The 144,179-nt window shown below is 39.4% G+C and overlaps 7 protein-coding genes and 10 non-coding genes across 20 annotated transcripts; 13 read left to right on the forward strand and 4 right to left on the reverse strand.

The window, feature by feature from the left end:
• The first annotated feature begins 516 nt into the window (after positions 1-516).
• trnap-ugg (transfer RNA proline (anticodon UGG)) lies at positions 517-588 on the forward strand. The gene has a single exon. It is a non-coding gene; the product is annotated as a tRNA-Pro (tRNA).
• A 192-nt stretch (positions 589-780) lies between these two features.
• Positions 781-852, forward strand: trnap-ugg (transfer RNA proline (anticodon UGG)). The gene has a single exon. It is a non-coding gene; the product is annotated as a tRNA-Pro (tRNA).
• Positions 853-1,312: 460 nt separating this feature from the next.
• On the forward strand, positions 1,313-1,384 carry trnap-ugg (transfer RNA proline (anticodon UGG)). The gene has a single exon. It is a non-coding gene; the product is annotated as a tRNA-Pro (tRNA).
• Positions 1,385-1,961: 577 nt separating this feature from the next.
• trnap-ugg (transfer RNA proline (anticodon UGG)) lies at positions 1,962-2,033 on the forward strand. The gene has a single exon. It is a non-coding gene; the product is annotated as a tRNA-Pro (tRNA).
• Positions 2,034-6,997: 4,964 nt separating this feature from the next.
• trnap-ugg (transfer RNA proline (anticodon UGG)) lies at positions 6,998-7,069 on the forward strand. The gene has a single exon. It is a non-coding gene; the product is annotated as a tRNA-Pro (tRNA).
• A 447-nt stretch (positions 7,070-7,516) lies between these two features.
• Positions 7,517-7,588, forward strand: trnap-ugg (transfer RNA proline (anticodon UGG)). Its single transcript has one exon. It is a non-coding gene; the product is annotated as a tRNA-Pro (tRNA).
• Positions 7,589-8,034: 446 nt separating this feature from the next.
• trnap-ugg (transfer RNA proline (anticodon UGG)) lies at positions 8,035-8,106 on the forward strand. The gene has a single exon. It is a non-coding gene; the product is annotated as a tRNA-Pro (tRNA).
• Positions 8,107-8,298: 192 nt separating this feature from the next.
• trnap-ugg (transfer RNA proline (anticodon UGG)) lies at positions 8,299-8,370 on the forward strand. Its single transcript has one exon. It is a non-coding gene; the product is annotated as a tRNA-Pro (tRNA).
• A 175-nt stretch (positions 8,371-8,545) lies between these two features.
• On the forward strand, positions 8,546-8,617 carry trnap-ugg (transfer RNA proline (anticodon UGG)). The gene has a single exon. It is a non-coding gene; the product is annotated as a tRNA-Pro (tRNA).
• Positions 8,618-8,799: 182 nt separating this feature from the next.
• trnap-ugg (transfer RNA proline (anticodon UGG)) lies at positions 8,800-8,871 on the forward strand. The gene has a single exon. It is a non-coding gene; the product is annotated as a tRNA-Pro (tRNA).
• A 16,536-nt stretch (positions 8,872-25,407) lies between these two features.
• On the forward strand, positions 25,408-27,278 carry LOC110967099 (nanos homolog 1-like). Its single transcript, XM_022216614.2, has one exon. It carries the CDS (start codon positions 25,628-25,630, stop codon positions 26,312-26,314), a length of 687 nt encoding a protein of 228 aa, XP_022072306.1. The 5' UTR covers positions 25,408-25,627; the 3' UTR covers positions 26,315-27,278.
• Positions 27,279-31,442: 4,164 nt separating this feature from the next.
• Positions 31,443-34,655, forward strand: si:dkey-33c12.3 (uncharacterized protein LOC335380 homolog). Its single transcript, XM_022216796.2, has 3 exons — positions 31,443-32,606; positions 33,313-33,437; positions 33,540-34,655. The coding sequence occupies exons 1-3, from the start codon at positions 31,599-31,601 to the stop codon at positions 33,598-33,600; spliced, it is 1,194 nt and encodes a 397-aa protein (XP_022072488.1). The 5' UTR covers positions 31,443-31,598; the 3' UTR covers positions 33,601-34,655.
• A 4,004-nt stretch (positions 34,656-38,659) lies between these two features.
• On the forward strand, positions 38,660-41,085 carry mrps26 (mitochondrial ribosomal protein S26). The gene is made up of 4 exons (XM_022216785.2): positions 38,660-39,046; positions 40,155-40,301; positions 40,416-40,539; positions 40,678-41,085. The coding sequence occupies exons 1-4, from the start codon at positions 38,826-38,828 to the stop codon at positions 40,807-40,809; spliced, it is 624 nt and encodes a 207-aa protein (XP_022072477.1). The 5' UTR covers positions 38,660-38,825; the 3' UTR covers positions 40,810-41,085.
• Positions 41,086-42,555: 1,470 nt separating this feature from the next.
• loxl3b (lysyl oxidase-like 3b) lies at positions 42,556-80,251 on the reverse strand. Of its 4 annotated transcripts, none has more exons than XM_051952901.1 (16): positions 79,833-80,251; positions 76,285-76,635; positions 72,686-72,849; positions 69,453-69,670; positions 63,054-63,119; positions 60,854-60,910; positions 58,131-58,338; positions 57,764-57,944; positions 54,236-54,390; positions 51,009-51,164; positions 49,961-50,120; positions 48,286-48,529; positions 46,181-46,296; positions 44,880-45,016; positions 43,598-43,709; positions 42,556-43,516 (listed from the first exon to the last, which is right to left on the reverse strand). In XM_051952901.1, exons 2-16 carry the CDS (start codon positions 76,625-76,627, stop codon positions 43,443-43,445), a joined length of 2,391 nt encoding a protein of 796 aa, XP_051808861.1. In that variant the 5' UTR covers positions 76,628-76,635; positions 79,833-80,251; the 3' UTR covers positions 42,556-43,442. The 4 variants fall into 4 exon arrangements, with proteins under 4 accessions (XP_051808861.1, XP_051808852.1, XP_022072440.2 ...); XM_051952892.1 differs by lacking the exon at positions 51,009-51,164 and adding an exon at positions 52,945-53,115 and having other exon boundaries at positions 79,833-80,243; XM_022216748.2 differs by lacking the exons at positions 51,009-51,164; positions 60,854-60,910 and adding an exon at positions 52,945-53,115 and having other exon boundaries at positions 79,833-80,241.
• A 2,819-nt stretch (positions 80,252-83,070) lies between these two features.
• Positions 83,071-92,319, reverse strand: pank2 (pantothenate kinase 2). Its single transcript, XM_022216735.2, is given in 8 exon segments — positions 83,071-85,097; positions 85,291-85,416; positions 86,882-87,005; positions 87,345-87,521; positions 90,431-90,684; positions 91,084-91,112; positions 91,115-91,435; positions 91,928-92,319. Coding segments are annotated over 8 exon segments (1,296 nt in total). The 5' UTR covers positions 92,142-92,319; the 3' UTR covers positions 83,071-85,046.
• A 1,282-nt stretch (positions 92,320-93,601) lies between these two features.
• On the reverse strand, positions 93,602-102,976 carry mavs (mitochondrial antiviral signaling protein). The gene is made up of 5 exons (XM_051947952.1): positions 102,863-102,976; positions 100,126-100,248; positions 99,426-99,603; positions 96,437-97,152; positions 93,602-95,402 (listed from the first exon to the last, which is right to left on the reverse strand). The coding sequence occupies exons 2-5, from the start codon at positions 100,246-100,248 to the stop codon at positions 94,665-94,667; spliced, it is 1,755 nt and encodes a 584-aa protein (XP_051803912.1). The 5' UTR covers positions 102,863-102,976; the 3' UTR covers positions 93,602-94,664.
• Positions 102,977-119,187: 16,211 nt separating this feature from the next.
• LOC110946435 (G-protein coupled receptor 151) lies at positions 119,188-121,269 on the reverse strand. Its single transcript, XM_022187971.2, has one exon. The coding sequence runs from the start codon at positions 120,640-120,642 to the stop codon at positions 119,509-119,511; it is 1,134 nt and encodes a 377-aa protein (XP_022043663.1). The 5' UTR covers positions 120,643-121,269; the 3' UTR covers positions 119,188-119,508.
• Positions 121,270-144,179: the final 22,910 nt, after the last annotated feature.

Below are 144,179 nucleotides of genomic sequence, written 5' to 3' on the forward strand. Positions count from 1 at the left end.
GGGTATGATTCTCTCTTTGGGTGTAAGAAGTCCTGGGTTCAACTCCCAGATGAGCCCTCAATAAGCTAACAACTGATAATTATGTTATAAATTGGGAGGGACAGGAACCTCCTGCAAAAAAACGAGAGTGTTTTCTGGATCCATCCATTCACCCCAACCTCTTGCAACTTTATGACACTGCCTGACATCATTTTTCACTTTAATCATTGTCAATTCAGAAAAAGAAAAGGCTTAAAATGCTCAAGGTCTTGTGGCTCGTTGGTCTAGGGGTATGATTCTCGCTTAGGGTGCAAGCGGTCCTGGGTTCAATTCCTGGACGAGCCCTTACTGTCCAAATGACAGTTACCTATGCAACAAAAAGGGAAAATGCAGCAATCTCCTGCATAAAATCGCAGGTTTTTCTTGACCTATCCATCCACCATGACAATTTGCAACCTTTTCAAAACCACCTGACATCATCCTTCACGTCAGTCATTGTAAATACAGAAAAAAGTCCTAAAATTTGCAGTGCTTTGTGGCTCGTTGGTCTAGGGGTATGATTCTCGCTTTGGGTGCGAGAGGTCCCGGGTTCAATTCCCAGATGAGCCCTTACTGTCCAAATGACAGTTACCTATGCTACAAATAGGGAAAATGCAGAAATCTCCTGCATAAAATTGCAGGTTTTTCTTGACCTATCCATCCACCATGACAATTTGCAACCTTTTCAAAACCACTTGACATCATCCTTCACGTTAGTCATTGTAAATACAGAAAAAAGTCCTAAAATTTGCAGTGTTTTGTGGCTCGTTGGTCTAGGGGTATGATTCTCGCTTTGGGTGCGAGAGGTCCCGGGTTCAACTCCCGGACGAGTCCCGATTAAACAGCAATCTGCTACTGATGCTATAAAATCCTCGAAACAGCAATCCATAGTGCTTTCTCGACCCATTTGTCCACTTGCGACTTCGTGGTGGCACATCATCTACTGCACCTTGATTGGCCAAATGCATCATGTTTCACTTTAATCATTGTCAATACAGGAATAAAAGGTTTAAAATGTGTAACATCTTGTTTCTCGTTGGTCCAGGGGTATGATTGTCGCTTAGGGTGCGAGAGGTCCCAGGTTCAATTCCCGGACGAGCCCTGACTGTGCAAATGATAGTTACCTATTCAACAAATAGGAAAAATGCAGCAATCTCCTGCATAAAATTGCAGGTTTGTCTTGACCTATCCATCCACCATGACAATTTCCAACCTTTTCAAAACCACCTGATGTCATCCTTCACGTTAGTCATTGTAAATACAGAAAAAAGTCCTAAAATTTGCAGTGCTTTGTGGCTTGTTGGTCTAGGGGTATGATTCTCGCTTTGGGTGCGAGAGGTCCCGGGTTCAACTCCCGGACGAGCCCTGATTAAACAGCAATCTGCTACTGATGCTATAAAATGTGCGAAACAGCAATCTGTAGTCTCTTCTCGACCAATTCGTCCGCTTGCGACGTCGTGGTGGCCCCTCATCTGCTGACCCTCTCCAAGCAGCTTGATTGGACAAAGGCATCATCTTTCACTTTAATCATTGTCAACACAGAAAAAAAGGTTTAAAATGTACAACATCTTGCGGCTCGTTGTTCTTGGTGTATGATTCTCGCTTTGGGTGCGAGAGGTCCTGGGTTCAACACCTTGATGAGCCCTTTGTCAGCTGATAACTGTTACTGATGATATAAATGGGTGGGGACAGTTGTGTTGACCCAACCACTTTATAACAGCACAACATCCTTATTTTTTATCATAAATACAGAAAATATAAACAACTAAAGCCTCTGATTTATTTAAAATTAAAATCTTGGACTAGAATTTGTATTACATCTCTGGTATTTTCTTGATCCATCCACCGCAACCCTTTGTAACTTTACGACACCATCTGATATCGTCCTTCACATTTGTCCTTGTCAATACAGAAAAAAAAGACTTAAATTAGCAATATCATGTGGCTCGTTGGTCTAGGGGTATGATTCTCGCTTTGGGTGCGAGAGGTCCCGGGTTCAGCTCCCGGACGAGCCCTGATTAAACAGCAGTCAGCTACTGATGCTACAAAATGTGCGAAACAGCAATCCATAGTGCTTTCTTGACCCACTTGCGACTTTGTGGTGGCACCTTGACTGGACTGATTCCTCAACTTTCACTTTAATCATTGTCAATACAGGAATAAAAGGTTTAAAATGTGTAAGATTGTTGTGTGTGGGTATTAGACATTCACCACACAGTAGAATGGAACAGGCAGGATGTAGCTTTATTCATTAGCATGCGTCTTCACTTCTTCTCTCATGCTCTAGGTCCTATCCTGCTACAGCTTGGGGATAGCGCCCTCTGTAGGACTCTTTTATGAACAGCCTGTAATACTGCAAAGTTATTTCACCTGAACACAACATCTTCCCCTTTTCAACAAAGGATACTTCTTATGCAATGAACTATCAACGTATCAGCAAAACATTTACATATTGCGTTCAGTACTTAGTATGTAACTCAGAATCTACACTAAGACTGTTAAACAAATAAGACACTCTTTTGCCCTCATTTAGACATGACAAAGTCCTGGGTCCAACTAGGTGGGTTTCTAATCCTGATAGGTCTTAGTGCAGAACCAGACTCAGGATGAAGTGGTTCGTCAGTCGCATGCTCCGTAAAGTTCATTACATTGTCCAAGTTTGATTCTGGGTTCAACTCTGCCAATGCGGATAAGCGTGAGCCGTTCCAGACTCTTCCATCATCCAGCAGGTAACTGTTAGAACTTTTTCTGGCTAGAACAGTCATTGGTTTGGTAAACTTGAGTTCTCCTTTCTTTACTTTCCACGGTTTCCTAACCCGGACTTGGTCACCAGGCCGGAATTCTGTTGTTTTGGCATGTCGGTGAGCATCTGTGTATTGTTTTGATTTTATTTGTTTTTGTTTGACTCTTTCACGTATAGTGTGCTCGTCTGTGGACGGTACAGGCATCTCTTTAATCACCAGCTTTGTTCTCATTCGGCGTCCATGAAGCAGTTCTGAAGGGGATACACCAGTGGTGGAATGAGGTGTCGCTCTGTAGTCCATCAGGAATGTTCTCAGGAATGTTTTCCATGGTTGTTTTTGGATTGTAGCAGTCTGTAAACAGTCTTTAATAACACGGTTAAAGCGTTCTACTTCCCCGTTAGCTCTCGGATAGTATACAGATGATTTCAGGTGTGTAATGTCCCTTCTCTTGAGAAACTCAGCAAACTCAGTGGAGACAAACTGAGGTCCGTTATCACTGACCAGCTCTTTTGGATTCCCCTCTCGAGAGAAAACAGTGGACAGGAACTGGATCATAGTAGCGGTGTCAGCACGGGGAGCGAAAGCCACTTCAGGCCACTTGCTATGGTAATCCACAAGTGTTATAGCAAACCGACAGTCAGCAGGTGCTATCTCAAACGGGCCCACAATGTCCACTGAAACCTTCTCCCAGGCAGCGGCTGGCAGGGGCACAGGATGAAGCGGGGCATCATGGGTCACTGTTGTTTTATCGTTCAGACGGCAAGTCGTACAGTTTTTAACAAATGTCTCTATTTGTGAGTCCATCTTGTACCACCAATATAGTTCTCTGAGGCGTTGTTTAGTCTTAACAATGCCTTGGTGTGTCTCATGAGCGATATCAATGAGCCTTGTCTGCATAGACTCAGGTACGAGTAAACGATGAGTACCTCTGATGACACAGTCCTCTATGACCACAAGCTCATGTCTAATCAGGAAGTAGGGCTGTAATTCAGGATCAACCGCTTTCTTCTTTGACGGCCAGCCCCTTTTTATCTGTGCACACAGCTTTTTTAGCACCGGGCAGTCACGGCAGGCGGACTCAAACTCATCCTCAGAAACAGCGCTTAGATCGGCGAGAATGGTTGCAACAGACTCCACATTTTCAGCATATGCAGGATCTGTCTCTGGCAGTGGTCTTGATAGACAGTCAGCAACATTGTTCAATGAACCTTTTCTATATTCAACATTGTAGTCAAACTCCATCAGGCGCGCAGACCACCTGGCTATCCGTAGGCCAGCACGGTTGTTTCCTTTGGTCGTGAGGAGTGTTGTTAGCGCTTGATGATCAGTGCGCAAAAGGAATTTTCTTCCCCAGAGCCATGTTCGCCATTTTTCGACAGACCAAACGCATGCTAGCGCTTCCTTTTCGACAATGGAATACTTCCTCTCTGCGTCCGACAGACTGCGGGAGGCAAAAGCCACAGTACGTTCTTCACCATTGTTGTCCATTTGAGTAAGGACGGCCCCAAGCCCATAGTCTGAAGCATCAGTAGAAACTATGGTAGGCCTGGCAGGGTCAAATAGCGCCAGTGCAGGGCTGTTGACAATCAGCTGTCTGACTTGGTCAAAACTCACTTGACGTTCATCGTTCCATTGAAATGTACTGTTCTTTCGCAATAAAACTCTCAGGGGCTCCACAACATCAGCATAGTTGGGCACAAATTTATTGTACCAGGTTGTCAGCCCTAGGAATGAGCGCAGTGCAGCAAGGTCAGTAGGAGGCGGAGCATTCAGGATTGCGGCGACGTGAGAGTCATCTGGCAGCAGACCGTCTGAGCCGACCTTGCAGCCAAGAAAACTCAGAGTAGTTTGACGAAACTTGCATTTGTCCATGTTCAACCTCAGGCCTACGTTGTTTATTTTACGTAACACAGCCTTCAGATTTACCTCGTGCGCCGCTTCAGAAGTTCCATAGACAATGACATCGTCAAGGTAGCACTGAACACCTTCCAGTCCACTGAGGATCGTTGACATCATCTTTTGAAAGGCGGCAGGGGCGGAGCTAAGTCCGTATGGAACTCTGCAATATCGGTACAGGCCTTCGTGTGTAATGAAAGCTGTTAGCCCTCTGCTATCTTCATGCAGCTTTAGTTGGTGATATGCAGATTTGAGGTCTAGAGTGGAGAACATGACAGCTCCACGCAGCTCAGACATTATGTCCTCAATCAACGGCAGAGGATGGCCATCTATAATGACAGCTTTGTTAGGTTCCCTCAAGTCCACGCACATACGAATGTCACCGGTCTTTCTCTGGGTGACCACAATTGGGGATACCCACTCAGATGCGTCAATCCTCTCAATAATTCCATTTTCTTCCAGGTTCTTTAGTTCATTTGATACAGCATCACGCACTGAGAGAGGTAAGCGGCGGAGCTTTTGTTGCACAGGCTTGACTTCAGGTCGCACTTTTACTTTGTGAACAAAGTCTTTTGCGCATCCAAACGCAACTGGAGCTTTCACTGTTTGTTTGGGTGAGGCTTCGGTTTGGTGAAGGGTTGTACTGACTGTAGAGATGTCAGATAGCAACTGTCCTCCTTTTATCTCTAACTCAAGAGCAGCAAAAAGGTCCATACCGAGTATTGGTGTTCCCGTTTTGACTATGTAAAAGTCAGTAGTAGCACACTTGTTATGGTAAGTAATTGTAGCTTTAAGACACCCTAACACATTCAGTTTATCCTTAGAATATGTAACCAGTTGCACTTTGGGTTCATTTAGCTTACTCAAACTAAAGTGTTTACGGTACACATCACTAGGCAGTATAGACACACCTGACCCTGTATCAACAAGCATCTCAATATCACAGGCCTGAGCAGTAGGTGCAGTAATAGTAGCAGTACACATTAGCTTAGAAATGTCAATACCACTGTTCACAGCCAAGACAGTTATTTCAGGCACGATCACATCATCACTCTTATTGGACACTTCATTTACAGGCTTAGCAGAGGATTTACAAACTCGAGAATAATGCCCTATTTTTCCACACATTTTACATTTACAGTCTTTAGCAGGACAAGATTTATCATTTGCAAGATGGTTTTCTGACCCGCAACGGTAGCATGTATTGCTTTTTCCATCCATCTTTGGCTTACTCCGCTTTGTTTTGAAATTGCTCTTTTTCCTCACGTGCACCGCGGCAACATCTTTTGAAGTGTCGGTATCAGCAATGGCTTTTGCATTGGCTATGGCAGATTCAATGCGCTGAGCTATATCCAGTGTCTTTACTAGAGTCAGATTTTCCTCCATTAGCAGTCTTTCACGTATTCGAGGATTGTTAGTCTTTTCTACAATCTGGTCGCGCAGCATCTCATTCTCCATGTTGCCAAATCCACAATGTTTAACGAGCTCACGTAATGCTGCAACATAGTGATCTGTAGACTCACCCACCGCTTGTGCTCGCTGGCGAAAACGGTACCTCTCGGCAACAACATTCACTTTTGGAGAAAAGTATTTTTCCAAAGCATTCACAGTCCCTGTATAGTCATCACTATCGAGTGGCAAAGTGCTGTAGATTCGTTGTCCTTCTGTTCCCAAGCAGTGAATAATCAAGGCTCTCTTCCTCTCGGCGGAAAAGCCATTTCCCCCGATAGCAAGCAAATAGTTGTCGTACAACTTTTTCCACGCTTCAAAAGCGATCTTTGGTTCACCCGGGCACTCCAGGAAAACCGCAGGAGGTTGTAAGGAAAGTAGAGCCATCTCTTCCTCACTACTTGCCTCGTCGCCACTTTGTTGTGTGTGGGTATTAGACATTCACCACACAGTAGAATGGAACAGGCAGGATGTAGCTTTATTCATTAGCATGTGTCTTCACTTCTTCTCTCATGCTCTAGGTCCTATCCTGCTACAGCTTGGGGATAGCGCCCTCTGTAGGACTCTTTTATGAACAGCCTGTAATACTGCAAAGTTATTTCACCTGAACACAACAAAGATCTTGTGGCTTGTTGGGCTAGTGGTATTATTGTCCCTTAGGGTGCGAGAGGTCCCAGGTTCAATTCCCGGATGATCCCTTGCTGTGCAAATGACAGCTACCTATGCAAAAACTGGGAAAAATGCAACAATCTACTGCATAAAATTGCAGGTTTTTCTTGACCTATCCATCCACCATGACAATTTGCAACCTTTTCAAAACCACCTGACATCATCCTTCACGTTAGTCATTGTAAATACAGAAAAAAGTCCTAAAAGTTGCAGTGTTTTGCGGCTCGTTGGTCTAGGGGTATGATTCTCGCTTTGGGTGCGAGAGGTCCCGGGTTCAACTCCCGGACGAGCCCTTACTGTGCAAATGACCATTACCTATACTACAAATAGCGAAAACACAGCAGTCTCCCGCATAAAATTGCAAGTTTTTCTTGACCTATGCATCCACCATGACAATTTGCAACCTTTTCAAAACCACTTGACATCGTCCTTCACGTTAGTCATTGTAAATACAGCAAAAAAGTCCTAAAATTTGCAGTGTTTTGTGGCTCGTTGGTCTAGGGGTATGATTTTTGCTTTGGGTGCGAGAGGTCCGGGGTTGAACTCCCGGACGAGCCTTGATTAAACAGCAATCTGCTACTGATGCTATAAAATGTGCGAAAGAGCAATCCGTAGAGCTTTCTTGACCCATTTGTCCATTTGCGACTTTGTGGTGGCACCTTGATTGGACCAGTCCCTCATCTTTCACTTTAATCATTGTCAATACAGGATAAAAAGGTTTAAAATGTGCAACATCTTGTGGCTCGTTGGTCTAGGGGTATGATTCTCGCTTTGGGTGCGAGAGGTCCCGGGTTCAACTCCCGGACGAGCTCTGATTAAACAGCAATCTGCGACTGATGCTATAAAATGTGCGAAACAGCAATCCGTAGTGCTTTCTCGACCAATTCGTCCACTTGCGATGTCGTGGAGGCACCTTGATTGGACCAATACCTCATCTTTCACTTTAATCATTGTCAATACAGGAAAAAAAGGTTTAAAATGTGTAACATCTTGTGGCTCGTTGGTCTAGCGGTATGATTCTCGCTTGGGGGGCGAGAGGTCCCAGGTTCAATTCCCGGATGATCCCTTACTTTGCAAATGACAGTTACCTATGCAACAAATAGGGAAAATACAGCAGTCTCCTGCGTAAAATTGCAGGTTTTTCTTGACCTATCCATCCACCATGACAATTTGCAACCTTTTCAAAACCACCTGACATCATCCTTCACGTTAGTCATTGTGAATACAGAAAAAAGTCCTAAAATTTGCAGTGTCTTGTGGCTCGTTGGTCTAGGGGTATGATTCTCGCTTTGGGTGCGAGAGGTCCCGGGTTCAATTCCCGGACGAGCCCTTACTGTGCAAATGACCGTTATCTATACTACAAATAGCGAAAGTACAGCAGTCTCCTGCATAAAATTGCAAGTTTTTCTTGACCTATCCATCCACCATGACAATTTGCAACCTTTTCAAAACCACCTGACATCGTCCTTCACGTTAGTCATTGTAAATACAGAAAAAAGTCCTAAAATTCGCAGTGTTTTGTGGCTCGTTGGTCTAGGGGTATGATTCTCGCTTTGGGTGCGAGAGGTCCTGGGTTCAACTCCCGGACGAGCCTTGATTAAACAGCAATCTGCTACTGATGCTATAAAATGTGCGAAAAGACAATCCGTAGGGCTTTCTTGACCCATTTGTCCACTTGCATCTTTGTGGTGGCACCTTGATTGGACCAATCTTTCACTTTAATCATTGTCAATACAGGATAAAAAGGTTTAAAATGTGTACCATCTTGTGGCTCGTTGGTCTAGGGGTATGATTCTCGCTTTGGGTGCGAGAGGTCCCGGGTTCAACTCCCGGACGAGCCCTGATTAAACAGCAATCGGCTACTGATGCTATAAAATGTGCAAAACAGCAATCCGTAGTGCTTTCTCGACCAATTCGTCCACTTGCGACATCGTGGAGGCACCTTGATTGGACCAATACCTCATCTTTCACTTTAATCATTGTCAATACAGGAAAAAAAGGTTTAAAATGTGTAACATCTTGTGGCTCGTTGGTCTAGTGGTATGATTCTCGCTTTGGGTGCGAGAGGTCCCGGGTTCAACTCCTGGATGAGCCCTGATTAAACAGCAAGCTGTTACTGATGCTGTAAAATGTGCGGAACAGGAATCTGTAGTGCTTTCTTGACCAATCCATCCACTTGTGACTTTGTGGTGGCACCATGTCTGCCGACCCTCTTTAAGCACCTTGATTGGACAAACGCATCATCTTTCACTTTAATCATTGTCAATACAGGAAAAAAAGGTTTAAAATGTACAACGTCTTGTGGCTTGTTGGTCTCGGGGTACAATTCGCGCTTCAGGTTTAACTTCTGGACGAGCCCTGATTAAGTAGCATGCTGCTCCCGATGCTATAAAATGTGCGAAACAGCAATAAGTCGTGCTTTCTTGACCCATCCATCCACTTGCGACTTTGTAGCGACAATATCCTTTCTTGCTTCTGTCATAATTAAGACAGAAAAATAAAACACACAAGCTCTTGATTCAGGTAAAATGAAAGACTAAAGCTGCGTGTCCACTACGTGCGAATTTCCTTCACGGCAAATCGCAGCGCCTCACCAGTGGGCCACAACATTGTCACATGACAGTGCTTTCAGCTTGACAGTCAGATAAACACAGCAGCTCGGCCACAAACTTTCCCTTTTATTTTGAAAACACTAATGGTTATGATGTGTGCGTAGATCCAGCTGTTATAAGCTTCTCCTCCATGGCGAACTGTGTTCAACATCTGCTGACCCTCTTGAAGCACCTTGCCTGCTCCTGATTGGACAAACGCATCAACTCGGCGGAGAAAAGTATTTCTGAAAGCATTTGAGGTGAGAAATACGCCGGACAAGCCCTGAATAAACACAGAACCAATATTTATGCTATAAATTTGGGAAAAAAGCAACAATTTTGTTTATAACATTAAAGTGTTTGCTTGACCCATCCATCCACCCCAACCATTTGTGACTTTATCACAACATCATTCAACATCCTCCTTTGCTTTTGCTATTGTAAATACAGAAAATAAATACAAAGCTTCTGATTTCAGTAAACTTAAAATTTGGACTAGAATTATAGTGACATCTCTGGTATTTTTCCCCACCCAACCACCCAACCATTTGCAACTTTATGACACTACCTGACATCATCTTTCACTTTAGTCCTTGTCAATACAGGAAAAAAAAGGCTTAAATTGTACGCTGTCTTGTAGCTTGTTGGTCTAGGGGTATGATTCTCGCTTTGGGTGTGAGAGTTCCTGGGTTCAACTCCTGGATGAGCCCTTAATAAGCAGCTGGCTGTTGTTGATGCTATGAAGTATGAAAGGCAGTAATACGTGGTGTTTTCTTAACCCAACCACTTGTGACTTTGTAGCGGCACCACACAAATCCCACTTTGCTTCTGTCACAATTAAGACAGAAAATCACACCAGCTTTTGATTTAGGTAAAATGAAAGGTTGATCCACCTCAACAATTTGCAACTTAATATCTGAAGTCTTTGTTACGGGCGTTGCCGTATTTGGGGTTTCTCCTCCTTCTTTGTGTGCTGTGTGTCGTGTGTATGTGAGTGCGCATGTTCTATCGCTCCCAGGCTGATGACAACTCGGTTCACCTGGGCTGGAGTAATCAGGAACAGCTGCTCCATGAGAATCAGCCAATCCGGTGCCGTGGTGGATGAGCATAAAGCCGCCAGTCAGCCTGAGGACGACGAGCTTGTCACTGTAACCAGCCCTGCTCCAGTGCCTTCGACTAGTAGAACTTTGTTAGCTATCTGGAAAACTGTTGTACTGTGGAACTCTGTTTAGGCTTTAGTATTTTGATAACCTTTGTGAAAACTGTGATTTTGGAGGCACTAGTTTTTCGTTTGGTTTTGTCACACACCATTAGTATTAGGATTCAGATTAGGATATTTTGGTTGATAACTCTAGTTTAGAGTCTCTTTTTGTTGCCGTTTGTATTTTATTTTTACCTTTATCAAATCGTTGCCTCTCTTTTGTTTATTATTGTACCTTTTATTTTATATATATTAAAACATCTAAACGCCGAATTCCATCTGGGCATTATTATGTTACACCTTTACCCACATAACGAGCTAGGGTCGTAACAGTCTTCCTTCATTGTTTTTTTTTTTTTTTGTTAAAGTATGAGTATGATTCTCGCTTCGGGTGCGAGAGGTCCCGGGTTCAACTCCCGGACGAGCCCTTAATGAGAAAGCAACTGTTATTTATGCTATCAGTGGGGGGGACATAGCAATCTCCTCCTTTAAATTACAGCGCTCTCTTGACCTTCCCATCCACTCCAACCATTTGCATCTTTATAACATTACCTGATATCATCCTTCACTTTAGTCATTGTCAATGCAGCAAAAAAAAAAAAAGGCGTAAAATTTCCAACTTTATGTGGCTCTTTGGTCTAGGGGTATGATTCTTGCTTAGGCTACAAGTGGTCCCGGGTTTGACTCCTGGATGAGCCCTTAATAAGCAAATAACTGTTATTTATGCTATAAATTGGGAAAAAACAGCAATCTCCTGCATACAATTACAGCGTTTTCTTGATCCATCCATCCACCCCAACCATTTGCGGCCTTATCGCATCACTCAGTGACCTCCTTACAGCGTGAGAGAGGTCCCGGGTTCAACTCCTGGACGAGCCCTTAGTTTGAACAGTTTTCAACAAGCTGGTGGTGCATCACAGAGCCAAGTCCTTGAACATCTATTACACTTTAGATCGCACCATAAACTAGAAAAGCACTCGGAGAGCGCATACCTCCGCCATGCCGTTTGTCTGTCTGTCCGTCTGTGTGTGTGTGTGTGTGTGTCTGTCTGTTTGTTAACAGCATAACTCAAAAAGTCATGGACGGATTTTCACCAAATTTTTACAGAATGTCCAGAAGAGCAAGAGTAAGAATTGATTAGATTTTGGAGGTGATCCGAATCACCGTCTGGATCCAGGAATCTTTTGAAGTTCGAAGGACAATTGAGAGATGGCCGCCAGGCCATCTCTCAATTGGACAGAGAGCTTTTGCCTGGCGGCCATCTCTCAATTGTCCTTCGACCTTCAAAAAATTCCTGGATCCAGACGGTGATTTGGATCACCTCCAAAATCTAATCGATTCTTACTCTTGCTCTTCCGGACATCCTGTAAAAATTTGGTGAAAATCCGTCCATGACTTTTTGAGTTATGCTGTTAACAGACAAACAGACAGACACACACACATACAGACGGACAGACAGACAAACAAACTCCGGTGATTACATAACCTCCTGGCAGAGGTAATTACAAAATCAACACTATGCTCTACTGAATGAGACTTAAAACTAGCAAATGAGACCAAAAGAAGAGGTTTCCTCAGGTAAGACAACGAGGAAGAAGTAGGTTTTCTCATAGGCTTCTGTGCAGTCAGATTTATTTTCACAATTAGAGGAGTTGCCCCCTGCTGGCAGTGAGAAAGAAGGCAGGTTTAAGGCACTGGCTTCACTTTTCAGATCCAGAGGCTACATCCGTCCATGGTGGCACCACAGGAAAAGTCAGGGGATCATCCAAAGATATACAAATTGTTAGGATTCGTCCTCTGGGCACCAAGAACATCTGTACCACATTTCAAGGCCAACCATCCAATTACTGTGGAAACATTTTACTCAGAAGCACAAATGAGAACTTCATAGTGGCTGTAAATGAAATGTCATCATCTGGAAACCGCGAAAGTCTGTACACAACCTCATGATAATGTATGTAATACTTGAGCTATTGTGTATCAGTCTGAAATCTGAGGACTGACATTGCCATTCATCAGACTAAGCCGCCAACATGGCTTCAAAAAAACCCTACAACAGATGATTGTAAAAACAAGAAAATAACTACACATGATCTACTCATGGAGTTCAACCATTAGGTGAAAGCAGATAGGACTCCATATGGACAATAATGTTCTTGTTACTCCTGATTCTCCAGAATGACAAGAATGCAGCACTGCTGTCAGATATCTGATGCAAAAAATCTACTTTTTAAACATTTATTTATCCTGGGAACTGTTTTGCTGAGCATACTGAGCATGGCCTCACTAACACCCTGCTTCACATTCAGCCGCACTCATCCATATTTGGAAATCTCAAGACTGCAACCTTGATTTGAGAAGCTCCAGGAGCAAATTCTCTCTTTGTTGACATTTCTAGAAAATTATATTTTAAAAAAGGATTGAAATTGCATCTATATCTGCCAGGATTGTGCATTATTTTAAATGTATTTAACACAATAAAATGGGAAAAAAGACAGACTGACCAAGACTTTCCAGCTAAGTTATTTTGATATTTATTAAATATTAAACATTGGCTTGTGATAATCCACAGCTAACAAGATGCAGGTTCCATCCTTTGGGGAAGAAATGCAAACACCAAAAAACAACATTAAATAAGGGGCCAGTGCAAGTCATGGTAGAAAAAAAAATCTCAGTACTAGGCTTCAAAGACCTTGCTTGAAATATGAACTGTACTATGAAGCAGGTTGGACAGGTTGCATATCCCCAAACCCAAGAAACCAGAGAAAGCAGTGCTCTCCTGAGATGAGAATACAGGTTTTTCTGTTATGGGAAACCAACATAATCTGATTTCTCCAGTTTAAACAGCAATGAAAACATATGACAAACCACACAGGAGATAAAATAATAATACACCAGTGTGAATCCAGCCTGTGACAGTCAGGCATGATCATGTCGATTCCCCCGTTGATGTGTGCGTCTGTGGAACCAGACTCCAGTCTTGGCCCAGAGTAATAGGATCAGCCTGTTTGGGCCTGACAGGCTGATCCTCTCTCAGGGTGGCCCATCTGGCCAGCGCCCAGGCCGCGGCGCCAGCCACCGGCTCCACTGTGCGGGGACCCATCTGTGGTCCTGTGTGGTATCGACCATTACACCGCCAGGCCTGTCCTGATCTGCACATGGGTCCACCGGTCTGTGTGCGCTGCAGATGGGATGGTGGGTCAGCAAATCACTCCTGGTGACTGTTTGAACTTGAATGGAGCGTACAGATGGGTGGAATTTATAGCACCGAGGGGCATCAGTCAGATAGAGTCAGGAGGGTTGCGTGACGGAAGACAATGCAACTGACAAAATTTGGTAAAACTAGTAAAAATGCATTTGTAACTATCACAGAATCCTCATCATTCTCCATACTCAATAAATGTAGAAAACACATATTTTTAACACTGCCTACATCTCATAATTCCCCTTTTCTATAGGCTCCTTTATCCACTATATTTTATTTATTTTTTTGCCTTCTTCTCTACTTTTTAAAGCGTCTTTGAGTGTCTTGAAAAGCGCTATGCATTAACATTATGACACTTTGGGAAATATCATCCATAACCCATCATGCAGCGCTGTGGCCGTGGGAAAGAGGCTCCGCTAGTGACGAGTTAGAGCTTTTCTGCTTCGTTTCTTTCTCTCCTTTCTGTTATGACTGTGGTTGGTTAATCCCATGAAATCAATGCCTGATGACGTATTTTCCTGATGTCAATCTAATATTTGCCCTCATCTGCTTAACAATACGAGCAACGGTTAGGTCAACAATTGTAGGGAAAAATTTGGAGATCAAAATTGACATTTTCTTTCAAAAAAAGATTGTATTCAACATTAACAAAGCAATTCTGTGCAAAAAAATCAATGTAAAAATGGATCTTAAAAGAGCATTTCCTGTTTCAGTGACAGGAGTGTTGCACAAATATTGAAAATAAAGATAATTTATTTTCTTTCAGCAAATGAAAAACAATGAGTGTAGTTCTTAAATGGGAGGCTATGTGTCACAAAATGTTATTTTTCCACACATTAAAAGACATAATTAGTTAATTAGTAAGCTTTAGATGTGCTAGTAAATAGATTTTATTATGTTTGGACAGAGACTTTTCGAGTCTTTATGCTAAGCTAAGCCAACCAGCTGCTGGCTGTAGCTCCATATTCATCAAATGGAAACCAGAGTGGGGTTGATCTTCTCCTCTAACTTGGCAAAAAAAAGGTGAATAACTTTATTTAATGAGTCAAACTACTCCTTTAAAACACACCCAACGACAAAGCAGTTACATTAGAGTGTATTTATAAGCCTCACTGCTGTGTATTTTCACAGCCAACATGTTGACAGATTTGCAGCACTGTGAACAGTAAATAAGTGGTTTTGGCATCGTTACCAAGAATTAGGGCACGGGCTTCTTTTTAGACACAATTCGCACAGTGTTCAGTGAATAGGATCAGCAAGAAGAGGGACAAATAAAATACTTTACAAATTATGCAGACTAATATAACAGAATTTTGTTTTCACATTTTATAAAAGTACTATGTGTGAGGGCAACATTTACTTCCCAGCTAATTATCGTTTTTTTTTTAACACAGACATGATTGGAAACTTGCTAAGCTGGACTGTAGCGATAAATACTTTCCTTTTCATTTCCTCAAACCATCACCATCCACAAACCTCCACCTCAACGCAAACACAAACATCTGGCGCAAATACACTGTTGGATTCCGAAGGCGACGATACAGTATCACAGAATACATGCACAAACTGAGGATGAGATCCCCGCCCAGCCATGTAAGCCACAAACTCAAACGAAGCCAAATCTGCTCCTCCAAAGTGTACAGTTTCCCTGTAACTCAGTTTGAGGAAACCGAATGCGAGATGAGAGAACGTGGACATGACAGCAGCCGCATCGCTGAAAGATCACAGGAGACAGCCGAGCATGAACTAATATGAGCCAAGACACATCTGCCTCAGCGATCTAATGGTCTACGTGGTGGAAGTGTGTGGAGTTTAGAGCATATCGGCGGCAGACCGTAAACAGGGCCGCAGTGAGGAGAGGATTTAAGTAGAGAGCAAACAGAGGAGGACGTTTAGGGTCAGTCAGTGCTGGGCAGAGCTACAGCTGGAAGTGGAGAGCAGATTTCAACTTGAAACTGCAGCTTTATTGATGATATGAACCCATTTTTAGTATATGCAGTTGGAGCAATATCACCAATCATACATAATCATGCTTTTTGTTACTGAAGTCCATATACTTGGAATATACTTCATCAAAAGTCTGAACCGACCTCATTAATACCACTGAGGCAATTTCAAGGTTTAATAGCTGCTCTTATTGATTCTACTTGCCCATTGCGTTCAATTTTTTATACATCTTAGTTTCATTGTTTTATTTGTCTCAGTTAATAAACACAACTTTTTAAAGTGATGTTTCATTTTAAGTGTGTCTGCATTTATTGCATATGTGTTGGCACCATTAAAGATGAAAGTTGTCCCTCTGTGAGTTTTTTTTCACCTTGTTAACAAGTGTAATGGTGTTTTTATAGGCTAGAAGACACATAATGAGGGACGTACACAGGTGAAGCCACGGCTGAGTATTTCTACCTTGTAACTGCAGTGTTCTAATGGAGGTCTGAAAAACACAGGTGCAGATTTTCAGGGTTTCCTGATTAAGAAACCCGAACAACCTGTGGAGTTGTTGTTACTTTTCTTCAGAATCCGTTTGTGGTTATTATTTTTCTTTGGAATCGGCTGAATTACTCCAATATTACAATTTGTCATTGTGAGGCACAGAGCAGCTTTACAGTTTGGAAACACGGTTCAGATCTGCACAATTTAGAGGAAGAAACCATTGAGCCACTTTAAGGCAGGAAGGGATTATTCTCATGGAAAAAACAAATATCTGCCTTGGATATACATGACGATTTTAAAATAAATTAAATCAATGAAATCAGCAGCATTATCTATATTTGTCTATTTAGTTAATATGCTAATATTTGCTAATGCTTTTACTGTACTGTACACAATGGTGCTAACAGCGACAATGCTAGCGTGGTGATGTTTAGCAGACATATTTTCCACAGTAAGTTAGCATGCTAGCATTTGCTAATTATGAGCAACATCACAAAACAACAATGATGTTGCGGTTTTTCTATTTTCTACCAACACAAGCAGGATCTCCCTACTGGGATGTTTGTCTTCTTGACTTGAAAAAAATTGTGTATTTGTCGTCATCAATCGCTTTTACCTTTTGCTAATTAGTAAATTGTAACATGCTAACAAGCTAACAGTGATGAGTGATGGGAAAGTCAGTAGTAGTGCAGATTTTCAGTCATAAACCAAGGAACTAGGCATACTAAAATGTTTATTGTGCAATGGCACGAGATGGAAGATTGAGTGTTAAACAAAGACATCATAATTAAACCTGAGAGGAACCAAATTTCATAGCATCCATCCACCACCTCTCTGGATCAGTTAGCTCGTAGGTGAAAACTCTGACCTGCTGGTGGCACTAAAGAAAAAACCCATCATCAGCAGAGTTATTAATAGCCGTCACTGCAGACTTGGATGAAAGTCTGAAATAAATTTTATGAGAATCCAACTGAGAGCTGTTATGAATTTCAGCCTCACCCAAAGTGGTGAACCGGGCCAACCGGCCACATTTGCCATCTCTGGCACCACAGCATTAGAGTGTGTACAAAGGAACAGAAACCACTGGAAGCAAGGAAAGTGAAATAAACACCAAGTAATCTACTCTCTTGTAGCTCTTTCTGAAGCAGCATCAACATGTTTTTACTTCTATGTCTGTTTTGGAAGCCTCTCCCTGAGAATAAATCTCCTACAAACAGCTATCAGTGAGCTAGTTAGCCAACTGCTTTCAAAATTTATGAATGACTGAAAGGAAAATTATGTCTCTGAGCAGTTACTTCCCTTTAATTGCGGTTTGCTGTTTATTTCCACCCAGTGAGGCTTAAATCAACCAGTTCGGCTCTGTTTCCCAAAAATTAGATTCTTATACAACTAACACGAATTCTTAATAACATTTTAGATTTTTTTCAGGATTATGCTTGTCTGTGTCATATGACAAATCAATACTTAATCAACACATTATTATTGCATTGCTTTACTGTCACTGCATTTCAGCCAGCCAATCATATTTATTCTATAGATGGGCAGGACCTGTCACCACGGTAACCCAGAAAATGGAGGAGAAGCTTCAAACTCAAACTATATCTCCCCTAACTGAACTGCACTGTAACTAATTTTCTGTACTGTAATTTTAGTGTTATTATTATAATTGATTTTAACAGTTAATTACTTTATATTTAATTAGAATATCCTACAGTTACTCTTTAACACTCTAACTACACTGTCCAGTAATATAATGTATGTATATAGAGTCGCCACAGGAATCAGCATCAATCATATCTGTGGTTAGCTTTAAATTATAAACATTTCCTTCTTTTAAGTTGAAAAAAAACTACTGTTAACTGCAGACATGTGCTATAAATAACAAAATGTCATTAATCTTTTGAAATCTGAAAATGCCATCTTGCTTGATGGATTACGCCAAGCTAGCATAAATTAAACTTAACTGAAGCAACAAATTCACAGTTTAAGTTGTAACTTCTCACCCTGTCATTGCTAATGTTTTTGTTGTTGTCAGGAAGAAAGATGAATGATTATTGAATGTAAGTTTTTGCATGTAGCTCACTCCATTACTCCTCACACAATCGATTATTACGCTGAATTCAGTTCCTGCTTTAAGCAACAAAAAAAAATGCAGATTTTATATCATTTAACTGTGCTTTGGAAAAACAGTACACTACCATTTTTACAGTAATACATTACACTTTGATGACTAACTGAGCCTCGAATATGCAGCTGTGGAAGTGTCAACCAAAGCGTGACATTTTTCTAAACCTAACCTTGTAGTTTTGGTGCCTAAAGCTAACAAAGCAACAGTGAAAATGAAACTTACTCTGAAAGTCTCGGGCTAATGATCCCACACAAGACATGAACCCTAATCTCCCTCAACGCTGAAGTCCTGCTGCTGACTTTTACTGACATCCCACCTCTTAGCATGGACTTTGTGGCTTTTTTAAAACTAGAAGCCTTAACTTTTTTGGTGAGAAAATACATTCATTTCAAAGTTAAATTATATTTCTTTCAAAATATAAATGAGAATATGATCCATTTGTATCACAATGTAATTTTTATGACCAGTAGGACTATTTTTCTGCTGGAATGTGTCACTAAGGCTTCAATGTGTGCAGCACTGAGATGTCAGGATGCCTCAAGAGAGATAATGTGGATACCGGTGATAAACCTTTTACCTTTCATATACGCGATCACCACATTATAGCTCTACGTTACAAGCCATTAAGCTCCACACTGCTGCATATATTTCAGGCATGGCTGGCCGCAGTGGCAATTAAAGCCCTGACAGTGCTACTGTTAGCATTACGCCCCAAACATAAAATAGATGCACACATCAGCATTGTTTTAGCGGAGGTTGTTTCCACCGGGTGATAAAATACTACAAGTAGACTTCAAACGCTTCACAGTCCACTCGCCTGGCTGCACAGTTTAAAAGCTCGACATGGAGTGTGGGACAATGGCGGCTCTCGAAAGCATTGTGATAATCAGGGCCGATGGAATTTTCCCTGCATCATTAAAAAGGGATTGGTCTGTTCACCGCGTCCATGGGAAGTGCCGTTAGTTAACCCAACAAAGGTGCTCTGGCTGTGGACCCCCAGAGATGAAGGGCATCGCAGGGGCTCAGTGAATCCACCTCTAATCCTCTCGGCCCCATTGTACCGATACACTCTAAGCCCTTTGACTACTTCCCGCTCTAATCTCCGCAGATTTGGGTGAGTTAAACAAGTTTCTGATCCATGGGCCCGCAACTTCGCTCCTCCTCCTCCTCCTCCTTCCCTGAGCTCCTTGTGGTGATAAGTATAGTTACAGCAGCACCCGGCCTCAGCTCAGGGTTTTCAGTCTGTTATTTAACAGTAAAAATATCTGTAATTTAAGATCTTTTTAAACCAGCACAGTTCCAAGGTACTTTGCAAGTAAGTCACAGAATGAAAATGGCTTCTTCTCAAGTCATTTTCAAGCAACAAACGCCACACATTTGAGGCTTACAACTTCTCCAATGTGGGAATTTGCTGACCTAATGTGATGGAATATCTTTTGGACAACTAGTCAGACAAAACCAGCCACTTAAAGGCATCACAATGGGATCAAGAAAGCTGTAATTTGTGGCCAAACAACAATTTTACAAGGCCAAAACAATCATCAAAACAACTAGCAGGTTAATTACTGACAATGTACATGAATTGCAGCTCTAGTTTTGCTAAGTTCAGGAAATATCTGCTAGAATATATGTTGGAAAGTAAAAAAAAAAGCGGTTCCCTCATATTTAGGAATCATCTATTCAATAAGAATGATCATATCTTATAGACATGTTGATTTGCAATGCAGCTGCACTTCATTAATAGATATTCTGCAAGACATGACAAAAACATTTCTTAAAAACAGAAAAAGTTCTAAATAATGAGCAGTAAAGACAGTGAAACTGTAGTGTACATTGTGGAAGACTTGCAGTCTTATGTGTGTGTTATGTTTATGCAAAAAAGCACAAATGTGTGTATTCATTCATGCATGTATATGTTATATAGATATTTACATTTTCTTCTCGATTGTAAGCTAATCCTGTGGTCAGAAAATAGTAAAATAATAAACTTCATTATCGCTGAAGGTGGCGTTTTTAAACTGCTTTGCTTGCAGACTCCAAAAATATCCAGTTAACAAGAATATAAAAGAAAGAACACTGCAAAACCTTCACACCGGAGAGGCTGGAAGTAGAGAATGTTTGGCATTTTGCTTGAGAAAATATTGAACTGTGTAAGGGACAGTCGCTACAGCTAATATATGGCTAATAATTTCAGCTACCATTAGCAAAAAATGAACTTTGTAACCCTCGTGTTGACCCGTTTTAAAGTTTGAAAATGTGGAAAATATATATATATATATTCACAGTGAAATTTCTGATGGCCACATTTTCAACATTTTTTGGAAATTTTTGAACATTTTTTGGTGGACAAAAAGAAATTTTAAAAGTGTTTCTTCAGAACATTCACAAAAAAATAAACCAAAATCCAGCAAAATTCGCTGGACCTAATGTTGGATTCGCTGGATTTTGGTTGATTATTTTTGTGAATGTTCGTAAAGAAAATATTAGAAGTTTGATTGATATATATGTAATCACTTTAGATATTTGTATGATTTTTTGGAAGATTTTTACTAAGAATTTTTTTTTTGCCAAATTTGGGCGATTTTTTTTGAAATAAAACTTTTCAGGGAAACTTTTAAGGAATTATTGGAATTTTCTTCCTGAAGGTTTTGCAAATTTTAAGGAATTTGGGGGATTTTTTGCAGAATTTTGGGATTTTTTTCAGACAAGGAAACGATACTTTTGGTGCCCGAATATGAGGACAACAAGAGGCTTAAACAGTGTAAAGTGAAATCAACTTGCTATTAAGACAGTGACAGGGGTTACTTCCAGTTCCACCACTTTCCACCATGTCAAGAGGATTTTAAATATGTGTATGAATACATGAATGTGTGGCTGCTGTGCTGAGGGGGTGGAGTCTTGGGGGGGGGGGGGGTAATAGCGGGTCGCATTAGCTGGTGGTCGTGACAAAGCACTTGACAGGTCGAAAGACACCCCCTAATTTCAGGTTGACCTTGGCTTGTTTAGCATTCCCCACCGCTGCTGGTGACGGCGACACGCGTCTGGAGTTGGGTCGACTCCGAGGAGCTCGGGTTTGGGGGACTGTGCAGATGGACGACCGTTAGGGATGCGGCCTTATATTCCCGAGAGGGGAGGCCAGAGGTCAAGGGATCAAAGCTCCCCAACTGACTCCCCACCCAGCTCTGTGTCTGGGGACGGAGGAAGATCCAGAATGAACCGACTCAACCGAGGCTCGGGCCGGCCGTATTATGCAGCTCGTGCAATTAATGCAGAGGCAGGAATGGCAGGGGTCTACGTGAGCGGCGGGCGATTGTGTGTGTGTGTGTTTGCGGTGTTGTTGTGTCTCCTGTGCCAGTCTGTTGTAGCCTCGCACAATGAAGCAGTGCAGCTGGCACGTGCTACACACACTCACTCACGCACGCACGCACGCACGCACACACGCACACACACAGCGAGAGTCTAGAGAGAGGTCTTTTAATTAAGGGATTTGTTAATTTTCCATTCAACTTGACAGTGATGAATGGGGGAGCTGCGCCTGCCCATCTCAGCCTCGGCTGTTCGGCAGACAGAGCTGCCTGGGAGGCCTCTGGGTACGATCATCAGCCCTCTGAAGCCGTATTTACACATGAAGATTTTTTAACCCCTCGCAAGCCAGAGCGGCTGCATTTAGCTGGAAGAAAACCCCTACTAGACGTGGCTCGGATAGGACGTTTGAGAAGCAAACACAGCCAAACAATGGCCCCCGTTTTGTGCGAACAAAGCAAGATTTGTTGCCGTTGTTCGGCTACAATGGGAGTAGTGATTAGTTATTGTTATCTTGGCCGGTTACCAGTTTAAGCTTATCATGCATTTTTTAAGCGACTCTAAATGACTAAAACGTAAATGATCAGCTTTGTTTCTTCTTTTTGCACAGCCAAAAGTGTTCAAATACCCACACTGTCTCCTACAAATGACATTTATATGGATTTCTTCTCATTTGCAACAGCATATTTAATTTCTTGCCGCGACTAAAGCCTGGTAAAGGTTAGGAAAAGGTACATGCATTGATTTAATAAGATATAAAACCACATACAAACTGTTCTATGAGCATCAACACCTGTTCTTACACAATGACGCAGCTATTTGTAAGAAACTCTTCACCAGTTTGGTTCATTGGTTTAGTTTTTCCACCTTGAAATCTGACTTCAAAGCAACACGAGTTCATTTTGAACTCGGACGATCAGAAAACAGGCGTAAGTGTGTTCAAAAATGAGCGCTGGACAACCGAAGATCATACAGGACGATGCCACAGCGAGAACAATGACAGCCGAGCACATTACTCCTGTTCTCAAAGCTGTACTTTACACCCACTTCCAATTACTTTCACTCCGTAGCTTAGGGCCAAAAACATTTCTGATATGTTGGAAGACTATAAATCTTGCAGTTTTTTCTTCTTTTTTTACATCTTTAGGGAGGAGACAGTTAATAGTATCAGAGTGAAATGGCAGTTACCTTCTGCTCCGCTGCATAAAGACGGAGCCAACTCCCCCATGATCCTAAACATGCCCCAACTTTGGCCTCTCTTAAAACTAAATTAAAAAACTGTCTTGCTTCTCTGCATCTTTGACTGACTCATTCTCTGCACTGTAGTATTCTTTATTAAATTTGGGGTGATTTATTACTGCACCACAACTACACTAAAACTGCACTTACTACAAGTTACTGTCGACTATTTTAAATCTTTTCTCTTCTTTTTGAAACCGTGTTTTGGTCAAATATGTACTACTTCCTGTATCTAATTCAAAAGGCGCGACACAAAAACACGACTTTTATGCCAGAGATCGTGTCGCTTCTGCTCTTTTTTCAAGTGATGGGACTCTGAATTAAACTCTTCAAACATAATAACGCATTTCATATTCATCTTCAATACTTCTTTGTTGCTGCCAAACATGTTTCGCAGTAAGAATAATAAAGGCTTCCCTCAAGCAGCAGAGCCACATGCCATATTGGCCCCCATGCAATTTATCTATTGTGATATGGCAGCCATTCATCTTTTAAATGCTCTCTCATGATTTGCTTTGTGCATGCGGAGCTGGAGGTGACCTTGAAAACGGACCATGTGGTGTATTCTGATGATAATTTATTCTCACATGCAAGAAAAACTGTCTCGCTAGCATGATTTTCTTCATGCTTTTTGCCACCTCGACTCGCAGGAAACTTTTATAGCGCCGCCAAACGTCTTCTCTCTCCAAAGAATTATAGGAGCATGCAAATTTTGGACACACGCGCATTTTCTTGTAGACTATAGCGTGATTTAGAGTCAAATTCACCCTTACGCGACACCAAATAGAGGTCTTATTTCAGAACGAACACAAATCTAGAAACAGACACGTTTATAAGTTGTAATAAAGCGGTACACAAACACAACACCGAACCCAGAAGCGGGAATAAAACAGTGATTTAAGTTTTTAATATACATTTCCCTGCAATTCTGAAGAAGAGAATCAGCCAGAGACGAATTCTAAGCCTGTAGCAGACTGATATTGATTTATTTCATCAGTGAAAGCCCCTCACGATGGTAGCAAATTGATCTGAGCTCCAATTTGAAAGTATAAGACGTGCAAATGACTTTTGTCTCAGCTTTGACTGTCCTTAATATTTCACTTGAGGGTGTGACAAAAATAGTAACATAGTCATTGTCCCGGCAGTCAGGTCAGTTATCAAGCTCCTTCTCTTTTTTTTTTCGTGAGCCTGTCTTATACTGGGCTTTGACTGACACACACACACACACACACACACACACACACACACACACACACACACACACACACACACACACAGATGCGGCACACTCCGTTTTAATGCATATTAATGAAGTTAAACGGCCCGCTGTAGAGAGGAGACAATGGAGTAGAGCAGAGCTGGTTGTGAGCACAAAGCCGTGGACTCGGGGGAAGCAGAACAGGTGCAGCTTCACGTGGAACGACCGGTTCATCGGTGCAGGAAAAGATCTGTTAAAAGCACCAATGATGCTGAATTATTCTCTTTTCATTTGTTTGCGTCAAGAAGGTCGCCGTTTTTTGCGGTGTTACTGCACCACCAGGCAAAAATCAAGTCTTTCCTCCTGAATTTTCTGATAAAGAACTTTACGTTTTCGTCATTTTAACTGTCTTTTTCCATATTAGCGACTGTAAAACACTAACCTTGAGGATGTTTAGCACAAGAAAACATTCAGCTCAAAGGACAGGCTCACTAATCTATTGTCTAGACCAGTGACTGTCGACCTCTATTGACTTTTGAGCCTCTAAAACAAAGTCTGCTTGTGACCCCTCGTGACAGGTCGAACATCTCTACTAACTGTGACGGCTTCAACCAATGTACTGCTCTCCCTTGTTTAGATTTTGAGACAATAAAAGGTCTGAAAAGAAGCAAAATAAGTGACATATATCTCGGGTAATATAGTAGTCCCTCACAAGAGTGGGTGCATTTTTGTATTTATTTATGTAATGAGCAGAAATGGTAAAAATAATCTAATTTCCGTTCTGCATGTGGGTTTGCAATGAGCTGTAAACAGCAGGCAGCACATGCTTCTTTATTGTTATGCAAACTGGAAGAGACTGCGATGGAAAAAATAAACTTCTACCACTATAATAAAGGAGAATTTTGCCAATTCTATACTTTATTTTATGTTTACTGTCACTGGAGGAGTTGAGTCTTAAAAAAAGCCCAGATGATGGTCATATTCAGGATTATCTGAGCTTAGCATAGACTAATATCTGCTCTAAAACCATTCAAAGCTGTTGCAGGAATCCCTTCCACTTGGTGTGGAAGTGTAAACTGTAAACTGAGAATTAAAAATCTGTCACATCCTGACTCTAAATTCATTTATTTTCTGTTGAATGCTATTAAAAAAAAAATGCCACAACAAAGACAAAAAGACCTAAAGAATAGCACACAAAAATGAGGAAAACCCAAACCAACAGGACAGACGGTTTCCTTGTAACACAAAGAGATACGCTTTCGGTGCTAATAGCTCTAATGGGAGGGGAAATTATTTTTCCCAGCTCAGTGACTCTCTGCTCTGCTCTGTAGACCCTCCTATGGGGGCTGGAGAGAAAATCAACTTGAACCAAACCACGCCTCCGTGTTTTATTCTGGGGAACTTATCAGCGCCTACATGCTGAAGGCTTCTGCAAAGTAGACCCCGCAAGAGAAGAGAGAAGGAACCCCATCCACGGGCTACCCATGCTGGCAGACACACCGCCTGAAACGCCTACTCGCTTGTGTGGACAATAAACTCTGCAGCGCTGCAGGATGGATCTTTTGGACCGCGGCTACCTGGACGCGCGGTCTCCTTATGATTACACCTTTAATTTTTGGAACGACTACCTCGGTCTGTCGACTCTCGTGGCCAAAAACAAGTCCAGCAACCCGTCCTGCAGCCCCAACTCCATCACCGAGTCCCTCAAAGCGACCCTGGGGCTGGAGGACGACTCCCCGGTTTGCTCTTGCGTAATTGGGCACGGCAGGGACGGCGACGGACACTTGGAGTGCTGCTGCTGCGCGGCTCCGGGCTCCCCTCCGATCTCCATCTACGATCTCAAGGAGCACATCTCGCTCCTGAGGCCGTACGAGCACCTCGCCGGCGATTCCCAGCTGGGAGACAGAGATTCTCCCTCCTACAGGGGAAGCTTCGCCGGCCTCGACCTGCTCTCCATGGAGCGGAGGCGCAAACAGACTCAGAGGTGCAAGCCGGAGCCCAAAGTGTGCGTCTTCTGTCGGAATAACGGCGCGCCGGAGGAAGTTTACGGCACCCACATCCTGAAGACGACGGACGGCAGGGTGCTGTGCCCCATCCTGCGGGCATACACCTGCCCCCTCTGCAGTGCCAACGGCGACAATGCGCACACCATCAAGTACTGCCCGCTCTCAAAGGACCAGCCGAGCCAGAGAGTGGCAAAAGGCGGCAGGGCGATCGGCAAAAGGCTGAAAATCTTCTAAACGAGGATGCGAATGAAGTTTGAGTTGCACTGTCTGAAATTACTAGTGTGTATGGCAGTAATGTTGCCCCATTTCATGCACAAGACAAGTCTGGAAAGATTGTTTCTATTTTTCCTCTGTGTGTCACTGCTTCATTTCGAATGTCTATACTGTAACTCTGTGGGCACATAGTTTACACTTTGGACGCACTGCGCGCAATTATTCCTCCCCAGCACTCTTAAGGACTTGGTGATCAAACAAAAATGAACCAAAGTACTGTAAACAGATCGACCTGTGAATGACCACCTTCATGCTGTAATCAGAAGTTGCTGTGTTTTGTAGAAAGAGCAGCCCCAGTGCATGTCAGCTCTGGCTTCATGGCAACATAAATGAATATGCAGCACTGATGAGATGAGGTGAATGTTTTAGTCCCACAGTCCATCAGCCCAGCGGATGGAACAACATGCCATGCAAGATGCAAGATCTTTATATCCAGCACATGTTTTATTGTTTGATTTTTTCCTGAGATAAAGTTTTCTACCAAAGGAATACACTTTTTGTATTGAAACTTAGCCTAAAGGTAAATTTCTGTCTGGTTTCTATGTTGGATGTCTTCTATTCTTCATGTGATTTTATGTGCATAGCATTTTACACACTTCGACTGAATGTACAACAGTGGAAGGTAGATCTGACATGCAGTTCTTCTACATGCTCTTCTTCGAGTTGCTCCGAGCTCTTTTATTTCTCCGTCACGATTTCAAAAATAAGAAAAAAGAAAAACATGGATTGATTTGTTATATTCATGTGGAAATGTGCACCTGCAATTCTTGTACATGTACAAATGATTTTAGCAATGAAAAGCCTGACATTCCAAAGTCTTTATCTGTCAATAGAAATGTTTTATGTACTTATTTTTACCTTATGTACCACTGGGAAATATATTCACTGTAAATGACCTCTGAATAAACATGAAATTTGCATTTTTTCTTCGACTACATGAGGCTACAGCTGACTTTTAATAGTGTGATCTAGGAATTAATCGCTTGGTAATGGTAGCTGAAGGGAGACTCTGCAGCAGCATGGATGATAACGTGACCTAATGTCATTTTAGTTGTGAATATTTTGTCAAACATAATGGAGGAAAGAAACAGTTTCCTCTGAAACCATCTACAGTATCACACTGACAAGCAGAGCACATGTGCCACCTAGTGTTCAAAGCCTTCAATGACAACATCCCTGAGTAAAATTTATTCAAGTATCTTCACTAAACGACAAAGCATCTGTTTATCTACATAACAGAGTGTAAATAAATCCCAAGCACACAATATTTCTATGATTTATGTATATCCAAGTCAGCTGTCATTACTTGACCTAATGTGGACAAGCTCATCTATTTGGGACTGACAGCAGGTGAACAACAGTTTTCAACAATTTTTAACCGTATTTTTCGATTAATTTGCTGTTATTTTAAGATTCTGTCCTTTTGTGTTAAACTACAGATGATGAGTAAAATCAAAAATGGAAAGCAGTAATTTGCATGTTAACTGTAAGAAAACAAACAAAAAATAGGCCAAAACTGTAAACAAGTTGTTTTCTCTTTAATAACATTTGACCATAAAACTACACTATGTTTTTTGTATTTAAAACATCAAATATATAATTATTTCAGTGATGCAATATAATTATGTATCTGTTATTTTACTGTAAAAAAAAACTGGCCAAAATGTACATAATATCTTCAAAAATTCTTTTTTTTTCAAATAACTTCTTCTTTCTGTCACAGTAAGTTTACAGTTTTATGGCATTTAAACCAGCTAATATATAATTATTTCACAGATATTTGCTATGATTTGAAAGAAAAACTGTGTGTAGTAAGGACTGAAAAATGCTAAATACAATGATTAATCTGTTTTTTTTTTTACGGTTTTCCCCTAGTTTGTTAAATTATAGATAATATCTGATACAATCACATAAAATAGTATAAATAAGTAATTAAAAAACAGGCCAAAATGTCATTAAATATTAACTTCCTCTTTGTGTCACAGTACATTTTTGCTGTTTTACTGTATTTAAACCCATCATAAATGTTACTATTTTACAGATATTTGCCATTATCTGACCTTTTTTTTTTTTTTTTTTTACAGTTTTTTGAATGTTAAAATATCTTACAGTTTCTAATATTTTTTCTGACACTCTTGCTGCCAGATTTTTTCTTTATAGTAAGTCAGAAATTAAAATCTGTGTCTACCTTAAAGATTCCACATATCTGCATGTTGGCGGGATAAAGCGCTGCTGTTATGAGTCAAATTGTTCACTTCTGGACACAACGAGGCACCAAAACTCTCCGATCACACTCCAGGTAAAAGAAAGGAATCCGATTCTTATTGTGCTACGGTCTGAGTGATCCATTCAAATGTCAAGCAACAATAAATAAAGACCTTATCTTTCTTTCATAGAAGCCTAAAGACACAAAGGGCCTTTGTCGGAACGTAAGTTTTGACTTGTCATAATAGGAAAATGCTCAGCTGCTACTAATAACATTAAGCCAGAAGCAGAAGCAGCTAAAAACAGTACAGCCACTATTCATTTAATTATTTACACTTGTGCATTTTCCAACTGTGACGTGTAGAAAAGACTGGCTGAGCTTCAACTTCAGACTCAAGCAGTTAAAAAACACTTTTAACATCTGATGTCTTCTGCTTCAGAAGTATATTTTCTCTATGATAATTCATGTTGAGAGCTTCTTCTTTCTATGCAAAGAAACACAAACTTTAAACAAAACATTTCGCAGTTAGATCTGTGGATTTCTGTGAGTTTAAATCCAATTTAAAGTCAAGAGTAATATCTGAAACTACTCCAGCTGCCACACTAACCAGAGGTGCAGAACGCAAATTAGACTCAGCTCCATGCTTCATCTCGTTAAATAAACAAAGAAATAAATTGATTAGTAAAGTGACAAATTAATGACTGTCCCACTTCTTATTAATGGAAGTCATTGATCGACAGTCCAAAAAGCGTCCAAGGCAGTATCAATAAAGACTTCCATTAATAAGGAGTGGGACAGAAGTCTTTACTAACTGATGGCTCTACTATCCTTGAAGTCCTGATTCTGTATTTCTTTCATTCTTCCCGACACTGTTGTTCTTGACCCAGTGCAGCACTCCCCATTGGTTTTTCCTCAAATAAACTGATTAATTATCGCGGCTATAAAAGAAAAGCTTAATCATCTCTTTGTGTAAACCCTCCCTTTTGACTGTAAGGCGATCAATGAGCTTCATCGACCTCTATTGGCAGCTACGAAGAACTACAACGCTGCACAAAAATGTTACTTTTTTTTGCAATCTAAGGCAGCCAACTGCTCCTAATTAGGTCAGACATGCTACAGAAGTTCTATTTTTTTAGTTTGCAAGGTGTCAAGATTGCAGCCTGGAAAGGAAAAGTCAATAATGGTGTCGCCTACTGACATTATTCTGCTTGAAAACAACAGTTTAGCCTCTGTAGCTGAAAAAGTGATGCTGAAAATACTGGCAGCAGAGACACAGAGAGTTACATAAGAGTGCAGGAGATGGAGTTTCTCTTCTCACGACTCTTTCCTGGTATAACATGCCTCGTTACTCCAAAGTGAATTAAACATGGGGCTTCACATCCTGAATGTTTTAAGGCTGTTTTGCATTCATCATGGTGATATGTTTGCTGTTTTTACTGTGTGAATTCCCCTGAGACAGAGGAGGGATTTCAGCAGCTGATGGTGACGGATGGTGTCTAGTTTTACTCATTTTGTTCCTGCAACCTGGAATAACATGCAGAACAATCTAAAGCTGGACTTGCTTTCATCTTTAAGGACAATTCAGGCTTTTAATGTAATCATATTTGACTCCCAGCTGTTCCTGTTGTACTTGATTTGTTTGTTCGTAAATCTTAAATGCTTTAATATAATTACTAACTTTGCATTTTAATATTTTTGTTTCCTACGTCTTCTATTTTCCTACTCGATTCAGCGCAAATGAGGCCTCCATATGTCGACGTACTCAGAGTTTGAATTAAGGTTGAATCAGTAACTTTTGGCTCGAGCATCTGCATTTATCAAGAACTGCTAATTACAACCACTAATTATTTTCCCTTTAAGTCGTCTGCTGAATGTCGGGTCAGTTCTCTCGCAGAGCGGCAGCATCCTGACCACCGGTGAGACCATATCCAAATGTGTCCTTGAGTAGGAATAGTACCCTCTTTCTGGATTAGCTCGATGCCTCTTTTTTCCCAGCAAACACTGATTTACACTCTGACTCATCTCGAGGTGTGTTTGCGAGTGTCAGCAGATACAGATAGCACTTTCTTCTTCTTCCCACACACACTGTCAAGAGGCAGGACGGTCGAAGAACATCCGTGACTCATCAATTTGCAACCTCATTAGATCAAACCGACATGTTTAAAGATGCTCTGGATGCACTGGCAGTAATTAGGGCACCGCGATACAAAATGTGAATATCTACCAGATTGCGTTTCACATCAACGCAGGCAGCAACAAAGAGAGAACCTAAAGATGCTTTAAGAAGAAAATAGCTTTGAAATACATCCCTGGGGTAAAGAACAAGTCAGAAAAGGAACTATGTTGAATAAGCAGCTTGAGGGTTAATATGGGGCTGAATTATCTTTCATAAAATAGCAGACACTATTAATTTATTTCCTCTTAGAGCATTAAAACCTTTAAGTGCCTGACTGTTGAAGTGAATGCCTCCCTCACTCTTACTTTATGCACTACATATTGATTTTCTATCACTGGGTTGGGGTAAAGACTTTGTTTCAAGTCATTTTCACAGGATTTTAAAGAACATTTCTCTGCCAGTTAATGCATAATTGTGCATTGCTTAAGAAATGTGTCCAAGCTTGCATTGGAGACACAGAGTAGAGTAAAATGTGCCTTCAGAACTGCACAGAGTGATGAAAACAGTGGATTCTAATGCCTCTTCGGGGGTAGGTTAAATGAAAAGCTGCTCTACCACATCTCCTCTGCCTGCCTGAGCAGAGAGTGAGTCTGAAAACCAACCGGCTCTCTCTTCACTGCAGCAGCCTGCCATTGGCCTGCTGAATGCTGACAGCACTGATGTTCCTCTGTGCTGGAGGAGGAGGGGGGCAGCCTCACGCTATAAAAGCCGGGGATCTGCAGCATCACTGAACTGGTGCAGTGCAAAAACGCTCACTCATCCTCACCGATGGTGTGCAGAACAAGGGGGACGTAAGAAAACCTTCTGAAACCGAAACATACATTTTCCTAAACAAACAAAAAATCCACCACAAAAAATTCATCATGAGCTACGATTCCCTCTTCTCCTACCGCCGCCCTTGGGACAGCTACAAAGGCTCCCGAACCACCACCAAATCCTCCATGTCTTCCTCTCTCTACTCCTCTTCCCGAGCTCCTCCGCCCGGGAAGAGGAACCTCAGGATGGCCTCCTCTTCGCTGCCGGACGGTTCCCAGAGGATGGACTTGGCTCAGGCCAGCTCCCTCAACACAGAGCTGCTGGGCCTGCGCTCCCAGGAGAGGGCACAGCTGGTGGACCTGAACGACCGCTTCGCCACCTACATCGACAAGGTGAGACACCTGGAGCTGCAGAACCGAGCCCTGCTGGCCGAGTTGGATGCGTTAAAGAGGCGGCAGAACGACCCGTCACGTCTGCAGGCGCTCTACGAGGGGGAGGCGAGGAGCTTGAGGGCCATGATTGACTCGGAGAACGGGGAGAAGATGCGAATGGAGGCGGAGAGGGACTACCTGCGCGACGTGTACGAGCAACTGAAGGAGCGCTACGAGGAGGAGGCGAGGCGGCGGATGGACGCCGAGGAGGCTCTGCAGAGGGCCAGAGACGAGGCGAGCAGGGCCGTGGTCTACAACTGTGACACGGAGGCCACCGTGGTGTCTCTGTGCGACGAGATGGTGTTCCTGAAGAAGGTCTTTGCCGAGGAGCAGGTGGAGCTGCAGGCCCAGCTGCAGATGGCCAACATCAGCGTGGACGTGGAGGTGTCCCGGCCCGACCTCTCCACCGCCCTGCGAGACATCCGGGCGCAGTACGAGCGGCTGGCCAACAAGAACATGCAGGCCGCCGAGGACTGGTACCACAGCAAGTTCGCGAGCGTGGCCGAGATGGCCAGCAAAAACAACGAGGCCGTGCACGCCATCCGGGAGGAGACCATGGAGTACCGGAGGCTGCTTCAGTCCCGGTCCACGGAGATCGAGGCTCTCCGGAACGTCATCGACTCCCTGAATAAGCAGCTGGAGGATCTGGAGGAGACGCAGGCGAAGGAGGTGACAAAGTACCAGGTGAGTGAAGGTCCAAACATGCATGTATTTAACTTTTTATGGCTGTTTTAGTCAATCAGTTTGAGTTATTCTCAAAGGCCATGCTTAGATTCCTCTGTGTGTACTTCATCCAACTTTTCAGTGTTGTTTTTTAATTAATTCATCACTCAAATTTTGATTACATGCTTTATTTTATTTCATTTTGTTTGTGTAAATCTGAATTTTGTTTGTTTGTTTCTTTAAATCTGTGTCCAGAGCTTCAAAAGAGATGACTGAGCTTTTCTAAATAACCTCAGTGAATGATAAGGTGCTATAAAAAGAAAACCTGCTGCTTGGACAGGAGAGTGTGTACAGATGTGTGGCTTTGTTTTCATCTATTTTCAGGTGGACAGCCTTCTTCTTATTTTTAGAGCTTTTCTTCTGAGACAGTGCTTAGGACGAGGGACAGGAAAAACTATAGTTACAGCAAACCAGTATCCTTCAGAATAAAGAAAAATAGTCTTAAAGTAGAGAACCAGAAAGAAGGAAGGATGCTTCTTTCCTCTGAAACATGTAGAAGGTGTGAAAATGTTTTTTGCAGCAGCTAGAGCTCAGCAGGAAATGCTGGCAGGCTCACAGCAGAGGTGAAAACCTGCAAGGTTACAGACAGAAAAGCTACAAACACACCCAGTTTCCAATCATTGTGAGGCAAATTGTAACATTTGATGTTGACTTTTTGCATTTATAGATGAGGATAAGCGAACTGGAGCGGGACATCACCGAAGCCAAGCAGGAGATGGCGCGTTATCTGAGAGAATACCAAGACCTTCTCAATGTGAAGATGGCCCTTGACATTGAAATCGCAGCGTACAGGTGAGACATGACAAGCAAGATCAGCTCATTTAAACATTTATGAACTTGATCTAGTCTGTTTTGAGTACATATGCAAAGAATATGTTTTCCTTTTCTCATCAGGAAACTTCTGGAGGGGGAGGAGATTCGGCTGGCTTACCCCTCTCTTCCAGCCCTAAATTAAAACCTTAATGCCACCAACCTGGCATAAACCCGAATTCTTCACCCCCTCTGTCCCCCATGTGCCCTGAACATCCCAAGCATCCCTCCATAACATCCCCCCTCTCTTCCCTCCCTCATTCTTCATCTTCCCCCCCCTCAAATTTCTTTCCTCCTCCCAAAACCAAAACCGCAAACCGAAGCTCATCTTTCTCAAGACAGCAGCGCCCTTGTGCTAAACAAGAGGTCCACCAGAAGTCCCCCTTCTTCTACACACGTTCTGACACCACACATCAAGAAGACGGCGAACCGCGAAGCGCAGAGTGGCTGCACTGCATTAGTTACATAGCTCCGTCGGACAGCAGCGTTGTTTTGGCTGAGTTCCTGCGCGTCACGCATGCTAAGGTCCAAGCAGCGGAGTTAACATTCGACCTTTCCTGAACCCTCCTTGTGCAAACATTTGACCAATTGTTTGTGGAGGAGGATAAAAAAAAAACCTAAATCCTTTGAGCTCTTCATGCTTGGGTTTTATCTGTGTTTGAAGTGATGAAAGAAACCTGTTTTTTTTCTCCAGGAACTCGACCGATCAATTAAGCAATGTCCTGCACCCCTGGTTCTGTAGTAGCAGTCAGTGAACCAGTAACCTTAAACTTTTCTTTTCATTATGTTAGGAACACATTCTTGTCCTTTTTAGTTCGTCTTCCTTTGCATTTACACCAAAACTGCAAGCTTTGGTTTGAAATCAGAGTAAGTGTGGCTATTTGGTTCTTTAAATTTCCAATAAAACCGTCTTTTCTTCTGGGAATGTAAATGCAGTGGAAGATTCAATGTTACTGGTTTGTCCTTATAATCATGCAGTGTGTGCGCTAGATTTTGTTTGTTTGTTTTTGTTCTGTAAGTTCATTCAAAGCTAAACAGCGAAACCGAAACAAACTGCAGGCGCTCCTTGTTGTCTGTCTGCTGAGCCTAGATCTAAATGGTGCTTTACATCTGTGAAACTAATACAAAGTCTGCACCATTACGCTTGGTGTTCCTGTAACAGCCGGCAACAAGCTGAATAAACATATAACTGACCTGCAACATGCTTCAGATCTTCTGTTTTGATTTGACACCTTTACGGATATTTAGGACAATAGCAGCACAAACAAACAAGTTACATACTGCAAAAGTTTAGACCAAGTAGGAAGTGAATAATTACATATCTTATCAAGGTGTAAATGAATGTAATTATTTCAAATGCCAACTAATTTCTTCATGCAAACTATGACTATACACATATCCTAAGAATAAAAACAGGCATCAACTGCAGCCTCATTGTAGCTGCAACTGTGCTTTGAGTATTTGTTAGCTCACAGGGTAAACTAGCAGTTGAATGAAGCCTACTACTGTACAAAACTTATTTTAAAAACACAAAACAAGCCAAAAATTATACATTTTTAGACAGTTTTATGAGCACTTACTTTGTGTGGTTTTACTCTTTTGAGAGTCAGTAAAAATGTCAGTTATTTTCCTCTGATTCCCAGAGCTAATCATGCTTTTATTTAGGTTTTTGTCCAATACGAAAGACACTCTGGGAAATAAAATATTCTATAAATCAAACAAAGTACACCAACAATGTGTAGGGATGATGGATTAAATTAAACTAGAAGGATTATGATTTACGGTTTTCAGAATCACGTTCAAGTATCCATGAGTGGAAAGAAATAAAAGGGAAAATTATATTATGAGCAATTTACAATTACAGTTAGGTTAAGAGGGAACAAAGTTTTGCATGAAAAAAGTAGGAAAAAATAGAACTTTATGAAGCAAACACACCTAAAGCACATCAAAGAAAAGTGTATGTGACTACTGGATTTGCCAGGCAATGTCTGTTTATTTTAATTTAACCTGTATGGTAAAAGAAAAGAGGAAATACAGGGTGACCCAAAAGTTTGGAAGCAAAGTTTAACTGCAGCGTCTATTTCAGTTGGGGGTGCATGAATTCACTCTTATTTTACCCATTTTTGTTGTAGCATAATAAAATAACTTAAAAGCATAGTACTTGCCGAGTGCAATAACTCGAAAGAAAATGAATAGAACCATAAGGTCCAGGTATGCTGGAGCATCACTTCAAAATTCAGGCCATCAGTGTCAGATTTCAAAACTCTTGATGGTAAAGTATCTGACAGTTTTAATTTTTTTAAACATCTAAAAGTACTATGAGGCAACATTTACTGTCCAGTTTGAGGAACCTTCATAAGCATGAATGAAGACACATTCCAGAAGATACAAGTGTAACCAGTTGGTGGAAACGTTCACAACTTTGTATAAGAAACAAACATGAACATGTCGAAATATGTTTGTTTTACACTAATCTGTTACTCTTCTGAATATATCTGTGGCACTGATTTATTGAAATAACATTATATTATTTGGATTATGGACTTTTCATTTGTTTCCAAACTTTTGGGTCACCCTGTATAGGAATTTTTGTACAAATTAATAATAATGAGGAAAGCAGAAGAAAACTATTCCATTTGTGGTGTAAGAGAATCAATCTGAGACTGTTTAGACCGTATGTTTTTTTTTCCCCTGTTAAAATAAAACCTAACATCAGTGAAAAGGGCATTTTATCATTTCTGAACACATTAAGTTAATGCTTACTTACAGCTCTCAATGTCACATGACCGGCACACGGCGGCACTGCACCATTTCCCATCATTCCCTGCTCCTGGCATGCTGGCTGCAGCTGCACTGTGTTGATAGGTTGGTTTAGCAGGATCATCAATCACCACATTGACACCAGGCGTCCCACTGAACCCTGACGAAAGACACAAAACGCATTTAAAAAATAATCTAAATGTGGTGCCTCATGCCGAATAACACGGTTTATCTCATGAAATACAGAATCTGGAAATGGATTTTTCACGTACTTCATTAGCTGAAGTAAAAGAGCAATCATTTTTCACTGCAAGGTTTAGAAATATTATGCCGCCTCTGTTTAGGTTTATTTTGAATCTGTTTATGTTTGAGGTGGAAAAAGAAAGAAATCAGCAACACAACTAGAGAGACATCAGTTTGTGAAGAGGACTGAAATAGTTATTGTGTCACATCATGAAAACAGGTGAACTTAATAACACTATCAACATGCATCACATTCAGTTTCCTGTTTAGTGGTATTGTGCATGATAGCTTAAATTAATCTGAGCCATAATTAAAGTTGTTCACGCTACCTGTGCTTCTCCTGCTGAAAAGTCAAAGTATCTGCTGTGAAATCAAGTCTACCTACCTTGATATTACTATCTATTTATCTATTTTAAATGTCATTTTACTTCTGGTTGAATGTTTTTTTCCTTAAAACAGTAGCCTAATTTTACACGAGTAACATATTCTAGTGGTTTTCCATCTCAGCTCTATGGTCTCTTGAAGCTACAGGAGGTGACGGTGGATTTATTACACCAGTGTGTTTAATCATATAAATCAAAGATCTAGACGTTTTTATGCTTGTGGTGGATTTTATTTGTTGGTTTTTGCATCAGAGTGATGAAGTGCTCTGATTTGACAGGTATTCAATCTACTGCATGAGTGCAAACAAACATCCAAGTGTAGTTGTCTAGAAATCCCTGCCATTGTCACTTTTTAAAACCAGTAATCCAATTACTTTTATAATATTAAGAATGAGATTAAACCGGAGAAAGACGCTGCCTCTGCCAAGGTAAGAACACCAGTAGGATATCAATAATGAATACGGTAGCTCTGCTAATGTTAAGAGTTCTTATAAAATATGTACACGATTATCTAATACAACACCATTGTGGCTAACCAGAGTGAAAAATGCATGACATCCCTGTTCACATGACAGATTGTGGTCGTGAATGTCTTTTTTATCAGCAATATAAAAATCGATGACGACAAAGCTATACTAAACTTACAATCTAGTTAACTGCGATTTACCAGAGGCTCATCAATTCTAAATTAACTGGCAACAATCAAAGCATTACAAGGAAAAAAAAATCTAAATTAATTTCTGCATGTGTTATCTGACAATTATGCTGCAGTTAAAGTTAGTGCAACATCAACTTTTATGAGTAAAATTGATCTTTTGCAGAAGTAAGATGTTTGTATTGGTCAAAATTACTTGTAAGGGAAGATTGAATTCATTTAGTTGACTGAATTCATTAATTTTTCTAATAATAAAGTTGCATTTTACTAAGATCTAACTTCCCTCTCTCTAAATGTGTATACTTGTTTACTTGCTTTTACTTCATAAGAATGTGTCTATATGTAGAGAAAAAGACAAGATGAGTATTGTTCATCCGATGACTTTTATTTACTTTGATATTAGTATTGCAAACTTATTTTACTACTGCTAACGATTATAAGTTGCTTACATTTAAATGTTAGTTTTATATTGTAGCTTTGTAATACTAAAGCTAGATGCCCTTCATTAAGATTTCATTACACTCTAAATGTGTTTATTTAAGCATACACTATCGTTTAAAAGCTTGGAATCACTTAAGAATGTCCTTATTTTTGAAATAAAAGCAGCTTTTTTCATTGAAGATAACATTAAATTAATAAGAAATACAGTCTAGACATTGTTAATGTGGTAAATGACTATTCTAGCTGGATATTTTTAATGGAATATCTCCATAGGGGTACAGAGGAACATTTCCAGCAACCATCACTCCTGTGTTCTAATGCTACATTGTGTTAGCTAATGGTGTTGAAAGGCTCATTGATGATTAGAAAACCCTCGTGCAGTTATGTTAGCATATGAATAAAAGTAAAAAGAGTTTTCACGGAAAACATGAAATTGCCCGAGTGACCCCAAACTTTTGAACGGTAGAGTACATACATAGATATAAACAAAATGGTCTTGTTTGTCCTATTACTTTTACAATAAAACAAGACTGTTTGATATTAGCATTGCACATTTACATTACTAATTAAGCGTTAAATTACAACATTACTAGTGTATTTGAGTCTTCGAAGATGGAAACTCTGCTTTTAAGACATTAATAAAGAGTAAATATACCTGTAAAAGTCTTTTTCCTCACCTACAGATGGCGGTAGATGGAGTAACGGCGCTCTTTGCTAATGCTAACTACTTCCGCCGGTCAGAGGGCACAAAAATGGCCGCCGTCTTATGTCGATAACATTTCTGTCTCAATGTTAACTTAAACTGCTGGTTTTACACTCTTATTATTTACATCACCGTTACGTTTACTGACGGAGAATCCGCACCTGTTTCCGCATTTCAACGCCGACATGTTCCAGGTTATCGGCGGGAGGAGCGTCCAGGCGGCCCGTCTGCTAGCTCCCAGGAGCGTCGTGCTCGTGGAGGCTGTCCGGGGCAGAAAGTCCCGCACCGACCCGGTGGCCAAGTCCAAGGAGGGCCGGATAAAAACGCCTCCCCCGGTGGATCCGGTGGAGATGGTTGTCCTGAAGGAGAGATACTCCGAGTACCAGCTGATCATGAGGGCGCTCCGGTACGTTAATATCCCCGGTTTAAGGTGTCACTGTCAGTAACAGATCATCCAGTGTTCTGTTTAAATCTGTATCCTGCTGAAACCTGTCATCTGAACTGTAATATGCTAAAAATGTACACTTTAAAACATGTCAAAATGTACTTATAAGTGTTAAAAAGTGTGTGTTTTTGATTGAAGTCTGATATTTAATAATTTTGATTGTTAAATAATCAATTTGGTTTGATTTCTTTTGCAAATTAAAATAAGAATAGCTGATTAATTACTTCAGTCAATCAACAAAATATTTAACCGTAACAATTCTGATAATTAATTAGTCCTTCAAGTCATTTTTACATACGTAAATGACACAATTTAAATTCCTTTTAAAATGTGAATATGTGCTGTTTTTCCTGAATAAAAATGCATTTGAGTTTGAACATTTAGTCAAATAAGAAAAGCAGTTTAAATATTTGAGCTTGGCATCGGGAAAACTAATACGTATTTCTAAAAACTGACTTTAACGTTGCATTTTCTGTTTTTAATTTTATTTTATTATGTGCTCAAAAATTTGACTTACTTTCACTTTAATATTTCAACTCGTAGATAACCAGAGTATGTTTAAAACAGACCATGTTATTGTTAATGTGTGCTTAAAAATGGGATTTTCATGATAGCTTAGATTTTTATTTCATATTTTACTTGCCAGATATCACAGATTTTGAATCGGTGACATGGTGAGGAATAACAGTGAAAATTTTAAGCTTTTGTCTTTAATAGTTCGGGCGATATTGTCGTTAAAACAGCCTCAAATTTCATTTTGTGAAAAAATATGCTGCAAATTAGTCGACAGGCAGTTAATTAAACGAAAGTTATCTCTGAAAGTATTTGCTATATCAAGCTAAAACTTCACAAATATCTTGATAAATATCTGTATTTTATGCTGTGAAAATATCAGGCGAATTGGAGATGATAGAGCAGAAAGAATTTGGTGATATCATATGGAATGACCCAGTAAAAAGAATCTACTGACTCCATAGGAAGACGTCCTTTTTTACATTTGTTTGGAGTTCGCATTCAGTCTGGTTTGAAATGAGTGATTTCACTGGGCCCCTCCTTTTGTGTTCATCAGTCTGGAGTTTAAGGAGGAGGTGCTGCGAAAGAGGTACGAGGAGGAGACGGGCTCCCGGGCCGAGGAAAGAGCGAGGCAGGAGGCTGAGGAGCATCGAGCCCTGATGGCCTGGAACGACCAGGAGAACCTCCGCATGCTGAAACTCCGGTGAGGAGGAGCAAAAACTGAAGAGAGGAGGACGACTTTTACCCTCAGAATTGTATTCTAGTGTCTTGTATCAATGTGTTTGGTGACTTGAGCGTCTCAACTGGTGTGTTTCAGAGTCCTGAGGGTCCAGCAGGAGGCAGAAGAAGCTCAGCGCAAGAAGCTGGAAGTTATAATGCAGCGAGAACAGGAGCAGCAGGAATTACTCAAAGACAAGGAGAAGGAGATTTTGCAGCTGCAGGTACGATCAATTCCCAGTTTTTCATTTTGCCTGCATATCATACTTTCTGGCCAGAATTTTAATTTTTTTGAAGCCGTGTGTTATGCAGTGTGTATTTTAAAAAGAGGAAAAATGTTAACCTTCTTCTTCTTCTTGCAGGAGGATGTAAAGAACTTCATCACCTTGGAGAACCTGGATCAGCGAATCGAAGAAGCTCTGGACAATCCAAAGAATTACAACTTTGCCATCGACAAAGAAGGGAGAGTAGTCAAACAGACGCTGCTGCAGTGATGAACACAAACGGAGGACATTCGGACACGTTTCTGTCGCGGTCTGGACTGTGATCCAGGTCTGAGGCTGGAACCGGCTCTGGAAATGGATTTTTTTTAACCTTAGAAGAAGGTTAACTCACCCGTAAACTGAAGAATTCTCCTCCAGAGTTTAATGAAAGTCTGCTCACGTCTGGAGCCGACGGTTTAACCTCAGCCTTTATTTTTCATGTGACAGGTTTTTGTGATCATAACTGTTATTACTCATGATATGTAAAGTAAATTAATGTAAACAGGAGTGAGGCTTCCGTGGAATTATTTCATTTTCTCATTAATTTTTGGACCGTTTCCACCTGGTATTTATAGATCATTGGTATCTGTACAGTGATGGCCGATCCACTGGTCTTTGCATTTACACCTGTTATTAAAATATACTCTTATCTCAGTTTGTCCCGAAATATCGTCCAATCCCACTATACAAATCATCATCATTGGACGTGATGTTGGCTGTCATTATTTCCTTCTAATACTAAAGCAACATTAGTGCTAGCCCTTGTAGCAGCTAGCTAGCTAAGTGCATTTACTTGTGCAGTACTTGAGTACATGTCATACATCTTGATGCTTTTAATTCACTACGATTCATGCACGATTACTTGGTTAATTTTAAGCTTTACTGGCAGATTAATTCTCAATTAATGCACATTAGATTTCTTAACCTGCATTTTTAATACGCCATCCACACTAGGACTGAATACTTATATTTTACATGCGTCTGTCTCTGTACTTATGAGGGCTCATAAATGCAAGAAAAAAATGATGAGAAACAAAAAAGCTCAATATTTCAACCCACCCCAAAGACTGAAACTATTAATTGATAGCATTAGAAATTAGAAACAGGCTTGTGGGTCAATTTGTTTCTCAGCCGGCGTTAATTATGGGTCTTTTTTTTTAAATTCTGCTAAAAAAAAAATGAAAATCCAGCGTTTGTGTCTTCATAGCTCTACCTCATCCTGATTCTAGACTGTTTAGGGTGACAGATGATCTCCTAATACCTGAAAAATATCAGAAAATGTCAATTACAAGTCAGATATCTACATGGGGACGCTGAAGGTTTTCTGGATGGGTGATGATTTTCTGTAATATTTAAAAAAACCTTTTCAGACAGAACAGCTTTCTCAAGAGATGGAACACAGATTCTTTTAGTCACCCACTTCATATCAGGCCTCTAGACTCATGTTTTGCATCAAAATATACACATTATATCCCCTTTGCAACCCACAAGTCATGCCCTTTTCCACAGTGTCTTTACGTGTTACATTTTTGTCAGTTCTCCCTACACACTGGTGATTTCTTAACACCATGTTTTGTTATTTTTCATGAGCATGATCTAGGACTTAGTCTGTAAAATCCTGCTCTTTTTTTTGGCCAAATTGTAAAAATAAAGTTTTGCAGGTACCATTAACCGGCACAGATGATTTTTTCATGGTGCCCGTTGTTAGTTGAACCCCAACAATGCTCTGTGCCTGCTAATAATGTTAATATTTGACCAACAAATGCTGTTTTAGTTCTGTTAATACCTTAGTTGTTCCTGAGCTGAGGGTCCAAACTCTTACAAAGGAGTCGGAGGATATCTGCAATGGAAAATTAGGTTAATTTTTTCAATTTTTTTTACTGAATAAATCAATCACAAGCGATGATGGGATAATCAGCTGCTTCAAAAATGTGACAACGAAGAATATCTGCTCAAATAAGTCGTACAGATACAGAATAATCTTAATTCTTCTCCGTTTTATTTGGTGCAGCGAGTGTGATTACATCAGCTTACAATCAGCAAATCTTCATGGTAACTGTATTTTTTTTGTATTTGTATGTCTTGACCCTAAAATACTATTTAAAAAACACACAGACTAAAGCTACACTTGGCTTCATACTGGTTTTGAAGCACTTTGAATTTACAATACTGCTAATAAACAAGCATTTTTTTCTTTAGCACCGTGATATTGGCAATATATACATTCACAAAACACTGTAACTGTGGAGGCAGGTGTGTTATGATCCTCACAAAACGCTCATCTGCATTTAGCCTTGCAGCTAACATGCTAATCCAAGTGAATAATTCAGATAAAAGATGGAATGTGAGACACATTTGCAGGTTTTTGGTCAATAATACCTGGTATGATCCTGCATTTAAAGCTGTCACAGAGCTGCATTCTGTCCCTGTTAATCCCTCAGATAGATTTTTTTCCACTTCTTCAGGTAGTTCTGAACCTGCACCATCCAAGTAAAATACATCCAGTTACACAAAAATAATCAAAAAATGAAAAATAAAACAAAAAAGACATTCAATGGAAGGCTGTACATTTGTCATACACAGACGGAAGTTTTTAAAAATCTAAATTTGCAATAAAAACGTAGCATAAACTCACACGAGACTAGAGGAGAAAACATGGGCACTTGAATATTCAAGTATAATAAGTCAGACATACAACACATTCACCAGAGGAAAAGACTGCTGGCTTCTTCAACAACTACAAATCTGTAGTGGGGATCTGTTTCAGCACCTGAAAACAAAAGGTTTGTGTCTTTTTAAAGCTTGTGAGGTGTATTTTTATTCACTCAGCTCCCCATTTTGGTCGCCATAATGTTGAGAGGTCATTAAGAAATTCTGTTGTTCAGCTGTCCGGGGTATTTCTCAAATCTCCTCTCTGCCTCCTCGCTGAACGCATCACCTGTAAGGATAGAAAACGATAAATAAAGCAGCCAAAAATGATAAACAGGAAATAGCTTAAGTGTTTTTTTTTACTGCTTACCAATATGGCAGTTATGGAGCCAGATCCGATGTCCGTCGTATTTGCAGTTGCACTTCATGGCGTTGTTGGTGAAGTCGCTCTCTGCCACTTCGTAATTTGGATTAATCACAATCTGAAGAGGTAAAAAGAGGCGTTTCTTTTTCTGTTATTACAGTTAAAGCGGCTAGTGCAATGACAGGAAAATTCAGAACAAGACAAACTCTTTGAGAACATGCAGAAGAGTGGCTGCTTGACGAGTGGCTGCTCTAAACTGCAAAAAAATGAATGTTTATAAAAAGATCTTTAGCTGGCTAGCTATTTCTTTTGATAATTTACTGTTATTTTACATATTTTCCTTCTTAAATTATAGATAGTAACTGTAAAATCATCTAAAAATTGTATTCATTTACATGCTAACTGTACAAAATTGTGACGTGAAGCTGAGGCAAGCAGCCACAATCTTAATTATGCCTAACTTCACGCCTTAATAAAATTTAAACAGGTGAGTTATATCAAAATTCACCTCAAACACAGTCGTCGTGAAAGTTGAAATTAGCCGTAGAGACCAAAATAGCTTTTTACACCAGGCTATAAACATGTTTATTTCTGCTGTAAAGTCAGATATTTTAACATGGAGGTCGATGATAATTGACTCATTTTTGGATCCAGCCTCAAGTGGACATTTGAGAAACTGCAGTTTTTAACATTTCTCCATTGGCTTCATTCATCATTAGTCCATCATAAATTTTGTATAACTGGGCAGTAGGGATCAACCGATATGGGCTTTTGTTTTCTTCTTTGTTGCTTTTGTTGGTTTGGGTTTTTACGGACAATAATGGTGCTCATTATGGTTAATCAAGAAAAGCCAATAACCGTTAATTGAGACCAACGTACATTAAATGTAATGTTTTAACAGCATTTGATAGCAGAGAACCTGTCATTCATAACAAGTAATCTTTATCAACAAGGGCTTTATTAATTATTGTTTTCCAGATTCTGTTTCAGTTTAATCTGTGCCTGCCTTCTACCGTAGCCGCTAGCCTTAGCCACTGTGAGAGAAGCTAAGTTCCTGGTTTGTTGTGAGACATTCCTGAGACCACAGAGTGACAACAGACAGAGAAGAGGAGGCTGCATCAGACCTGGAATATTTAATTTATCAATAATCTGTCAGTGCAAATATCGATACCAATAACTGGAATAATTGCCAAATATCGGCCACAATAATCGGGCAGGTTGATAACTGTTTGTTCCCTACAGGGCAGTATTCATTGTCTCCTCCACAATTTCATCCAAACACGCTCACCTGCAGTATGTAGTTTCCAGGTTTGACGTCCGTGATGTCGATCCACTGACAGTCGATGTCGTGGCGGTACAAATCCCAGCAGCCCACAGTGATGCCCTGATCGCCAAAGTTGGCACACTCGTATCGTTTAGAAACACCTGAATGTCACAAACGAAAAAATGGATTCAGTGGGTTACTTATAAAGAACCAAAAGAGCCTTGTAAATAGTCATGAAGGAATAATATTTATTTGAAAATATATATTTGAACAGAGGAAATCATCATGACAATATTTACATATTTACCATTAAACCACCTAACTTTAACTTGCTAGTTGCTGATATATGCATATATATTTATTTTTATATTCAACATGTAAATTATTTCCTGTCATTTCACTGATTTCATGTGTAATTTTGCAAAATGGGAAATCTGCAAAATAACAGTTGAAAAATGTATAGTTTTTCAGTCTCCAATAAACACAACTTATCTTTCAAATAGCGGCAAGTATCTATAAAACAATAATATTTTATCAGATTTAAATACAGTAGAAAAATACATTTTAATTTCACAGTCAAACATTGTAAAAGAACAAATTAGCGTCCTTAAAAACACAGATTTTTTTGGTCTATTGTTTTTCTTTTTTAGTTTGTTGTATAAATTATTACTTTTCTTGCCATTTTACACATTATTATCTTTTGACAAAACATGAAAAATATGTAAAATAATTGTTAATTTTGTAATTTTACAGTAAAAGACTTGACAAGAACAAATGACCTATTTTGGCTATCATGAAAACCGATAAAATAATGCCTGGATTTCGCCGACAGTTTTAAAAGTTGTACAGTGTAGTTGCCACATTGTAATAGACTCATAGAGGGAGGAGAAATGTGAACTGTTGTTTGAGACATTAAAAAGTGGCATTTTTAATATAACTTAAGTTTTTTTATTTTTCACAGACAATGTTTACATTTGGAAAGCCGTGTTGGTTTTGAGAATGCATCCAACGGGGCATCACAATAAAATTAGACATGATGTGCAAATTCCACGACAGGAAATATGTGATGTTACTTAAAATTAGTTAAATAGCCCACATGTATCGGTATCGGTTGATATCGGAATCGGAAATGGAGGGTTGGACAATATCGGCACATCGGCAAAAAAGCCAATATCGGACATCCCTAATCTGTAATGACATAAATTTAATGATTATCTGTGTTAGTGGGAGTATTTCTTAAGATGTTTTTTGACAAATTCTAGCCTTCTGGTTCTCCAGATAAATAAAAACAGGCACTGTGGTTGGATTCCAACCTGAAGACTCACCCTCTTGACAATCTGTGTCCTCTAGGCAGAAACTGGCTTTGTGTCCTTCGGCCACTTTGGTCCCGTTAGCGTTCAGTAAATCATAGTGGGTGAAGATATCCATGCTGTGGTAGTGGCTGTAATAGACACAGAGAGAAAGAAATGTAGTTTTGTGAATCTAAAATGAGAAAATCCCTCATCTCAGAATCAAAATAGCACCTAATTTGATTACTGTCCACACATAACAAGTAATGTCCTCTTGTTTTTAGGCTTTATTCCATATAAACTGACAAGAATATTGAGTTTTCCATTGACATATGATCATAATTTTTTAACTCGAAGCTCTTCTCTATGTTTAGGGAAAAGAGTCTCCTCTGATTTTGTTATAAAATACATAATTCCTTTCAAAAAGTACCTGATAAATGTTATTTTAATAGATATTACACGGTGTTTTTGACGACAAAACGTCCTGATCTGTGTGTTCGAGCCCAGTTTCCACTGCAGACATCTGAAGCCGACACATTCTGTAAACAGTCATTTCATGCCAGAGCGGCTGCTGCATAAACACAGTTTGTCTTGTACTGTGATCTGAGCGGCAGACAACATAAGCAGCATAATGACGGAGAAGGACACACTTCCCACTTTCCTTCCACTGGTATGTAAATCTTGTTTGTTTGCTGGTTAGTGGAGGGAGAACAGACTAAACAAAAACATACGAGGAGATGGTGAGGACAGGAAAGTAACATTTTTATAGTAAATTCCCACACAGGCGCTTTTTGATCTTGTTCTGGACTGTAAATGGAACTTCTAGGGTTTTTATCTGCATCTACTATTTTTGGTGCAGTTACTAAGTTCATTTAACTCAGTTTTCTGCATAAAATAACAGTTTAGATATGAGTTGTGCCTCAGATCTGTCCAAACTAATGTAAACTTATGCACTGAGAAAAGCATGTTTATATATTGTTTTTCTCTGTTGTAAAGTATAAAATACATTTATAATCAAAGATGTGCAAAAATGCCAGCTAGATATAGTTACATGATTTTAAAAATCACATTAATGTAGGAAAATAAAGCACCACAGATTCTTGTAGTCCACAAGATTTTCTTTCTTTAAATGTCCACTGAGCCTTAAAGACAAGCTTTTTACCCTGTTACCATGTTTATATGGTGTTTTTATATGCTGGAAGATATATTATGAGTAAATCAAACAGTTGAGGCCATGCTTTAGCATTTCCTCCTTGATAATGCAGCATACTTTTGCATGCATTTTTTTTGCTGATCATCTCGAAAGCACAGATTTAGATTTTTGGTGAGTAGTTCCTCAATGTTAAAGCAGAGCTGGTGTGCTCAAGCTGCAGCAAACAGCAAATAAATGGATGGAGACACAGGTGGAGACTTCTTAAATCCACAAATTCTTAAGGATCCAACGGTGTAAATGTAGATCAGATTCATATTTTAATGTAGAAAGTGATTATTTTCAGGGAAAAAACTCCTAAATACACTACCGTTCAAAAGTTTTCATTAAAAAAAAAAACTGCTTTTCATTCAAAAAATAAAGATATTTCTATGTGACTCCAAACTTTTGAACAGTAGTGTGGGTAACTCAGATACACAGAAGTGAGTTTTTGGGGTTTAATCAGTGACCACAGAGGGAATTTAAATCAGAAACAATAAAACTAGACTCTCAGAAATGAGACATATCATTATTAACAACAGAAAATACCTAATCTCCAGTACAAATAGTATCAGATACTTCATCATCTATTGGACTGTCACAATCATCAATAATCTTCGATAGTAACTGGTAGAAAGAGTCTGAGGGGACAACAATGATAACAGGAGTTTGCCTATATTCTAAAAGCTTATGTGTGCAGTGGGTAATTCAGTTACTTTTCTCTGCAGAGACGACAAACTCAGATCTTTTTTTCATTAAATGAAAGATGTGTAACCTTTTGAGTCCAAGCTTCATCCACTACAATGTCATGAAGTCATTAATAAAACTTCTCTTAAATCAAATTATCATTGAGGGTGTTCTTAAGCTCTTGAAATCTTAATATCAGCCAGGTAAATCCTACTGAGGAGATCTTTTTAAAGGTGATCTGGTGCCTGAATAAAGAGGATTTTACCCGTGACAGGCGTGCCAGACCCACGAGTGCCGTCCGGCCTTCGGTTTGAAGTCGGCCCGTCCGATGTTGTGGATCTGGGAGGAGAACCGGAGCAGACGTCGGTGTCCGTACGGCCAGTTGGCCTTGGCAGCAGATTTGGACAGACAGTCCTCCTCGGCAGCGCAGTACAGCATGTGAAGAGGTCGGTCCTCGATGTAAACCGTCTGCTGGACCAGAGAAGCGTTCAGGACCAGATCAGAGGCAGCTGAGGCAGTAGGACAGGAGAGGAGTGAGGATCGAGGTCTAGTCCTCGTGTATAAAATACAAAAACATTAAATTAAACTACCATTAGAAATACACCAAAAGCATCCACACAAAATAAAATAAAAATGTAAAAAATAAACTAAAAGCTTTCTCAAAAGGGATCCAAGGAAACCTAGGATTTGCTGCGCTTTTATGAATATTTTTGTACAGTAAAAAATCTACAAATTCATCAAGTTGACCTCAATAATTAACAATTCTGTTGGTCATAATTTTTGAGTTAAGTTCTGTAATATATAATATTATGGGGTCTTAGCTACTTTATTAAAGGTTACGTTATTGTCAGTACACAACAATAATCAGTCTTAATATGTATTTTTGTCAAGTAAAGTATGTATTTTATATATTTTTCGTAAGGTTTTAATCCATATTATGTAAATTACTCTGGTAAAATCACACCATAAATAACACTAAAGGATCTTAACTGCAATATTTAAGCTTGTTAGGTTGATTTTATCATTTCGATCATAATCTTTTTTACTTGAAGGAACTTGATGTAATGCTACTGCCTTCAGTTTGAAATAATAATGTTTTCTTTGTTTAGTTTTTTTAAATCTTGACTTTACTTCACGACATTATCTTGTTTTGGATCTTGGATTTCCTTTTTTTATTTTTATTTGTTCATTAATTTGTCTAATTTTACATGGTCTTTATTGTATTTTATTTGATATTTTATTTATTAAGATATGATTTTCTTCACAGTATATTTTGCATTTTATTGTGCATTTTGTATCCAAGTATTTTATTATATATATTTCTATATTTAATTAAATTGTATATTATTATTTTGGGGTAGTGGTCACTTTACTCATTCTAATTGCTACTATAACAGAATTTCATCATGTATTTCTATTCTATTTATATTCATGTATAAGGCGCTTTGGGACTTTGTTTTTATAGAATATATTGTATATTCTGACTTCAATTACGTCGTTTGCCTTCAAAATGTTATATGTCTTTCTAAATCTGTTCATAATGATTTCTAAAAAACATGACTGCATTAACTGGTGAACATTGAAGTTTTGATGATGTAAATGTAATATTTACCATCTTACTTTGCTCTTTGCTAAGGAATATTATGTGTAAATATGATATAATTTCACTGTCGCATATGTTTTGTAAATTTGGAAGATGATGGAAAAGCACTTTGACTGTGTATAAACTCAAATAAATGAACTTCACACACACATCTGAGTCATTTTTACTCTTCTGGTGCAACTAGATCCATATATGGATGAAGAGCAGTAATAAAAATGAATCAGGTTACAATAATTCAGGCATCATAATGAGATATCTCCTCGATTGAAATGAAAACGATGTGATGTTTATGAGAAATCCAGCTGCCACACGTGTGTTTCTGTAACTTCCGACTCACTCTCTGAGCAGATGACTCCGGCTGCAAACTTCGCTGCCGCTTTCTGGCAGCTGACGGTTTTGTGATGCTGGCACTGACTCAGAGACATTTCGCTTCCTGTGCACTTCACGCCGCTCATCACCATCTCCGTCACGTTGCTGCTGTCCCAGTACCAGGTTTCCTTACAGGTGGAGGTCACAAAACAACAAACAAACAAACAAACAGCATGCATCGATCATTCAGGAACGGAGCTGCAGAGAGTTCAGTGTGATGCTGCTGTTGTGAAAAACAGATGTCCATGACGCATGTTTGGCTTCTGATCGAGGACACGGTGTAATGCAGAGTTTATGATCACTGGAGAACACGACTAAGTGCTTCAATAGTTACACTGCACCATTTCTCCATCTCAAACCCTATAAACTCGTCACTTTCACCATAAATATATCAGCTATATCGCTATACTTTCCACACAGAAGTATTCTTTTTCATTTTGGCGCTCAGTTTTTTGCATTTCTTTTAAAAATATCTGAGGAGTTTTTGGTCCAGAATGCCACATATTCACTTTTAAAAACCAGTGTTTGAAAGCGTTTACAGTCCCGTAAAAGAACAAATCATTATCACATCCTCAAATAAGGTCGTAATTTTGTCACAAAAACTGTAATTTTATGCATTTCTGTGCCTTTATTCGGCTTTTATGACCGCATTGGCGAGAAGCCGCAGAGTAACAAGTTGTGCCCTGTGAGTGTTTTGTTCTGTGTGTGTAGAAACTGGTGCCTGGGCCTCGTTAACCATAAATTTCTTTTCAAATTCTGGGGGAATGACACCAAAACTTGACATTTACTGCTGAAGTTTAAAGATCCACTGGTTAGTTCTTTTATTGTGCACATGAATGCACCAAAATCCTCAAATTTCCTCGTGGTTTTTTGCTTTGAAACTCACCGCAGTTTGTGCTCAAGTGTCAAAACACCAGCAGTGAACGTCGAGTTGAAGCTAGAGTGCACTAATGACTTTAGATTTTAGTGCAGAGTTTAGCTCTAAAAACACATTTTTATCCAACTGTCCTACTTACAGTGACGGCATGCATGGAGTATCCGAGCCCTAGCTGCCTGCAAACCACCATGGCTTCCTTTGTGGTCCAGCCTGTGCTGCACACTGTGCCCCACTTGGACCCAACCTGAACCTCCACTCGGCCCTCGTAACTGCTCCGGCCGCCAACTATCCGGATCTGCAGAAGACGTCCTGCTGGGAGTCAGTGAGGGGACACGCTTCCTGTCCTGTCTCTGAACCGTCTGAGCTAAAAGCCGCCCGTCCTCAGGCAGCGGAAAATAAAATGTGTAGTTGAAGCAGCAGTTTGGTTAGTTTATTGTTTTTTTTTCCTAAGGCGATGGAAACGTCAGCGTGGTTTCCAGATGAGGTCACCGCTTGGCTTTTGTGGTGAGTGGCTTAAAGTTTGATTAGAAACTTCATGTGGGCCTGTTTTGGTTGGCCCACAAGAAGCAGAGCTGAAAAAGCAAGAGGCTGCATCTACTCCACATGGAAATGATAACATACTGTCATACGGTAATGCATGCATGTTCAAATACTATCAATTTATTATTGTAGCTGCTTTTGAAAGTTACAAACAGGCCAAATCTGTGAAACCTGAACATATAAAATGTGTGCCCAATGGCTCTAAATGTGATATATTTGAACATGTATGACCAGAAATGTAAAAAACACCCATACACTCAGTGGCCACTACACTCCCCCGAGAGTCTGTGTTCTGCTGGATTCTTGGGCTGCCGATCATGAGCCGGACACGTGATTGTGTGGCAGTAAACACCACTAATGTTGGCGCTGCCACAAAAGCTGGATCCAGTTTCTCACAAACAGTCAAGCAGCTGGAATTTTTAAATAATGTCCGTCTGTCTCTGGAGTTTAACAAGCTGCAGGTCTGAGGGTGACGGCGGAGAACGAAAAGAGCTATCTGAGATCAAACGCAGGTTTTAAGTAGAAAATCCTGTCAGGAAATACGACCTGAGCAGCAGACACATGTGGGTTCTACTGTTACCAGGTGATAACAAGACAACAGATCGATAATAAATGATGTCTGATTTTGGTGATGTATCTGGGAAAAAACAATAAGATCATGTGCCGCTATTACAAGATGACAGCGATTTTAGATTATTTATAGATCTATAGAATTATTAGAAAGTATAAGCTAAGATGCTATACTACATTGAAGAGAAATTACAGTTGAATTTTAGTGGATTCAATATATTATTTATACAGTATTTTTGATATATATTTTGGATGATGCATTCTCTTTCCTCCACACAATCTAAGCCATGTTGCTCCATGACAATCAAAAGGAATTGCAGTTCATTTTTATAAGAAACAAGTTGATTCGACATATTGTACATGCACTATTTCTGACATATATGTAGGTAAATAATCTTAAAAATAAATTGTTTCCACTGAGAAGATTCTGTAAAATACTAAAAAAAAAGTGTGTTTCTTTGAGCAACTGTGAGTCTATGAGTGACTTTGAGGGACTTTTTGGCTGAACTGCAGGTTGTGTTTACACTGAGCAAAGAGGAAACAAGTATGGAAAAAAATTAAAATGTAAGCGGTAAAATATTTCTAGCTTGTTGAGCCACGATTTCTAAAATCTGTTGGGAGTTGGATCAATGCTACACACAGCAATTCTACTTTTTTAGTCAAATATATACAGAAATTCCACTTTTTCTTCCTTTTTTTTTATGATTTACTGCATTATACGTCTGTTAAGCTCCACAAAAGACATTTCTGAATTCCCTTTACTTCTAGCTATGGTTGTGCTGTTTCCATAGAGGTGCAGGACTTCATATTGTAGAGAAAATGAGCCCACGGTGAGTCAAAATGTGACTGAATAACCGACTAAAATGAAAGGCCACTGAGTGTACGTGACAGTATATTATATTTGCATATCATACGTATGAAAAGGTAACTGCAGAAAGTTGACCTCGGTGGTGTTAATAACCTACTTGCAGGCCCTGGTTAGCGTAGCCCAAACCCAGCTGCCTGCAGGCCACCATGGCCTCCTTAGTGGTCCAGCTCTCTCCACAGATCAGACCCCAGCTCTGCGTCCCGTTAGAGTCTACACTCAGAACCTCCACTCGGCCCTCATAGCGGGTTCGTCCTCCGGTGATCCGGATCTGTGCGGGACCGACGGGTTAGGAAGCACAGAGAAGAGCGCAGATACACAAGAGCTAGATGTGATGAAAACTCTGAGGAGAAGTGTCTGAATTTTTACAGGTTACATCATGAAAAAGCTGTAAAAATTCGGCTTTTTTATTTATTGATGGTTTAAAAAATTTGACACTTCATTGAGTTTTTTATCTCAGTTTCTGTGTGTATCTACAGGAGACACGGCAGAGTGTAATCTGGTAAAATACAACTTGTACAACCAGAATAACTCAATGTTAAAGGAAATCACAGTTGCCAGAAAAAAGTATGTTGAATGTTCAAGAAGTCAAGAAAAAAAATCATGTTTTTTCATGGTATGATTTGATCTGGGTTTTTTTTTATCAATCCAACAATTAGACCAATTAAGTAAACAAATATAAAATTGAGGAAAAGTCAAAATTGTTATAATTAAAAGGAAATATTGGTTGACTACAGATGTGAAAGTTTTTATCTTTTATCTGCGTGTATCTACAGGACAAACGGGGGAGTAAAATCTGGTAAAATACAAATTGTACAATCAGAAATACTTGATGTTAAATGAAAATCACTGTTGACAGAAAAAAGTATGTTGAATTTTCAAGAAATCGATGAAAAAAAATCACAGTTTTTGCATATTTTTTCAATAGTACAATTTGATCTGGGTTGGTTTATAACAACCCAACAACTAAACCAATTCACTGCACAATTATAAAAGTAAGGAAAAGATAAATTACTTGTTTTGTGACAACAGTGAAGAAGAATTATTGGTTGTCTACAGAGGTGAGATTTTTCTTACTGTTAGCTCTAAATCTCACATTCTTGCACAAACAAAGAAGACTGTTAGAGCTTTAAATACTAATGAAAAGACAAGCGGTAATAAATAAAAAAGGCATTTTCTAACATTTTTCCTTTCATTCTGTTGTCAAATAAACAGAAACTAAACATTCTGTTGTCAAATAAACAGAAACTAAACACTCAGCTCGTATTTTACAGTAAATAAATTTAACTTCTTCCACTTGCTAACATAAATTCCATATAAAACAAATTTACCAAGACAACGGCTCAGTGATTTTGAAATTAAACGTGACAGTGAGGAGTTTCAGGTCTGACCGTGTTCTCGAGGCCCATGTAAGGAATGTTGCATCGAACGGCAGCGTCCTCCATGTGGTGACAGTCCTCCGACGTGATGTTTTTAAAGGGGCAGTTCCAAATGGACCTCTCCTGACCGACACACTTCACCTCGTTCATGTATATTGGACCCATTCCTGGACGAACAGACGGAGAGAAGCTCTGAGGTTGAAGAGGTTGCGCTTGTTTATGGAACAAGACAAGAAGGTTCTGCTTTCATCCTCAGCCAGAAGTTCATCGGAGCCAAAACAAAGTGGTGGGTTTAGGCCGCAGAAACCTTTTTCCTACATCTGAATTCACAGCTTCTTGAACACACACAATACATGTAGCGCCTCTGAAGCTAGAATTAGCGCCTTGTGGTTGTTTGTCAACGCCAACCAGTCAAGTTGTGGTTTACTTTGTTGTCTGTCTACATCTGACCTTTGACATTCTGGGTATAAATCACCATCATTTATACCATATACCAACAATATAATATACACATTTTATATGATTTAATACAATATACCAAATAAGATATCCTTAAATAGGCTATCCCACTGTTTTCATAGATGCACGTGTAGATATTGTTTGTTTTTCTACTAGATGTTATATTCTGTATTGGCACATTTCCTGAGTTATGGCCAAAAACAAATGTTTTTTGTGAGTTCAACGACTCGTCCAAACATCAAACTTTAATCAGTTCAGAATCAAATCCAAATGAACGATAAAATCTTGAACGTGTTGTCAATAAACTGTGTCCACTCTTGGTCTTTCTTCTGAGTCCTGCTCTTGGGTCCTTATCCACAAAACCCAACAATTACAGCAGTTTCATGCAACCACTGCAGCATTTACTGGGCCTGCAGCAATATAAAAAGGTGCTTAAATCAGATTAGAACGATCTGGGGCATTTTGCACCTGTTTTCAAAAGACTGGTTGAGCACATTTAAGCTAACGGAAATATCCCAAACCACTAGTGTTGATGTTAAGAGGCTAAATCAAAGGCATCAATGTCTTTCTTTCTTTGGATTTTCTGTTGACAGCATCTAAATCTCTCTGTTCTTTTGGATATGGCAGCCGCTACTGGACATGCTGTCTACTTTGTTTTATTTAACTCCAGTTAAATTAAACTCATTGCTGTCATAATTGTAAAGCAGGACAGTAGATTTCGTCAACCACTTTGGTTTATGGACTCAAATGTTTCATCCTCTGAGTGATCTGCTCAGTTTGAAGGTCACTCATATAAAATTTTGTATTGATTTTTTTATCAAACACCTACAAAATTGATGACATTCTCATCAGCCCGAGGCGTAGAATCTGCATGCTAACATCAAACACCAGCATGTTGTCATTATGGGTGCTACCATGCAAGCATCTCTATCAAGGAGGCGCTAGCATGGCAGTAAGTCTTTTTTATTACTGTAGCAAATCAGGAAGTGACTTGTGATTTTTTTCTTAAATTTTATCAAAATCCTCTTCAGACGACTAGCATATCTTGCATTTTTGCTCTAGAACGTAGCCGTGAATGTTCTGAATTCTGCTATTCGCCTGTACAGAATTAGTAGTAGTAATCTATAGTGCATACCGTACAGAGACCTTTGGAAACTCACTTTTTAACCTGAGACCTGCTCTCTGTCAGCAGCACCCTGCTTTACATTCACTCTCTAAACTCTCACTCCATCATGCGTGTCATCGCACCAGAACGCATTATGTACATCCCGTGAAAGGAATTCCTTCAGCGGCACGAGTTTCCGACTTCAGTGACGTTCAGGAATGTTTCTTGGACTAATTCATCCAGGTGGTGGTCTGACATCAAACTGAGCTCAGAGCAGGTTTGCTGCTTCCTCAAACAGACTTTGTGGTGAACCTCCTTGGTCGACTTCCTCCGCGGTAGAAGTCATAATGTACAAACACGAGAGCAGACGTCCACACCCCTAATTACTGAGAAAAGCCCCACAAAAGACGGCTTGTTTCTCCTCGGGTGGAATCTCCGAGAAACTTACAGAAATGCTTCACACACCTGAATGGTTTGGAGATAAATCCTATGCTAAGTAGTTGTCACTGTTATCTGAAGTGACATGGCAGCATAGACACATTTACTTCAGTTTGGTAGAGAATAATGTTTAATTTCTAGAGATAAAACATCTTATTTTGTCATCAGCATGTGAGACAACATTGGCAGACTCATTCTGTAAGGTCATCCACCACAGCTTCAAACTGTGAGTATCTGGCCCTAAGTTTTACAGCTCCAATCATCACAATCTTGGAGCTGATTTATCATCTTCCACGTGGAGGCCAAGAGGCTCAGACACACGCTGGACCTATAAAACTGACTGCCTCATTGTCATATGAAATGGTGCATAGCAAAGCTGGAATAACACAGAGAGTTCTCTGTTGTAAAACTGCCTGACCGCCACTTAGGAATCAGAAATACACTCAGAAAAGAGCAATTTAATGAACTGTACGGGGGGATTAATATCAGGAATGTAGCCTTGAATTTGTGGAAATAAACATAGTCACAGATGGAAAATATACACTAAGATTTGGTTGTTTTTTTTTAGTTGCATGATCCGAAAATGAGCACCAGATTAGTAAAGTGTGTTGGACGTCATTTGGTGTTTACAGAAAATACTGAGTCTCTCCTGTCCTTCTTCATGCACAGCATTCCTTTACTTATTAAAAAGCCTCGAAACGAGGAATCCAAGTAGGAATGTTAAGGGCCGATAATCGGTTGTGTTGGTTACAGAGATGACCTGAGAGATTAGAGGGGCAGAAGACAGACAGCTGCTAAATGAAGTCGTCTCTGAAGACAGTTTTAAACACATGGTGGTGGTTCAGAGGGATTTAATGAACATAAAATAGAGATGTAGTGGGTAAAAAAATCTACATTATTATCACAAAGTCAGCATGGCTAGAAATGCTGCAGATTTTAAACGCATAGTTCACTTTTTTCCAGGTTCAGGTCATTTTAAAAATAATTGTATTTGGGTGTATGCGAACGTCATTAGGTCTCACAAACGTTTAATTACATTTTTTAATCTCCAATAGATTATCTAAAACAAAACAGGGAAATCTGTAGCTAAATAAATACTTTATAAATAATGGAAAATACCTGTAAAATGACAATATTTATTGATGATTCAAATACAGTAAAACAATGTCATTTCAGGGTCATCCGTTTACCATTAGGAACCATTCTGATTATTGATGAGGACGTTATTTAAAGTTTTGGCTTGTTTTCTTATGAGCAACACGTAAGCTAATACTTATTTCTGTGATTTTACTTAGTATTTTCTTTAACTTATCTACAAATATTATCTTTTATCAGTTTAAAGTGTGCTGAGTGAGCAGACGCCTTGTCCTGAAGCAACAGCAGCCATCCCTGAGTTTTCCTCTACTAAATTCTTTACAGACATTAATTTAAGGCTTTATACTTCACAGCTATGCCCCAGAATGGGAGTTATGCCCCGTGTTTCCAGGTAAGACCCTCATATTATTCCTTTTTTCCAGTCACAGGTCATTATTCCTCACCTTGTCCAAGGCGTCTGCCGGTCAGAGCCTCCTTGGCGCTGCCGAAGCCGAGCTCCCTGCAGACGACGCTGGCCGACTGCAGGTTCCAGCGGTCGTCGCACACCGTCCCCCATTCGTTGTCCTTCAGGACCTCGACTCTTCCCTCTCCCACCCTGGAACCTCCCTTCAATCTCACATTGCTCTAGACAACAAGGAGACAGAATGAGTCCACACTGGAGCAGGTTTGTCAGGTATCTACAACCATCTGACCAAGCAATTACACCATCTACTAAAAGCTAATGAGGTTAAGCAGTTTTGCAATTTAGCGATCCACGCAAAACATCTCGTCATCAAGTGTAGCATCCTTCTTTCCGCAAAATTGCTTTACCGAAATTTTCAGTTTCTTTTTCAGGCCACTGTTCTGCATGAACAGCGGCCCCGGCATGCAGCTGACGACGGCCGGCATGCCGCCCGTGCAGGCCGATGTGGCGTTGGCTTTGCTGAACTCCAGAGGACAGGCGGCCAGATGGACCTCGGTGCCCAAACAGGCCACAGAGTGAATGTGGAAGTAGTTCTTCTGGCGCTCCAAATACAACCTGGAGGCAGCAGAGACACGGACTGTGGTGAGAGAATGAAATGAAAGCCTGCTTTGTGTTTACAGTCTGGCAGAGAAAATTACAGGCCCAGCATTCAGGTTTTAGGTAATACATTAGGATGTTTTTAATCAAATGACCACATGAGTGAAAGAATGAATGAACAAAAATGCACATGGCTTCTCACAATGAACACGCACATACATACCTAACATAAACAAGGGTAAACATTGGGGTTAGGGCCCCATAGTGTTATTTTATGGTGTGATTTTGTCTCAGTAATTAGACCCTCCAGAAAAACGCGATTATGCGATCGCATGAATTCCCGCATTAATCGCCAAAATGCCGCTGATTATGCGGGGGTCAATTATTTCCCAAAAGGCCGCATAATCCCCGCAAAACAGTGCACAATTCCTGCAAGAATCTCACATTTCCACGAAAAAAAAGAGAAATATGCGGGTCCCGCTTGATTTCAGAATTTCCGCATAAAATGAGAAAACTATAACCAATATAAATGGAGTTGTGAGTGAGTTTTTATGCGACGCCCGGCCTGACGTCATCAGTTCGCGCATTCACACACACACTAGAAGCAGCTGATGCAAAGCGCGGCGCCAGTGTTGCCAACTTAGCGCCTTTCTCGCTAAATCTAGCGACTTTCCAAAGCGTCCTAGCGACTTTTTTTGTCAAAAGCGACTAGCCACAAATCTAACGACTTTTTCTGCCGTTTTGGAGACTGACAGGAAAACGGGGATCATTCTGCAGTTACTGTCCTCAACAAGCAGCAGGTGCTGCTGTGAGCTCCTCCCCCTCCCAAAGCACAGGCTGTCAGTCCAGTAACCCCGCAGCAGTCCCAGTGTCTGATGAGAGGACACATCCATTCGCAGCCAGACAGCAGGTGAATCGCGCATATTTTTGCATATTTCACAACTATTCGCATACTTTGCAACTTTCCGCAATTTCCCCGCATAAAATGGCATAAAAACCCCGCATATTTATTCGCATAATCAAGGATTTTAGCCCACATAATCAAGGATTTTAGCCCACATAATCAAGGATTTTAGCTCGCATAATCAAGGATTTTAGCCCACATAATCAAGGATTTTAGCCCACATAATCAAGGATTTTAGCTCGCATAATCAAGAATTTTTGTCCGTGTTTTTCTGGAGGGTCTAAGTAATACATGCTATGTATTAAAACACTCCGGAATTATACAAGATAGTGATAAAAACTTATTGAAACCAAGAATTATACAGTTTTGATCTGCAGTATGACGTTAAGTATAACCTGGAGAAGTTTACAATAAAGACACTGTTACACATTTTAACATTTAAGTGAGGTTAAGTTTACTAATTTATAATATCATGGAGTGTTAGCTATATGTTTACATTACTGAGATTATTCTCCCTTAATTAATAGCAGTGTAGGGTCTCCGCTCTGACATGCATTATTCAGGTAAAGCAGCATGTTACATGATTTATGTCAAGTTTTAATCCCTAAGATATGAATTACTGAGGTACACTCAAACCATAAATAGCACTATAGCTTTTCAACCAAACTTAAGTCAAACTTCTTGGGTTAATTTCATAACGTAAATCAAAATTTGTGTATAATTTTTTTACTGGACAAGCATTTTGATGCAGCGACGATGGCCTAAAATGTGCTTTATAGAAAATGGTGGCTTGATTTTCCTTTACATTACAGAAAATATGCATTATTAACTTACTTTCTGAGAGGTAAATGAGAGAATGGATGCCAAATTAATGTCCACATGGCAGATGCATAGCTATATTTCATTAGTTTGGCGTAGCAAATTGGCTAAAGCAGGAAAAAAACAGCTGCAAATCCACCTACGAGTGCCTAAAAAGTAACTATTCTGTTAATAAAAGCATGTTTATATTCATATTATGCATGTTTTGTTGAATATGCACAAATTCTTAAATGTAAAGACATCAATATAATAAGAAAATGTCCAGTATCTGCCTCAAAACAGTGAATTATTGTTGCGTTTTAGTGTAGATTAACCAAATGAGATTTAACGTGCTCATCAGGGAGCTTCAGAGGCAGATTTCTTCACACTATTTACATTACTGTTAATATTCGCATTTGCTCTACACATGTAAGTGGTATTGATTGCCTCTATATTTTGGCAAGTAAGTCAAAATGAAAAGCTACTTGTTTAGCATTCTAATCGCAAACTGCTCTTTGCAATTGAAAAGCCTTAAGAACACGTGTCATAGAAGTATATGCACAAATGAGGTTAAAACAAGTACAAGTTTTGCCTTTTTTGCTGCAAGCAGTGTGTGAATCTTAGACAATTTGCCACATGTGCAGGGCAGGTGGTCACACTGCAGAGGATGGACGGGGCTCAGACAATTACTCTTCCTTTTCTTGGGAACATCCAACATTTTTTGGCAGACTTTATCGTCCTAAATGACATTTTGTTCGTGAAAGCAGCATGTGTGTGGGTGTTTTTCAGACAGCGTAAAGTTACCCGCTGAATTGTTCATCCTCAGATTACCTTTTGCCAGGGCTGCTCTGTTTAGACTTAGAGTTAGCTTTAGCTTTGGATGTCTGCCTGCAAAGGTAAACACGGGTGAGACTGCACAGTTAGGGGGAGAAAACGAGGTGACAAAGGGAAAATCCACAGTGACAAAAGGTTACACGATGCACGGTTGAGTTAAAACTGCAGTTACGCCGTTCAAAAGGATGCATCATGATTCAACACAGCTGGTAAACATGCATCTCTACGGATCGTATTATGCAGAACACAGTGAATCAAACACTATAATCTTCTACTTGTAGTATAAAGTTCCTGGTTAAGTAGAAACAGCTTAGTTGAAGCAGACACATCCTTTTATAAATGCACTGAAATAAACACAAATATGACACAAGAGCACATTCAGAAAGTCACTAACATGAATACACTACATGGCCAAAAGTATGAGGACACATTTTTAGATTCCTTTCTATAGTTTTGGTCACAGCGTCCGTATATCTTTGGCCATGTCACATGTAAAGCACAGTTACTGTCGTGTAGTTAGTACAACCTGTGCTATCCTGATTTTAGCTGATTTTTTTGTGTCAATGTGAACGTTTAGCTAAAAACATTGACATTGTATGGCACTGCTTTATGTTTGGAATGGATGGACATCAAGTACAGATGTGTCAGGTTCCAGATGTTGTGATGATTAAAGCATGATGATCATATAGCAGAACATGTGCTCAATGTTGTTGGGTTCTTTAACTGTTTCTCAAATAAATGTACTCAGGATTTGGTAAACTTGATAACTTTGAATATTTTGGTGCTTAGATCGAGACCTGAATCAGGCAGAATCTGCAAATTCTATGTTATTTCTTAATTTTTCAGGGCCCTGGATGGTACACTCCACTGTACTTCAACGTGGTGAAATATTTAAACCTTTTAATTGGATAAGAAAAGCGATATTCTTGATTTTTCTTCCCATGAAATGACAAATAACAACAATGAATGTGCTTTTTATATATCCAAATCCTCTTATCTTGTTCAAACCCTTCTAAAAAATGACAATCACATCCATTCAAACTGCTAAATTCACTACTCTTTAGTTGCCTTGACCTCCAGCTCTACTATGAGGAACCTTGGTGTTATTTTTGACTAAAATTTGTCCTTTACCTCACACATGGCCATCTTTTACCGATGAAATATCGCCAAAATATAGACTACTTTGCCTAATAATAATGCTGACAAACTACTCCATGCATTTGTAACATCTTGGCTGAACTACTGTAATTCCTTTTTGTCTGGACGTCCCAATAGTTCTCTGAAGAACTGATGCAAAATGTTGCAGCCAGACTTCTGACAGGAACCAATAAAAGATCATAATTCTCCCGTATTGGCTTCTCTTCATTGGCTCCCTATAAAATCCAGGACAGAATTTAAAATCCTACTTCTAACATAAAACTCACCAAGCTCCATCTTATCTTAAGGACCTTATTGTACCTTTAGAGGGGTAGAACTGGTGCAATATTCCAACGTTGGGTCGTTTATATAGCGTTATGTATTAACTGTCAGCCATAGAAACATACACAGTCACAGTCCAACGTGGCAAACTCCACCCATCTGGCACTCTGAGGCGCCTAAAACAAACACTGTGAATTATTTGCAGATTCTAACCCATCAGATCTTGACTTATGGACTCTGGACTATGAGGAATATTTCACTTTAAAAGCCCAGGATGAGAATTTACTGACCTCCTCCAAAGAGCAAAAAGCGTGCCATAGGGAGGAATGGGATTTCCAGCTGTTGCATTAGATTAAAAAGGACGAATTCGTGAAAAAATTATACACCGCACAGATTGACAACTTTGTCCTATCAAACAGGTGTTTAATAACACCTTAAAAGTTCATTTGTTGAATGAAATCACACAGAATTAGAATTATACAGGTTGGAAAGTTCAAGCAAACCACTCTTGATAAGGTGTCAATCTGTGCCATGTTAGTAGAAATGCTATAAAACAGAAAAGTAAACCTCCACACCAGGCAACCATGAGTTCAAATAGGACAGAATAACCCATTCACATGCTGCACATCATAAAAATATGATATTTAAAGAGAGGGGAAAGGTTAACTAACTAGAAACAGGAGCTAAGTGGTTATTTTCTACCCCGACAGGAAACCCACTGTCCAAACTACATTGACCAGACGGATGGTGGACGGTGGGTTTTCCTGTGACAGTATACCTTCCACCGGCTGAAACATTAACCTTTGGCCTGGGGAGCTTCTCGGCTGCTCGCTTTTTCAGACGTCTGCAACAGTGAACAGCCAGATTCCATCACATACAGGACAGAACCTACATCCAAACGTACACTTAACCCGGCCGCACGTATGAACACAAACACTGCCTCTGTGCTGCACACACACACACACACACACACACACACACACACACACACACACACACACACACACACACACACACACGTGTTTAAAGCACCGGAGGGTTGGTGCTGAATGGCATGTCTGACATTCCACAAGTATCCAAAATATCACGTGACAGACTTCAGGTCACCGGTATGAGCACAGAACGTTCAGAATTAGGTGCTGTGGTGGTTATTCTTATCTAGAAGTTCAGCAATATGGCAATTATCTGATATTTACTGGCCAGTCAGTGACAAAATTGTGTTTTTGAAGTCAACAAAATGTGTCAGATTTCTCTACAATGCTGGTTTTTGAGTTGGGGAAACTTTCAAAGACATGAAAGAAGACAAGAAAACTTACATAAAGACAATTACTGTGCCGCTTTCTCTTCGCAATTCTGATTATTTTGCATGATAAGCCAAGTACGCTCTTTTCATTTGTAGCGGTGCACCTTCTTCACCCTCGAAATAAACTAAATTTTGACAAAGCGTTGAAGTGTTCCCCTGCTAATGAGGACATGAGCTGAATTTGTTAGACAGGTTAGTTTTATTCAACTTTTGATTTGTTGCTGCAACAGTAAACCAGAGAGGTGGACTGTGAAGCAGGTTTAACATAGTCAGGGTTTTGTTGCGTTAGCTGCCTTAATAAAACCTAAAACTCATCAGAGATGATGGGGATCACATCAGTGGTTATTAACTTGCTTTCCATAAAACGGGGCATTTTCAGGCATCATTTGAGTCTTTTTCCACATCAGTGTCAAGAAGAACAGGTTGTTTTAATAGAGAGTAATAGAGACTATGAAAAACTGAGAATCATATTAGATAATATGTTTATTTTACCACTCAGTGCACTCTCAATTCAGCTGTTTAATTCTAAAGTGACAGCTGCACAATAGAGCCCTTAGAATTTAAACTTGATGCTCAAGAAGTGCATGTAGGTCTGACTGTCCTACAGATGGAAATCACTTGTTTTTGGTCAAATCAAAGTGAAATCTGTGTAATTAACTGAATAATATCCGTGGTTAATGCCCATAAGCTAATCGATATTCTGTTAGCTGCAGTGCTAGCAGTGGAAAACAGGCTGGGCAGTAAATCACAAACAAACATTTAAACATATTTATGCATTTTCTGCGTTCACTCGGCAACACGATGCGTCCGGTTTGTCTGCTGTAACTGCATGATTTAAATCAGTGGCATTACTAACATGCAGCTCAGCAGGTTGCAGACATAACCTCAGTTGAGAATCTGTATCACTCAGTGAGAATATGGTCAGGAGAAGAATTAGTTCAAGGAATATCATTTTAAATCCCAAACTCTGAGGAGTGTGTGCCGCATCAGTAACCATGATTATCCGGCAGGTTAAAAGAGAGAGCCTTCAAAACGCTGAAAACTCTGAGTTTAGGCTCCACATCGCTCACTAACCCATCCATCTTATTTTGTCATACATCTATCTGACTAATATGTGCCTGTTTTGCATTTATTTGTATTTATTATATGTATTTATTAAACAGGTGCTTTGTAGACGTATTTTTTCTCAACTTTGAAACACGGACAACTTGTATGAATTTATAAAGATTCATCTTTTTGGACGAGTTTGCTAATGTCACTCTTTTTAGACATATAGATCATAACCTTTATCAACATATCTGGGGAGATCTACATAAGTTTGTCAGTGTTGATCTTTTGGAGCCTCTATTTCTGACGGTTTGACATGAAGTAAGACTTAAGCTAGGATTTAAGTTCTGCTGCACTCACGCACCGAGAGGACGATCAGTCTGACTCTTTCTTTACTGTACAGCGTGCAGGCTGGGTTCCCTCCAGCCGCGCTTGTCTGTGCATTATGTGACCGACCATCATTCCAGACTATTCCCCGGAGCCTCGGCTTTCACACACGTCTGAGAGAAAACACACATTTCCCCTCGCACTACTGTGAACCATCCACGGGGCACGAATAAAACGACCTCAGATGGAGCGCGGCCAGGAATGTGTGCAGCCGTACTGGAAGGACAAACTGGGAAAAGAATATGGAGGTCTGAGATCCCACGAAAGCAATCACTGTTCTCATTTAACACAGCAGGGTCTGTTCGATCCGGAGGCAAAAACTGGGAGTACGGTTATAAAATATGGCTTCTCTATGGTGTGATGTACAAATTAAACCATAAATACTCAATCAAATGTGTCACCTGTATGCATTTTTCCTGATTATTGTTTAAATCCAGATGTGAAAACACAAACTGGACTGTACTTTCCATTTCCACAGGCGCTTATTAAACTCTTCAACTCCTTCTGCAAAGTAATGAACAGATGCTGGGAAGAGGAAAATAAGTGACCGGACCAAGACACACACAAAAGCATGTCTTTCCTGTTTATCCAAAGGAAAAATAAAAACACACTCACATGGAAGAAATAAGACACAATCAGAGGCTCGTGCAAACACTTCAGCTTTCGTCCTGTAGAGTTTCAGCTCTGGCAGACGGTGGACAAAGTCTGCACACATTCCTCCTCTCATAACCACAGTAAACAGCAGTTGCTATAATGTCCAGTCTTTACAGAACAAAGATTAAGATCTTGATTGTGGTTTGGTCAGAGTGTTGCCATTCTGTTTTACAGCCTGAAACCGTGGGAAAGTCAGAGAGGCTGCAGCAAACGTCTCATCCTGAATGAATGAACAGGTTGCAGCCGCTTTCCTGAGGAGTTTAATTCCCACTGCTGCTCTGTGAAACTAATTTTAATAAGAAAAATCCAGCGTGTTTTACTGTAATGTTGGTTTAATGTAATAAAAAGTTTACGGGCTGCACATTTGTTGCTCCAAATGTACGACATTTTGGGAAATACATCTATTGGCTTTCTTGCTGGGAGTTAAGCTTCAGTGTACCGCCGGCGGTACACCTACTAATTTGCATAGGAATTTCAGGAATGTCCAACGGCTGCAAACACGATTATACAAACACTATACACCGATGGAAAGCTTAGATTCTCATGAATCCGCCGGTATAAACCACTTTCAGATGTGATTACCACAGCGGGTGAGAAAAACACATTTGTCCGACAAAAACAAATATTCATCCATCCGTTCTCTATACACGGCTTCAATGCACACAGCGCGACTCACATTTCCGGGTTTATTACACACGTGGACAAAATTGTTGGTACCCCTCAGTTAAAGAAGGAAAAACCCACAATTCTCACTGAAATCACTTGAAACTCACAAAAGTAACAATAAATAAAAATTTATTGAAAATTAAATAATCAAAATCAGCCATCACTTTTGAATTGTTGATTAACATAATTATTTAAAAAAAACAAACTAATGAAATAGGGCTGGACAAAAATGATGGTACCCATAACTTAATATTTTGTTGCACAACCTTTTGAGGCAATCACTGCAATTAAACGATTTCTATATTTGTCAATGAGCGTTCTGCAGCTGTCAACAGGTATTTTGGCCCACTCCTCATGAGCAAACAGCTCCAGTTGTCTCAGGTTTGATGGGTGTCTTCTCCAAATGGCATGTTTCAGCTCCTTCCACATATGTTCAATGGGATTCAGATCTGGGCTCATAGAAGGCCACTTTAGAATAGTCCAACGCTTTTCTCTCAGCCATTCTTGGGTGTTTTTGGCTGTGTTTTGGATCGTTGTCCTGTTGGAAGACCCATGACCTGCGACTGAGACCAAGCTTTCTGACACTAGGCAGCACATTTCTCTCCAGAATGCCTTGATAGTCTTCAGATTTCATCGTACCTTGCACACTTTCAAGACACCCTGTGCCAGATGCAGCAAAGCAGCCCCAAAACATTACTGAGCCTCCTCCATGTTTCACCGTAGGGACAGTGTTCTTTTCTTCGTATGCTTGGTTTTTGAGTCTATGAACATAGAGTTGATGTGCCTTACCAAAAAGCTCCAGTTTGGTCTCATCTGTCCAAAGGACATTCTCCCAGAAGCTTTGTGGCTTGTCAACATGCATTTTTGCAAATTCCAGTCTCGCTTTTTTATGAGTTTTTTTCAGCAGTGGTGTCCTCCTTGGTCGTCTCCCATGAAGTCCACTTTGGCTCAAACAACGACGAATGGTGCGATCTGACACTGATGTACCTTGGCCTTGGAGTTCACCTTTAATTTCTTTGGAGGTTGCTCTGGGCTCTTTGGATACAATTCCAACGATCCGTCTCTTCAATTTGTCATCAATTTTCCTCTTGCGGCCACGTCCAGGGAGGTTGGCTACTGTCCCGTGGGTCTTGAACTTCTGAATAATATGAGCCACTGTTGTCACAGGAACTTCAAGCTGTTTAGAGATGCTCTTATAGCCTTTACCTTTAAGATGTTTGTCTATCATTTTTTTTCGGATGTCCTGGGACAATTCTCTCCTTCGCTTTCTGTTGTCCATGTTCAGTGTGGTACACACCTTTTCACCAAACAGCAGGGTGACTACTTGTCTCCCTTTAAATAGGCAGACTGACTGATTATGAGTTTGGAAACACCTGTGATGTCAATTAAATGACACACCTGAGTTAATCATGTCACTCTGGTCAAATAGTTTTCAATCTTTTATAGAGGTACCATCATTTTTGTCCAGGCCTGTTTCATTAGTTTGTTTTTTTAAATAATTATGTTAATCAACAATTCAAAAGTAATGGCTGTTTTTGATTATTTAATTTTCAATAAATTTTTATTTAGTGTTACTTTTGTGAGTTTCAAGTGATTTCAGTGAGAATTGTGGGTTTTTCCTTCTTTAACTGAGGGGTACCAACAATTTTGTCCACGTGTGTATTACACACAAAAAAAAGATTCCATAAAAAACGGCCATAATCCAACCTTTTACATCAGATGACACAAGCCAGTAAACTATTTTGTCCAAAACATGTCCTGAAGTCGGTATAAAATCCCCGAATCGGTCATTTTCAAGGAAATGCACCTCGCGATGCCCGTCCAATATTCCCCGTATTTTTCGTAATTTTTTTTATTTAAAAATAGAATATTAGCGATTTTTTGTACTGAAAACGGCTGGAATTGACTGAAGCTTAAAGGGTTAAATAACAAGATTGGCACCATTTTCATATTTCTTTCTGAACCCTCTGAACCTCAGAAGCCACCAGTGGTTTTGCTATTCTTTAAAAAAAATCACCACAATGACATCATTTATCAAAGCCAGAAACTGTAAAAACAGAAAAGGATCGACTTTCCTGTGGTTCAACTCGAATTAATCATGTTTGACGCGCAATTCTGTTGGAAATTTCACTAAATCTAAGCTGAAAGTCATGTTTTGATCAAAATGATTTTATTTTTCATGTCTCACTTACAGTTTTGCCAAAATTGTCATTCACATTAATCAGATCCTGTACAAAAGAAGAAATTCTGCACTCCTCGTTGCAACTGAGAAGTCATTAGTGACTCAGCTGTGACCAACAGCCATGTGATAAAAATTCTGAGATTTTATGGCTGAAATTCAAACTCTGATTAGTGGAGATCTGAGACAAATATGAAAAAAAAGTAGCAAAATATTCATAGAAACAGAGCTATATTTTTTCCAGTATTGGTAACACCTGTGGACACTAGGAAAATGTTGTCAATGTTGATTCCATTTGAAAATAAATAATCAAGTTTTCATGTTTATGTGAAATACAGCATTGTAACTTTGCTATACTAATGAAAGGACACGTCTCTTTACTTTAGTCATGGTTGTTGTGTTTCCATAGAGGTGCAGGACTTTTTATTGCAGTGAAAAATGAGCCCACAGTGAGTGAAAGTGTGACAGGAGCAATAAACATCCAAAAAGTGCTTCAGAGAGTGAGACATGCAGCTCTCACTAGCAGCCAGCTAGCACAGCTTAGCATAAGGACAGGAAACAAATGGTAACAGGTAGCTTTGTTGAGGCAATATTAGACTAATTGTGGTGTTTTACCTCAATGTTTCTAATAAAATAAGTTAATAATTTGCTGGCTCAAGGTTCAAACTTACTGTACAAACAAAAGAGTGGCACCAATGCGTCGTCTAACACTTGACAAGAAAGCAAATTTCCCAAAATATCAATGTCTTTATTTAGCCTCGAAGAGTCTGACGAAGAGTTTTGGTGTCAGATATGCACGCTTAAACAGTATAAGACCTTTACTTGTTATAAACTACAGCTGCACGGTTGATTTCAGGTTCAAATTTGTCGTTGCCACTAATGTATAAAGTTGCAGCTTTAACCTTCTCACCCCAGAATTAAGGATTGATCTATTGGCTTACTTGTAGAAGTTCTTGTTGACCTTCCTCTCATGTGGGAATCCCAGCATGCCGCAGACCACACGGGTGTTTTTGATCGTCCATCCGATGTCGCAGATCTGAGCCCAGCCGTCTTTGTATTTCACCTCCACCACGCCTTCAGTGATAGGCAACTTCTTCTTGGCCATGGCAACCACCGGCCGGAGTCGCACTTCCTCTATTTTGTTCTCGTCGACATGTGCCTAAAAGAAGAGAAAAAAATAACAATTATGTTTGTTTATGAATGACACAATTACTGTTTACTAGTACATAAATGCATTTCCAGTGGGAAAACTACAGTGTTCATGAAACTGCAGTGAATAACACAGCAGCTTTTGGCAAATTTTTACTTCAATTTATATAAATCTTTCTATTGATCTTCACATTTTCTTTCTTTATATCTTACAGATTTGTCATGAGTCACTTTTTAGCACATTTTTGGATTAAAATCAAACAGTAGAAGATCATTTGCAGAAAATCACAACCCAGTTTTTCCTCATATTCACACTGACGCATCCATGTGTTCACTCATGCACGTGTCTTTAAGTCTCCTCTATGAGAATCACAGACTACAACACTGTGAGTCACGGCTATAACAGAGAGTATTTCTGCTCGAATCTTCTCCCTAGCAGCTCATGAGCGGTAAACGTAACTATCTCTGATTGCCAGCTTTGCACTGACTCACTTCCGCTCTGGTTTATTTGGGGGGAAAAAAAAAAAAAAAGAGGGGCTGTGGTCGCAGATTAAAGTCTGGACGCCACATTTGACCGAGCCTTTACTCGCAGCAAACAGACAGAAAAAGGGAAGAGTCGTTATCCATCTCAGAGTCCACCCACTTATTCTTATGAAAGTTTTTTTTATTTTTTTCTTATAATCCTTCTATATAACAGAGACACGTCATCCAGTCTTTCAAGCGGTTTCCAGAGATCTGAGGACATGAGTCGCCAGACTAACCTTGTTCACCTCGGACCTTTCAGTGGTGCAAACACTTAACATCAAAGAGTGCAAATGGAATTATAGTGACCGGCTAGAGACAGCACAGCCAGCTTCTAACTGTGCTGCCTTAGAGAAGGTTTCAAACAACCTCAGTTCTAATATGCTATTTATTAAAGGAGGGAAGCTTTTCACAACAGTTTCAAAACCATTGTGTCAGACATAACTCCACAGCGCTGCATCTTATTATCCTCAAGCTTCATATGAGGCATGTTTGTATTTCTTTAAACCATAATCCTGGTGGACGTTAAGCTCAGGATGCAGTGATGGTGCCCCGGCAAAACAGTGACAGTGTTTCTGGAGAAACACTTGCATGCAGGGAGGAGATAACTGTGATTAAAATGGAAAATTTACCAAATAAAACAAGCAAGGCTGCTATAATTCGTAAAAAATCTTCTTAAAACTTGTAGTTCTCAGTGAGAAGAGTGCTGCTCAGAGGTCTATGTTGTTGTTTACACTTGTAAAGATGATTTTTTAAAATAGATACACGCAGATAGAGGAAGGACAGGAGAATCCTTCGTAAAACATATGGTGGGAAACACCCAAAGTGTGCATCTGGTGAGCCACAGCATTGTCTACATAGTCTCGCTTTGCCAGACCACCTCACCTCAGTATCATTATGCTGACATTTAGTACACAATGCTGTGAAAATTCATTCAAAACAAACCCAAAAATTAACGTGTGTTTACAGAAAATACACAGATCTTGTTGAACAGTGTAATTAAACTACTGCACTTTCAAGTTTAACAAAACAATCACTGCCAGTTATTTATCTGTACAGGAGAAAGAAAAAAAACACTCTGGCTTGTTTGTATTACTTTAAACCAATCGCAGTCATCTTGGGCAGAAGTTGAGCCCAGGATGCAGTGATGATGCCCCATTGGTTGCCACACAGGCATGCAGGGAGGCGAGCAGTGTCATTTAAATGGCTAACTTCATTGAAAAAACTGATTGGTTGCTTTGTCGCATGGTATTTTCAGCTGCTGTTTGGAGATTGTTGCTTCATATAGTAAAGGGGGTATGTGAAAATGGTTACACACAAACAGCAGAAGGGGAAAAGATAGACAGGCTTACACTGAGAGTATACATCTGGTGAGTCAAACTACTGTCTACATAATCCCAGCTGAGTCCTAAAGTACCTTTAAATAGCACAACAGTGGGACATCATCATGGTTAAATATAGCATCTTTAACATTAAGAGGATTTCTCAGTTTTTGTGAAGAGCAGTGATGTAGAGTCTTTATAATTACAACAAAACTGAAGATGGATTACTGGATGATAGAAGCTTGTTCACACATCACCATCAAGCTGTCATATTATCCTGACATATAATTCTATCATATGAATTGAAGCAAAGACACAAATAGTTTGTGCTAAATGCTTTAGCACAGTTGGATCAAAAACCTCCTCATACAACGATTTTCACCGTCTGTGTCATATTGGGTATAGGATTATAAATTCTCATTCCAACTTGGCTGAGAAACTTGGCGGACTAGAAGCTCAACCAGTCGTCTTTCAAGCCAAATGTAGGTGAATGGAAAGTAGGTGCCACAGTTGCTGTGGGCGGAACCAGCATCACTTTCTTTTTATGGGTAGCCAAGAAACCACTTCAAGTATCATTGCTTTGAAATGCTATGTAATTTTTAGGCATTTAGTCCACAATGCTGTGAAAACGGCATTTAAAGCCCGAAAAGCAACATGTGTTTACTGAAAATACACAGATCTACTTGAACAGTGCAATTAAACGACTGCACTTTCTCCAAAGAATCACTGCCAGGTGTTTATCTCTATACAATTGGAGGAAATGTCAGGAAAACAAAAACTATCTGGAAGCACTTTGGCTAATTGGAAACATGAGTTTGTTTGTGTTTTTGGCTGAACTGTGTCTCTAAGAGTTGCCTGTAATACTCAGCTATATATGACTGCAGCCTCTAACTCACTAAATTTCCAGTTTCAGTGCAGAAGACATTCAAACGGTGGCATTACATCACCTCAGGGCAGTCCACTTGGGCACATGGTATGGAGCACAGCTAATGAGCGCCACATGTACTACAGCTACAGGTGGAGTTGCATGGAGGCGTGAAATGTCTTCCATGTGGGCTAAACCTTATGGAGTCTGTAGTCTGTGGAGCAGTAGAAGTGTTTATGAACGTATAAACGCTTCTTAGTCAACTTCACCACAACAAAATTACAAGATCTCTGTTAAATGTACTTCAGTAACTTACATCAATGACGTTGGAGTCCACGAAGCCGGGAATCCTCTCGTCTTTGCACACGACTCCGGCGTCTTCGTCGTGGGTGCAGTCGCTGTTGCCCCAGCCGCGAGACTTGCACAGCTCGATGCTCTTCTCACCTCCACCGCACAGCACGTTGTCGAGCCATATTTTCCCTGCACAGACAGCAGACTGTCGGTGAGGCTGCAGCAAACAAACAGACCTGTGGAGAGCCGTCGGTCCACGCCTGGAAGTGACACCTGGATGCTTCTAACGCAGCAAAATCTCAACAAGCTTTAGCTCAGTGACTAAAATCTGAATGTAATCCAGTCTGTTTTAATATCATTATCTACAACAGAAAAATAGGTTTATAACTTAACATAACAGTTTTGTTCAGTTTTGAGGCAGCTGGGACGGCTTGGACATGAAATCTAATGGCCTTTAAGTTGGTTAAATATTGTGACTTGGAATTAAAGATTTGTCTAAAATGTTTAATTGCAAGTCTTCTGACGGAAGTTGCAACTCGATTTGCAATGCAATTTTTTAAAGTCAAGCTTTAGCTGAATCGTCACTGTGATAGATTGAAAACCTAATGGAACATTATGACATGAGACACCAAGAACAGTGTGACAGTTACCCTAGAAGGATGAATGGCATGAATTTGTAAAACTAAAGTTTGAACCCTGGTTCAGATGTGATGCACCACATACATCCAAATTTACAGCCTATGCGATTTGCTAACTGCCTTGATTCCAATTGAGATTTGATTTGAAACTGATTAATTTCTCAGTCCAAATTGTGACACAAATTTAACTCGAGTTTTTGTAGATTAGTAAATACATAATCATGATCTAAACTAGTCAAGAAACTATGAATCAACATGAACCCTGATGGCTCTGTGAGGCTGAGCTAAATGTTAAGGTCAGCTTGATTACATACACACAGTGATTATACTAACACACTGATGATTAGCAGATATAATATTTACCATATTCACCATCACAGTTAGTCATGTTCAGGCGTAAACTAACCGTGACGTCACCCGTTGGTTTCAACGCCGAGAAAATGAAGCCCAGATTTTGCTACTTCCTGGTCGCCGTTTTGGATTTTTTTGGAGCCAGTGACGTAAAAAGCGTCATCAAACAGTCTGGACCGGAGAGCAACTAGGGGCAGGATTGGCTGAGGACTCTCTTATCCCACCCACATTTTACCGCAGAGGCTTCTGTTGCTGTCTATCAAGTATAGCCACGCCCCCTGGCTCCGCCAACTTTAACGATTTATTTAAAATTCAGTATTGATTTATTTTAAGATCGGCCACCTGATCTCTCATTTTGACCATGAAAACTAACGGGAAAAAAATCCTGAGCTGTAGAAAATCAGTCTATCAAATTTTATTTTTTACAAAAATGAATTGGGGTCTATGGAGAAAAAGCTTTTTGGAGCCAACCCTAGTGGACGGCGTGATATTGCAAGTTTTTGACACATTTCCGGGTGGGCTTCAAATTTGGAGCCAGATGCTACGTCCATCTTTATATACAGTCTATGGTCATGTTACCATAGAAACAATTACTAGTGCTATTGACAACAAAGAATATGGTGTTGGCGTCTTTGTGGACCTAAAAAAGGCATTTGACACAATAGATCACAATAGATTATTATTTAAACTTGAGAGATGTGGTATTAGAGGAGTAGTTTTAGATTGGATTAAGAGTTATTTGGATGGAAGAAATCAGTTTGTTCAAATGGACAGTTACAAATCATCACAAAGACATACTGCGTGCGGAGTGCCTCAAGGCTCTGTTTTAGGACCTAAATTATTCATTCTTTATATAAATGATATTTGTAAGGTATCTAATAAACTTAAGTTAACTTTATTTGCGGATGATACTACAATTTTTTGTTCTGGTGATGATCTGAAGTTACTTTTAGATTTAGTTACAAAAGAATTGACTAAACTTAAATCCTGGTTTGATTTGAATATATTATCAATAAATCTGAATAAAACAAAACTAATGTTATTTACTAATCGTAATGTTGATATTCCAGTAAAAGTTACTGTTGACAAAGTCAGTATTGAGTTGGTAGATGAAATAAAATTCTTGGGTGTCATTTTGGATGGTAAAGTCAGTTGGAAATCTCATGTTAAATATATTGGTAGTAAAATAGCTAAAAATATAGGTATAATGGGTAAAGTAAAATACGTTTTGAATGAGATATCTTTGTATATGCTGTATTGTTCTATGGTCTTGCCGTATTTGATGTATTGTGTTGAGGTATGGGGAAACACCTACAGAGCTACCACACAAAGACTATATATTCTACAAAAGAAAGCTATGCGAATTGTACATTGTGCTGGGTATCTAGATCATACAAATATACTGTTTTTGAAATCGAAGGCATTAAAACTGGAGGATCTTGTGGCTTTTAGAAGTGCTCAGCTTTTATACAAAGCAAGCAATAAGATGCTACCTATCAATTTACAAAAAATATTATCTTCAAGAGATGGGCTTTATTGCTTAAGGTATAAAAATAATTTAAAACAAAACTTTGGTCGAATTAAATTGAAATCGATGTGTGTTTCGGTTTGTGGGGTGGCTCTGTGGAATGGTCTTAATGAAGGTATTAAATCGTGTAAGAACATTTTGCAATTTAAAAAAAGTTATAGAAATATGATTTTGGAAAAGTACAAAAAGGATGAACAAAAGAAATAGTTGGTCATGATTCATTAGCAAATGCATATATATATTTTGTTTGTTTGTTTTTTTTCCGAATTGTGTTATTAGTAAATGCTGATCTATGTTAAAATCTGATTTAATATATATTTCAGATGTTTTTAGTTTTGTGCAAAGGGGTGAGGGTATATAAGTACTAAGTACTTCTACTTACTCCTTTTCGAATATGTAAGAAGGTGAAGTGACTAAAAGTGTTGGTCACTTCATATTTGATGTTCGAAATAAATAAATAAATAAATAAATAAAATAAATAAATAAACCATGCTAGCTTCTGCTACACAGCGCTACATAAACAATCCGACTGGTTGATGGAATGTCTTTAGCTTTGCATGCATTTGGTGACAAACCTTGGACAAACAGTGCGACTGCACAATAATTTTCTTTGTTTACTGACAAAGTAGAGGACAAACTAAATCTTGATTTTATTATACACTTCATGAACAAATAATCATCACAGCTATAATTTATCCTGAGTAGAACAAGGATATATCTGTACAAAACACCATAAATGTCTATTCAACATAAGAAAAAGTCTGGGGTCACCAAAGTTGTAGGAGACGTGTTGCGATGAATGTTTGCAAAACTGAGATTTGGGATGTTGTCCTTAAACTGTACTTCTGTAACAGCTGTGATATTCAGTAATAAAGGCTACTTGGAACAGAGGTGAAGTGGGGATTGCCAAGTATAACAGCTAAAGTTTCAGCAGTAGAAACAGTAATTTGGCACACGTTTCTCTTGGCGACAACTAATTTCAGAATATTTTAACATCCCTAAAGTGTCTGCTTATTTAAACCTGCCACTTTGAACAGTATAAATAAATCTCACACAGTGTATTAAACCTGAAACTGAATCTCAGGAGGCAGCTGAAGTCACTCTCACCTTGGCCTTTTCCATATTTAGCGCTGTGGGTCCATCCTGTGGCAGAGACGAAGCCCAGCTGGCGGCAGAGCACGTTGGCGTTGGCCAGCGAGAAGTCGTCGTCGCAGATGGTTCCCCACTCGCCCTTGTAGAACAGCTCGATCCGGCCCTCGTTGTGCTTTCGAGGGTATCCGGCCAGCCTGACCTTTAGCTTCTCGGTCCGGGGCTGAGGGGACGGCGACGGGGACGGCGTTGGTGTCGGCGTGGCTGAGTTTGACGGTGTGGTCTGGGTGAAACAGCAGGGCAACCACAACCCAAACAGAAGGATGAATGCTAACCGCTGCTGGCGTCTGGACTTCTCCATTATATCAGCTGCAAAGAAAGAAAAGGAAAAGACAACATTAAGACGAGTCTGAGGCCACATCTGAAAATAAGGAGACCGGTTCAAGTTTTTTTAAATATAGATTAAGGCATATTTGTTCCCATTCAGGTAGATTTTTTTGAGAAATCCTTATCAGTTTACGATGTCACCAGCTTATTCATAAAAAAAAAACATGTGAAACTGAGATAAACCAGCTTCTATAGTCAATAATGCACAGATCCAAACAGATAAAACACAAATAAACCAAAAACTATCACGACTAGAATACATTTAGCTAAACATTTTTTTATGGCAACACAAAATGCAACCAATTTCTTACAAGAAAAATTAAATATATGATGTTCAATTTAGGATGCTTTTGCCAAATATTTTGCTCATTTACCATTGTGACAGCTTCACAAATCCTCAAAAAGAAAGTCTGTTTATGTTATACATCAAACTATTCCTCGAGATTCAAGAGTTTTCACGTGCTCATACAGTATACACAGTGAAATATCAACAAGATGTTATAAAAACAAGAAAATTACAAAAAATGTCATGTATAATAAAGAGGAAGAGATATTCATGCTATTTCCTTTACAGTGATTCAAACATAGATTATATTTTCCTCAAGAGAAGTGCTCCTACTGCACTTTTGGTTTGTTTAAATGCAAGTCTAGTGTGATTTCAGGGCAAAACTTTGACCTTAGAGGTGTCAAAATTCCAATTTTGCTCCTTTAAGAGTCTCTAAATACTCCTGTATGTATCTAAGGAAGATACTGAGTTATAATAACACCTGTGAAGTGTATTCTCATCAACCACGTCTAATATTTTCTACATGTCTGCAGCTAGAACCCAGAAAGCTCACACAGAGGAGCTGAAAATATGCCCAGCATATGGAACTATGATTGATGTAAGAGTGTCGAGTTGCTGCACCGCTTTGATTCAAACCATCTGCTCAGCGTTGACTGGATGTGTGTGGAGGGATAAGAGGGGACATTTAAACCATCGGGCTGATCACAAAGCCTCAGTGGATGTTTATATTTCTGAAAATTAACAGCTGCTCTGTACAGTTTTATTGACATTTCACAGCTTTCCGTGCAGGATTTCTAATTGTCTCTGCACTCTTATGAACAATAAGCACATTTTTCCTTCTGGGTTAACACTTCCCTGATATTTTGGGACACAAAAAGTCAAATTTTCCCTATAAAACGTTGCTCTCTGTACGGCTCTGGTGTGCAGAGGACACTGCATAGGCCTGCTATTGATAACTTCAGAGCTGCACTCCGTCGCAGCTTTTAGCAAGCGGGGGGTTGTTCCTCCAGAGACACAAATACAGTAGTGTGATGTGTTTGTACAAAAACCACAAACTTAAGGTGCCTGTTGTAAAACATGGTCTGAGACTGACTACATGGTCTGAGTCCAGCTTTAAGCCGTGTGGAAGGACACACGTGTTTACGTAAAGATTTGGTGAGCTGGGCCTTTACCAGGCAGAGACGCTATAAAGGAAGTCGCATAATACTCTGTACCTTGAACCTTTTTAAATCGATGTTTACTGTCTCAGTTTGATTGGTAGTAGAGGTTAAGATCAAATATAAGCTGTTTTCAGACCTTAAACATCAATTTTGTGAGTGCAGTGTAAATATACCTGATAGAGGTGATACTCAAAAGAAGGAAAATACGATCCAAGCTGATTTAAACTGAACTATCCTGCAAGGGAGACCAATTAGTGGAAAAGCCAGTGTGGCGACACCTCAACTAGAGAACAAAACCCAAAGACAACAACCAGTTAAATAAATGAATGGAATGTAAAAAAATATCTCCTGATTTTCAAACTTATAATAAGGAACCTCCATCACACGAGGCGCCACATATGTTCCTGTATCTGATTTCTGTATCTGATTTGAACAAAAAGCCAACCACTAATTCAAACCAACCCTGTCTCTCTCACACGACTGTTGCTCTTACTCTTTCAGCCTCTCACCAGAGCAGAGACTCCATACCAATGTGCTCATGGATCAGGTCTTGTGAAAGGCTCAAATCAACCAGGCAGCAGTTCCCCTTGGATCAGCACGGCCCTGAGCCTCCACACACACACACACACACGGCTGTTGAAACACTTTTGGTCATCACAAAATCTTAGCCCGAGTCACGTTCCCACGAAAACACACTCGTCTCTAATTGCTAAATTAGTACCAGAGATGTGTGCTTTGTGGACTGAAATACACTGGCAGAGAAAAGCTCCCTGGGCTAGGAGAAGAGAGGACCTCCCTGCCTTGTTGCTGCATGTTGTTGACCTCAGAGGAACTTAGTGAAACTTAATACTGAAAAGAGTCAACATGAGCCACATCACAGGGAGGCGGATGATGGACAGCAGATTAAACCAAAGATGAATACGGAGGGATTAGGATAGAGTTCGTAGATAGAAGTTGCTCAAAATGGAACTATGTGGCGGTTTAACATTTCCTAGAAATTATAGGAAAGTGCACACTGGGTTTGGCGGCTTTCTGGTTCAGTAAAAAAAAAACTAAGATGACATCTCAAAGCACCATATTCTGCTCAGAAACTCAGAATATTACAAACTACTTCTGGATTGGGTCCATGTATAAACATATAACTTATTAAAAAGAGTATACTCCATGAAGATTTACTGCATTTTCACAAAGACACCATCAAACTGAACTTTAAAAGACATTTCTCCTATAAATAGCTTTACTGATGCGTTAATAAATACACTTTCAACTTCTTTATCATCTATTTTCAGGAATATGGCACCAACTTGACAAACCCCAGGACATCACACCACGCTGGAGGACTTCTCTGAATGCACAGACTCCTTTTTCCATGTCACTATTTATCTTTCCGGCTGCAACATTCCTCACATTTCCTAATCTTCTGCAAACTAAAAGTGCTCAGAGAGGCAGCACATTCGGCCAGTTTAAGCGTATAATGATGCAGATGAGCTGGAACTGACTCTAAAGCATAATTTTGCACCAGAGAGTTGTGAAAATAGCACCAAAATGCAGCTTAAATGTGTATTTTTAACATCTTCACTGTAATTTTATTGTTAAATGCGGCTTGTTGCAGGCATCTTACAATTTAGGGAGATTTGCTGCTAATTTATATTGCAATAAATACAGGCATTCCAGCTAAAACGTCATTTTACAGTAAATTTTGGCTCTTTTTGGGCAATTAAACAGATTCTTACCTTATGCCAGTGTGAGGAGGTTGTAACGGTTCCACTGGAGAAAGGAGGGGAGCTGGATCTTGATTTTCGATGATCCCAAACTTCATAAATTAACCTCACAAAGGGGGGGGAAGGTTAATAAATACCCCAGTTCTTGTGTAAAATCATCTCCATCAAACGCGGGTCCAATTTGAGGAGCAACGATCCACCCAGCAGCCAATTACTCCTTACGGCGTTATTGTCCGTAAATTGCCAGCTGTACAGCCTCACCGAGGAGAGGAGAAGGAGGAGGAGGAGGCTGCAGGACTGGAGAGGGCTGGATTTATTCCCTGGAAAGACACTAACTCTTTCATGGACGGCTGTCTTCTCTTACGAAACGCCAAAAAACGTGATTTTCTCGTCTCCAGCGAAGCCTACGTGCCCGGTGAAGCGCACACACGTGTCCGGAGAAGATTTACGACCAAAACTCTGTGACCACGATTAAGAATTTCAGCTTTCATGTCACTGTAAACGGTTCCGCGCTTCTTAATAACATACTCTATTTTGACAGCTGTTACCAGACCGAGAGCGCTTGTAATATTTATATAAATACACATTTTGAGTGATAATCCAGGTGTCAGACCTCCGCAGACGTTTATAGTGTTTTTGGTCATGCCCATCCAAATAAAATAAGGTATTGATGTGGTGAAGTATCAGGGGTTAAATTAGAATTTGTGAGGAGGGGGAGCTCACAGTTGAGAGTCAGAAACAGGGAGGATTTCTTCAGGAGAAAGTAGTTCTCGTCTAAGCTGTGGTCACTGTGAATGTGGATTGTCCAGATTAAGAAGTACGGATTCGGAAAATATGTGCTGCAGGTACATTTTTACAGTTAGATCTTGAGGTAAATCTATCTTAATAGTGAAATTCTGCTAAAGAGAAGCCAAACCATTCTCATTTTTGTTTTATTTATGCACTTTCTGTGCGTTTTGATGATTTGGATCAAATGTCTCCAATAACTGTGGAGAAAAAAAAAAGATTAACCTGAAGCACTGTGAAGTTTCAAAGGACACTACTACACCCCGAAAATAACCCCCAGATCATGTTTATAAAATTATCATCTACGCTTACTTGATGTTTCAGGAAACGCTCCCATTCATAAAAAACAACCCATGAGAGCACCTACTGTGCCAACTGCGTAATTGCGCACAGTTCCTCTTGATTTGAAAACAGTTTGGATCCTGTTGCTGCTTAATAAAGTCAAAGAAAAATAGATTTGTTCTTTCAGCGCAGTACAGCATCTGAATACAGATGTATAGAAGGTAGTTTTCCACTTGCCAAAGTTGCACTTGCAGCCCCTCCATGTGACTGAAATGCCATTAAGTCCTCTATTCTACACATGTAAAAACCCATCCATAAATCATGTAAGTACAGTCTAAACAAGGATATTCAACATACCAAACACATATAACCTAGACAGTGGAAACAATACCATAGTACTGTCTGTATTCATCTAAATGTCACCACTAATCATGATAAAACACAAAGATGTTTTGGTAACAATTATTAAAGTACAAGACAAGCTAAGGCATGATTCTGCCACAGACATAAAGTCATGTGTATCTACATGTAACTATTAAAAAGCAGCTGTAAATTAATATAAAATGGGCAGTACAGCTTTTACACAAAGCTGCAAACAAAATATACTTACTCTGCAGTGGAGGTGATAGGTTTATCAATAACAACTAGCAAGCTAATGCTAAAAGGCTTAAATACAAAAAATATACCACCCTACAGCCTTAAACAACTACAATTCACCCTTTCTATGAACTTAACTTTAAACTAAATTTCTTTAGTTGTGGAAAATACACTTATTTATTCGCTTTTTTCAAAGTCAACGAACTAGCTAAATATGACTTAGCATATCTTCATGGCAAATAAAAAATGTAGCATAACGTTAGCTAGCGGCTAGTCGGTTAGCTTAAAAATTTATAAAGACCAGAGATACTGAACTTAAGAAAGTCAACCTACCGGGAACTTCAAACTCACTTTTGCAACACGTTTGTTTAACTTACACATGAAACTAATAGAAATACCACAATTTGCTGTTTTATGGAGATTACAGGTGAGCTACTTCTGATTCTGGCTGGTTGCCTAGTAGCTGCTAAGCTAAGTTAGCCGGCTGCTAACTGTAGCTACAGATACCTTCTCTGGTTCATTCCATCTAAAATTAAACTTCAAGAACAATTTCTGCTGAACCATTTCCGCCTTGATTTTTTTAAAATTATTATAAACTACAGGTATTTGTCAATTTGTAGCTTGATATATTAAATACTTTTGAAGGTAGATTTTTTTAATTATCCAAATTTTAGCACGTTTTTTGCACACTGATATTTGAAGTTACGTTTAAGCAACAATATCTCCGGAAATATTAAAGATAAAAAACCTGATATTCTCATTGTTACTTCTCATCATGTGATTGATATATAATGTGCAATACTGGACAAGTAGATCAAACAGTGTGTGAATATGGGTGAGATGAAATATGAAAAAGAAAAGATAAAGCCTTCATCAAAAATCTTCCAGCTGATCACTTGTAATATAAAACGTCATACAGAATACTTTTTTTGAAATATTTAAAGACAAAATTGTGAAAAAGTTGTTTTTGCTCAACTTTCATAACTTCTTCTCCATTTTTTTGAAGTATTTCATATTTAATAAAATAATGAATACTTTAATGAAGTATTGTGTGTTTAGTTTTGGATTATTTTGACATGCAAATAAATATGGTTAAGAAAATATAAATTGCCTTCTGCAATATCATTTTTTGTAAATGTGTGCTCAAACATGGAATTTATGACTAAATTTTATTTTTAAATATTTCAACTCATCCATAATGAGAGAGTATTTGAGCTACTTGACCAGAATAACAGACTCTAAATCAATAACATGATGAGAAAGAACAGAAAAAGATCGTTTTTTATCTAGTTCCTCAGTTATTGTCATTCCCTCGTCTTTAACAGTGCAAAAAACAAAACGAAACATGTCAATACAGGGCTGGCAGTCAGATAAAAAAAAAAAATCATGCTAAAATGTCAGATACTGTTTTAAGTATCCATAATATGATTTAAAAAAGGTTTCGAGTAAATCAGAGACGGTCAAGCAGAAGGCCTTTGACGATGTAAGAAGAGATTCTGCCATCTAGTCAAAGTCCCCCCTCAAATATTTAACTCATTTCTTCTTTAGTTTGACAATAAAAAAGCACCACAAGTAGTCAGAAACATATACAGAATTCCTATTTAATAGGGAAATCCAATAAGAAATGTGACAACACTCGGTTACAAAAAAAGTACAAAGTTTTCTTTGCAACGTTACAAGAAAACAACAGTTGGGAACCTTTAGAAACACACATTGGTTTTTCCATTTTTAAAATCACATTGCTAAATATAGTATTGTATTCTATAGGGAAAAAATGATAGGCACTTAATTTAAACTCAACTTGCTGTATGTACAATTTGCAGGTGTTTTATCTCCAGTAGCTGACAACTGAAAAAAACACATTTAGTGATGAAATGTCTTCATTAGGTAGTTTAGGATTTATTGTGGTCCCTGTATATCATGTTTGGACTGAATAGTGAGCAAAGAAATGACAGTAAAATAGGACGGATTAACATTAAATGAAAGGTTTTGGACAACAACAAAAAAAACTCACAGGTTCAATCTCCTAGGTCTAAATTACTAGATATTTCCTAAAAAAATAAACCCTAAGGAGGATTATTGGACCAAGATGGGCATTTAACAGTACATGAGTGCATACATGCTAAACATCAACAGCTGATTTAGGGTCACCTCTTTTACAAGTCTGCACCTGGGGAAACTGACTGACTAAATGTCCTAATTTCTGCCCACATTTTCTGTGCACTTTTATCTGTGCAGATATCTTCCAAAGCAGAAGGATGCAGTGGCTTTAGGGCACTTCAGCAGTGCACATGGTGCTGCAGTTTTACAAATGAAGCAAATGCATTCACAAGCATTTATGCAACAGTGAAATATTGACCGTTCATGGGGACAGAAACCATTTTAAAAAAACGATCAAACACATTCGATAACAGTAACAGTTTATGAATGGGTGAAAAGTAACTTTAAATGTGACTCAGTGAGGAAGAATTGATTGTTTTTTTTGCATTAACTGTGTAAAAATAGTTCACCGTTCTCAGTTCAAATCCAACAGATGATGATGAATAAACATTCACAGATGATAAAAGGTTAAGATTTAGTGGTTGTAAATGATTTGCAGTGTTCTAGCAAAAGTACCAGGTGGATGAAAGCTCAATGTGGACCATAAAGTTACTGAATCTTGAAAATAGAGTGTTTTTACCCTTTTACAAGAGTAACCAATGTTGTTTCGATATCTTAGTTTCTTAGAACTATGCGGAATCTGGGGTGCCAATTAAAAATAAAAAAAATCACAGTTTAAGGTATAACCTCCTTAAACGGTATTAATTTTAGACAGTTTGGTCAATATTTGTGCAATATTTCTGTCACTGAAATAGGAAATGCTCTTTAAAGATGCATTTTTACATTGAATTTTAGAATTTAAGTATTTTCCATTAAAAACTCACAAAAACCCTCCTCTAATGCAAATGTTTACTGCAATCTGGAACCCGAAATAAATATATTGGCGTTTCGAACATGCAGTTTCATTTTTTTGGTTCTGGAAATTTAAGCGAGGCATTTTTCACTATTTTCTAACATTCAAACAACATCAAACCTACTCGTAAACGATTCTTTCCTTGCATATACGTCCATCCACCTGGTACCCAAGTTGGCTAAAATAAACAGTTAAAAGTAGTTGCAAATATTTGGCCCAGAACCTGATACCCACTGGGGGGTAAACGCGGTCAACAAGACAAGACTACCTGACCACAAGTGCTTCTTAAATTAAGTATTTCAGGCAACCCTGGTGATTTTCCTTGAGAGGTTTCGGACCAAACCTGGCTCGTATCTACAAATTCAGGCAGGAAACCAACTTTCATTCACCGACCACAACAGCAGACGTGTGGAAAAAATGCTCTAAATTCACTTTCACAAACCAGCTTCATTTCCGAGTACATAACAGGACCTCTGAATGTGAGCCGACCAGTACCTGGAGGGCGGCTGGCGTGACAATCCACTGTGGAATCGATTGTGAACAGTCTAAAGTGCTAATGGTCTTTGCAGCAGATTGACAGGTGCTTCTTTGGATGTAGTTCAGATGGATTAGGACGGATGCAGAAGCTCCAACAGGGCTCCAACCGCACCAAAGTAACCCTAAAACACAACCAAGAAAAGTAGTCAGAAATCAACGCACATTAACGCAAGAAACCACATTTTAACATTCTAAAACATAAAATTGCACGACAAAATTAGATAAGCAGACCCACAAAGAAAGACCCCAGGAAACTATTTTGATTTTCCGTTTGATTTATGATCTCTGAGCGGATTCTGGGGTGAAGATACGTACCTCGTGTCGAAGGAAAAGCGCCTTGAGCTGGCCTTTGGACCAGTAGTCCATTGCATAAGCCAAGAGCTTCATAGAGAGGGTGTTGACTCGCAGAAAGTTCCCAACAAACACCACTCGCTCAATGTTCTGAGCAAAGAAAGAGAATGGGGATAAAATTACTACAGCATAAACAAACAATAACTGGAGACATTTGTAAAGGCAGTGATATAAGAGTAGCATTTCAGCTAAGAAACAGGATTTTCTCCCGCAATGTCTACAACATTATTACGATAAAACACAGCAAACCAGGGTTAAGGAAATAAAGGAAGTTGTTCAGCTCAATAAATATATCAGTCAATATATATAATTGTGTGACTTTTTGTAACAAAGTTGACATTTTTGCTGTTTTTAGACCTAAAATCAACATGGCCGCCTGTAACCAAACACTTTTAGAGAAAGATTCCTTTAAATATTATACATACACAATTGAGCAAAATTGAAATTTATTTATGAAGATATTTTAGTAAACCTGCTGACAATTGACTCACACACTACTTTATATTAAATAACTCAGAAAGCCTTGAAGTCTTTTCAGGAGGAAATGACATCATGTGGAGCAGGTCATGTGATCTGGAATTAACACATTTCCATGAGAGGTGTTTTTGTAACGGGGGAACTTAGTTGACAGATACAATTTGTTATTTTCCACATAAAATTTGATATAAAGCCAAAACAGAAATCTGTCATTATTTCAACTTAACAAAAAGAACACAACTATTTAATAAGCTCATTTTATTATTGTTTAGCTAATTAGAAGGTGGTTGTTATTAAATTTGGACGGTAACTTTGACATTTTACTGATATCCAGTCATTTTTCATTAATAAGTGATTGTTTTCATAATAAATAATTGTGGAATTTGTAAAGACACGATCATAATGAACATTTTTTAACTTCTAATAAAGATGGATCCAAGATATATCCCAGGTACTTCAAAAGTCCCTCGATTATGTATCAACCCATATCTAGAACATGCTCCTGCAAAATCCGATAACTTCCTTTTACTGGCTGTTTTTCTGCTGAGCAGCTCCAACTACTGTGCAACAAAAGCCCCGTGGATGACGCAGTTTAGCTCCTCTACGCCTTCATAGCCCTGTACAATGCTGCTTGATCAAGACGCCACAAGGCAGCACCGTAAAGAGGCTGAACGCAGAGAGGAAACGGGCAGCAGGAACAGCGGAGGGGAACAGATTACACCACGGGACTGATGATCTGAGGAAAACCTTCTCAAACGCAAACATAAACCAAGCAACGGAGGAATCAATAAGTCACCACACTTCACTATGTTTTGGCCTTGTGATAACTGATGCTTCCTGTATGTTGGACGTCAAATTTTGGGGGAAAAAAAAATACAAAACGCAGATTTTGGAATCAAGTCTGTCTCAGTTAAGGACTATAACAAGTGTTCTGAAGCTATGTGGAAACTACCTTAACACACATTTAACCATTTCCTAATCATGCTGTCATAATTGGTTCCTCTTGTGCCATCCCTGCATACCAAATTGTACAAGAGCTACTCCACCTAATCCTCACGTGCTGCAGCTTTTTACCGACCTCGTTGAGAGCACACATTCTGGTGATGGAGCCGATGTTATTGGTGATGGTGACCAGCGTTGCTCTGGCTAGGTCCTCTTTGGAAACAGACTCGCGCTTCTCTTTGGACATCATGTTGCCAAAACTACCAAAACAAAACAAAATTCATCTTCTTGTGATTACAGGAGAACACAAGCAGCGATATTACAGTTTCCAAAGGACAGAACAGTTCAGAGTACATTTGTTTTTAGTGAAAGCTGCGTTAAGATGCTGGTATTCACAAGGAACTGCATTAACAGATGGAAGCTTCTTGCTTAAAATGCATAAAGTCGAGGCTTCTCATTTCCACCCTGGGGTTGGAAACGGGGTATATTTAGCGCTGTCCTATTTCCTCGCTTCATTAAAGTTCTATTTATGCTGGAATCCGCCACAAACAAGCTCGTGAGCGACGGTAAGAAACGGAAGAAGCAGCTGTAAACCGCACCTTGAGGCCACAGCCCAGCCCGGCAGTCCAAACCTCTCATAGTCTCCTCCGTAGATGTCCCGGACCAGCTTGTCCACGCGGGTGCTCTCCCCCAGAGAAGCCATTTCCAGGGCTTCCTCGAAAGTAGAGCAGCCGGTCAGCAGGCAGCACAGGCCGAGGAAGGTCCCACCGCCGAGGCTGTGGACACACACGGCGACAAAACGTAAGACACCGGAGATTTTTAGCAACTTTAAACCAACAGTTGTGCTATTTTAATGTCTAAATGTGTAATTTCCACAGTGAAACTTCTGATGTCCACATTTTCAACATTTTTAGGAAATCTTTGAACATTTTTTTGGTGGGAAAAAAAAGAAATGTTTAAGAATATTCACAAAAAAAATTAAAAAATTCAACCAAAATTTGCTGAATTTTGGTTAATTTTTTGTGAATGATCTTAAACAAGTTTTACTGATCTATATGTAGTCAATTTTGGGAAAAATTTTTACTCATTTTTTGAAAATATTTACAATATTTTCTTGCCAAATTTGGGGGATTTTTAAAATAAAACTTTTAAGGGAAATGTTTAAGGAATTATTTGAATTTTCTTCCTGAAGGTTTTGCAAATTTTCAGAAATTTGGGGAATTTTTTTTGCTAAATTTTTGCATTTTTTTCAGACAAGGAAACAATATTTTTTGATGCCCATCAACGAGGACAACAAGAGGATTAAATATCTGCAAGATTATGTACATTTTACAGCCTCCTTTAATTACATGAATACAATAAAACTGTGGAGCAGCCACATATGACAGCATTGCACAAGATGCTGACATTTGCAAAAAGAAATTATTATTTTCCACTTTTTCCCCTTTACTTTTATCATATTCCATTTCATTTGTTTCTTCGGGTGTGTGAAGGAAGCTCGCAAAATCTGAATCTCATTAACCACTGTGTTTCTGCTGTGTATGCGACAATAAAGTTCTTGAATGTCGAACACTCTTCTGCTTCCCCCTCAGCAAACAGAACAGAGGGCCATTATGTTGAGGCATTCATGAGTCTCTTTTCAAAGCCACCAGACAGAGAAACCACACGTGAAAACCAACCAGGGGACAGAATAAAGAGGAGGGGAAAGAAAAAGAAAAAAAACGAAAAAAAAAACAAAAAAAAACAACACAACCCTCAGTTTGACTAACATATTTCAAAGTTGGAACTATACTTGGATCAAAATAACAAAGAAAGGAGGGGGAAAAAAACCATTTTGAGGCAACCAGCAAGTTTGGTAAAGGAAGTGGTTACATAACAGACAACTTCAAAAATAAAAAAAAAAAGCTGCTACTTTTCACACAAAGGCTACAAGGAGACGTCCCTGAACCAACCACCCACTCAACCGGACTGAACCTTGACTCCACCATGAACTCCAAATCGCTCACTTTTACTTTCAGAACACATCCACAGCTGCCGGTACAAATTACAGACCGTTGCAAGAAGAATACTAACAATGGGATGAGTTACTTCTTCACACCGTTGCACCTTTAGCTTTGACCGTATTGCTCATATCTGTGCCGGTCTGTAGTAAGAAATGAGCAGCCATTGTTTGCACTCTCAGCTCAAGCTTTTTCATGATTGACTGAGAGACTGTGACGTATGCGATGCATCTTTTGTTGTGGAAATTTGGCATTTGTGGCATGTGAAATAGTACTACTACATAATCCTTTTTTCTGCCATTCTGTATAGTATGGCTATATGAAGGGGTGTGATTTGCTTGTGTCCCAATACATATTACCTGTTTGCTGGCTGATTTCTGCTCATTATTTCATTTCTATAAAGACTGAATACAATCATCTGACCTTCAAATTGAGTCTTTAAGTGTCAAGACCTATTTAAAAAAAATGTAATATGTTGTTTTCATACTTTGATATAAGTATTATCTGCTTCTATACGATTTTTTTTTTTTGCACCAACTAATTTATTTTACACATTACCAGGCAGCAACATGTGCAGAAACACTATAGGTGGTATTTTATGCAGCAATTTCCAATGTTTTCACTCTTTCTTCATGCATATAGCTCCTGCTCAGAGGTCAGAGTCTCTGACAGTGATTTTAATGGGATCACTCTCTCTAAGTCATTAATAATAACAACATTAAATAAAGCAAAGACAAGGATAGACAAAGAGTAATATGCACAAAAAGCAGGTTAGACGTGCTTGATGAAGGAAGAATTTAAAGGATAAAACACAAGCAGTTTTGTTTTTGGTTTCTGTCTTCTTCTGGTCCCTCACTGAGGTTTAATGTGCATATATTTTACCTTCTTTGTGCATTTACACCAAAATAGTGCCTTTTTATCTTCATTAGAGATTGCTCACCTGACTATTTTCTCAGTTTATGCACCACAGTTTTCTAGAGCTTCAAGCAACATCCTCGTATCTTGTTTTTTCTGACTATACCCCAAGATTATCATGCAACTACTACAAGTTAATACAATGAATAAATCCCCATTTGAGGCAGAAACCAACACATGTTGTATTTTTACTTGAAAAACAAGCAAAAAGTTGAACAAAAAGGTTGCTGACTCAATTATTCATCCAACTAATTGCAGTAAAAAATAATTTCTTCATGAACTGCGTTAGGTTTTTGCACAACAAGTGGACAATTTATGACATATGTGTATATATTCCAAACTAAATCTAGTAAAATTTTATACAGATTCAGTTCACAGTTGCTTGATTTTATTGTGAAGGAAACCTGCAGCTTAAACCTGCTCCCCTGCAGCCAATGCACACCCACTGGGACCCTCTCTTCAGCAAAACAATACAAAGAGCCTCAGGCGCTGTATAAATTAAAACCTTCATTAAAAAAAGGGGGGAAAAAAAGGGGAAGTGGAGTCCACTTGAGGCGAGCTGCAGGGGGGCCCCATGAATTTGCTTCAAGGTTCTGCACAGGCATCCTGAACTAACCAAATATAATGTCTAAAAAAGCAGTAACATCTGGTTTATTTTCCTCTTTATACAGAATTTAAAGTTATTTAATTCAGGTTAGCACATTCTTTTTACATTCACCCAAATCTCAAAAGCACAGAGCCAGTTAAGAATCTTTCAAACTCGTCATTACCTGGTCCCAGTGACTCGTTTGTAGTTGTTCTCGGAGTAGACGGCCAAGATACTGACCCCAGACCCGATGTTGACCAGCAGCAGGGGATAGGGGTTCTCCAGTGTATAGGGCTTCTGGACGCAGCGGTCGGGCTCTGTGGGGTTTTCAAAGTAGTAGCACTCCGAGGGGCCGCTGGACACCACCGAGTCGATGTACAGCACCCCCCGAATCAAACAGTCCAGCTCGTCCAGCTTGTGCAGCTGCAGGTCCGCCATCTTTGTTTCATGAGACAAAAAGAGAGCATGGATAACATCCTCGCTAAGGGGATGTGGTTTGGGGGAGCACAGAGGCAGGAAACTGGGGGAGGAGGGAATGCAGGGAGGGTCAAAAAACAGGAACTTTAATTACAATTCAATAGGAGCTGGCGTCGCTAAAAAGAAGAGTACTACAAATCACAACAATCAACAGCACGGTTTGCTCATTTTTAGGTCAAATTAGTTGTACAAGAACGCTTTATTTCATAGTAATGACAGGTCCAAGTAAAGTGACGGATGCTTTAATGCCAGGAAATTCATCTCTTTTGATTTCTGCTCCATCTAACTGCTTTTTGGAACATGTCAAAACCTCACAAATGCAAGTCCCCCCCTTGAAAAAAAGCACAACTGCACACCTACCGTACGGAAATCGGACTCAAACTTGTACGCCCCCCTCCGGTGGCGCAGAGGGTGGTGTGGAGGCTGGAGAAGTGCTTGTTGCGGCCCATCTGCAGGAAGGCTGGCAGGTCGTGTGTGGGGAAGCGGATGAAGTGCAGGTTGCCCGTCCTGCCGCAGAGCGTCAGGTCCTGCAGCTCGAGGTGCACGTCCCTGATGCCCGTCTTGCCATAGGCAGTGTTGGAGGTCAGGTAGCGTCGGATGCTCTTCAGATTCTCCACCTCTTCTTGCTCCTCCTCCGCTGTGATGTCTTTGGGCTCGAAGTACACCAGCTTCACCAGAGTGCCTCCAATGTCCATCCCAAACCAGGGAAATGCTGCATTATGCGAGATAATATATGCACAAAATAATAATTAAAAGAAGATCACTAACATTTTTTTTAAACAAAATGCATCATATTGCATGATAACAAACACACATTTTTAATATTTTAGTGCATTATGACAGTGGGGACAAGTGCAGATGATGTCTTAGTGTTGTGATGGTGAGCAGCTTCATCTCTGCAAGCCACAGTACAATGTGTACCGCGAACGCCATCTTGTTGCAAAATAGATTCAGGCTATTTACTGCCACTACAGCTCACCGATAGTAGATTTAACACCAACGGTAAATGGAACGTCAGCGTCTCATTACAACATTACGCATCCATTTCGGTTAAAATTTTAGGAATTTATATAATACTTTAACTGTAAATCTGGATTACCACTGGCTATGTTTTGTGAGGAAACGCCTTTGATTTCTGTGATACATGCAATAGACCCCTTCTTCCCCAGTAAATACACCAAGCCCACGCTAGCAAAACACCTACGCGGCCTTGTCTTCTTCACCGAGTCGCTCCGATGCCTCGCCGTCGCGTTGGAGCTGCGTCGGTCGGGTGTGGCTCTCCCCGCGGGCGCGGCCGCCTCGCTGCCGGGCTCGCTTCGGAAATAGCCGGGCATCTCCTTGTTGGACCGCGGCTGCTTCGAAGGCGTTTCATCTTCGTCGACAGTATCATCGTCGCGCTGGTGGCCATTGAACGCCATTGAAAAGAAACGACCAGTTAACTACATAAATGCCCCGGGTTTACGATAAGTTAAATCATTAGGCGTCAATGATTTATGAGGACAATGGTGTCCGCGGTTTAACGAGCTAGCTAATTAGCCAGCTAAGTGTCGTTTCAAACGGCGGGGCTTCATGTCCTTTTTATGTTCGCTGTCAATACTTAGGGGGGCGGGGCCAGCAGCTGATTGACGGGTCCTGGAACCAATCAGAGGGCGAATCCAGCAGCAAGAAAACAGTTCACAAAAGAAGGTTGATGTCACTTTTTTCTTGATTATTCCCATTAAACACACACATACACACACTACGTACGCATGGGGAAGAGAAACAAGCACCATTTTATAATCCCAAATAAATTAAGATTTTAAAAACATACTTACCCACTCAAACCCCAAGCAGTTTCTGGCAGTTTTTCTTTTCCTATCACATTTTAGTTCACTGTGAGCTCGTTTTTTACTGCAATGTGAAGTCATGTACCTGAATGGAAACAGCAAAACCATTGCTACAAGCAGAGAAACCTGAAAATGTGCTTTGTGCACCGTAGCAAATATATAATGCCATAAATCATAATAAAAGAAGAAAAGGAAAATGTGAATTTGTTTATTAGCAATTTTTTTTTTTTTTACAAGATTTGTTAAACTTTTGTAAATTTTGCTTTATGATATGATAGACCGAAAAACAGCTTCCATAAATGAACTCAACTCTGACAAAAACTCACACTAGCTGTCTGGACCCGAGTACCTACTACCCAGCTATGCATTTTGTATTTTTAGTTTTTTATTATTATGCACCAAAAGTTTGTCCAGTTTCCTTGTATATCATAATGACTATTTTATCTTGCCTAGAAAATTGGTTTGCGAATGCTCCTCGAATAACTAAACAACTGAAGACTGTATTTTTTCCTGTTTCACCAGTGTTGATGCTGAAATGTGTGTGTGTGTGTGTGTGTGTGTGGGGGGGGGGGGGGGGGGGGGGAATCGATGTTCAGACTTCATTCTGTATCAAGACAACCAAAAAGTTCTACATCAGTTTTGGTAATCCTGGGGGGGAAAAAACACCTTTAAACATGCATGTGACACCTTTTTACATCAGCAATATATGAATTAATCCAAATACATTCATAAAAACTACTTGGACTTATTAGATCTTATGTTTTTAGAAAGATTTTTGCTCATGTTCAAACATAACATATATGTGTCCGTGTCCCAGTATTGTGACAGTAAACCAACATGTCTGACACTGATGCTGTAAAATGGAATTCAGGCATCGTTAATTTTATTAATTACACCTGTTGTGTCTTTTGAATTCTAACATGCCATCACATTTTCAGTGAAAATAGCCTACGGATGTCTGATTCTTAACAATTTGTCCAATAAAATTTTGGGGACAAACTATGATTTTCATTTCTTTAGAGTTTCTCTGAAAGAAATTCAAATAAATGCACTTTCAAATATATTTTCAGGTTTATTGGTGTGATTGCTGGAGTGCATAGCTATAGACAGTGCATAAAAGTCCAGTTAAAACTGAGCTCAGATTACAATTTACATGTGAGCCATCATCAAAATGCATTTCATCTCCACCTTTGCCACTCAAATATGCTCTTAAAATGTGCAAAACCATTTAGATTAGCCTTTCCCTGTACTGACAAAGCTATTTACAATAAAATATGTCATCTCACACACACTTTTTCTATTTCAAAAGGGGAAAAAAAGGACGATACGATGTGTCAGAGTAATGGGAGACGCTTTCCTGCTCAGAAATTAACTAGAGGGTGCTGCAGTAAAAAGAAAAATCACCATTAAGGAGTCAAATGTTCTTTTAAAAAGATCTGGGAGTTTTCTAATTATGTAAAATAACTATTCAGGATTTCGCTGACTAACTCTGTTGAATATCTGAAGCATCACTAGTGCTTTGGAATGCTTCTGATACATTCGGCTCATTTAAAATACATAATTAGATTTCTACATAGTGAGTACCTATATTTAAATATTTACAAATAAATACAAACAGTGCAATAGCGATCATTTACAGCCACAGGAAAGGGGCATTTACAGACTGTGCCGCGCTGCTCGTTTTCTCTCTTCTCCAGTCCAAATCTAATAAAATCCACGTTTATGATCCTCACTGGGTGGCAGCCAACAGTTTTATCTTGCTTATCAGACAACAGAACAAACAAACAATCATTAATAACGAGACGCAGCGTGCTTTAAAAACCACACATTTCCAGCGAGTGCATAAATAACCTGAGATCCCAGCTAAGTTCGGTGAAGTCTCCCCCCCCGACTACAACAATAACAGTAGATTTGGTTTTTGCTCTCAACAGTAAAAAGATAAAACAAACTCAACCACAGAGCTGTAATTAACGACATGATCAAAGGTCTTGCAAGTCAGCTATTAGTAGGATGGGTAATGATTAAACTGCTGCCTCTCGCCATGCCAGAGCAGTGACTACAATAAGGCATCAGACCCTTAAGATTCTGCGTCTTCTTGGTTGGTATTAAATTCTCTTAACTCTTGAACTTCCACACTGCCAGCAGGGCACAGGCTCCCACTCCCACAGCAGTCAGAATGTACTTTGTGTTGGCAGACTGGTTCAGATTGGCCTGAAGAGTCGCCTTGTCGTCTGAATTCTTCTCATGCGAGTTATCAGCTGCTGCCGGCTCACAGGAGGCGGCGTTTAGACCCGATACGGTATCAGCATTAGTGGACAGCGGTGGTGCAGAGGTGAATTCTTTGGCTGCTTCGCCGTTGATTTGAATCTGCGGCGCCGAGGTTTGGCCGTCCAGGTTCGGGACGGACGGCGCCTCGGATACTTGCACCACGTGCTCCAGAACCCCCAGGCTCGGAGACTCGTAGTGGTTCTCCTCGGGTTCGTTGTGGTTGAGGGCGACGCCGTTCTCCTGGTATGGCGACTCTGCGACTGGATTCTGGATGGCAGAGCAGGCAGGAGAGCTCACAGCGTCCAGAGCAGCTTCGCTTATGTCCAGGCGATCGTTGTTACCAGAGTAAGGCTCCAGAGTAGCTTCGCTTACCTCCAGGCGATCGCTGTTACCAGAGTAGGGAGAGACGGATGCAGGGGCAGTAGGACTGCTGTGATGTTCTGGTTGGACGCTGACCAGTTGTCCAGGTTTGCTGAGACACACAGAGTTGTCACCATTAAGGGAGATGTCAACTCCACCAGCAGCAGCAACACGATCAGGGGAGGTTGGAGCTGCAGTTTCAGTCTGTGGGCTCTTTTCAACAACCTGCAGGTGAAATAAATGGCAGGTTAGAAGTTAATTAACCCTCCTGTTGTCCTCATTTACGGGCACCAAAAAATATTGTTTCCTTGTCTGAAAAAAAAATTCCAAAATTTCTGAAAATTTGCAAAAGCTTCGGGAAGAAAATTCCACTAATTCCTGAAAAGTTTCCCTTAAAAATTACATTTTTTAAAAAAATCCCTCAAACTTGGCAAGAAAATTCTTGTAAATATTTTCAAAAAATGAGCAAAAATCTTCCAAAAAATCCTAAAAATATCTAAAGTGATTCCACATATATTAGTAAAACTTCTAATATTTTCTTTAAGAACATTCATAAAAAATTGATGTTTAATAAGGTTTATGTATGAATGTGTAGGATGGATTTCATTAAATTTAGCCTACAGACTCTGTTCTGTTTTTTCGTAGGGCCTGTATTAGCATGAACATCTGGCTGCGTGACACACACTCCTGCCAAACCATTCACACCCTTCCAATGACAGACAGCTGGCAGCTGCTATGAGCCAAAAAATGCAGGAGAGTGCCAGCAGAGTTAAGGAAGAAGAGCGACTGGATTCTGGGAAATGAGAATACGAACAACGCAGGACAGAAAGCATCCTGAAAATCTGCTTTGAACATGTTCTATGAGAAGGGGAATACACTCAGCACATTGTGTTGCTATGGCTCTAAGATACACACAGTATGAACATAAATGTGTTCTGATAAAAATAAAACTCAAAAAGGCACCTTTAAGTTTGATGTCATGTGCAAACAGTAAATTAAAATGCCATCATCCACTATGTGTACATAAAGATACAGTAAAAGCTGAATTTCTCAGAAAGTATCAGTCTTGTTGAGATGTTTTGCTTCTTTTTTTTTTTAAATAAATAAATTTTAAAATCTGTGTATCTTAGTGTTTATTGTGGTGGATCTTTTGCTTTTTTTATTGCTAAAGCTTAAAATAAGTGTATTTTGGTGTTTAATGCAGAGATATTTAATTTTTTTAATAAATAAAGTTTAAAATGAGTGTATTTGGTGTTCACCTGTGTAGCAGCAGGTTCAGAAGTCTCTTCAGGCTGCAGGACAGTAGCAGGAATTACGTTGACCGGAGGGGTGGTGTCCTGGACTGGAGGCTTCTCTGGGGTCAAAGTGAGGAAGGAGGATCCATCTGAGTCTATCTGAGCTGGAGATGGACTCCATGGTGGGGTCTCCTCTGTGGCTGCTGCTGTTTGGAGTTGGTCCTGGTGGGACGGAGTGTCTGCTTCATTCTGCACAACCCGATTCGGGGTGATCGTGGAATCGACTGCAACCTCGCCGTTTCCTGAGCTCACCTGATCGGGGATGTCCGATTCGGAGTTTTCCTCCGGCTCCTGGTGGGAGTTGACATCTCTTTGCTGCAGGGGAGGTGTGGTCACCTGAGTGTGGGGGATGACAGGCGATGGAGGAGGTGTCGACGGTGGAGGTTGCACTTCAGTTTGAGTTGGCTGTGGAGGTTCAGCGACAGGCTCAGGTGGGGAAACTGCTTGGGGAACTACCTTTGCTGCTGCTGGTGCTGGGGTTTGGGCGACTTGCAGCTGCTGTGGGGTTTCCAGAGGAGGTGGAGTCTGAACGGCTGGCTCTGGAGGAGATGGAGGAGCTTCAACAACAGCAGAAGCAGCAGGAGCAGCATCAGTCTCTGGAACTGGCAAACGGCTGTCAGATGGCGGAGGATGGACGTGTGCCCTCACGACATTCGTTGGAGGAGAGCTGGGGTTGGAATCTAGGGCAAAGCAAACAGCGTTGGGATTTACATCTGCTCTGATCACACATAATTGATGCTCAATGAAACCCTGAATCACTAACTCATTTACTGGAGTCTAACATAACACAAAAAAGGACAAAAGTTCCCAGGATCATACAGCCTTTCAACATTAGCTAACACAATGTAGCATTAGAACACAGGAGTGATGGTTGCTGGAAATCTTCCTCTGTACCCCTATGGAGATATTCTGTTAAAAATCAGCCATTTCCAGCTAGAATAGTCATTTACCACATTAATAATGTCTAGGTGGATTTCAGTGAGCCCAAACTTTTGAACGGTAGCATAGGTAATAGTGAACACAGGTGGTAAAATTAAAGATTCAAACAACAGACATTTTATTTTTGCCAATATGCAGTTAAAAAGCAGAACGCAGAGCTGCAACTATTCATCAGTTACTCAGTCAGTTGTGTTATTTTGCTGAGTAATTTCTTATAGAAAAACAGTCTAAATTCTCAGATTGCAGCTTCTTAAATGTGAAAATGTTCTGGTTTCTTTCCTCCTCTACGAGTAGCTTTGGTTTGTGGACAAAACACGACATTTAAGAGCGCTGTCTTGTGCTTTGGGAAACACATTTTTGACATTTTAAGACCAGTTAATTGAGTAAATAGCTGAAAATGATCTGCAGCCTTGGCATCAATATCTAGCCAGTGCCCAACTTTATTTCACAGTATAAAGGAATTGTAATTTCACTAGCATATGACACTGTTTGTTCACACTATGCAAATGCTGTGGTCACTAGAATTACTTTGAGAATAAAAACAGCATATTAATGTGTGTGAAAATCTTCTGACATGCATAAAAAGCACAGGTTGACATATAGCTATCTAACATTTTGGTATTTTTAGCTTCAAGTCAGCATTCTCCCACGTTTCCCACAAGTGTGCAGAGTTGTGAACCACCCGTCAAGGTCGAACAACAAGGAGACACCGTTTTGCTTTAACGGTATAAATCAGCTTACAGTGGTCACAGCCCGCTTGCTCGCCTGAGAACCGTCCATGCATGTGTGAATGGAGATAATCATATGTACACCTTAGACACTCAAGTCTCAGGCAAAGGTAGACTTAACTCAATGTGCATCTAAACAGCATTAAGTAAACATTTTATTTCCACAGGACTGCTATCTGAAGTGGTTAGTGCAAAATGTGGAAATATGGCCTCAGAAACTTGGATTATTCTGCACAAGATGAACATATCTAAATGTCTTACTTTCCTCCAAACCCTAGCAGAGCATCAAATGATATAGATAAGCAAGCAGTTTGATTTAAGAGTAAATATTCCCTTATTATCTCACATACTAACTGTCCGACACGCTGTGGTCTGCAGTACGGGGGCCCCACAGGGGACTGTCCTTGCCCCCTTTCTTTTCATCCTCTACACTGCAGACTTCTCCCATCACACCACAATCTGCCATCTTCAGAAGTTCTCTGACGACTCTGCCATTGTCACTGACAGAGATGAGGAGGAGTACAGAGAACTTAACCGGGACTTTGTGGACTGGTGCCTTCTGAACTGCCTCCAGATCAATGCGGTGAAAACCGAGGAACTGGTGGTGGACTATAGCAGGAACAGACACACTTCTCCTACACCAGTGAACATCCAGGGAACGGACTTTAGATTGTGGACTCCTACAGGTACCTGGGTGTTCACTTAAACAAGAAACTGGACTGGACTACTAACACCAGCGCACTATACAAGAAAGGTCAGAGCAGACTCCACCTGCTCAGAAAACTGAGGTCCTTCGGGGTGCAGGGAGCACTTCTGAAGACCTTTTATGATTCTGTGGTGGCATCAGCCATCGTGTATGGAGTGGTCTGCTGGAGCAGCAGCATCACGGCTGCAGACAGGAGGAGACTAAATAAACAAACTGGTAAAGAAAGATACTGCAGGTCCTTCCTTCCTGCTGCAGTCACACTTTACAATCAAGCTCCCAGTAGTTTCTGTTCACCCATTTACAAACTGTGCAATAAAAAATGTAAATACTGGTGCTGTGCAATTTCATTAAAAAATTACTGTAAATACTGCTTTCTTTCTTCTTCTGAAGAAAATACTTCTATTTATATATATGCACTGTGTGCTGCACTCTTTCTTTGATTCAAGTGTTCTAATTGCTGCTGTACACTGTAAATTTCCCCGCTGTGGGATTAATAAAGGTTTAATCTATCTATCTATCAAATTGCATTATATTCTTTACTTCTACTACACAGTGTAAGGTGAATTGTTTGCTGACTTACTGTTGCCTCTCAGAGCGTTGTATTCTCTTCTGATGTCAGCTGCGATAGTCGTATGCTCACATGCTTCGAGCGCCTCGATGAACTGCTCCGGCCAGTTTTCTCTTCTCTTTAGACAATCCAGGAGAAGCACCATGCCTTGAAAATTCCCACTAGTCTCTCTTTTTGCTTCTATAGTTTCCTAAAATTGATTTAAAGCAAAAAAAAAAAAAAAAAAAAAAACACACTCACATGATTAGTTTATGATGTCAGTAATCAGCTTTGTCTTAGTGTACTGTATCTATTTAGCAAAAAACATCATCACTGACAATGAATAAGTCAATAACTAGACAAACAATGTTTCTTAAGAAACATTTTTAACATTTCTTTTTTTCTACCAAAAAATGTTCAATGATTTCCCAAAAACATTGAAAATGTGAGTTTTTTTCCCCACATTTTCAAACTTTAAACCGGTTCAATTTTGACCCACAGGACGACACGAGGGTTAATAATTGTAATATTTAAGAGCTTTGGTTTGTAGCATGATTAAGACTCCAGAGTGAGTATTTTTAGGCTGTCTGTGCAGAAACTGAAGCATTTTGTTGACACTTCTGTTAAATAAATCTGAATACTGGTGTCAGTGCACAGCATTATTCAATTTTTTTTTTTTTTTTTTTTTAAATCACATATTTAGTAGTAAATCCTTACATATAATGAAACTTACCCTGTCGTGAGAAGTCAGGCAGGGCAGATGGACCATTATTTCTCTCACTTTCACCTTGCTGACAATGGTGGGCATGTTCCGCCGCAAGTATCCATTGTACAATTTGTCGTCGACGAAAGACATCTAAAAAGTCAGAGAGTAGATAAAAACGTTAAAAATTCTAATTCCTGATACACAAGTCGGGTTCCTTGTTATTTACAGCTGTGCAAACGGGTACACAGCCCCACATACCTCCGATGGCACAGCCCTTTGGCAACGTTCCCTTGGACAAACCGAATCGGCACTTCCCTTTGGCTTTGTGTGAGATGTGAAAGCACCCAAAAGAATAAATTGTAATCTGATCGCTGAGGTCTGAAGCAGTTACCGACACAGTGAGGGGATTTTTATTCAACGAAACCGAAACTGAAAGAGGAGATCAGCCAGCCTGCTGCTGAGGCAAAAAGGAAAACTCTCTCTTTCAGTTTGGTCATGATTGTCTCAAAAACCGTGACACGTTGCACACTCGCAGCTCTTTTCTTTCTCAGTAGCGGAAAACACTCCTACTTTTCAAGGTTGTAGCCATCTGCAGCAAGAAGACGGTGAACGGGTCCCAGCTAGTCACTGATTAATCACCTCCAGACTCCGGTTTAATATCTGAACTTTAATATGTGCAGCAGGAACGCTTCAAATGTCTCATTCCAAACACACCCACACGCTTTCAGGGTCAGTTAGAAAGCTCGAGTGCACTTTTTTTCTGTAGTGAATACACTTTAAGCCTTTTCTTTTGTTTGTCTATAAACAGCCAGGTTAAGTAATCTGTCGTCAGGTTCAGTCAGAGGAGACGTTTTCACAAGATATCCCATCACCACCGGCGGCGAGGTTTAAAGTTTAGTGTAAATGTGAGACGGCAGCAACTGCACACTGCGAATGGAATAAATATCAGACGCAGGAATCAAAGAGCAAAGTCTTCCTTGTTGTATCATTATCCTACGGAGGCCACACTTTACCTGCTGCACACTTATACGACCGGACAGGTGAATAGTACCGTGTGCTCAGGTCTTGTGAGTAAAGTTTGTGTGGGTCTACGTTGTTTCAAAGCACGCATCTAAGTGTAAAGTGATGAGAGATTGCAGATTAACAGGAAAAGGATGGGGGGGCGCGGGGGAAGAAGGCACCTTGACGCAAAGGCCGGAGCTGAGCCAAATGAATGACCTCTAAACTGGCATGTCACTACTCTCCTTTTCTTGCCAGTCTCCTTGGCTTTCCAAGACTCTGGACTCTCAAATTTCACACACAACAGACATGTTTACTAGAATCTCACAGCTGCACCTTCAAGTCTTAACCGTAGTCTCGCCTCACTAAAGGAAAGACAGTGTTCAGAAGAAGTGAAAGTAAAGATATTGACACGTGCATAAGGAAATAATCCGTTTAGAAGTCAATCGGTCGGACAAGAAGGTGGTGGGAAATATGTTACTAAGCCACAAAAAAAGGATTAAAAGAGCTACACAAATACAACAATTAGGAAGAAACTGCCACCTGCCTGCAAATTCTACAAAGAAAAAGACTTTTCAATCCTAGTTCTGGGTAAAACGGCTTGTTAAGTAGGTTTGAGAAAGAATTTTAAAAGGCTGCACAAACACAACAAGGACGAGCGGTTGTAAATTATGGAAACATCACAAAAACTACTTCTAAAGCCTATTTTAGGGGGTAGGGAAGGTCACCTACAGATAAAACAATAGCAACAGCAGGTAAATTATTGAACTATGCTGTTAAAACTAACCTTAAAGCATATTTTGGAGACTAAAAAGACTGATACCTCCTTTACATTATATAAATATATCACGAAAGCTACTCTACACGCCTGTTTTAGGGGGTAAAAAAGCTGGCGAATAAGGTTGGGAATAATTCAAAAAGACTGCACAAACACAACAAGGATGAAGGACACTGATACCTGCCTGTAAATTATAGAAATATATCTTTAAAACTGCTTATAAAGCCTATTGATACTAATTTAGAAGGCTGGGGATAGTTTAAGATGACTGCACACATACATGTAAATTATTCCTCCAACTCAATATAAACTACCTCTAATGCCTATTTTGGGTGTAACATAACTGACTAATAAGGTTGGGGATTATTGATAATGGCTAAACATACACAATAAGCACAAAAGAGACTGATAGTTAGATGTAAAAATATAGCAATATGTCATTACAGCTGTTTTTAATGCTTATTTTAGGGGGTAAAACAACTGACTAAGGAAGCTGAGGACAATTTAAGAAGGCTGCACACATAGAATAAGAACAACAGCATGTAAATGACTAAAAATAAGTCAATAAAATAACTTTTGATGTCCATTTTTGGTGCAAAACAACTGACAAAGCAGGTTGGGAATACTTTAAGATGGCTAAACAACCAAAACAACGACGACAGTCTGTAAATCATTAAAAAATAACTCCATAAAACGACTTTAAAAGCCTATTTTGAGGTGTCCAACAACTGACTAAGAAGGTTAAAGATAAATTAAGAAGGCTAAAGAACCTCAACAAGGACTAACGACATCAATAAATCATAGAAATATGTTTGCTAGCCAACAGGAATTAGCAGTTAAAAGTTGCGCAGAAGCAAAGTGAAAGATACGACACAACCCAGCTAATGTCACAGCGGCAACACCGGGGCCAAAACGTTCAATCAAACACCAATTCAGGGTGATTACACATTTAATTTAGATTGCTAAAGTCTCTAATCTCGTCCTCACCTTTCGTTTTTAGAGCTCCTACAGTGCGTGACTCTCCCAAGCGCTATTCCTGCTCTCATTAAAACCTGCGCTGTCTTCTTCTCACACATCTGCGCAGAGGTTCCGCCCACGACCACATTCTCCGCTCGTATTGGACACCAGCGCCATTAATCAAATAGCGCTCCAATAGAAATGAGCAGAGGGCGCATGGGAGGCGGGGCTTGGCTAATCTTGACCCTTGCCGTGACCGTTCCTGTGCTGTGATGGCTGGCAGCAGAATTAGATTGGATCTGGACTTTTGGTTTACATCTGTCTCTAATCCCTGATCCTAATCCGTTCACATGGACAGAGACACACAGAGAGGAGATCTATGCTTGAAATGGAAAATGCACAACCGTTTATGTATTTATTTTTAAAGACAGTAAATATGTGACTCCATAAACAGCAAACCAGCAGCACAGAAGCATGTGTTGTTTTATTTACTTGAGTATCAATACTCCAAAATAAAACAAAAAATACAAGGGTCAAAATCCTGCATTACGGATTTTACTCTTAATCTTATTTATCCTATTGACCTTAACATTTAGATTAGTTTTGGTTATTATATATTATGTGTAATATAGCAGAGCCTCAGGGTAACTGTAGCATAATCAGTAATATTGAAGAGTTTTAACCTTAATATTTCATTCCAAGTAAAATATTACTTCATGCAATATAATTTGAATACATTTTTTAATATAAAAAATCAAAATAATTAAATTGTGATAAATATAGTATAATATAATATGACAAAATAAATATTTTCAAGAAATTAAATTTTTAAAACTTTTTATTTAATATATAATTTTTTAATATGTTGAATTTAATATTCATTTGACAATTGAATATGGCTATTATATTAAATATTATATAATAATATAATCTAAAAAATATAATTAGAATGTGTCCAGAGTTTAGTGACACCTTTTATGGTAGTAAAAAGTGGAAATACTGAGACAAAAATGGAAATAAATTCCATAATTTGGCACATTCAACATATGATTACAAATATACTGATGTGAGTTTAAGATATTGTCAGTAAAAGAAAAGTCCTAATGATACAGAGTGTCTACAGCCACTGAATTCTTCTTATTATTGATGCATTAACATATAAACAGCATTTTAATGTTGTGACTGTAGCTTTATTTTCATATGTAACAGCTGTAATTTAGTGTTGCCAGTACTTCCAGCTTGTAATCAACCACCGCTGCTAGTGTTGATACATTTACTTTATTATATTCCTGTTAATGCATGCAGCTGTGTATGCAGCACAGATTTCTCACTAATCCACGTTTAATCAGGACTAATCTGTAGTAACTGTAAGCGACTGCCTGTGCAGCGTTGGCAGCGATATGACCACCTGTGAGTTACACTTTAATCCAGCATCATGTTACAATTCTGTCCACAGCTTTAGAGACACCTGCAGCTTCTTTTTTGCATAATAAATAACAGCTGCTTCACTAAATCCCAAATTCCAAACGGAGAAGGAAGCTTTTGATTGTTTTACGACACTCAGAAGCCATAAAATGATCTGAACTTGGATCAGCTGTTTGAGTTTAATGTTTAATTACGTCCATCATATGTCAGTGTTTGTGCTTATAGTGGTTGCAAAGAAAAAATATACCCAGAGTTCATTCATTTTGCATTAAAATTGACTAAATTACTAAATGGAATATTGCTGGGTTCTTATTCTTTAATCATTTTTGTTTATTTTTATTTTGTTATCAGTAAGTGACTGAACCCTCCTGTTGTACTGCGGGTCAACAACAAAGCAGTTAAATGGATTTATGGATTAAATACAGAAGAAAAACTTTGGGTTAATGCTCATTTTAAACCAGAAGGTGGCGCCACCGACTCACTCACAGACAGAACATCTGCCTGAAACACACTTCAAATCAAGATTTCCCTCCTGAATAAGAAGAGCAGTGGTGCGTACGAAGGTGAGATGTGTGTTTGCATGACAATAATCTCTTTAAATGCAGCCGTTGCTAACCAGCTGGGAACAGGAGCCCAGTTATCTGAATTACTGGAGGATTATGGGATGGATAACAGCATCAGGCAGGGTTTTTGTTGTGCAGTTTGCTGTTAAATGTGGATTAAAGATGTTTGTTTACACTGTGGTGACGGCTTTTTGTGGCTAAATGCTCTTTGTGTTGTCAACATGCAGATAATTATTTAATATTTCACTGCACTGTGTGTTGAATTAGCAGCAATTAATGGATGCTTTGTTTTACATTTGGCAAACAATCCTCCTCCAGCCTCCTTGCAGTGGTTTCTAAGTGAATTTGTGATTTCAGAGGTGTACTTTAACAGCTGCACACATGAGATCAGGTTTCTCTGCTGAAACGGTTGCATTTTGTCGCCTGCAGCTCTCCGGGGAGCTTTGTCAAGTCTGATGTCACAAATGTAATTTTCTCATGCAGCATGGGCTCCGAGGCCACACATCTTTTTTCAAACCTCAATAACAGATTTTTATTTTTTTACGGGCCACTTGGGGACAGAAGAAATAAGCCGTGAACACAGAGTTTAATGAGCAGGAGCTGATGGGATGACCTGGAAAACAGCTGTGTATTTACACATTCAGCATTTTGTGTTTTTAGAGGTTTTTTTTCCTTTCTTTTTTTTTGCTGAAGGCATCTGTTTTTTTTTTATTGCAGAATAAAGCTGTGAGGATGATGAAAGAGAACCAGGACAGTAGGGGACATAAAACGAGCTAAAGGGATACTTATAATATGTAATTTTATAAAATATTATTAAAAAGTCTCTTCCACTAAAAGTCTCTAAAAGTCCACTATATATAGCAAATATCTATCAAAACATTGTTTTAATAGCTGATTTAAAATACAGTAAAATTACATCATTTTACTATCAGAAAATTTTTAAAAAATAATTTTTTAAACATTACTTTTGTTTTGGGTCTGTTTTGTGTTGTTTTTTGTTTTGTTTTATTTTTACAGTCAACATGTAAATTACTGCTTTGTTTCTGAGAGTTCAGATATCTGCAATTTAACAAAAAATGAAAAATGTCTATAAAATAAAAAAGTTAAAAACTTATTATTTTTCAATCCTTTGCATGAATATTTTTGCTATGTAAATAAATTAATGAATAACTAAGAAAAGATAAATATAATGTAAGTAAATAAACAAGTAAATAAAAAAACTAGAAAAGCATTCAGAGAGCGCAGTTCTCTGCCAAGACTGCTCAGTTGACGTATTATTTCCAACGGATGAAATGTTTAATAAAATATGACCTTGCGCTGAGTACAGGCATGTGTTATGCATGTGCATGTTATATATGAATACTAAATTGCGTGTAAATTACACTCATGAAGGTGTGTTGATCAGTTCATCACTTTTGGCAAGCCCTTGTTTTGCTAGTGTTAAAATAACACTTCCCTCCATGTTTTTATTTTGAAGGAGGATTTTTAAAGTTTCGGGCTTTTATTCTGTAACCATTCCAGCGGCACAGGAAGTGTTGTCTCAGAGACTTTGGTATTGCACAGATGGATGTTAGTCCTGCTGTTCCGATCTCTGTAGTCCCCCCATGGATATTGAAAAGGCCTGATGTAGATCTTGAGCTACAGGGAAAGAAATGTAGTAGTAGTAGTGTAACAGGATATATGGAGAAGAGGTTTTCCTCCTGGCTATCAATATATACAGATGCGTCAAGGTTAGAAGATGGGAGGGTTGGGATTGCTTTTGTTATTCCAAGTCTTGATATTAGAGTTTTTAGAAGAGTAAATGATAATATAGCAGTGTTTACGGGAGAGTTAGTGGCAATTTTGTTTGCGTTACACTGGGTAGAAGAAAGTGCAGCAATGCAAGTAGTTATAGCATCTGATTCCAGTAGTGCATTAATGAGTATACAAAATATGAGGTCTGAGTCGAGGCAAGATATAGTATATGATATATTACAAGTGGTTTATCGAATAAACGTGTCTGGAAAACAATTAGTTTTTCTTTGGGTACCAGCACACATAGGAGTTGAAGGGAATGAGCTGGCAGATGCCTATGCAAAGAGAGGGGCAAGAAAAGAGATGGTGGATTCTCAAATTAAGTACAGCAAGGCTGAAATTAAGAGCATAGTTAAAAAGAAGTTAGAGAGTGAATGGCAGAGAGATTGGGATGAGGAGGTAAAGGGACGGTTTTATTATTCATTTCAAAAGAAGATTAGGGGGCCAGGGGTTGGGGGTCTGTTGGCAAGGAAGGAAGAAGATGTAGTAGCGAGATTGAGATTTGGACATACACGATTGAATAGTACTCTGAAACTGATTGGAAAGCATCCTACGGGGCAGTGTGAAAATTGTGAGGAGAATGAGACAGTTGAGCATGTTTTGATGAGATGCAGGAAGTATGAACAGCAAAGAAGAGTTTTAAGTAGACGTCTGGAGAATAGAGGGTTAATCTTTTCTTTGGGGACTGTTTTGCAGAGTGACTCTACGTTCGATGTATATAAAGAGCTGCTGACGTTTCTTCGTGTCACTGGGTTAATTAGGAGAGTTTAAGAAGATGTTGAATGCTGGGGCCTTCCTGGCCCACACTCCTTACCGGAAGGTGGCGGTAAATGCAACCTAAAGTTTTTTGCCAACCGCCATAAAACAAAAAGAAGAAGAAGAAGAAGAAGTGTTGTCTCAGAAGCGGGTACTTGACATGACGAAGACGCTGCCAAAAAGTCCGCGAAGTCACATAAAGATGACAGAAAACGGTTCCACGCTGTTGCTGTCTAGCAAAGGATGTGTTTAAACTTATAAGCAGCTAGCGGGGACAAGGTGATACGGTGAGGACATGAGAGGACAGAAAGGTGATTTTGTGTTCGCATCAGGCTGATGGCTGAACTTAAGGTGTCTGGCTGCGGTTTGCTACATACATGAGCTAAATATGTAGCGGTCGGCAGGAATTGAAAATAACAAAATATGACAAAAGCGAGGCACAAAATGACAAAGAACAATGAACAATCTAGTATTTTACTTGATGATCAAAACAATTTCCCGTGATCTAGAAATTATTATGAATTTACAGTTGTACAAATGTACAATCTGCAGTTCATGTCTTCTCTGTAATTTTTAAACTTTACATGGGCCCCATTAGACCCTCTGGAGGGCCGGTTTTGGCCCACGGGCTGCATGTTTGACACTCCTGATTTAAAGTAACGGCTTTTATTCCCTTATCTTTGAACTTCTGTTAAATGCTACAACTTTGCTCTTAAAATCAAGACAACTAATTTAACGTAAACACTTCAACGATGGGTATTTTGCTGCTTGCAGATGATATGAGGATGCAAAATATGTTAAATTTATGAGACCTTTGTGGTTACAGATGGAGGTTGTCAATAAATATTTAAAGTGTCCTCCTCTTTTAGGTGTTCCAGGTAACATGGGATGGCTTTCCGGATCAAAAATGTAAAATAATATGGCTAAGGAATTTATTTCTTAATATATCAGAAGGAAAAGTAAATAAGAAGGTTATTTTTGGGACAAAATCACACAGTTTTCATGCTGTTTTTAATGAAACCAAATGACATAATGTGCAGTAATAGTAGATGACTCAGCTAGAGGAAAGTTACCTACGAGATTTGACAAAAAAATTTAAAACTCCATCCTGTTAAACCTGTATTTTATGAACATTTATTCACTCAGGAAGATCTTATTGAGAACAGAAATCTTTCCCCTGGCCCTCAAAATTGAGAATGAATAGCTTCTCGTTTTATTTTGTCCTTAGAATGAGCTAAAAATATCCATATTTAATGAAATGTCAGACTCCAGAAATGTCCTGGTGCCCTGAAGATGGCAGATCGGAGGAGTGATTTAATTTTAATGCTGATAAGTGAGCTTCCTTTGTGTCTGGAGCTGAAACGTCAGGATGGTTTATTTATTTGTAGTTTCATTTTGCTGCTCTGGGTCAGGTTTCTTTATGTAAATAACTTGTAGGGACGTTTTATTCCTACATGACATGATGAATCAGTCATCATATATTCATGTGATTTCCTGGATCGCCTTGTTTTGTGTGTTTCCAAGAGTCAGACTGTAGCATCTGCTTTTATTTTGAGTTGTTTCTGCACGTAGGTGGCGCTGTTTCCTTTCTCTGCCCAGCCACTGGGTCCATCGCTGTTTATTTTGAGCAGCTGAACTGTAAATAAGATGGCAGGTCACAGCCAGAGGACTTTTTTTAATTCCCAGGACAGACAAGGAGGTGAATAAAGGTTCAAACACAGGAGAGAAGAAGCGCAGATGTGTGTTTGTATGAGAATACAGCAGTTTAATTATGAAATTTAACAAAATTGCTGCTTATTTTGCCCAGAGTGGTGAGAAAACTATGCAATTGTTAATGTTTTTTGCACATTTTGATTGAAAACATGACCTACAGCTGAGCAAAGAGGCCTAAATGATGGATTTACTGCATGCAAAAGCACAACTAGCAGCTAAATTAGCAGTAAAAAAATGATAAACAACAACTAAATCCTCTCCCTGCAGTGGATCCCTTCCCCTTGTGATGCTTAGACTGAGTGCTAGCGAGCCTCTGTTTGACTGAAACCTTTCATATCTGAAGCGTCCTCAGCAGGAAGGAGGAAGCAGGGAGTCTAATGAAGCCACACTGAGAGCCTGAGGCAGCGCAGCCGATCCATCACGGCTGAGTGGGGAGAGAAAACACGGTGCACATGTCGATAAAAGAGCAGGACTGGACTCCTTTTCAGAGCCCTTTAGCTTTAAAACTACAGCAGCCTGCCACGGATGTCTGACACACAATATTCTCACGTAGAGCTGAAAAAGATGCTGTTTCCACCCCAGCTTTGCTTCAGTTATGTGTGCCTGGATGCACATTGCAGCTCTTGAACCGATTTAGCAAAAATACAAGATCTCAGTATTTGCTTTTAAAATGTTAAATATGACTTGCTGAAAAGATTTATTTAAAAAAAAAAAGTCTAATAATGTGATTTAGACCAACCTTTTTTTAAGTTGTAAACATTATTTTGGACAGGTTGAGTTGACAAAATGTTGCATCAAATTAATATTATGTGTAGTTTACATGCAGATATCTGCATTAGTTGATTAAAGACTACATTTAGGATGATTTTGCTCAACCCTGTAAAACCCACTGTTGCAAAAATACAATTGTTTTATTTATTTTTTAGGTTGTTGCTAGAGGTACGGACCAGTACCCGTAGCCTGTGGCCTACGGATACGGCACTTTCCATTTGCCAATCAGACACGCGAGATCTGGTCATGTGACTCCCGGTAGACGCTAGAGGTACGGACCCGTAACATCGGTACTACAGGTATGGACCCTAAACCTGACCCTAACACTCACCCTAACCTTAACCTTTGCTTACCTTTCAACAGTTTGCAGTGGTTAGCAGCTTCTTGACTTGCGAGACTCGCGTACGGGTCCGTATCTGTCTGTCAAATGGAAAGTGCCGTATCCGTAGGCCACAGGCTACGGGTTCGTATCTGTAGACACTACCTATTTTTTATCTATCTATCTAAATTTTTTGCTAATTTTTTTGGTAATGTCTTTCTATATTTGGGTTTGTTTCTTATGTAGAGCTGCAAAAATGTTCTTTTAGCTCAAGCTTTGGTAGTGATTTACTTATTATGTGTGGATGAATGCACTTAGAAGATCTTTAAGCTGATTTAATGGAACTTCTCGATGCAGTATTTGCGTTTGAACTGTTTGATAGTGCATGCCAAAGTGTGAAAAACAGTTTTCACCATGTAATTAAATGCATGCTAGCAAGATTTAAAGGGAAAAAAATCCGATTTGCTCATTTAGATGAACCTTTTCAACATTATTTTGATGATCTGAGTCCATTTAATCTTGCATTTTCTTAATAGTGTCAGTGCAATTTTATAATTTAAAACTAAATTTAAGTTGATTTAACTTAGTAAAAGTGTCTTGATAACTCATTTTTCAAGTAGCCTCCTTTAGCTTAACACGTCAGGACAATTTTAAGTCTGTGTTATTGTAGAGGAAATCTAATTCTTTCAACTCAATTTATGTTGTTGGTTGAACATAATTTCAGTAGAAGTTACAACAACTCAAAAAGATTCATGCAAACTGTTTCTAGAATGCAGTTAGCTCTATTTTTTGCTTCTACCGTGAGAGTTAACTGTACATTTATTAGAGTAAAGGTGACGCCAGGATGAGCTTTAGTCCCGAAATGATCAAAAAAAGACAGCAACTGCCTGCAGCTAAACTTCCTGTAAAGATTAAAATGTGCCCTTTGTCAAAACGGCACAGAAAAGAGCTTGTCAAACTGACTGGAGACGGTAAACAGATGACGTAGAGGAGAGCAGCTCTGGGTGCAAACGAGTCGCCCACCGAAGCAGAAATCTTTTTGACAGTGTTTTGGATCAGCAGTAATGTATGTGTGGAGCAATGGAAGCCAAAAAACAGAAAAACACGCACAGATTATTTAGATTCAGGGATGGAAAAGTGCTTTATCCCACCAGAACGGTGAAAGTCCCTGCAGAAAAGAAAAGATTTTCACTTCTTTTTGAGGCAGAAAGTGCTGAATATGGGGAATTACAATCATGTTCAATCAACTTAGGCTTCATAATTTCAAGTCATTACTGTGTGAATATTAAAGACAATGAGGGCAAAAACGTTTGAAGTGATGACTACGTCTTATTAGCTGATGAAGATATTTCACTAAATGAGGATCTAAAGAGTCAGAAAAAATTAACTCGGCTGGAAAATACAAAATCCAAGAACCAGCACTCCTTTAATCCAATAAAAAGAACTTAATATTACAATAATCATGTATCATATCTTGATTAGAGCAGAATAGGATTACATTTTGAACCAATAAATTATCATGAAACTTCCTCAGATGGTTACTTAAATCAGCACAATTAATTTTTGTCATACAACTTTATAAGAACTCTATGTTTTAACATGTAAATGAGGGAATATCTCATCAAATATGGACAAATTTGTGTTCATTTCCCAAATTGGAAGCTTCAAAATATTTGCTTTGTTGACATTTTAGAGTCGGATGGGGCATTTTGAATCATTTTTTTCACTATATTTATCAGAAAATACTAAAAGCAGCCAGATAAAATGTACTTTATTTGTTTTTTTACAAATCAGCTGCGCTATAAATCAGGTTTTCACTCGTATATAATCAAAGTTCTCTGTACAAACCTTCATAGTATAGACAAGTTAGATGAAACTGGAAGATTTAGTGCATGTAAATGCTACTGATATGGAGATTAGCGGCTCAGTGTACAAGGAATACCTTATTTAGAGTAAATGTCCTGTCATTTTCATATCTTTTATTTCATTTACTTATTAATATTGCATGAACTGGAACATATTACATGACTTAAATGACACTGCATGACTGAAAGCAACATTAGAACACTATTGCTCTACAACGTATAGCTTTTTTTTTTTAATCGTTATGGCGTCTGTGTTTCAGTCTCTGACCTCGCTGTTGAACAGGTTAATAGAACAAGGAACAAATGAGTTTTTAAAATGATTGAGGTGGCTCTTCAGCGCTCGATGTCGTCCGCCGGAGGGTGAAAGCTCGTACTCGACCGAAGTGAAGGACGTGTGAAGGGTCTGCTGGTGTTCTCTGAGCGCCTCTCTCTGAGATTGAAAGGATCGGTTTTCTTTTTTTCATGTGACCTCTGGAACAGGACGGGATCGTAACTGTAACAACGGGAGAGGTTTCAGCAAAAGTGAGGTGAGAGAATCGACGGAAGACTTCACCGTCTGTGCAGGTTCTCAGTCATCCAGGTCATTGTAATAATACCAAGTGATTCAGGAAAAGGCAGCTGGACTCTTTTAAGATTCAAGGACACTTTATTTATACCCGTGGGTAGATTTGTTTTGCAGAAAAATGATTGCGTTTGGCATTCTGTTAGAAAACAGACATTGATAACCTGACAGACAGATACCAGCTCGAGTGACAGACAAACAAGACAAAAGACAAAATTTTAATTAAATTTTTCATCAATCATGATCCCAACATATTTATGTAGTTACACTTCCTCTATTTTCTGAACTTTAATTAAAAGGACTCTGTGCCTGTCGTGTTGTTTTCTCAAATCAATAACCATATCTTTTGTTTATTTTATCTTTTTCATATGTTTAGTTGGAGGTAGGACTCCTTCCCTTTTTAAAACATCATCTTTTGTGGTGTAATATCGTTGGAGGGAAACCATGCAGTAGTTGACAGAATGAAGTTGCTTTTGACACATGAAAGGTGAAAGTTCATGAGAGACGTCCAGTTCTTCACCCCCATCCGATCAGGGTCACTGGCTGCATGGATGACGGTTTCTATTGATATCTTCAGCTACTCTTCCTCTCCTGTAAAGCAGAAACATTACATAAGAGGCCTGTCTGATACATCCTGCACCTCCGCCTTTCATCAGACGTCTGATAGCTCCAGTTTCCTTACATCTAGACACAGATGTGCGTTTCAGCGAGGCGACGGAGATCCGGTTCAGAGTAAATGCCTCGACCTTGACCTGGTCCTCCGCTGAGTGCTGAGAGGTTCCAACTGTACGTACTTACGACCCAGATCCGGAGGGACCAGACATGCATTAATGCTCCAGGGTCACTGGGGTGGATCTCTGTTGGGATTTTGATCTATAACCGCAGCTATGAATGCAAGGAGGTTACCGACAGAAAACGCTTTGGTGAAGAACTAACCCACCTTGTGGACTTTAAAGGTTTGGGCAATTTCCGCCCGAAATTTCTACTGAGATTTACAGAAAGTAAATTGAATGCTGTTCTTGAACTGTTTGGAGTACATGCATGGTTGGGGTCTCATTTGAAAGCTGACAACCTGAATTTTCACCCAGTGCAGTCAGAATTACTCTAGGTGCTACTGGCACAGAGTATTTCATGTTGGCACACACTGAATTAGGATGAATTTTTTTCTCGCCTACATTTTTTCCCTAATAAAACACCTGAAAATCAGTGTGGCAGCACTGTAAGAGCTTGAAAACACAATATTGCAAAAGCCTGGGGTCTTACATAGTTCAGGTCAAAATTTCAGAGCAATACTACAAGAAATGAGTGTTTCACACATGTATTTGTACTGATATGCTCCGCCCCTGTCAATGTTGGATGCACTCTTTATACACTGTGCACACTCTCTACAGAATGGTATAAATTCATTTTCACTTAATTTTCCACTTCATTTTCATTCCAAAAACTCATAAAGAACTCAAAAAATCACTTCAGATAGGCTTCAGTGTCGATCACACACACAGATTGAGAGGAATACAGAGAAACAGCAGGTGGAGCCCGGAGCTCACGAATGAAATATCATATAAAGCCGCTGGCAGAGGCGGGATTTATATTTAAGCCATTCAGCAAGCTCATTGGCTACCAGGCCTGTCAATCTAACGTTTCCTCCGGCGTGATTTGCTGAGAAACAAGTCAATCAAGTGATGTAATCGATATCTGTCAGACTCGGCCATGGTTGGCTATATTGCCGAAGTAGGCGGAAACGAGTCACCTGATTGGTTGAAGTCCGGTTTGAAGCGGTCGAGAAGCCTCCAGTATCCATTTTGAATCGCGAACAAAGAAAATAGGACCGTGTATGATAAAGTTATAATAGAAAGATGCAGTGAATATGAAACGCACAGCGCCACCACGCGCCGTGTGCACGCGCACGGAGCCGATCGTTTTCTGGATTTTTTACCTATTTCGAGACATGTTTTGGCCAAAGTATTATACTGGATTGTTTCCTCTGGATGGCTAAGCTTGGGTTCTGGCCGGTTTTTGTGGATTATCTTCTTTTATGACCAGAAACGAGCGTCCAAACTGCGTCGACAGGTGAGCTGTGCACGTTTACATGACTTGTTGTTTGTTGGATAAATGTGTTTATATTACCCGCTGTGGTAATCACATCTGAAAGTGGTTTATACCGGCGGATTCATGAGAATCTCAGCTTTCTATGTGTGTATAGTGTTTGTATAATCGTGTTTGCAGTGTCCTTCTATTTTAAAAAAAAGCGTATACCGATAAAAAAACGGCCCGCCCGCGGGCCGGCGTACTTTAACGGGCTAAAGTAGGCAGTACTTTTTTCAAATAGGCTGTCATTAAAATCGTCAGAGAGGATGCTAGACTTCTGTCTTTTTGGGAAGATTGTTCCTATCGGCTGCCTATTAAACGCAAAAATGATGGACAACCAGATTCAATGGTGGCAACTACCTGCACTGCAAAACAAAAAGATGGACTTGTCCACTCAGAGACATGAACTGAAGGTAACATTTAGCTGCTAAAAAGCCAAAAGACATAACAAACTCCTGTGTTGGCTCACTAGTTGTTGCCTTTGTTAGCATCTGCTGATTTAGCTTTTGTTGTGTTCATGTATGAAACTTGACGGGCTTAAAAACAAAAAGGTTTAATTTTAGCATTTTTTTTACAGAACAGAAAGTGAAAAAGGTAAAACCATGAAGGCAGCATCCACAGAATATGCCCTGCCTCTTCAAAAGCATAGAAAAATAAAAAGATACCCATTTTTTTCATAGTTTTCTGGAGATTTCCAGTTGCTGATATCACTGTTTAAAGAACACATGTTTAGTACATCAAACAGAGGTTGAGGTGTCGCGATGCTCCCCTCACTACTTTAATAGTCAAGAAACAGCTGTCATATCTGTTTGAACCGTGTTGCTTTTTAATTTTTGTGTCACATTTTCCCTATAGCGCTCCTGTGCTACATATAGCTGTTATTTTATTGCAGTATTTAATCTTTTAATGCATTTTTTGTCCATAAATTAATATTTTCTTGACGTAGTTTTACTTAATTTAACTAATTTTGACATATTTTGCACCACTTTATTAGCCATATTACAAATAAGACAATTATAATTCTATTTTTTTTAAAATTCCAGACTTCTAACATTGTTTGATGAATTGATTTCTTCATTTTTAACATGCAAACTCTAAGCATTTACTGTAATATTTTTCCATATAGACACTAATATCTCATAGTCAGTAATATTTTTAAACATTCCCTTTGAATAAAATGTCATTTTCTTGATCTAGTTTTACTCAGTTTCACTTATTTTGGCACATTTTGGACCACTTAATTAACCAGATTACTAAAATGTTAATTCCAAAATTCCAACAAAATTTAATTACTTTATTTCTGCAGTTCATACATACAAACTCTGGTCATTTGAAGTGATATTTTTCCCATATTACTGCTCCTTTATTGATATACTTGCAGGTTTATTGCAATATTTAATCTTCTTATGCATTTTTTCCATTACTTCTCTCTATATTATGGGTTTTAGTGTTTTTGAAGCATGTGAGGGATAACATAAGGTTTTTACTCACATTTTTAAAGCCTTATATCTTATTTATCTGCATTTTGCACGTGCAGACTCAAATTGTTCAATTTTCCATTTAGGACTTGTGTTTTCACATAGTTGCAGGTTTATTGCAGAATTCAACATTTGTCTGCATTTTTTTCATTCATTTATTTTATTTTTCTCCAGATTTTCTCCTTGGTGTAAGTCCTGAGCTGTTTTATTTTACTTTTTCCAGCGTAGTTTAGAACTTTCTGTTTTTGCAACTTTTTTTGCTGCTTTGACTGATTTTATTTTTTGTGAGACCAAATGAAACTGTAAATGAGAAGTTACTGCTTTATACTGGATAGTGTCAATTTATTTTGTATTTCAGTCAGCATTAATAAACTCTGCTTTATACCCTGAGCCTAGTTTGGTTGCTGAAAAGTTACAGTTTAGTTCAGTGTACCTCTAACTTTAATTAATATAGGAGAAAATAAAAGTAGAACAAAAATAGAGCAAATAAATTTTGCAGGTTCGTCTATTAAATTACCTCCTTAAGTGGTTGAAATAAAGTCTGCACCCATCTATGATGTAGAACTCTAAAAATACAGTTAGAAATGGGATATAAAAACGCATGACCCAGGGGCAGACATGGTGTATTGTCAATGAATAAATTATGTGCAGGAGCACAATCATGCTGAAGAGCTTTAGAGGCTTTTTTCCTCTTCAACCTGTAACCTTTCTTTTCACTCAGGCTGACTAAAATGTCAAATCTGCCGGGATGTCAGAGCCACAGGCGGGTGCTGCTTTACTGGTAAACACACAGACAACTAAAAGCAGGTTTTCTCTTCACATCCACCAAAAGGTTATTCTGCTGACGAAGGTCATGTGAGCTGATGCTGCTGACCATGTGACGCCGTTAAAACGAGACTCAAAAAATGTGGCAAGGAAGTTTGGTTTAAGAGTTTAAAATAGGCTGATTGGTCATTTTTCAAGAAATCAGAAATGACCGGTCTTGAGTTTATTTTATGACTCAAGGACTGACTGTTTCTGCTTTATTTGTCTTGAAAGTAACCAAACACATGGATATAAATGATCTTATTGTGATGCACTCTGCTGGATTTATGCCAATATCAGAAATGGTGATATTTCTCAATTTATTTTGATTAATATCTATGTATGGATATTTCTGTTTATTGATACATTGTCCTGTAGTGGATTGGACGTATTATTATGTCTCATCATGATCACTGACTGCCAAATGCAGACATAAACTAATCCCCTTTACCTATACTTTACATTTTATACTATGCTATAATATACTATATACTATACACTTTCACTTATACTATGATATACTTACACTTAATTATACTATATTAGACTGCTATACTACTACTCTGCTTTACATATACTCTACTGAATTTCCCTTTGGGGATGAATAAAGTGATCACTGCACTACTTGTAATATACTTATGGTATGCAATGCTTTACTTATCCTATGCTAGAGTCTGCTAGCCTAGCCGCGCTACACCCATGTTTCTGAAGGCACAAGGGTCTAGGGAAGCTCGACAGGGAGGGAGGCGGGCTAAAAGGTTGTCTATCAAATCCCTCTGCAGCAGTTGGGTAGGTATACAACCAATCAACGCAATGAATAGGCCTACGTAGTTCCGAGAGCACCGGCGGATTGTGGCTAAGTCCCATTAGCTTCCCAACCAGCGGAGCCCCCGAGCCGCGGAGCCAACTGGTATATTAAGGATTTGCCATATCCCGTCGGCATAAGTCCAAATACGTCTTTCTTCTCAATGAAACACTTCAGTGCCGTCCTCTGTTTATCTTTCAAGTTGAATTTTAGCTTCAAATCTTTAAGGGCTGTGGCCAAAGCCGAGTCGATAACTGTTTATTGTGCGCCGGTTGTTTCTGTCAGAATCGTTGCGCCTCTGTCGTCACTTCGTTACGCCCGCCTTCTGACTCTACTCTTCATGGTGATTGGTCCGGCCAGTTTTAGGAGAATCCAGCCTCGAGCCTTATGGAGGGTAACTAGACCTACCCTGGCAGAGAATTAAATTCGTTGCCGTGGGTTGTCTAGCGCGGCTAGGCTAAGAGTCTGCTCTACTCCACTTAAACTATAACACTCTCCTCTACTATATTATACTATGCTATGATATACTTATGCTTTGCTATGGTATGCTATGCTTTGCTATGCTATACTATGATTATGCTATGCTATACTATGCTATGCTTGTGCTATACTATTCTAAACTATGCTATGCTATACTATGATTATGCTATACTATGCTGTGCTATGCCATGCTATGCTATACTACTACTGGTTCACTGTGTAATACTGTACTTTTCCATACTTGTGTTTATGCTATACTTGTACTATACTATACCCATACTTATACTTACGGTATGCTAATATGCTGCACTGCACTTCTACTCTTACTCCTGCTTAGCTACACTGCAATAAGTACACCTGTTTACTACATTTCTTCAGCATGTACATCTTGAGAACTACTTTTATAAACACTTCAAATGTTCGTTATATCTGCTTGCTTACAGTAAACTTGATTATATTGAGCTAAATGGTGGAAATTAAATGCATTCACTCAAGTACCATACCTGAGTACTGCAGTATTTCCATTTCCAGCTGTACATCTACTCCATTACACTTCAGAGAGAAAAAACAAACTTTTCACTCCACTTTTATTTGATAATTTTAGTCAGGTTATTTATAGACATGATGTAACTAACAAATAAATGCGACTTTATAGATTATTGATTTATCCTGGAGTGGAAAAGGCCACATATCGACCCATTTACACAATAAAACTGCACTAATGCATGTTTTTTTCCCCCTGAAATATCATCATTGCCTTGACCTAAATTGTGCAGCTGGATTAGTTGTGAATTTAATATGGAGAAATGGTGTGTTTACAGTGCATGCCATGTCAAAACCCACTGAATTAAATGGAGAGATTTGATATTTGAATCGTATTTTATCCGTGATTAAGGTGGACTGAGTGGAGGAAAAAAAATTCAGAGAGCACGTATTTGAGAACGTTTTAATATCCACGTTATTCATCACATGTACACAAGCACAATTTGCGTAAATATTTACAGTGTTTTCTCTGTACAAATCTGAAGAAGCCCTACTAAGAACAAATATTCACAACAAAAGATTTATAGAAACATCAAAAACGTGATATTGTACAAGTTTATTTTACATCTAATTCAAGCGCACGACAGCAAAGAAAACAGCCTTTTACCGAGGGTCTGCACTGTGGGGCAACGAACTAGAACCAGCCGAGAACGAGCTTGTGCTAAAAAAAATTAAAAAAGAAAAAGGAAATAATTTGACATGAGATTTCACTACAACATCTTCTCCTCTCTCTCCCACGGAACCGGATCCTGCTCCTCTTCGACGTGCGTATTCCTGCGTCCTGTCCAAAAGTGCTCCACATCTGGGAACGTCTTCTCCTTCCCCTGCAGCACCGCGTTCCCGACGGCGTTGGCTCCCACCTCTGCTCCGTTTCCCTCCGTCTTTGGACACTGTTTGCTCGGGACGCGCTTTTTGCTCCTGCAGGTGGAGACGAACCAGATGTTGATGAGTCCTTGGCGCACGTCGTCGTACATGGTCATGAGGACGACCGGCGACAGGGAGCTGCACGCGTAAAGGAGGACCTGTCCGAAGATGAGCAGCCCCGCGGGAGGCCTGCTGTAGCCGAGTCTGATCCAGGTGAACGTCCCCCACTCCGGCAGCAGCAGCAGCCCCAGCGCGCCGCTCAGACACAGTAAAACCAGGATCACCTTGGTCTGGTGCTGCGGGCTCGGTGCGTGGTTCACCGCGGCGTGGAGCATTTTAGTGTAGTAGGCCACCGTGAAGATGGCCGGAGCCACGAAGGCTGCGGTTGGATAAATCTTGTAGAACAAACTCATGAAGTCAGACGCGCACGCTGGCATCTCGGAGACGCAAATGGTGTCGCGTCCCTGCTGCACCAAAGAGGCGAAGAGCAGCTGCGGGATGGGAAACATCATGGACACTATCCAGATGAAGGCCAGCGCTCCGTGGATCCACGTCGGGCTGTAGAGGGGCCCCGTGGCGGTGCTGGGGACCAGAGTGTGCTTGGCTCTGGTGGTGGCGGCGAGGATTAAAGTTTTGGCAATTACGCACGAGTGCTGGAACCAGTCCGTGGTGCTGCACACGAAACTCCCCAGGGTCCAGCTCTGCTTGTAGTAGGTGACGACGCGCACCGGAGCGCACAGCAGCAGGATCACCAAGTCTGTGGACGCCAGCGAGGCGAGCAGCGCCTTCACCTCGGAGCCTCTGCCGCTCCTAAAGTCGCGGGTGAAAATCAGCAAAACCAGCAAATTGCCAACCGCTCCGGAGACGCAGATCCCGATGAGGGTGACGGGCACCGCCGTCCGGATGTCCTCCCCCTGGAGAAGTTGGACTCCTCCGATAAAATCAAAAAAGGAGACATTAGCTGGTCGGTTAATATCCATCTCTTCCCTTCCTGTGACTTTTTAAAGCTCCTTAAAGTGAGAAAACAGTATAAAGTCTCCGTTTCCTTCACCGTCCTGGAGAGAGGAGCTGTCCGGTTGCGCGCCGCGGTGCTGAAACGCAGCTAATGGGGTCGTGATCGCATCAGCAAGTGGGTGAGCAGGGTGGCAGGTAGACTATTTCAAGTGCTGCCATTTAGCATCGTCAAGCACTCACGTCACTTCATCAGTGTGGCTCCGGGCTGCAGCCAGACCAAATGTGAGCTCAGCGTGATGCGGTTTCATCCGCGACCTCGGAGGGGAGGCTGCGGTGCGCCACGGAGCCCAACAAGTCTGATAATTAACCTAAATCCCTTCATGGTAGAAAAAAACATGCGATTTAATTTGGGTAAATAATAAACAGATGATTTTTATAATTTGTTCAATGATGTTGCAATAACAAAAGCAAGCAAGTACAGAAATGACAGTCTCTCTTAAAAACTGTCTAAAATACCTCAGTTTGTCCATATTACCTCAGATATTGACATCAGATTCAGTTTAAAGGCTAGTTTTGCTTTATTTAAGCTTCTATTATTCCTATTTTGTTTCATTTTCTCTCCTACCCCTTATTTTGTAACTATTGGATAACAAGTTAAAAGTCACTTTCTGATGATTCATTATAAGCAGGGTTGAATGGTAATGATTACAATAATCAGATTACATCAAATAAGTAATTATGATCAGCACAGATTATGGAATAAAGTGCAGTTAGATTGTATCTGGATTGTTAAGGATTACTCGGATTACTTTTTTAAACATAACTAATTAAGTCGGACCAACTGTAAATGCATTTAAAATGGGTTAAAACGAGAAAAAACAAACATACATGTGGAACAAAATATTTGCCTCCTGCATCATTTTTTTGAGCATATGGTGTAATATATTCAGTGTTTTATTTTGAAATAATCGGAAAATATTCACTCTTTTCTAATCTAATGGATTATTAATGTTACCATAGAATTTGTGTTAAGAAACTAAGTATCTACATTTCAAAGTAATCCGATCTAGACCTGGTTCTAATTCATTAGAAAACTTTGGAGTACGTCAAGTCCATATTTGAGATATTTCTTCTAAAAACAAGTTTAAACACTGGATTTAAGACCATTTTGTTTTTTTTTCCTTAGCTAATTCACATATTAAGGATTAAAACTCTATAACAAATATATAAAATAAGTACTTTACCCTACTCAATGTTGTTAATTGTAGAGATTATGGAGAAAACACCTATAAAATTTATACAAAATGCTACTTTACTTGACTATAATGCATGTGGAGAATCACCACACTAACATAACAATGTAGCTAAGACCTTACAGTGTTCTAAATTATGGAATTTAACATCATTAATATAACAATAAATGCTATGTACCCTGCTGCTATGGTAGCTTTGAGGATTCCTCTGACTAATTTACTGCTAGAATGTTAACCCTTCAAATTGCTAACATACATTAGCACAAGATATAGCTAAATTATCAGCTTAGATGTTGAATAATAAGGTCTTCATTGTGTGTATTCTGTCAAGCAAAAATCAATCGCAATTTTATTTCTTAATGTAAAATTACCTGCTCCCTAAATTTTTTGTTACGCTTTTACGCCGATGACACTCTTCTATACCTGTCATCTCTATTCCATTCATCCTAAAGTGTTTTCTGCAGGTTAAGTGCTGGATGGTAAACAAACTGTCCCACTTAGGGTCATTTTTTAGTGAAAATTGAGGCCCATGCAGGATCTCTGTTTCATCTTTGACCCAGCACTTACATTTAGAGACAGATGTGTTTGTCCTTAACCAAGGAACATCGACTTATTCGTCTGACTAACATGAAGACTACGAGTATCGCATTAATCTCCTTAAAGTCAGATCTTTCTGTACCTGGATAGTCTCTCTGCTGATGCTGCAACAATCTTAAATGGAAAACTTTACACCTGTACTAGCATTCCTGTACCGGCTAATTGTGAAATACTGAATTGATTTAAGGTTATTTTATTAGTTTATAAAGTCATGCATGGGCTGGCAGCAAATTCCAGAACTTCTCTAGACCTCTTCTAGCTCAAAACCTCTCCTCCAGAAAAGATGCTTTTAATTGTTTTAAAATTGAGGCTGGTGGGTACAGAAACATTGTGTTTTTGCATTAGCAGCTCCAAAATTTTGGAACATCCCCCTTGTTCAATCAAATGTTCCTCCTCGAATGATAGTTTTGAGAAAAATCTCAAGATGCAAAGCTTTTTAAAATGGCTTTTGCTTGGTCTTTGGATATTTTATGCATCTTAAAACAAACTGCAATACTGTATCCAAACAAGATTTAGAAATCATGCTTTTAATATCTGTAGAGTAGATGACTGTAAAGCACTCCTCAGTAAAACCAAAAGACCTTTGTAACTTTTTCATAATGCTGCTACTAGAATACTGACAAAAACAGGGACATAGAACACATAACTACAAATGTAAAACTGAATCTAAGGGATACTACTTAATGCCTATAAATTTCTGAATGGTTTAGGACCAAATAAATCAGAGATCTGTTTGCTGAAGCCCAGAGAGTCTCTAAAATCTGCAGGTCAGTTTGTAGATCAGATAATATAATTTAGTCATTATGCTTGTTTTTACCAGCTTGTTGTCAGATTTATTCCAAATGCCAGTTTGTTTAAGAGAAAGCTGAAGACTGTTTTTTTTTATTACTGTTTTTAAGAGAACCTAACTGCAGTTTTGCTCACTCAATTTTAATCACTAGATTTTTTTTATTTTATTATGCATTTTATCCTGTATGTTCCTTTATTTTTCTCATCGCTTGACTTTATTTGTTAAATCTGTTTTTGTCAGCTTGGTTTAATTGTTCTATAAAGGTGTGTGCACTTTATCCCACTTGCTTGTACTGTTTTTGATTAATGGAATTTTTAAGTTTATTTTTGATTTGCCTGTAAAACGCATCAACTAACCCCTGTTTGTGATATGCTGCTATACACACGTGGACAAAATTGTTGGTACCCCTCAGTTAAAGAAGGAAAAACCCACAATTCTCACTGAAATCACTTGAAACTCACAAAAGTAATAAATAAAAATTTATTGAAAATTAAATAATCAAAATCAGCCATCACTTTTGAATTGTTGATTAACATAATTATTTAAAAAACAAACTAATGAAATAGGGCTGGACAAAAATGATGGTACCCATAACTTAATATTTTGTTGCACAACCTTTTGAGGCAATCACTGCAATTAAACGATTTCTGTATTTGTCAATGAGCGTTCTGCAGCTGTCAACAGGTATTTTGGCCCACTCCTCATGAGCAAACAGCTCCAGTTGTCTCAGGTTTGATGGGTGTCTTCTCCAAATGGCATGTTTCAGCTCCTTCCACATATGTTCAATGGGATTCAGATCTGGGCTCATAGAAGGCCACTTTAGAATAGTCCAACGCTTTTCTCTCAGCCATTCTTGGGTGTTTTTGGCTGTGTGTTTTGGATCGTTGTCCTGTTGGAAGACCCATGACCTGCGACTGAGACCAAGCTTTCTGACACTAGGCAGCACATTTCTCTCCAGAATGCCTTGATAGTCTTCAGATTTCATCGTACCTTGCACACTTTCAAGACACCCTGTGCCAGATGCAGCAAAGCAGCCCCAAAACATTACTGAGCCTCCTCCATGTTTCACCGTAGGGACAGTGTTCTTTTCTTCGTATGCTTGGTTTTTGAGTCTATGAACATAGAGTTGATGTGCCTTACCAAAAAGCTCCAGTTTGGTCTCATCTGTCCAAAGGACATTCTCCCAGAAGCTTCGTGGCTTGTCAACATGCATTTTTGCAAATTCCAGTCTGGCTTTTTTATGAGTTTTTTTCAGCAGTGGTGTCCTCCTTGGTCGTCTCCCATGAAGTCCACTTTGGCTCAAACAACGACGAATGGTGCGATCTGACACTGATGTACCTTGGCCTTGGAGTTCACCTTTAATTTCTTTGGAGGTTGCTCTGGGCTCTTTGGATACAATTCCAACGATCCGTCTCTTCAATTTGTCATCAATTTTCCTCTTGCGGCCACGTCCAGGGAGGTTGGCTACTGTCCCGTGGGTCTTGAACTTCTGAATAATATGAGCCACTGTTGTCACAGGAACTTCAAGCTGTTTAGAGATGGTCTTATAGCCTTTACCTTTAAGATGTTTGTCTATAATTTTTTTTCGGATGTCCTGGGACAATTCTCTCCTTCGCTTTCTGTTGTCCATGTTCAGTGTGGTACACACCTTTTCACCAAACAGCAGGGTGACTACTTGTCTCCCTTTAAATAGGCAGACTGACTGATTATGAGTTTGGAAACACCTGTGATGTCAATTAAATGACACACCTGAGTTAATCATGTCACTCTGGTCAAATAGTTTTCAATCTTTTATAGAGGTACCATCATTTTTGTCCAGGCCTGTTTCATTAGTTTGTTTTTTAAAATAATTATGTTAATCAACAATTCAAAAGTAATGGCTGTTTTTGATTATTTAATTTTCAATAAATTTTTATTTATTGTTACTTTTGTGAGTTTCAAGTGATTTCAGTGAGAATTGTGGGTTTTTCCTTCTTTAACTGAGGGGTACCAACAATTTTGTCCACGTGTGTACAAATAAACTCGCTTAAAAGCTGTTCTCCTGTTTTGTCTTGATGTTAAGTACCTTATATTTATCAGTTTTGCAATTTTTATCCTGTTTGTGTCTTGCTTAATTGCCGATCTTATAAGATGTACAGCACTTTGGTCAACTCTAGTTGTTTTAAAACATGCTAGAAATAAACTTGACTTATCATAAATGCTTATTTCCTCTACTTAGGTGTGGGAAAATGGCACATATTTAATAACATATTATCAGCTTCTTTTAGTATTGGTGTCAAAACCATCAAGTATCAAGAACGACTAGTTGCTATAGTAGAATTCCTCATTAAATATGTCACTTTAGATTAATTTAATTTATTAAAAATACTTTATAAATGAAATGTTGCTCCTGGAAAGTTGGTACAAAATCCAAAACCTTCATTATTTAACTTCAACAACTACTGACATGATAAATGTATTAGAAATAAACGAGCCAATGAGCATCTAAGCAACATTATTACCTAAAGGAAGGAGCTTTTGAACCTCATACCAGCCCTACCAGCTCTGTTTTGTTCACAGATAAACTTATTGCATGAAGCTCATTGGTGCTATTTGTATACAACTTAAAGCAGATGATCGTAAATACTGAGTTAGCAGCTTGCAATGACTGATTTTCTGATGATATGGACGAAAAACAGCATCTACTGTGATTCAACTGTGAATGAATGAAGCGTAAATTCACACTTTGACCCTGATACATGAAGCCCAGCGACGGTGTGTTTACTTGACTCTCCGAGCATCCGGATGGTGAAGGGGAGGGTGAGGGAGGGTGATGATGGCGAGGCGGAGGGGTGAGGGGGCCCACTCAAATGCTGTCACCTCCTCTAAGAGTGCCGGTTGCTAGGCGACGGCTGCTACTATCACAGTATGGGGTTAGGAAGATGTGAGGCATCATGAAGTAGTGTGAGATGTGGATGGATGGAGACTGTGAAAAGACTCTGGAGCCTCAGACGTGATGAATGAATGAATAAATTCTTACGACCGTATGATTGCAGAGCGGGGATTTAAAAAAAGAAAAAAAAAAGACCTGCTCCGGTGGTATTTAGAGGGATGACATAATGGCACAAGCAGGGGAGCCGCCTTCACGGTGTGCAGTAATCAGTGATGATTGGTGGGTTAAGGGCTGTGCAAGGCCAGGAATATGTTTGACTGATTTAAAATCAGTGTAACATGGATTTAACACTCAGATCTGTAAGATGCACATTTAGTTTACATAACTAGTGATGATGAACTTTAATTGGAAAGCTCCTTTCATGTAGAGATGCACACTAAAAAGACATCAGTGGCTAAAAAATGGCTCCACTAGTACCTAATATTTATTCATTTTGCAAGCTTTATCCTGTTTTTAGTCTTGCTTTCTTGCACATATTTGTTGCTGTCTGTCTTATCGATCGATCAATCAATCAGTCAGTCAGACTTTCTTTAAATAGCACTTTTCACACAAATTAAATGCAACACAAAGTGTTTTGCAGACAACAAGAATAAAAATAGAATAAACAGTACAAACAACCTCCTACCTCCACAGTCTAGTGATCAATAAAGGACCCTTAACCCTCCTGTTGTCTTCATTTACGGGCACCAAAAATATTGTTTCCTCGTCTGAAAGAAATACAAAAATTAAGTGAAAAAATGCCCCGTGTTTCTGAAAATTTGCAAAACCTTCAGAAAGAAAATTCCAATAATTCCTAAAAGCTTTATTTTTAAAAAAATCCCCCAAATTTGGCAAGGAAATTCTGGTAAATATTTTCAAAAAATTAGTAAAAATCTTTTAAAAAAATCCCCAAAATATCTAAAGTGATTACATAAATATCAGTAAGACTTCTGATAGTTTCTTTAAGAACATTCACATAAAAATCAACCAAAATCCAACGTTTTATGTGAATGTTCTTAAACATTTTTAACATTTCTTTTTTTTCCACCCGAAAATGTTGAAAATGTGGACATCAGAAGTTTCACTGTGAAAATATATATTTTTTTCTACACATTTTCAAACTTTAAACCGGGTCAATTTTGAACCACAGGACAACACAAGGGTTAAACGCAGATAAAATGAAATAAAATAAGATAAATAAATTAAAACAATCAAATAAAATATCTATTTAAAAAGTAGACATGGATAGAAATGGAAACAAAAATGATACAAAACAGCACAAAAATATAAAAGTGAAGTAACAAACTGTACATAAAATGAACTAAAATAAGTGAATAAATAGAGAAATCGGTAAATAAAATGAGTTCTAAAAAGAGTAATAAATAAATAAATTCTATCAAATCAATCAAAAGCCTAACTTAAAAGTTAGAGCTGGAGTGTACCTTTAAAAAATGTATTTTTTTAAAATATATATACTACAGCATGTACAGCACTTTGGTGAACCTAGGTTGTAAAATGAAAATAAGGTCAAATATCTGTAAATGAGTGATTTTTGTTTTTGTTGCTAATTTAAATGCAGTAAATCATTGTAATTTCATGGCCACAGAGAGACAGACAGCTCACACTCACACCTACAGCTAATTCAGAATTGCCAATTAACGCACCAGGAATATCTTTGGACGGTGAAGCCTTGAGAGAAAACCCACGCAGGCACAAGAAGAACATGCAGTCTCCAACAGAAGGACTCTAAGAGACCAGCAGGGTTCAAGGTTCCTTGCTGTGAGGCGTCAGTGCGAACCACTGCACACTATTCTGCCCTACTTGGTGATGGTGGAAGATGAGCAGTCACCAAAAGGCTAAAATTTGTCCTGAGGGGTTGGAAATACTGACAGTAGCGATAAAAAGTGTTCACCCATTGCAAGGTTTAAACTTTTATTGTTTTTAATTTGACTTTTTTGACGAGAATTTACCAAAAAAATACATTCTTTTGCATCAACCTGAACAGATTTTTGTATAAACTATTAAAAAACATGGTTGCAGGAGTTTTCACCTCATTTAAAGACTTGTCTAATTCAACACCGATGCAGCAAATCGATGCTAGAAGTCACACAATTAGTGGAATAAAGATCATCATACAATCAGTGATTGTAGCGTAAAGACTCCTGTATCTGAAGGTCCAGCCACTGGTGAATCAGTACTCCTCGATAAAACTACACCATAAAGACCAAGCAACTCCATAAAGAGATTATTGAAAAGCATAGGTCAGAGGACGGACACAACCAAATTTCCAAGTCACTGAGTATCTCTTGGAGTATGGTTAAATCCCTCGCTGAGAAATGGAAGACGTATGACCTGTGTAAATGTGCCTAGAGCCGATCGTCTTCAAACCTGAATGACCGAGCAAGAAAGTGACGAATGGTAGAGGCTAGCAAGACATCTATGACTCCTCTGATAGCTTCTGAGATGGAAGAGACTGTTCATACTGTTGGCAGATGTTCACCAATCAAAGCTGCATGGGAGGATGGAAAAGGAAGGATAATATTGAAAAACACTTACATTAAATCTGGACTAGAGTTGACCTAAAGGCATGTAGGAGACTCAAGTCAACTGGATGAAGGTTCTTTGGTCTGATGAGTCTGAAATTAAGCTTTTTTGGCCATTAGATGAGACACTAAGTTTGGGGAAAGACTACACATCATCACAAACGCACCATCTCCACAGTAAAGCATGGTGGTAGCAGCATGATGTGAAGCATGGTGGTGGCAGCAGGATGATGTGAAGCATGGTGGTGGCAGCATGATGTGAAGCATGGTGGTGGCAGCAGGATGTGAAGCATGGTGGTGGCAGCAGGATGATGTGAAGCATGGTGGTGGCAGCAGCATGATGTGAAGCATAGTGGTGGCAGCATCATGATGTGAAGCATGGTGGTGGCAGCAGGATGTGAAGCATGGTGGTGGCAGCAGGATGTGAAGCATGGTGGTGGCAGCAGGATGATGTGAAGCATGGTGGTGGCAGCAGCATGATGTGAAGCATGATGGTGGCAGCAGCATGATGTGAAGCATGGTGGTGGCAGCATCAGAAGCATGGTGGCGGCAGCATCATGATGTGAAGCACGGTGGCGGCAGCATCATGATGTGAAGCATGGTGGCGGCAGCATCATGATGTGAAGCACGGTGGCGGCAGCATCATGATGTGAAGCATGGTGGCGGCAGCATCATGATGTGAAGCACGGTGGCGGCAGCATCATGATGTGAAGCACGGTGGCGGCAGCATCATGATGTGAAGCACGGTGGCGGCAGCATCATGATGTGAAGCACGGTGGCGGCAGCATCATGATGTGAAGCACGGTGGAGGCAGCATCATGATGTGAAGCACGGTGGAGGCACCATCATGATGTGAAGCATGGTGGTGGCAGCATCATGATGAGAAGCATGGTGGTGGCAGCATCATAACTGGAAGCATGGTGGTGGTAGCATCATGATGCTACTCAACATTAGGTCCTGGAAGGCTTGTAAAAGTAGACAGTAAAATAAATAAATAAAATATTGGGAAATCCTGGAGAAGAAACTGATACAATCTGAAAGAGAACTGAGACTTCCAAAAACATTTGTTTTCCAGCAAGACAATGACCTGAAGCAAACAAAGCAACACAAAAATGGCTTAAAGAGGTGAATACTCATGCAATCACTCATTTTATTTATTTATTTTAATAAAGTAACATTACTTTGTAAAAACCTGTTTTCATTTTGACATGAAACAGTCTTTTGGGGTAACTTCTTTAAAAGAAGGCCATGATTCAGTGTTAAAGGCAATGAAAAGGACTTGGACTGTACAGATAATCCATAATGGAGTTGACCAAAGGGCATGTGGGAGTTTCTGAAATCAACTGAAAGAAGCTTTGTTGTTCTGAAGAGACTAAAATCAGACTAGATGCTATGTTTTAAGCATCATGAAGCATGGTGGTGGCAGCATCATGACGTGAAGCATGGTGGTGGCATCATCATGATGTGAAGCATGGTGGTGGCAGTATCATCATGAAGCATGGTGGTGGCAGCATCATGACATGAAGCATGGTGGTGGCAGTATCATCATGAAGCATGGTGGTGGCAGCATCATGATGAGAAGCATGGTGGTGGCAGCATCATGATGAGAAGCATGGTGGTGGCAGTATCATAATGTTTAGCTGCTTCTCAGCAGCAGGCCCTGGAAGAATAAAGGTTGAGGATAAAATAAATGTAGTAAAGCCTAGAGAAACCCTTGATACAGTGTGCAAGAGAACTGAATTATGTTGAAGATTTGTTTTCCTGCAATGCAATAAGTCAACATATGCAGACAAAATTACACAGAAAGACAAAACTACAAAGACGACAAGCTGAATGTTCTAGAGTGACTGAGTCCAGATCTCAATGTAACTGACAGTTAATGGCTGGACTTAGAAAGGGCTGTTCACTAATGATCCCTGAGTAATCTAACAGAGCCTGAACAATTTAGTTCAAGAGGAATGAGGTAAAATTGCAGCATCCTCATTGGGACCTATTCACACAGGATCAATGCTGTAATTGCAGACAAAGGTTTATCTACTAAACACTGACTGGAAGAAGGTGTGTGAATACTTCTGCAGTCACTTACTTTACATTTTATGTTTTTAATGAATTTTGTGGAAATCTGTTCTCACTTTGACATGAAAGAGTCTTCTTTATAAATACTTGTCCAAAAAGCCTAAATAAATTGACCATGGTTTGTGTTGTTGTAAACAAGCCTAATTGTTCATTTGAGAGAGGAAATCATTACTTGAGGAGGGTTTTTGTCCTCCATCTTTTCAAAACATGCTGTCTAAACGTGCTTTCCTACGCAGCGACTTGCATGTTATCTGAGGTCAGTTTTAAATGGTCTCGTCTTGGAATAAAACATCACAGCAGGGTCTGGCAAAGATGAAAGACTCCTTCTTTCATATGAATTGTGTGCCTACATGTAGCAATTGTGTCGCTCCTTCTTGAGGTAACAACCTCATATCAGCTGAGATAAAAATGCCCATGAGTTTTCTTTTCCTCTTCTTTTAATCTTTGCACTCAAGCCTGGACTGAATCCTTATTGTGTGAACCCTCACATTCGCCCCGAGGGTTTTTTTTTTTTTTTTTTTTAAACAGAGCAGGACAGAATAACAGTAAAAGGAGATGATAGAGAGGAGGAAGTGGGGTGGGGAGGACATGAACAAGAGTCTAAATAAATTGCAGTAATGTTCCCTTTGGAGATTTTTCCAAGAGGAGAAACAAAGATGAAGTAGTTTTTCTACCACGGGGATGCCTGTCCTATAAAGCAGGACCTTCGCCATGACGGATGTCTGTCCCTGAATCCCTTGATGCAGAAAAGCTTTTACAGTACAAAAACAAAGAGAAAAACAGGCTTTAGCCATTCAGAAAGATCAAGAGTCGCCTTGGTGACGGTTCTTGATGTTATTGCTCAGAAGTGGAGGAACAATTAGCCATTTGTTGCTAATGTTGCAACCCTGTTTTACATGACTCCTCCTTCCATCCTCCCCCCTCCTAAAGCATCAAACAGAGCTGATGATGGTGATGGCTGCTGACATCTATAGGTGACAAAAAATCTGGTTTCCACGACAACCTGTTGGATGGGGATCACTTGACTCGTGAACCGGTTCGTCTTCTCGCATCACAGACGTCGCTTCGCCTTCTTTAACACTTTTTAATTCACCTGCACAAGCTCTCCAACGAGCCACAGGAAACATCATTATCTTCATCATGGTGTTGTTCATTTGAAATCAGGCATCATGCAAAGGGATAAATGGCTCCCTTTAGCAAAAGGGCAAGACTCCCGCCTGCAAAATAGCAAATAATTAATGTCAGGGCTTTTTTATAGTGCGGGTGGGAGGAGGGGGAAACGGGTGGAGGCTTCTCTTTTTCTGTTTTTTTGTCATAAATACATTAAAACATGCCAATTTGACATGATATCCGCAGGAAATGCGTGCATTAAAGGAATGTGGGTAATTTATGATGATTATCTGATTTTAAAATGTGAAATAATTTTAATGCTGAGTGTTACCTGCTGTGACGTCCTGCTGTCTGCTGTCAAGCAGTGGTGGAATAATATATCTACTTAGCTAAATGCTGCATTTTAATGCTATATTTGCGCTTTAAACTATATATTTTGCTGCAGTTGACTGACATATTCCTCTAGTAGATACAGATTACACAGTGTAAGCTTTAAATGAGCTGCGAAAAGCACTTTATTTCAAGCTTCTGCAACCTTTCGACAGATTTAAAGACATTTTTATTCAGATTTTAGTGACCAATACCAGAACTTTAACCATGTTTAACCATTTTTAGTGTTTTTAACCCCCAATCCTCCTTTATTTTGTGTCGGTATATATATTTTTGTTGTGATATATTGTTGTTTTGCTGTCGATCTTAACCACGACTCCCTATCAGAAGAGATGTTGGATCTCAGTTAGACATTAATGGCAAGATAAAGGATAGATAAGCACAAAAAAAAAAAGTATTTTTGCAATATTTTGTGCGTCTCCCTCACTGCATTATCCATTCAGAAATGGCTAATCATGACATGAAGCATGGTGGTGGCAGCATCATAATGTTAACATTAAAGCTCACCTCATTCATATCATATTTTTTAAAGCCTTTGCTAAAGTTTTGTTCATGCTTTTCTAACATTTTAATCATGTTTTTGTGTTTTATTATTCCTTTATTATTATTTTCACTGTTGTATCTACAGCACCTAAAATCTTTACGTATCTCTTTTTCTGAAGCTTTGAAATTCAGAATATAGGAGTGAAAAATTCACTAATCAGCTTCACTACCTTCAACCTTTAATCAGGGAAACTATGCTACATGCCTCTGCCTCAGAAAAAATAAGCATCCTCTAGAATAAAAATGTATTTTAATTGCCTCCATTCAGGACTTTGTGTGAGCAGTTTGTGCTTCAGCTCCTGTTTCATGTTCATGTCGGAATTATTCTCCCGGTTTGCACTCGTCCTGACGTCAGAGTCGCTCAACACCTTTGGGAGAAGCTGGAACATCTCTGCTTTTATTTTTTTATTCATTTTTATTTCTTGCTGTCTCCTGTCTGGATGCTTCAGATCAGTAACAGCAACAAACGTGACCAGAAGAAACTCTGATAGAAGAGCGACACCGTGTGACATGCGAGGGGAAAACACTTTCAGCTCAAAAGTGAAGCCAGACAGAACAGCATTTCTTAGCACTAATATAAGACAAATTTTATTATTTTGTATTTTGGAGGAATTATTTTGAAGTATGACATTTTTAACATTCATCAACACCACCAACAACCTTTTTAATTCATTGTTAATATTATTATTCTTCAAAATGCAGCGTTTTATATCAAGGTGTCTCTCAAACTTACTGTTTCTACTTGTCGATGGTTTCATTTTTGTGTTTATTTTAAGAAAACTGCCTTTTTTTTTTAGTCCTCAAGAATTCATCAGCACCCACTACGAACACTAGATGGCAGCAGATGACAGTTTGTATAAATTATCATTGCAACATTTCAGCCTTTAAGCCACTAGATGGAGATTTTGGTGCACAAGTTTTGAAGCTGATGAATTTTTCTGTCTGTTTTAAATAAAATAGACTTTACAGGGGAGGATTAGCTAATTTAATTAATTGGTAAATGGACCCATGTTGAGTAAAGAAAGCATAAGTGAAAAATGATTGATGTTAAAATCAAAACGGTGGCAAAATTAAAGAGTGAAATGTGTTTTTTGCTTTATATTTACACTAATATTAATTGCTTGCTGTGTCTTCCGTCATATTTTCAAGTGGTCTGATCAACAGTTTGTTCATATTTATGTACTTTTGGTCATTTTTAAGGCTTCGTAATGTTGCAGTTGCATGATAAAATATGTTTATTTAATCAGGATCAGATAAAGTTCCTTGAAACTTTAAAGCATGGTTATAGAATTTTAAAGTCATGAAACATGAATAATATAACTTTCTCTCTGAGGCTCTAATTTATAATGCCCCATGCAGATGGTCATTGCCATAAATAAAGACCAGATTTGCTCTAAATACCTTCATTTTTACACTTATTGAAATATTAATTGTGCTTCAAATTGAAATTCAACAGCAGCAAGAAACACGGAGAACTTTAGATTTACTCTTGGAGTCATGGAGGCCTCTGTGCTTTAAATCAAGTTGTATTTTTTTTATTATTAAGATATCTCTTGATGCTATCTTTTAAATTTGTAAAGCGTGATAATTTAACAAAGAAGCTGCCTTGTACTACCGTGCAAATGCTCGTTCTTGTGGCTCATGAAATAAAGGGTTAATATGAAGAGAATCAGGTGACAATTTCAATGGAGGCAACTAAAATCCAGTTTTATTCAACAGGACTCCGACTTCTCATAATAGGAAATCACTTATTGAAGCATGAAGTTAATGTTTTACTCTTAGATTTGAATTTCAGAGCTTCACAAAAAGAAGCAGATATTATATAAATGCATCTCAGTGCACAGTCGGTGTATTTCTGTCTCTTTCTAGGGATTATTTATATATCTCCGCTACCAGTCTGGATACGCCTTCTCATTTAATGTTTTCGGTTCATTTTCATGATTATTTACATCGTAGATTCTCGCTGAAGGCCACAAGTCTATGAATGAACACATATGGAAAAATGCAGTAAACAAAAATGTGTGAATTAAAAAACATGTTTTATATTTTAGATCCTTCAAAATAGCCACCACCATGCTTCACATCATGATGCTGCCACCACCATGCTTCACATCATGACACCGCCACCACCATGCTTCACATCATGATCCCGCCACCACCGTACTTCACATAATAATACTGCCACCACAGTGCTTCACATCATGATGCTGCCACCACCATGCTTCACATCATGACACCACCACCACCATGCTTCACATCATGATCCCGCCACCACCGTGCTTCACATAATAATACTGCCACCACCATGCTTCACATCATGATGCTGCCACCATCGTGCTTCTCATCATGATACTGCCACCACCGTGCTTCACATCATGATGCTGCTACCACCGTGCTTCTCATCATGATACTGCCACCACAGTGCTTCACATCATGATGCTGCCACCACCGTGCTTCACATCATGATGCTGCCACCACAGTGCTTCACATCATGATGCTGCTACCACCGTGCTTCACATCATGATCCTGCCACCACCGTGCTTCACATAATAATACTGCCACCACCATGCTTCACATCATGATGCTGCCACCATCGTGCTTCTCATCATGATACTGCCACCACCGTGCTTCACATCATGATGCTGCCACCATCGTGCTTCTCATCATGATACTGCCACCACAGTGCTTCACATCATGATGCTGCCACCACCATGCTTCACATCATGACACCACCACCACCATGCTTCACATCATGATCCCGCCACCACCGTGCTTCACATAATAATACTGCCACCACCATGCTTCACATCATGATGCTGCCACCATCGTGCTTCTCATCATGATACTGCCACCACCGTGCTTCACATAATAATACTGCCACCACCATGCTTCACATCATGATGCTGCCACCACCGTGCTTCACATAATAATACTGCCACCACCGTGCTTCACGTAATAATACTGCCACCATCGTGCTTCTCATCATGATCCCGCCACCACCGTGCTTCACATCATGATGCTGCCACCACCATGCTTCACATCATGATGCTGCCACCACCATGCTTCACATCATGATGCTGCCACCACCATGCTTCACATCATGATGCTGCTACCACCGTGCTTCACATCATGATGATGCCACCACCTTGCTTCATATCATGACACTGGCACAAAAGCCCTATAAAATCCTGTAAAAAAGTGAAAATTATTTTATTCAATATGCTCCACATGCAAGTTAATTGATAAGTAATCCAAATGTATCAATTTATGGTGTCCTATGAAGCTAAAACTAAACAGAAGCCTGCAGCGGTAGGAGTGCGTGTGCATGCATGTTAGAAAGACTACTACATTTACACACAAACACATTCAAACTGCTTGGAGTGAAAGTTTTAATGCGCACAATAAGAAACCAAATGTGTTTTGTTTATGGAGCCGTGCTGCTGCCTTTTTATTTTATTTAATCTAGATGACTTGTATGTTCTCGCCTTTATGCACACGAGGCCCGGCTTATCTTGTTCTGCATCGGCCCCTGTGCATAATGAAAAGGGGCTTATCGCGATGCTGGCCTCGGGGTGACGTCGACTTTGTCCATTTCCGCCGAGAACGAGGCGGGCGCCACTTAAGCCACGTGACCGGCGGTGAAATCTCCCAGGACCCATAGGTGCCATCGCCGGCTGGAATGGGAACAATAACTCGGAGAGAATAAAATGAAGAGTTCAATTGGGAAGCGATTAAAATGAATAGAAGCTTTGACTAGATAAGACACATACCATTTCCTCATCTATTTAACATTCATTGAATTGAATAATCCGCTCTTATTATCGTAAATAGTCTGCATATTTACCCTGAATATGCTAATTTATGTTTGCTGCAAGCGCTCTGCGACTTAATAATTTTTTCATCAATATATGCATATCTCGGCCTTCCCTTCTCCTATAGCGGTTTCCAAAGAGGAGTGGCGAGAGACTCAGTGGTGTAGTGCTCATTGTTTCTGTAACTTTTCTATTCATTCATTTTATTTATTTCTTTATTTTTTTCTGCACTTTGCCCAGGGCCAACCCAGTTACATTTCAATCAAAAGATTCATTGTAAAGTCATTATCCCAAACTAGGCCCCGATAATTGGCTGTCATTTTGCATAGTGGCGCCACTCTGGCTTTAGGGCAAATGACTGCTGTCTTATCTTTCACTTTTAAGGAAAAATAATGGACAATTTATCATTAATCTTTTCCGGGAAATAATAACAAGTTAAATGTCATTCCCTGTGTCACGCCGTACAAATAAAATTGTGTTGCTCAGGGCCTGAGCCGATCACTGACTGACCTATCCTCTTCACCGTGGAGGTAGAAGGAGAAGTTTAACACAGGCACACAGAAAACATTACCATAAGTCCTCTGCACTGCGTAAATATACATGTAATATTAGATATAACAACAATATCCCGTGTAGCCTCATTTGACTTTCTCCCGTGGCTCTTACAGAGTGGATGGAGTCGATGTTTTTTTACCTTTAAACCTGCTTTTTGTTCATTTTCGTGGCTGTGAACACAAACTGACATATCATAGTAACTAGAAAAGCATACAGCCCTTTTGGGAGTTTTCTTCCTTTTATTGCTTTTCAATATTGAGTCATGGTCCATTTAATTTGGCTTTTTATTAGACAAGAGTTTACAAAAATGACTCATGTCAAAGAGAAAATTAATTTCTACAAAGTAATGACAAATAATTGAAAATGTTAATTTAAAATGCAAGCCTTTACAAGCCTTCCAGGACCCACTGCTGAGAAGCATTCTCACATCATGATGCTGCCACCACCGTGTTTCACATCATGATGCTGCCACCACCATGCTTCTCATCATGATGCTGCCACCACCATGCTTCTCGTCATGATGCTGCCACCACCATGCTTCTCATCATGATGCTGCCACCACCATGCTTCTCGTCATGATGCTGCCACCACCATGCTTTTCGTCATGATGCTGCCACCACCATGCTTCTCGTCATGATGCTGCCACCACCATGCTTCACATCATGACGCTGCCACCACCATGCCTCACAATGGGGATGGTGAGCACTTTTTGGTGTCTGCAGAACATAGCATCTATGTTTTGCAGATTGATTGATCTCGTCTGATGGCTAAAAAGGTTAATTTTGGTCTCATCAGACCAAAGAACCTCCTTCCAGTTGACTTCAGAGTCTCTTGGTAAACTCTAGTCTCCTTTTAGGAGCCTCAGTTAAAAAGAGAGTATCTTAGATGAGAGGTGAAATGTCTTCAGGAACCTAGACAAGTCCAGCAGCTTTTTAACAGAAGCTCTTAGGTTTACCATGACCTAGATGCCTTAGAGTCCACACAGGCACACTCTAGAAGAGGTTCTAATGGGGGCAGTTTTAAGTTGGAAGAAGAGTTCTGGCCGCCCTAAGATACCCTTCAATTGTCCAATATGCATCTTACTAATGCAGGAACCTGGGAAACCTTTCAACTTTTCTGTGTTCAGTGTGGTGAACTAGCGATTCTTGTGGTTGCAAAAAAAAAAAAAAAGTCAGATTATATAGAAGTCTATGATAAATTGACCCTACGTCTCACTTGATTTATTACCTCAGTAAACATTCTCTGAATTAGTTTAAAGTCCTAATGGCTCGTTTCAAGCCTCCTTCAGTACAGCATGATGTTCTTCTTGTGTTTTATAGTTTTATTTAGAGGAAAATAGATATTACAGCAGGTTATGTCTTAGGGTGTCTTGATCTTGGATGGGTCTGTAACATACTGCAATGTGTGGGATTCAAATCAGATCCACCACTGTTGTTACATCCAGTTGTAAAAGACCAAGATAGCGTCAAATTTCAAATTCAAGGCTTCAAAATCTGCTGGTCTGCAAACCAGCAGATGATGTCATAGTTTCTGTTTTCATCTTTAACATACAGCCTATGAAGTTGATAGGAGAGTGTTGGACAAACCAACATTTTCTCTAGATGTCGTGGTTGACCTCCAGCGTTGTTACAGTCGACAGTTTCAACCAACTTTTGTGGCAATCTGTGCAATAGTTGTCGAAACATTTCACTAAAACCTAACTGAACTGCTCCGTGTTACTTGAGGAAAAGTTTGGTGATCTCCCAAGTCATTAATTTGTAATCTTTTTAGATCATGAATGTCTGCAAAGTTGTTTAATTTAAAAAGATATTCCAGTCTTTACTAAATTGGTGGACCAACAGAAGACTGCCAAGTCAAATTTTAAGCTTCATGATGTTTGCAACAAAAGGCCTCAGAGATCTGTTTTAGGTCATATATGTGAAACAGTCATGAAACCAAATCAACTGACCATGAGCTGCAGCTGTTACTGTTTGTGTTTTTGTGTTTTTCTTCTACTTGGGCCTCGAATTGTTCTTCTGACCAAAGCAGCGACCCTCAGCGAGCAGCCCCGATCACAGCGAGGCCTCATCAGTAAACAATCTGAGACAAATGGCAGAGCGAAAGGTTGGCATCAGCAGAGGACGACACTCATTCCCATTCGTTTATCGGATTAGGCCGCCACGAGAGAATGACTCGTTTGGCATTCAAAGGCAACTGTGGCCCTCAGAGAGGCTGTTTGAACAGGGATCAATTATCAATCAGTCTATAGGCGAGGACGAGGAGATTACCAAAGCTTTACGAGTCGTGTTGACAAATAACCCGCGAGATCCTGTCAATGAATGCAAACGGACAAACGCCTTTGGCTTTGACACTGGCCACTGCAGAAATTCAGATTAGCGTCCATGTCGTCATCAGACTGGTGCTGTTTATGTCTGCTCAGTCCTCCTGCATCGCTTCTGTTGTCGTTTCTGCAGCGTTAAGACCCTCGAATGCGTCCTGCTCAGACAATTGTTACATTTCACTTTGTCAACAAATCACATATTGCTTCAAACCTGCCTATGCATTTACTGATAATAACATTATGGCAGAAGAATAAGGGAAATTATCTCACTAAAAATTACAGCAGTCACACACTGAAATAGACACAAAATGAGCTACAAGTGCAGCCTTTAAAAAACAATAAAGAGCTCAGCAGGCCAAAGATTATACATCAACAGGAGTCATTTAAATCAGATGATGTTAGTGGACAAGAGTAATACGAATATTTATACTTTTTTATGGCCGTTTATCGCCACTGTTAATAATTAAAGACTATTAGGAGAAAATGTTTTATGGTAGCTACACATATGGTGGCATATTTTTCACAGTAAAATTTTTTTTGTTGTTTTTATGTGTAATTGTTTTTAAAAATTATTTACTGTTGTTTTACTTTTTTGTGCTTTGTTAAATCACAGATTTTTATTTTTTTCTTTAAAGTTGTTAACCATAAGAAAGCATAACTAAATTGTAAATAACATTCACATTATTATTCCATTATTTACAGATTTGAAGCCTCAAGCGTTTTGTTAAAAACCAGACAGAAATAAATCAGCATTTGAGAAGTAAATGGAGAACATAAAGATGAGACAGCCTTATAATTAATCTAGAAATAAAAGAGAGAAAAGAGTATTTCATTCTGCCTCTATTTTAACGCAACTCTGTTATCAGGAGAAGTTCTGATTTGAGTAAAAGTACTCAAAAGTACGACTAAATGTCATGCATTGAAAGAGCACAAGCATCAAAGTATACTTTAAAGTACCACAAGTAAAAGTACTCATCATGCAGAATGGCATATTTCAACCGTATTCTGTACTGTAGCATTAAATCTACTTTTATTAATTAAGATGTAGCATCATTATTGACTCTGCTAATTAAAGTGAAGGTACTCATCTCTTCCTGGTTGAATATGTGTGCCATTAAATTATTTATAGGAATCTGTATTCATGTAAATATTCATTTTTTGTGTTCTGCTTTTGACCAGTGTTGGTTTTGTGTCAATATTTCGGGCTTTATTTGGTCTTCCAGCTGATTAAATGTGATACTGAAGGTTGAAAAAAAGGCAGTTAGTTGCTTTGAAAGTGTATTTTGTTAATGTAGAGGTAATAACCGGTTAAAAAAATCTTAAAAATGAATATTTATTTATTTACTTGTGAACCAAAAGAAAACAGGCCAAATAACGTCAAAATCAAAAATACATGCTTTCACAGTTTTATTCAATTTCAGAAATTACAGAAAAAATAATAATTTGCATGTTTACGGTTAAATTATTATTATTATTTTTAAAATCCAAATCTATACTTGTAGATATATTATATTTTTATTATATTTGTATTTTTAAAAATATTTATATTTTCAAAAATATTTATATTTTCAAAAATATTTTTTTGTTCTTTTAAAATGTGTGACTGTTTGCTGCAAATTTACCATCAAATAATCACAAAATACTGCTACGACTGCTGCTTAATGGAATAAAACATTGGCTAAACTGCATGCTGATGTTTCAGAAATATGAGATTTAAGTACAGACACATCAAATAATATGCAGAATATCACTTTGTATATTCAGATGGATCCACTTTTTAACCGGAGGAGCTGCTTCTATGTGCAACAGTGCAACAGATGAGGATTGATTTGACCAAATGCTGCTGTTTGCTGATGCTAATGTCACAGATCAACTTCCCCCAGATCATCGTTTGTCCACAGAGGGACATAAAGAGAGATTTGACATTGTGTTTCGGGTGTCGTCGTGTCGGTGTGGAGGGCAGGTTGAAGGTTACTGAAGGCAAACAGCCTCCGGTAATCCTGACCTTCCTTTTCTCCTGCAGCAGCCAGGAGTTGACCGTGACGCTTAAGAACCGCCGTGACTCCTCGGGCACGTCTGGATGCCCTCCAAGGCAAAAAGAAAGTAGATTCTGTGAGGGAGGCTCCTGGGAAATCTGTGAAGAAGATGAATACAAGAGCTGATCTGCAGGAAAGACATAAATATGGGAGTTTTGGAGCTTTAGTGGTGCTTTATTATGGGAATGCAACTGATTTATGTGGCTTTAAACGTCTGCCAATTTGAGACTGTTTTCGATGCAATTTTGAATGTTCCTTGGTCTCATTCTTTGATATTTTTACAATTACAGTGAAAATTATTTTAAAAAATCTTACCAAAATTCCAGTCTACATCTTCAAATGTCTCTAAAATCCAAAGATATTTAGTCTGCTATCATAGAAGATGAAAAAATGTGTGGGGGGGGAAATCCAGTTTTTGAAGCTGAAATTACGTATTTTTTCCCTTTTTGTGTTTTAAAAGTGACATTTTTAAAGGAAATGTGCACCTGAATTGTCAGTGTTATGGAGCTTTATTCGTATTTAATATTAATTCTGCTGTCTTAATGAGAAAATGTATGTTTTGCTTCACTTTTACTGAAGTCATAGCAGTTTTTTTTGCCACTTCAGGCAGCTATTTTTGTTTAAAAGCGCTAAAAGCACACAATGCACAACCTTATCAGCAGCAAACAGCACAAACACAGTTAAAGATCTATATTTTTGCTAAAAGAAAATGAATACTGGTCTCCAAATAGATGATGTTGCAGCTGGATGAGTAAATCAGCGACAGTTTGCTAACTTTATAAACTTAAAGCACTCATTCTATGCTTTTGCCCCCCATGATTTAGTGAGTTATAACTTCTTTGTGCAAGTAAAAAGATCTGCCGTAAAGAGACAGGAGCTAAAAATGAAGCATTTCCTACAGATATCGAGACGAGGTGCTGCAGCAATGTACAATAGGAGAAGAAAAATGTGTTTTTTGATCATTAAAACATGAAAACGTATCATAGAAGACCTTTAAAATGAAATTATGAACCCCTTAATGTAAATAATATGGACTCTTTAACAGGTGATGCTGCTTTTTTTTCTAAATAATTTAATCTACTGCCTTCAGGTGGCCAAAAACTTCACTTTTTGCAGGTTATAATGGCAATAATTTGCTCATTTTTACCTCAGATTAGCATAAATACACAAGAGAGGCTGCAGTATATCATATCTTAAATATAGTATATCATAAACGATACAGTTTTGTTCAGCTGATGCAGAGTCAGTGTGTTTTTTCTGTAAAACCTGGATCATAAACTGACCAAGAAGCTCACTGCAGCTTCAGATACCTAGTGGTTGTTTTAAGTGCATTATCTGCACCATAAGCTGTGCAGAAAAGGAGGAAAAATGAGAAGACAGTGCGTGAAAATGTCCCAAAATATGTATTTTTTGTCTTTATGAGGGCAACTGGTGAAGGTTTCAAGAGGAGAGTGTCAGTTAAGGTGTTGTTAATACAAATTAATAACAAAAAAGCGAATTAAATTGAATGAAATCCAAAAAAAATCGCATCAAATCTTGCATCCTTTTTTGGCTAATTTGCTTCTAGAGTCAAAATGAGCTTTTTCAGCTTTGGGGAAAAAGGCTTGTGCATCCAGTTTTTAGTTTCAGAAATGAGTTTAGTACACTTTCCTGCACAATTATTCCAAAATATCTCATTTGTTTTGCCTTCTAGCAACATTTAATGGATTTTTTCCTGCATTTTTACTGATCAGAAAGCCATGAAATACAGCTACTTCATCCCAGATTGTTCCTAAAGTGTTTCCTGTAGTCGCCTCCTCTATCCGGACATTTATCTGCTCCATACAAACCCTCGCATTAAGTCCTGCAGGGTCACGCTGCTCTTCTGCCCCGTTGACCTGCAGGGGGTCAACGAGAGCAGCTTTACAAATCCCGACTTTATAAAAACACCGGGAGAAGGTCCTCGTGGGAATTAACTCTACCCGGGCAACCCCACAGTAAATTACAGGGAGCTTACATGATTCCTGCCGTCCCCGGGGACATCAAACAGGGAGAAGTAGCTGCACTTTAGATCTGCTGCCTTCTTTTGTTCCACTGCGTTGGTTCAGGCTCTTAAAGGCTGCAGGGAGGCTCATGCATCTCTGCTCTCTTTCTCTTTTGCACTCTTTCTTTTTAAGACAGCTTGTTTTAAAACCCCGTATCTTCTTTGTTCACCTCTTAGTGACCTGATAGGAAAAGTTAGAATGCCTTGATTGGATTTTGTGTTTATTTTTTTTTAGCATAATATAGCAAAGCTGCATTTTGTGCCCATATTCTCAATTTTATGCTTTTTTTTTTGCTTCACTTTTCTTATTTTTTGAGACAAAAAGACAAACTGCAGAATAGTAAAGGCGGCACGCATTCATAGGAAGCTAAAATTGGACAAAATATGTTAAAATACAGGCAAAAAATATGTCCAGAATAGTTGATTTACTACATCTTCCAGGTTTTCTTTTGCCTCCAGAGCAAATGTGAACTTACTGCATCCAGTGAGATAGATGGAAATTTGCAGGTGAAGACAAAACTGAACAAAATATACACAAAAATACACAAAAATATATTCCAAAAGATGTTTGTGAATAAATTAGAGCAAGTCTGTTGTGTCGCAT

This window comes from Acanthochromis polyacanthus, chromosome 1 (genome assembly GCF_021347895.1).
Source record: "Acanthochromis polyacanthus isolate Apoly-LR-REF ecotype Palm Island chromosome 1, KAUST_Apoly_ChrSc, whole genome shotgun sequence".
Lineage (NCBI taxonomy): Eukaryota > Metazoa > Chordata > Actinopteri > Pomacentridae > Acanthochromis > Acanthochromis polyacanthus.

Bases quoted from the DNA above. Each gene is read 5' to 3' on its own strand.
- si:dkey-33c12.3 (XM_022216796.2), top strand. From the start codon at position 31,599: ATGAGCTACGATTCCCTCTTCTCCTACCGCCGCCCTTGGGACAGCTAC. The intron at 32,607-33,312 runs GTGAGTGAAGGT...TTGCATTTATAG, and splicing joins AGGAGGTGACAAAGTACCAG to ATGAGGATAAGCGAACTGGA. The intron at 33,438-33,539 runs GTGAGACATGAC...TTTTCTCATCAG, and splicing joins ATTGAAATCGCAGCGTACAG to GAAACTTCTGGAGGGGGAGG.
- loxl3b (XM_051952892.1), bottom strand. From the start codon at position 76,627: ATGGAGAAGTCCAGACGCCAGCAGCGGTTAGCATTCATCCTTCTGTTT. The intron at 60,911-63,053 runs GTATACTGTCAC...TTACCTTTGCAG, and splicing joins AATGTTTCAGCCGGTGGAAG to GCAGACATCCAAAGCTAAAG. The intron at 50,121-52,944 runs GTAGGTTATTAA...TCCACCTGTAAG, and splicing joins ACGCTAACCAGGGCCTGCAA to GAAACCTGGTACTGGGACAG.
- LOC110967099 (XM_022216614.2), top strand. From the start codon at position 25,628: ATGGATCTTTTGGACCGCGGCTACCTGGACGCGCGGTCTCCTTATGAT.
- mavs (XM_051947952.1), bottom strand. From the start codon at position 100,248: ATGTCTTTCGTCGACGACAAATTGTACAATGGATACTTGCGGCGGAAC. The intron at 99,604-100,125 runs GTAAGTTTCATT...AATCAATTTTAG, and splicing joins GCCTGACTTCTCACGACAGG to GAAACTATAGAAGCAAAAAG. The intron at 95,403-96,436 runs GTGAACACCAAA...TTTCACCTGCAG, and splicing joins CTGAACCTGCTGCTACACAG to GTTGTTGAAAAGAGCCCACA.
- mrps26 (XM_022216785.2), top strand. From the start codon at position 38,826: ATGTTCCAGGTTATCGGCGGGAGGAGCGTCCAGGCGGCCCGTCTGCTA. The intron at 39,047-40,154 runs GTACGTTAATAT...TGTGTTCATCAG, and splicing joins CTGATCATGAGGGCGCTCCG to TCTGGAGTTTAAGGAGGAGG. The intron at 40,302-40,415 runs GTGAGGAGGAGC...GGTGTGTTTCAG, and splicing joins CTCCGCATGCTGAAACTCCG to AGTCCTGAGGGTCCAGCAGG.
- LOC110946435 (XM_022187971.2), bottom strand. From the start codon at position 120,642: ATGGATATTAACCGACCAGCTAATGTCTCCTTTTTTGATTTTATCGGA.